The 144179-nt window shown below is 36.1% G+C and overlaps 3 protein-coding genes across 5 annotated transcripts in view; 2 read left to right on the top strand and 1 right to left on the bottom strand.

The window, feature by feature from the left end:
• RpS13 (ribosomal protein S13) overlaps window positions 1-17505 on the top strand; it is a 20456-nt gene extending 2951 nt beyond the window's left edge. The window contains exons 3-4 of the mRNA XM_083119097.1: window positions 762-927; window positions 17295-17505. Coding sequence (XP_082975223.1) covers window positions 762-927; window positions 17295-17433 — 305 coding nt within the window. The 3' untranslated portion in view covers window positions 17434-17505. The remainder of the gene's footprint in view (window positions 1-761; window positions 928-17294) is intronic.
• A 15053-nt stretch (window positions 17506-32558) lies between these two features.
• Window positions 32559-71857, bottom strand: LOC145985276 (uncharacterized). 3 transcript variants are annotated; one of them, XM_083119095.1, is made up of 11 exons: window positions 71728-71857; window positions 66311-66444; window positions 65687-65928; window positions 64885-64990; window positions 59754-59982; window positions 54314-55929; window positions 53191-53333; window positions 52340-52473; window positions 46445-46800; window positions 39437-40206; window positions 32559-32853 (listed from the first exon to the last, which is right to left on the bottom strand). In XM_083119095.1, exons 2-11 carry the CDS (start codon window positions 66396-66398, stop codon window positions 32713-32715), a joined length of 3825 nt encoding a protein of 1274 aa, XP_082975221.1. In that variant the 5' UTR covers window positions 66399-66444; window positions 71728-71857; the 3' UTR covers window positions 32559-32712. The 3 variants fall into 3 exon arrangements, with proteins under 3 accessions (XP_082975221.1, XP_082975220.1, XP_082975222.1); XM_083119094.1 differs by lacking the exon at window positions 71728-71857 and adding an exon at window positions 68933-68964; XM_083119096.1 differs by lacking the exon at window positions 71728-71857 and adding an exon at window positions 68933-68964 and having other exon boundaries at window positions 39437-39678.
• Window positions 71858-72074: 217 nt separating this feature from the next.
• On the top strand, window positions 72075-137433 carry Ctr9 (RNA polymerase-associated protein Ctr9). Its single transcript, XM_083119093.1, has 24 exons — window positions 72075-72203; window positions 75698-75796; window positions 77392-77631; window positions 78883-79151; window positions 86562-86757; window positions 87439-87546; window positions 89909-90028; window positions 90684-90815; window positions 95264-95442; window positions 96377-96585; window positions 100887-101068; window positions 101823-102003; window positions 107492-107640; window positions 114448-114564; window positions 117637-117782; window positions 122619-122826; window positions 124187-124416; window positions 125327-125480; window positions 126926-127062; window positions 128496-128879; window positions 133379-133504; window positions 134905-135018; window positions 135373-135455; window positions 136168-137433. Exons 1-24 carry the CDS (start codon window positions 72144-72146, stop codon window positions 136197-136199), a joined length of 3855 nt encoding a protein of 1284 aa, XP_082975219.1. The 5' UTR covers window positions 72075-72143; the 3' UTR covers window positions 136200-137433.
• The last annotated feature ends 6746 nt before the right edge of the window (window positions 137434-144179 follow it).

Here is a 144179-nt window from a genome sequence, read left to right as displayed (position 1 = left end):
TCTATCAAGTTCTCTCCAGATGAAGATGAAGTAGGTTGTCTTGTCACTTTTCAGACTGGTTTTGGACTCTTTACAAATTGACAGCATATTCCCACTGTTCTTTATGCAAACATCATGTTGTATGCACCAGGCTAGATGGGCACTTCGTTCAGTGGAATACATATTGCAGGATTGGAGTTATGCAACCCTCATTGTTGTCCATGTGGCTACTGCACAGTGCTGGGCAAGATCCTTGACTGTACCCTGCCCTTTCTATTTTGGGGGTCAGCCAACATTTCCATCTTGGGGCATTTTCCAGTCTGCAAACGACACTGTGATATGTTCAGCTCCTAAGACACTACCACCGGTTTGTTCAGTTAGAGTTACGTATATAAAATCGGCATCATGATTGCATTTAACCATATTCTAATGGGAACAATCACTATTACACCCACAAACAACACAATGTGCCAAGGCTGTGACCAGCATCCAACAGACCTATCAACTCAGGGCCCATTTCTATCTGCTTTTCAGCTCTACCTTATCGGAAGACGAGGGGAAAACCACTCCATCTGCCAAACAGGGTAAGCAGAATGGTTTCAATACAGTGTACAACTGACAGGTGTTGTATTTATTCTCATTTATTGAATTTTTGGATGCCAGTGTATATTGATTATAGAATGAAAATAAACAATGATAATTAGAATTATTATTTCTGAAAAAGAATTTAAAACATCTTGATGAATAAGTTTTCCTAATACTATTTGCTTTGTTTCTGTTAGGTGTTATCCTTAGGGATTCCCACGGAGTGGCGCAGGTACGATTCGTGACTGGGAACAAGATTCTTCGAATAATGAAGAGCATGGGACTTTCTCCAGACCTTCCAGAAGATTTGTACTACCTGATCAAGAAGGCTGTAGCCATCCGCAAGCATTTGGAGAGGAATAGGTAAACATAATAATCATTACATGACTGAATTTATAATGAAAGCTTCTAAGTGGTAGAATATTGTAACAGAGGGAATTGCTTATCAGTTTTAAATTGAGAGAGGCTTCATGCTTCACACTGCATGAAATTTTAATTTCCTTTGGCATTACGGCCCTTGTAGTATAGCCTTAGCCTTGCCCGACCCTGTGGCCGAGTGGTTAGCACATCACGCTGCGACGCCAAGGGTCCCGGGTTCGAATCCCGGTCGGGTTTGGTTGTTTGTGAATGTCCATTCATCAATTTCATCATTTCATCACTCATCCCCATCTTCGCAAATTAGCCAAGAGGCACAAAACGCGAAGTAAAATAAACTAAATCACTCAATCAATCAATAGCCTTAGCCTTCTCAACAATGCCGGTCCATTCTTGTCTATGTTGCTTGATCCTTTTGTCTCCATCTTCTTATCCCCAGTGTTCTGATGTCTCTATCCACATCATATCCTGGATCTTCTTCATATCCTCTTCTTTGTCTGCCTTCTGGTTTTACGGAAAATTTCTTTACTACTCTCGTCATCATTCATTCTAATAAGATGTCCTGCCCAGCTCAATCTCCTTGCCTTGATTTCAGTTATAATATCAGGAGATTTATATAATTTCTTCAATTCATGATTATAAAGTATTTTCCATCCTTCACCATCATATTTTTGTCTGTATATTTTTCGTAGTATTTTCCTTTCTCATGTCATCAGCATTAATGACAATCTCTCCATGAGTACCCAGGTTTCACTTCCATACAGTATTGTTGGTCGGATCAGTGTCTTATATACTCTTGAGTTTTAAAGCCCTCGATAGTCATCTCTTCCGAAATATATCCACAAAGGCCTGGAGACATTTTTGTTGCCTGCTGAAATTTTATCTTCAATATCAAGTTCTGTTATTTTGTGGTCATTGATAAGGCTGAGCCGATACCACTTTGAACCGATGCCGCTACTTGTATAATTCCATATTTAAAATAACAAAGGTTATATTATATACATATATAAAAAATTATGTGTGTGTGTAATCATTATTATTACATTTTATATGTATGCATTTCTGACGAGGGCCGATGAATAAATTAACCCACCAAAGGATGCTGTGTTGCAACAGTGCATCTCAACTTTACAATTTTTTTATGTGACAATTGATCAGATGTTGCGAATATTAGAGAAATATTACGTGAAGCTAAGAGCAAGGCAATTGTGTGGTCGTCTTCCTCCTCTCCCCCATTGTTGAAAAATGAGATCATGCCTCTTCAACCTCCTCTAAAACTAAAGGATCACTCTTCCCAAACTAACATTAAATCATCCGTGAACACAAGAATAATTGGCTATATACCAGCCCTGGACACGATGTCTAAAACTAACAGTAAAGCTGTAATGTGAAACCAATCTCGTCTTTTTTTTTTTTTTTTTTTTGTCCTTTAACAGAGAAAATAATAATTAGTAAACAAAATGTAAGGGGAGAATGAAAACTTACCAGTCGGTAGCTTCAGTTTCAGGTGATTGACTTCAGTACAGTGATATTCCGAAGTGACTTTGCTTTCGGTATACTTTCGGCATATGATTTCTAAGAAAAATTGAATGCATAATTCTATCGCTTGGCGTGGGAGGAAATCCAAACCCATCACTACACTTTCCAGAAACTAACTGCCGTCGTCTATCGTTCAAAGAAAATTATTCCCCTGCCACGTTCCTTGTGCTGAAACCCAGTCGGGACAAACAAAAGTGTAAAGTTGGAAAGGAAAAGGGGGATTAGCCCAGGTATTTGAATTTCCAGGAAAATTCTATGTACTATGTCTGAGACACGTCCACCACTTTCAAGGAAGATGACCTTTTTGACTGCGGGAGGTCACTAAAGAGAGGGATGTCCGCAAACACGAAAGAAAGTGGAAGGATTACCAACAGGTGCATCGTTGGCTTTCAGGACCTCATTGGGGTTAGTGTTACATGAGACTGCATCTGTACGAACAAAGCTTGGTAGAGTTCCGAAGAGAACTAAACAGAAGCCGCGAACTCCTATGGGGATAATTTCACCTTACGCTTGATTTGCAAGATACTTGACCTCGAGTATTATCTGTGTACAGATCTTTGTGTCACACACTTGCTGTTCCCGGAAACTTGAGTACAGGTTAATTTAACAAGTGCACAACTATCTTTCATTATTTTTTCAAAACCAAAGGTAAATTGGAAATGTGATGTTATGATAATAATAATAATAAAACCTTCACAATGTCCAAAAAAAAACCTTCGCATTGTCCCCCTCCCCACTCCCTCCTTGAGGTTTCGCCACTGACCAAGATGTTTATCCTCCTTTGGTAACATGGAATACAACATGTGTTGAAGTAATAACGTACTAATCTGATTCATATTCACTCAGTAACTTATCTTTATACCCTAAAAATATAACAATTACAAAGAGGAAAGGAAAAACAACTCCTATCACCTTCTCCTCCCCCATGCACACGTATTCTAACTGGATGTCGAAAATATCTTTGTTATGAAAAGAAATTGTCGAAATGCCAAAGGAAACTTGCATCATCATAGGATTTTTTACTTTTATATTTTTAAAAAGTCTGGATGGCCCTCTTGGTGCATCTATCTATTATCAAAAATGTTCATTTAACTTTGGAAAAATACTAGGTTCGTTTCTCCAAAAGTAGGCAGAAATTACTTCCCGTCTTAATATGAAGAGTGCTGTTGAAAGGACATCTCCTTGTCAAACTCCAGTTATGGTTTCAAACGTGTCTGAGAGTTTATTTTGAATTTTAGCTTTATTAAGTGGCTTAGTAAGTCATTTTAGTTAGATTTACTATTTTGTCTGGTATTCCAAATTCCTTCATAATCTCGTATATTTGGGATCTATTTATACTATCAAAGGCTAGTTCAAAATCTATGTACTCTCCAAAATTGTCTAAGGGTGAAGATTTGATCTGTGGTGGAGCATCCTTGCCTAAACCCACTTTGATATTTTCCTATAACTTCCTCTATGTATTCCTTCAATCTCCCAGCCAGAACATTGGTAAAAAATTTATATATTACTGATAGTAACGTTATTCCCCTGTAGTTTTCACAGTTCAGTTTACTTCCTTTTTTATGAATGGGGCATATTAATCCTATGCACCATTCTTCAGACTTTTTTTCTTTTTTCCAAATCATGATGTCCCCTTTCTTTATTATCTCCGCAGTGATATTGTCCTCACCAGAGGGTCTATTATTCTTTAAATTTCTGATTATTTGGTTAATTTCTCCTACTGTGGGTTCATTAATAAACTGGTGGGGGCCAGAATATTGCTGACATCCTATGTCATTTTTATTTGTGGGTCTATTCAATACTTCTTTGAAATACTCTCTCTCCAGCGTTCTATCACTTCTCCACACACCAGTTCCCAGTTTTACCTTGACATGCTACCGTTCTAGGCTGATAACCCCTTTTTATTGTCCTCATTCCCTCTGACAGTAATAGCATGCATAAATTTCCATGTGAATCACCATAAATTACTCCAAACACTGAAAGTATTCAACTGAATACATATGTGCTAAGATTAAAATGGCATTAAATTACTCGGTCATCAGTGGTAACTGCATCGTTGCCTTCTAATTCACTGTTGAAGCAGTGCACACTTTGCTCCTTTGGTTCCAGTAAATTATTTTGAAGCATACATATTATCTAGAGCTGCAGAGTAGTCGGTAAGGCATCTGATGTATCACGTGGGGGGCCCGGGCTTGATTCCCAGGGTGGGTGATCCAAGGTCGGAATTTTTCTAGCCTTGTCCCAGTATAAAGTGGCTCCAGGGCTCACCCAGCCTCGAGTCAATGAATACCTGGAGGCAATCCTGCAGGGTAAAGGCAGCTGGAGCATGGTGCTGATCACATCACCTGAAAAAATAACACATTGAAAATATATGGGTACCCTACCCCCGCATCCTCTAAATGTGCGTTCGTGGCACAGTGCTACGTGCATGGAGAACTTTTACCTTCATACATATCATCCCTCAAGAATTAAATACTTGCAACCAGAAGGGGGAATGACCTCGTATCACTACAAGTTACAGGCAGACATTGGCTGACTAATCCACAAATAATGTTACTCCTGCTGCTGTCACAGGCACCTAGAAATGAGACTCATTTCTTGTAGACATCACTGATTGGTGGGTTTCCTTGATCCCCACAAAAAGAAGAAAAAAATCCCTGGTCCACCTATAACGTTTCCGTTAAATTGCTTACATGATGTAACTTAGCATTTAATTTACAGCATTACTTTCAAATTCTTGCCTTAGCATTGTATAAATAGTTGTTAAGAGTTTTGTGAACTTAGCTAATAGGACTGTACCTAATATAGAAAGTGTTGTGCAAAAAGATATTAAGTCAAAATGTATCTTTGTGGCACTCAAGTATGAGCAATTGCATGAAACATCTACCTCTTGCATTATAAACTATTTGTTAGCTATATTTATTTTTATTAACTAATTGTGATTAGTGAGGGTAAAAAGATTAATTTTGTATTGAAATCACATGTTTACAATGTTCCATCTTTTAAAGAAACTGATGCAAATCCATTTGCAGAATTGCTCATGTGAGCCAGAGTGTTGTGAGAAAGGTGTCTGTTTTTCACAGTTGTTTTTGTAGGAAAGACATACGTTTTTCCCCCCTTGTTTTTGGCATGGGTAATCAGCCGTTCACTCACAGATTGTAAAAAATTGTTACACATGTGAGGATACATATATAGTGTACTGTTTTATCTTCCAAGTTGAGGAAGTAATTCAAAGTTCCGTGATATTTGTAAGTAAAAATCCTCTTGAGTGTCATGGCGGTGATCTTATCGTTGGTGGAACCTCAGCATTGATGCAGTAATGAAAGGTGATGTAATTTTGATTTTTCCGAAGTGTTGTGGTCTTTTAGCGAGACATAGTGATATATATTAGTAATATGCAAAATGTAGAAGAAAGTTGTCACTTTCTTCCCAGGTTACAGTTCAAGGTTTATTTTTTAAAGGCTGAGGAAAAGTGATATGATTAATACGTAATAAAATATTATCCTCATTAGTACAATCAGTATGCAAACCTGAAGATCAAAAGTGAATTTCTCTTACCATTACGCAAATTTTGTTTGCGTTGAACAAATGATAATTGTACTAAATACATAATTTCCTTCATGTGTATTTATGCTTAAAAGCTTTTTCACATAAAAGTTTCGTACAGGTACTATGTTCATTGGATATCTCAAGATTCATGGATATGATCACTTTTTCCTATAACAAGAAGTTTTATGGTGATAGGCTTGTGTAATAAAATTTCATAATAAGAGTGGAGAATTTGAATTGTGTTGTGATGCTTTCATCAAGTGTGGATTACAACTTAGAAGTTATCAAAAATAAGATACATATATATATACATATGTGAAGGTTATAAAATAGTAAAAAAAAAAATTAATCCAACATCATCAAGTGGCAATTATTGGAGTAAATATTTCATTCATCTGGTCCACTTATTGTTTCATGCATATTTACTTGCACTAGTATATATTTATATACATACATTGATAATCAAGCATTCTGAATACATGTGCAATTTTGATCCAAATATGTAAATTAAGGTTTTTAAATTTACATTCTGAAGCATTATTTTTTAATTTCTTAGTTAATAAGAGATGCCTATGAACAAGGGAGTTGTCTTATTTATCATCAATTATCAATGTGAAATTGTAATAGGTTATGATAACTAAAAGCAATTTATTTTCTAATTTGAAAGCGCGATATTCATCTGTCAGTATGGTTGACAACTCTATGGCTCTTTTTACGATTGAATATCAGAATCTCAAAGTATTGCCATGAATTTTAGTTATTTGTGCCAAATAAGCTTTACCTTTTATTCACTTAATTTGTGATTGAGTAGAATCACTTTGTGGCATATTATTACTAGTATAGTTCACTCTCAAATATCTCTTTCAACTGACATACAGGATTGGATATGATAAAGAAATTTCTTTGCAACTGTAGTAAACTCATATATTTATAACATTAATATGTGCTAATTTTTTATATATACTATATACTATTCTTAATTTTTCATAACTTAAGTCGTCATTAAGTATTGTTCTAAAACCATATAGTTGTGGTTGTAGTCTGCTCATATACTTTATTAATAATCTTGTTTGAAGGTTAAGTTTGATATAGTGGTTCAAACTATACAAAAATTTTAATTGCAATAGCTGATTTATAAAAAAGGAAAATTTATCACACAATAGTAATGGCGAAATAATTATAGTTCTAGAAAAAAAGAGATGCACTATTACTGTATGACAGTCTCAGAATACTCGCTTTTTTAATAAAGAAATGATTATGTATTGAGATGGCATTGTTGGTTTTGGGAAGATTTGACCATGAAACGTGTGAATATTCTGAGTTCGAGGCATCCATTTTTGGAATACTGTTATACACCTATTGCCCACTTGAGTGATTAGGATACGTTTGACACAAACATAAAAATGCGAAAGTCGAATTTGAAATACATGATTGTATTAAAGTTACTTCCAGTATATGCCTGTTAATTTGAAATATTCATCTGTATTAGGGATGGGACGATATGAAATTTTGCCCGATACCGTATCAATCCCTAAGATTGTATGTTTATTTTTATTAAAGTCTCTCTGAACGCTTCATGTTGACCAGGGCATTCACTTGTTGTTTTTCTCAGCTGTCTCAAGCCTCTTAGGCATGTTTACAATGCATTGTGTTGTGCCATGCAAACATCCTGAGCATTCAGGAAACAGGTAACACTTCTGGGTTTGGTGTCAGCGGTTTGCATGGTAGCAATTATGATAATAAACACGATTCGGCGATTCGGCATCGAGGAAGAGCTCGATGGCCAGGGAATATAGAGGTGAGACAAGCTGGGAAGTGACTGGACTTTGGGAATTGAGTGGGTAGAGAGAGGAGGTCAGCAAGACCGGAGGTCGATAGTGGAAGCACGCTTTGGTCAACAAGTTAGAGAGAAGCTTACAGAGGACTTCGCTATTTTCATTCAGCTCAGAGACTTCAGTTAGACAGGTAATTATCCTACACCCAGCCATGATACAGGTTCAACGGTTCACAAAATCCAACGAGTTGCCATTGTCTTTTCAGTAGTTTATTTCCTTTGTGTAATTTGTACCTTTCGCATGCCAAGCAATAACTCGTCATGTCAATGACGAGTGGTCTCATCAAGAGGATGAATGATGAGTAGTTTACATCACCCCATCAGTTAACTGGTTCAGATCCCCTCATTCTATAGAATGACACGTGGTGGATTTGCTAGGGCTTCTCATGCATTTTTTTCGGAAATGCGATGAGAAAAGAGTTGCAGTTAAATTTTAACCAGTTTAAATTCAAACCCACCCTCAAATTTTGCTTATTTGTTTAGTTTTTTGGTATAGTCTTGCCAAAATTAATTTTGAAAATACATAGGGCTTAAAGCTTTTGCATTTAGGGGGGGAGAAGAATTTATATATGCCATGATAGATGTTTAGTCTAACATGAGGATGAATCAGATGAAACTTATCGACTTCAAGCTGGGTCGATAATCAGCGAAATGTAAGAATGCGGAGGAACTGCGCCCTAGCTCCGTCGCGGTTACCCGCGTCGGGCTGGCGCTATGGTATCAGGAGCGTCCGGCATTCCGCGTGGCGGAAGGTTCGATGTCGGATTTTAGGGAGGCCCATTTCATCAAAAATGTGGCCGGCCCAGGGACGTCCGTGGACGATTCCCTATCAATCTGCTCCTGGTAGCTCTGTGGTTCACTCACGAACCCGGTACTATGGCTACGACAAATTCCCACCTGGGAAATTTTTACCATCCAGAATTTTATATAAGGAAGAAGGGAAAGGCATTTAGATTTGAAGATTTCTTGCATTGACAGTGATTTTAGAATTTTTTTTTTTACATAATCTTGAATACGAAAATTATTACAACGTTGGTTATGAGGATGCAGTAAGCTACAGTGAACAGTAAACGATTTTACCCTTAATATTTTAATTAATTAACAACGTGAATTAAAAGTGGATTTTAAAGTTATTTATGAATGAGGAAAATAAATTAGTGCCACCGAGTCAGAGTCAATCAGCACTATGGTGCAGTTTAACGAGTCATGGCAGAGAGTATGCTTGTTTGAGTCAATATTTTGTTATTATTATTAATTGAGATTTCTTAAAAGTTTAATTTAAATTTTGTTTAAAACTGGCCGTAACTTGTAAATGATTTAGAATGCTTGAACTATAACTGCTAAGATTATTGCAACGAGGATATCACATTTTTATACATATATAGTTTTGGGAACGTATAAGGCCCCGAGGACCACTCATTTATATTCTTAATGACTGAAGTCTCCTAGCACCTCATGAAGGGAGCTTAGTTTAAGGAGATAGTCAAGTTTATACGAGATAGTCACTTGCCTTATGTTACCTTAACTTACGCATACATTGCCTGAAAATTTTAGTTCATGTTAATATGTAAAGAAACGAAACGCTAATTATATTCCTCGACACGCTGTACAATTATGTCCGCTATTACGCCAAGCGTATATAGTTAGAGTGGCGTACCGTGATTTAGGGTATAAACCGCCCGATTAATTAAAAGTTCTAGTTGAGAAGTAATAGATGTATAAATAGGCTGCAGTGACGAGAGATGTCCGTTCACAGGTAAGCAGTAGTGACGAGAATGAATCCGTACACAGATATACATATACTTATATGCTTTAAGCAAAGTTAGGCACAGCCAACTTATTTTGAATAACTAGAAGAGAATTAGGAGAGCATCACACGGCGTGGACGTTTCTCACATATTAACGAGATTTTTTTTGTTAGTATATATTTATATTTTTTTTTTCCCTGTCCGAAACAGTTTCGTTTGACAGTTGAATATTTATCCTTAGCACGTTGTAGCTTCGAATGTTAAAAACTTTAAAATGCAGATTGTTTTAAAATCTTAAATATAAATATTGCAAGTTTGCTCCAAGTTACGGCATTTATTAAAGTGAAACAGGTGTAATATTTTAAATCCACTCGCGTGACATAATAATAATTTATAACAAAATAGCACTAATAATATTAAAGGTTAAAAGCAGACTTATTATTCAATAATGTGCTTTGGCACAAAAGTTTTGCAGTATTAATAATACTAGCTCAGCGAATACATCACTAGAATTTTTTTAGGTACTCCATATTTATTAGCAAAGTTTATTTTTAAGCGCCAAGTATGAGAATATTTATATTATATGAATATGTAGACGTCGACGTCAAGATTTTATTGCGCTACACTAACAAGTATTTTCCTTTGGATATTGGATTGCAACCGATAATCCTGGAAATCCATTCTGCCATCGCAGAATGATTATGAGTAAACCACAACGGTTTTAGTTTAAAGCTTTGCCACAATAATATGCTAAGCATATTTTAGAATGAGTAGAGAGAATTAAAGATTCTTCAAGTTTTAGTGATGTTAGTATTTTAATGCATTTAAAGATCGCATAAATAATAATTACTATTTTATTTCAGGTAGTCAGGAGTAAATTAGACTCAATTTTTCCTTACCTTGTACCTCAGTACGGTTCGATTGATTTTAAGTATTTATACAAAGTTAACACCTGAAATTAAATAAGTTTGCAGTAAAATTTAAAATAACATAAGTTAAACAGTGCTAATAAATTTAGAGAATAAATAAATTATATTAAATAAATAAATCACGCAGATAATTTGAGCCTAGAGTCAGAAATAATTAAAAGTTGAGTTAAAATATTTACTAATTAGACTAGGCAGGCTTAAAGTACGTATTAGCTCTGAAGAACTGTTTGTTTGGATTGCCTAAGCAACATGAAAATCATTGCGATTTTAGTTATTTTAAACGGATTTCTTCCATACGTAAAAGCTTCTAATTTCATTTATCTGTTGAACAAGTCCTTTGACTATCCTTATAATATAATTACAATTTTATTATTAACAACATTTATTATTAGTATTTTTATAATTTTCATAATCTGTTATTTTCAATGTCAACGCAAGAAATCTATTACTTATGACCATGAGTGTACCAACGAATTACAGTTAAGCAAACTTAATAATGATTCACCGCCCATTGAGCAGATTTACGACGATATTGCACCGATTGTTGAAGTGGTACCATTAAAAACGAGTCACCCGCCAATTCCCCCGCCCTTTCCTCCAACTGTTCTTATTCCACATATTGTACAACAAGAAGTTCAAGACGTATCCAGAAATAGTTTAGTCACTAAAGACGACAGTATAGATTTGCCGAAGAATATTTTGTCCGTTAAAGATAGAGTTCAGAAATTTGCCGTAAGCAAGGATCCTAATTTTGTTCCAAACAGCCGCAAAATGGAAAGTGAATTGCCTATTTCACACTGTGTTCAGCCAGTTGTAAAAATTAAAGAGTTATTTGCGAATCAGTCTCCAGTAAAAGTCGAGAAAGTTTCAAGTGTTACTTTAAAAGCAGAAAGTAAGCCAAATTTTCAGGTTCCCGAACCTGTTGTTTCGTTTACAGACCATATTTTCTACGACCTCATGTTCACCTAGAATTTTATATTAATTACGATTCAAATTTTAAGTATAATTCATTTTTTATGTTTGATTGTACCTTATGCAATGTCTATTAGTCATTTAGTTTGCTAACAGCTTCCCAACTGTTGTTTTTACGAGCACGGAAGTGTTCACGTAACACACTGTCGTAAGCGCAACGAAGTTTTCTCTCTTTCCATCCCATTTATTACGTCATTTCAAAGACCTTGACTTTATTTCGAACTCCCGCAGCGCTTACTAGACTTTGTTCGTAGTAAGTTAAAGTTTTGTAAACAGTTACGCGTCATTCCATGTATCAACGAATCCTGGCGTTGCATTTTCCTTCTCCGTTCCTATGCCCGCTGCTCGAAGCAGCGACCTTATCCCCTCCACCTTTCCGACGACACCCGAACGTACCCGAAGTCGCCGAACACGGCAGCGAACTTGCCAGAGCTCTCGTTGTCGCCATAGAGAAATTTTCAGTTACGTCCAGCGACCACAAATGCAACCTTGCACAATTTAGAATGTCTCGTATCAGCAAATTCCTTTTCTGCACTCAAGCTCTCTCCCGAGTACTTTGAACACGCTAGAAGCTCAGAAACACTTACCACAGGCTTTGCATATTTTTTTGAGTTAGTGGCGTTCGTTCAGTAAAATTTTAGGGAATCAGTTTAGTTACGCATATAGTCATCAGAATTTGATTTTTACGAAAGAAGTTCATGTAAATAATGTTAGGGATATTTTGTTCTATATAGATAAATTTTCCGTAAAACGTCGCATTTATGCACTTCAGACTAATCACGACCAATAATTTTCAAAGGAACAGCAAGACGAAATTTTTTTGCGTTTTTCTCGCAAAATTTTCCCGTTTTTTATAGAGATATTTATAGTGAGTAAATTTTTTGGGATATCGACGTACATTTGGTTTAAATCAGGATAAAGATAAACGAAATTTTGATAAAATCAGGGAAATTTTTACAAAAGGGCAATTTTAGCACTTTATGCACTTAGAGTAATCAAGATTATTAGCAACATGCCAGGCTAAGCCTCTGTGATTAGCACAGGCATGTGCAGCAAAAGTCGCCACGGCATCGTTAGCCTAGTCAAATTTAAACAGAGTGGTTTACCACAAATGTTATAATTTGAGAAATTATTATTATTAATATTTATTATTAGGAAGTTTAGTTTATCTACCCAATTTGCACTTTATTTGACCATGCAGCAATAAATTCATTACTTCTTACTGATTAACTTCCTGTTAATGTTAGTACAGTAGGTAATAACTAGTAATTCTATTTATATATTAATATATAGCATAACTATTCTCTATCTATTTTGTTTAAACATACCTAAGGGATTGACACACCATTCTTATATGGGTCAAGTATACTTTTCCGCGGCGGGTCTGTTTACAAGACCAAGTGATTTGAAGTATACGGCGGACTCAAGAAGTTTTGAGTGCTTAAATTTCTTTTGTTTAAAGAAAATTTGAAATTGAGAAAGTTTTATTAATTTTATTGTGTTTCAAATTTGAATTTCACCTTTTTAATTCCCTGATGCTATATTTTGTTACCACCTGGAGTTTCAACGAAACTCAGAAGTAGCATTTACTGAATTTTTTGTCTTACATTGCATAATATGAACCACAGCAAATTGCACCGGCCTATCATTTGTTAGGAGGCCATTAGACGCTTGCCAAAGCAAGCTTTTAGATACTAACAGCTTGCTTTGCGCAACACAAATTTTATATATTTATTTTAAGGGTTCACAACATAATATTTTTTTTGAATTTAAACAGAATTTAGAACATGCTTGCAACACTTACCTTTGTTTATTAATTCTACATTTTGTAATTTTGAAGTGAAATCTATTACTGACAATAAATTATTCCAGTTTATTAGGACACGTAATGGTATTTTAATATCAGGCTCAGGTCAATTTATTGTTATTCAGAATTTGAATAATAATTTGAACACGCACAGATCAATTCAGCTTAACGAAGGGGAATCTCTATTTTTTAATTATCAGGATTTTTCGCAAATTATTGTGGATCAACAAATTTTACACACAAGAATTTTAGCTTTCGAACAAGTCAAAATGCAGGAAATTGAGTTACTACCTAATATTCCCAAGAATTTATCTGATTTCACTATTCCCCAATGGACTCCGCTTGAACTTGCTTTAAAGCAACTTAATCAATCAATTAGCAAGGGCATTTCATTTCAAGAATTAATTTTAAACCCTTTGCCCATGTCTATATTAGTATTTATTATTTGGAATTTATTACTAACATCAGCATTAGGATATTATTTGTTTAAGCATCATCAACTTGCGAAACAGGTTAATTTAGAGCAGCGCAGTAATAATTAATAGGTTAAGGCAACACATTAATCATGGACACTAATATTTTAATTACGGTTGGATATTTCATTTAAATTTTCCTTATTTATTTTCAAAGAGTTATGGCAATTATTTTATCAATTTATTTTAATCATATTTTATTTTGATGAGGCAAGTTAATTTAATTTTAAAGAAAAGGCAATGGAAATGAGTTGGGTTGGTGTACATGCATACTTGAATTATATATACCCATCCTATTGCAATTTCCTTTCTTTGTCATAATTTTTCCTTTTAACCTAACCTGTCTATACGGAGCACCATGGACAAGCAATGCCTACACCATCCATGGGCATTTTTCGTGACGGACATCCGCAGGCAGTCTATTATTACCAGGCAGAAAGACTGATTACCATTCTACGAGGGAGACATGCAGACATTTTAAGTACTATTTCAAGAAGAGACTCGTCACCACCATTCTACGAGGGAGACATGCAGACATTTCTACTTATTACTGCACGGAGACTACCTTTTACAGGAAGGATGTAGTCAACCATACATTTCCCAGTATAGCGGACTATACATTATCAACAACACCTAGTGATGGAGCTAGATAAATTTCCCTCCACACTGCAGTTCGAACTACAACTTTTCCCCATTTCCCAAGTTCTACGGGTAATTTACTACATTTTTACATTGCTCCATGCAGTCAAGACGACAAGCAATCCACAGAGAAGAAGCAGCATAGCAAACGTACTTTCTACAAACAGCAGTTCTGGTCACAAACAATAATTACAGAATTGTGCTACAGTGGTTCTACACATACACATGCGAGCTCCTATCATGTGTATCTATTTGGTTATTTAACATGCATTATGGGAAACAATACTTTTCCATAGCCCTTATATACATTTTTCAGTTTTGTGTCATGCATAAGAACTAGTTTTATATGCATGCAAGTGTACATCATACTACAAGGAAGCGACACGCACCAGTGGTGTCAATTGACCAGTGTAATTCGTGCATAATTTTTTTAAGATGAAATTTTGCACTTTGAATAAATAAACAGACATGCAAGCAATAAAAAACATAATTACAGCACTTTCGAACATTTTAGAAAGCATGCTTTAGTGACAATATTTTATGCATATGTTTATAGCATGCAGTTATTATTGTGATATATTTTTTCTTTCTTCTCACCAATATGGAATGTTAAAAGCGACACATTTGTTCGCAGAACTTTTTTTTTATATTTATAACTCAAGCACATAGTTTTGTCACTTGCAAGATTAATAATTTTTGTGTGCAGTCATACAAAGGTAATCACCAAGCCAGATATATGTATACAGTGTACAGTTTAATGTAGAAAAGAAAATTGAACGCTATAATTAAGTTTTTACCAGCGACAGTTTTCAGTGTAACTCACTATATGCATTGAATATTGTATAATAATACATTGGAATGTGCAACACAGCCATGCAAGTTCATATATTCAACGATTTTAGGAGTGCAGTGGCTACATAGTTCGTAAAACATACGCACTTTGATATGATCAGGTTTTTACACGGACAAAACAGTGAGAAGTGACAATGTTTTACATGCTTACTTACGTGTACTTACTTGTGCACCCTTTTAAGGTTTTTCTATTTATTTGAAGAGTCTATATCAAGTGGCAATATAAATAAACATTATGAATTCCGTTCCATCTTGCAAGACGCTCCGCTCCAGCCGTTGGCTTCGCGGAACACACAGAGTCGTTACCGCGTGGCGAGGCATCACAGACTCTTGACTAGGAGCAAATGGATGAGCAATTATACATAATAAACAGTACGTACGCACAAAATGTGGTACATTAAGAGTTTTTTTCGTTTAACGACACGAACTTTTGTGATTTCTAGTCCTATAATAGTATATATTATTGTTTTTTACATCGTATAAACATACGAATTTGTTAGTATTAAGGGTATTATTCATTATAAAGTTTAGGGAATAAAATTTTTTTTTTCCTTCAGGCTACGGCAAACAAGGGAAAGTTATGTTATGGTGTATTTCTTTTGTATATTTGGGTTTTTTAAGAAAATATATGGAATTGGCGAACCTGAGTCATGTCAAGCTTTGCGATTTTTAAATTTTCAAAGGAGAAAATTTTTCCTAGAAGGCGCGAACGTATCAATCCCTAAGATTGTATGTTTATTTTTATTAAAGTCTCTCTGAACGCTTCATGTTGACCAGGGAATTCACTTGTTGTTTTTCTCAGCTGTCTCAAGCCTCTTAGGCATGTTTACAATGCATTGTGTTGTGCCATGCAAACATCCTGAGCATTCAGGAAACAGGTAACACTTCTGGGTTTGGTGTCAGCGGTTTGCATGGTAGCAATTATGATAATAAACACGATTCGGCGATTCGGCATCGAGGAAGAGCTCGATGGCCAGGGAATATAGAGGTGAGACAAGCTGGGAAGTGACTGGACTTTGGGAATTGAGTGGGTAGAGAGAGGAGGTCAGCAAGACCGGAGGTCGATAGTGGAAGCACGCTTTGGTCAACAAGTTAGAGAGAAGCTTACAGAGGACTTCGCTATTTTCATTCAGCTCAGAGACTTCAGTTAGACAGGTAATTATCCTACACCCAGCCATGATACAGGTTCAACGGTTCACAAAATCCAACGAGTTGCCATTGTCTTTTCAGTAGTTTATTTCCTTTGTGTAATTTGTACCTTTCGCATGCCAAGCAATAACTCGTCATGTCAATGACGAGTGGTCTCATCAAGAGGATGAATGATGAGTAGTTTACATCACCCCATCAGTTAACTGGTTCAGATCCCCTCATTCTATAGAATGACACGATACCGATAAAGTACTGATACAAAATTTTCCTGAAACCGATATTGTACCGATCCGATATAAAATTCCAAATGTTCATTAACCTCCTTCATACATGTGTGTTTTCAGGTAACTGCAGTGCAAAAGAAGTTGCATATTTAGACTTTTTTTTTATATAAAGTAAAGATTATAACAAAATGGTATAAGATATCTATATCGGATCAGTAAAATAATGTGTAATTTTACCAATATGCCTATATCGGCTGATACCGATAGAGAACAGTTTAATCTGTCCCATCCCTAATCTGTATGTACCATAAAACTTTGCCAGGGTAATCCAAATCATGCGAAATTAATAAAGCGTATGCATTTTCTCCAAGGAAAAAACATACATAAATTATTAAATATGATTTGAGCTGTTTGTTCACATTAACCACATTACATATTTAAAACATAAAATATTTTCAGATACAATAGAAAGTCTCACTTTTTACCTCACTTTGTACTTTGACTCGCATATTGACAGTTTTACAATCCTATTCCTCTACAACCAAATGTACAGGGTGTTTAAAAGTTCAGTATAGCCTTTTTTGTGTCTACTTGGAAAAGATGTATATTAAGCACTAACATTTTAAATTTCTCCTTTCAGGAAAGACAAGGACTCAAAGTTCCGTCTTATTCTGGTGGAATCCAGAGTTCACAGATTAGCCCGATACTACAAATTGAAGGCCGTTCTGCCACCAAACTGGAAGTATGAATCCAGTACAGCATCAGCACTTGTGGCCTAAGTGACTTGAACATTTTTGCAAGTAAAAATATGATTGTAAATTGCTAAAAAATAATAAATCTGTGAAAGGATATATCTGCATTTTGTTTTCTTTTATAAAATAAATATTACACCCTAAGTGATAATAATGGTATACAGTTATTCATGCTGGGAAATCAATATGTGAGAACATATATATATATATAGATATTTTAAGCATCATATTATATAACCTTTAGTTTTCCCATGTAACCTGGTTAGCATTTTTATATTTTGATTGTAAGAGATGTGAAAAAGACTGCTTTGGCCTTTTTTGTTTGTTTTAGAAGTGGGTGGAAGATACGTGAAGGTGAAATTTTGAACTTAAATTTTTAAGGGCATGTCGTATTAACTTCTTGTACAGTTGGGAGGTTTTGTTTCTAAATGTATACATGTTTTTAGAAGTTTTTTTAGAATGTATAGTAGCTTTTATGAGTGCAAAGTACCTTCCAGAAATTATTTCAGGTCATAGTACAGAACCAATACTTAATGTTTGTTTCCGCTAATGCAAAAATTGTACAATCTGCCTACATTACAAAATTAGGATTGTTAATGTTATGGAAATATTGAGTTGTGGATGCAAGATTTGAATTGTAGGCTTTCATTCTTTACAATAGGGATGGGACGATATGAAATTTTGGCCGATACCGATAAAGTACCGATATAAAATTTACCGATACCGATAACCGATATTCTACCGATCCGATATAAAATTGGAAATGGTCCTGGAAGAACCTGAAAGGTTCATTGACCTACTGAAAAAAGGGTTTCAAAGTGACTGCAGTGCAAGAGAAATTGCATACTTAGACATTTACCTTTTAAAAAAGTAGGGCATGGAGATTATCCATAAAAATTACAACAAAATTGGCAGAATTTTGCACTAAACTATCAGATATTTATCGATATATCGGATCGGTAAAATAATCGGTAATTTTACCGATAAACCGATACACCGATATGCCTATATCGGCCGATACCGATAGAGTACCGATTAATCGGTCCCATCCCTACTTTACAATATTACAAGCTATTGCCCATACATAGTTTATATGGTTAGTCCTAAAAATCCAGACACTAATGTTAATTGGGGATGGGACAGATTAATAGGTAGTCTATTGGTATCGGCTGATATAGGGATGTTACCGATTATTTGCAAAATTATGTCATTTTGTTATAATTTTTGTGGATAATCTCAAAAAGTAAATGTCTAAATATGCAACTTCTTTTGCACTGCACTCACTTTGAAACACACATTTTTTAGGAGTTCAATGAACCATTCAGGTTCTTAAAGGACCATTTTTTAATTTTGTATTGGATCAGTAGAATGTTGGTATATGTAAATTTTATATCGGTATTGGCCAAAATACCATCCCTAGTATTAACGGTCACTTTCCATTGAGATGATGTGGCATCTGCCTATCCAAGGAAACTCTTCATTCTCAGTCGTAACTGGCTTTGGTTGGAGGATTCATTACCTGCATCTTGGAATGAGGCTATTGTTCCCCACCTCCTTTTGGACAGCGAGGGGAAGAGAGAGAAAGAGGTAATCTTTCTCTCTCCTTTTTCTAATAAAGATTTTTTGAAATAATGTGAAAATGAAATATATTCCAGAAACACTAATAAAACCAAAGATTAATGACACATGATTTTATGTTTCCAGATTTTACATTTTCCCACATTATACATCCGATCTTTATGGTCACAAGAAAGTGGAAATATATAAAAAAAAAAACTACTAAATTTTGATTTTTTTTTACCCCGGGTTCCCTGAAAAACTTTGAGGTTCCTCTGTAAACACTAAAATATGGAACATATCACGAAAAAATTATACTTCTAAAATTCTTTTGGAAAAATTCCAAAATTCAAAAATGGACGTTGGGAATTAGTAATACTGAACACACACAAAAAAGTGAGTACTGTATGTGACAGAAATAGCAATGTTCGAATCACAAGTGCATTCTGTTCAGTTGTATTATTTTTAGGGTGCACCATAGCCCTACTTGTCTTAGGGTGTAGAGAGTGAATCCAGAGAAGTTGCTCAAGAGGCAAGGAAAAATTCCAAGATGCAAATAAGTCTTATTTTCATTTTTTGGTTCCGTGCGACTTACTCACTATCATATATAAGCGTAAAATCACAGTTAGTTTATTTACTTAGGTAAAGTGAGTATGAAGTTGTCGTAGATGACGTTTCGGTGGCAACTGCCCCCTTCTTCAGGCCATGAAGTCTGCTATTACGTGTATACGTAAAGCTTCGTCATTTAGAAAGGATCAAGGTATATGTATGGACAGGTTGAATGTTAGGATAACTAATGACTAGAGCCCGGAAGTTTGGCAAAATGCCTCTTTTTATCTACTGCATATATTGATAAAAATTTTCCGGCTATACGTTTTTTATGTTGTTTCAAATGTTTTAGAGGCCTTTTCATTTTTTCTTTTTTTAATTATAATGCCTTTTTTTGCCTTTTTCAATGAAATTTTACCATTTTTTTTAAAAAAAAATATGTATATAAATTATTTTTCTCCCAAAAAATGTTGGCATTTATTTTTCTTCCGTTTATTATGTGAATAATTTTTGCCTTATTTAAGTAATATTGAACTCACGCGTGTTTCAACATTGCTGAAGGAGAAAAGTGTGAGAAAAAAAGTATTTCATGCTGAGTTAGTATATTGCCTTTTGGGTTAACATTTCCTTGTGCATGATTGACTGCTGAAAACCTGTTGCAGAACACCTGCACAATTACGTCATCACGTCCAGTGTCTGTGTCAGGAGGTTATTGACAAGAAAGAGCACAATAATGCCCAAGGGCCTTTGCATGGATTCCAAAATCAAGTTCTTTATCTTTAGTTTAGTTCTGCACTTTGGAGGGAAAGGATTGTGTAGTTGTCATCATGCCAAAATTTAGTGTGCCATTAAGTGGTAAGTTACATGGTTACGTGCGTGAATTTGGTGAAAGCACATTTTCGACAGACGGTACTTTTCTTCTCTGCAAGATATGTGAAAGAAAATAATCAACCATGAGAAAAAATACTTTATATCTCAGCATGTATCAACAGCAAAGCATAAATCTGCAGCTGCTAAAATGATCGGAAAGAAGAAGATATTCCTAATTTCAACAGTGGGCACTTCATCCAACAGGCAATCTCAGTTTTCTCTTGAACTGTGCAAAGCCTTCATGGAAGCAGGAATACCTTTCTGGAAAGTGGAAAACAAGTCACTGAGGAAATTCCTGGAGAAATACACTAAAGAAACGGTGCTGTCAAAATCTATGCTGCGGAAAACATATTTAAGTGTCTGCTACGAAGATGCTCTGCAAAGAATTCGTGCTGAAGTTCGTGGAAAGATGATCTGGATTTCAATAAATGAAAGTACTGACGGTATGGGACGCTACATAGCCAACGTTATCTTAGGAACTATGGAACCAACATGCGGAGAATCCTTGTCATTTCTTCTCATGTCAGAACAACTAGAGAGAGTCAATGGTTCGTCAATAGCTCAGTTATTCTCAAATTCCCTACTTCTGCTCTGGCCAGATGGTGTACATCATGATGACGTGTTACTCTCTATCAGTGATGCAGCTACCTATATGAAGAAGGCTTCCATAGCATTGAAAATTCTCTTCCTGAACATGCTTCATATCACATGTGTAGCCCACGCAGTGCACAGAATCACCGAAGAAGTTAGTGTGCTGCACCCAGAAGTAGACAGTTTGATTTCGAACACACAGAAGATACTATTGCTGAAATCTCCCTCGAACCCGAAAATTTCAGGAAGTTGCGCCTGAGCTTAGTTTACCTCCACAACCAGTCTTGAGGAGATGGGGAACCTGGATATCAGCAGCTATATATTATGCTAACAACCTTGAAAAGATCAGTGAGGTGATCGATGCTCTTCCAGAAAATGAAGCGGCTTCAATTCGTGAAGTGAAAAAACTCCTGTGCTATTCAGAACTGAAGAATGAAGTGTCGTTTATTTTTGCACATTATGGATAATTGCCAGAGACAATTACAAAGTTAGAAAAAAGAGGTGAGAGACTTATAGTATCCATGAAAATCTTCAACAAATGTATGCAGCAGATGATGGAAGTGCCAGGACAAAAGGTGTCAGCTGTTGTGGAAAAGTGCAAATGGGTAGTGAGTGCAAATGAGGACTTGAAACAATTTGTGATATTCTAAAAGGTGAAAATGCTGTTACCGAAATGAGTCCAGCTACATTAGCTTGTTTTATGTATGCTCCAATAACTTCTGTCGAAGTAGAAAGATCATTTTATATTATGAAAAACATTCTCTCTGACAGACGACTATCAATGAATGTTGAGAACTTAAAAAAACACCTTCTAGTTATGTGCAATCAAGACGGAGAAAATTGAATTGCTCTTCCCAATGTAGACTTTAACATTTTGCCAGAAATTATAGATAAAAGTAAGTGACTTCCAAATGTGCCTTTTTTTGGATTATTTTGCCTTTTTCTTAATTTTTAGTGCCTATTTTCGACATTATAAATGCCTTTTTGCCTGCCTATTTTAACGAAAATAAATGCCTGAACATCCGGGCTCTACTAATGACTAAAGCATGATAAAACTGTTATAACTGCTATAAAAACTGTTAAAACCCGTAATGTTACACTATCACAGCTCCATGTTGACAAGAACTTGTAGTTCAATTACTATTAAAAATTGTTAAAACCAGTGAGGTTACCCTAACACTGATATATGTAGACAGGAACTGGTATGCTTTTAAATGCTAGAGGTTGTGAGTGAGTCACTTTTCTTCCTTCCCCTAACTCCCCTTCTCCTGCTGTTACGTCATTTCAAAGGAGAAGTTGCGTATGATACTTGCCTCCCGCTCAACGTCTGGGTTAACCTTGAAACCAATTTCTTTATATTCTTGATTATTCCATTTCATCAACATTCCTAACCAAATTTCATGAATATTCTCAACATCCCTATTCAGCTTATTTTCACTATCTTTACATATAAATGAGGCCTCATGAACATTCCTGCTTAATAATTTGTCTTCCTTGCGTATAACTTCCCGAGTGATTATATCATGTTCCTCTTCTAATACATGCTCCGATAATCCCGTGCGGGGGTTTCCATGTCTAACATCATTATCATGCTCTTTCCATCTGACCCCCATACTCCTGCCAGTTTTCCCCACATATTCTTTCTTACACTGACATTTGATTCTATATACTCCCTTTCTTCCTTCTAATTCATCGCCTTTTCTTTTCCCCTCTTTTTTGTCACTATTAATGTGTTTTTCTATTCATTTAGGGGCTTTCATCCCACATTTAATTTTGTATGTTTTAGTTACTCTTTCCACTTTTTCCACATTTGAAAGCATACCAGTTCCTGTCTACGTGTATCAGTGTTAGGGTAACCTCACCGGTTTTAACAATTTTTAATAGTAATTGAACTACATGTTCCTGTCAACATGGAGCTATGGTAAAGTAACATTACGGATTTTAACAGTTTTTATAGGAGTTTTATCATGTTTTAGTCATTAGTTATCCTAACATTAAACCTGTCCATACATATACCTTGATCCTTTCTAAATGACGAAGCTTTACGTATACACGTAATAGCGGACTTCATGACCTGAAGAAGGGGGACAGTTGCCACCGAAACATCGTCTGCGACAACTTTATACTCACTTTACGTAAGTAAATTAACTAATTTCGATTTTATGCTTAAGTCTTATTTTTGAGAATATTTTACTTTGGCTCAAGTGCAGAGAGAATGAATGCAGATGTAAAAAGGTGGCAATTACCATGCAAAGCCTTATAAAATGAATGCAACTTTGGCTTGGCGTCACAGTACTTTAAACCATGAATCACCATGCTGTGTTGAATTATTCTAATACTTTTATAAGTACTGTGATTTTTTTCTTTTATGGAATATTATATTTATTAATATTTTGTTGCAGGTATTCAGAAGTCTTAGTACAATCAAGTTTTTATATTTATGAACAAAATTGAAACAACCTATGTTATTTATCTGCAATTGTATTCTACTTACATTGTGGCTAATTGCTATAATGAGGATGAATGATGATTAGATGAAATTGAGGAAGGAACATTCATGCCATGCCTGGATTCATAACCAGGCATCTTAAGCGGCAAGATCATTATACATACAAATGTGATGTATATTGTTACTTTGTTATTCAATGTGGTCATTACTTGTATACACAAGTAGTGCATGCTTTCACAGTGTAGCTTAGCACGCAAAAGTTTAAAATAACAAAGCTAAATGAATCCTTCAGAATTTATCAAGATAGTGCAAATTTATTACCATCATTTTGTTTATGGAAGTAGTGAAAAAGTAATGTGCTATGGCTTCCCAACTGTGCTGGAATTCTCGGTGAGTAACGATGCCTTGACAGTCACTGGATAGAGTTTTCAAATTTTTGTCAACATGTTAAAGAATTGATGATGAAAGGTCTCGTATCATTCAAATAACTAAAAACTTCAGGATTCCTCATTACCAGGGAATGGATTTATATGCAAAATACATATCTTCATATGATGCTAAAAAAACATGTTGTTTTGGTGAAGTGTGGTATGTATGCTCGAAAAATGCTTGGTGCGTCCCTTGCTTAATGGAATTTACCTTTTTTCAATTGTATTCCATATTTTGATTAAAATAAATAAATATACATTTACATATGTAACACTTTGGTATATATAGATTTGTCCCCTGCTCGTAACTTCAGAAGAAGAAGAAGGCGGGAAAGGCTGTACTTTCTTCTCTCGATGAGAGAGAGAACAAATTGCTCTTCTTCCCTCTCCTCTCTCTCTCTGACTTAATTCCTTTGTCTCACATTCTCTTTCTCCCTCCTATTGAGAAGTGGGGCGAGGAAGAAAGACTGAAAGAAAGAGAGAAAAAGAAAAGGAAGGAAAAGTGAAGAGAGAGAGAGATTGAACGAAAGAGAAATAAATCTCTCTCTCTCTCTCTCTCTATCAATCAGAGAGAGAAAGAAAGAACAGTTGGGGTTATAATTAAGGATGCAAGCATGTGCAGGCACCTTAATGCTGATTAGATAAAATAATGTTAAGTGATCCTAGAGCTGGGATGGATTTGGAAATTAAGTGCAAGAAAATAGTAACCACTCAGGTTTTGCTGAAAATAAATAAAATTACAAAAATATATCTTGAGAACACCATGCTGCCTCTGTGTGCAATGGCTTAACAAGAGGAATGGGTGCTCTGCATTGCTAAAACACTAGACACCTCCAAAATTGCTCAACATGATAGCAATTACATTATTATTCACTATTTGGGTGATTCTACAATTAGGGGATACTTTTGAGATAAAGAAAAAATTGAATATATTGAAAAGTTATGAATTCCCCCCCCCCCCCTTGATACTAGGTGTGAAATGTTTCGATGCTACAGGGTGGTGCACGAACAGTTGACACATTTGAAATCTAAAAAAAAAAAAAACTGATCGGAGCTGAACAATACACAAGCGCATTCGGTAGTCCTTGGAAATACCGGTAGGCAGCCTATCGCTGGACACATCCATTTCCTGTCAGTCAGTGAGTAGCCATGGCTGAGCACAGACGTTTGTCTTCAGTGCAGCATGCCAAAACAGTCCTGTTGTATGCAGACACGAAGAGTGTTACAAGTAAGCAACGGAAATTTCGAATTCATTTCAAAAGACGATGGGCTCCAGCAAGAAACACTATTATTCGTTTGTATCGTACGTTCGAGGAAGAAGCCACCGTGAAATTAGAAAGACGACCTCGCATTGCTCCAGTTCGGACCCCTGAAAACATTGAGGCTGTTCGAGTTGCCATGACACATAGCCCGGGGGCTTTTAAAGGAAAAACTCTTCCTGTTAAAGCCAGTAAACATTATGGAAATGCGAGGTTGGATAGTTCAGTTGTGTGATGATATTCACGAAGACATGTGCTGTAGAGTGGTAAGAAATATGCGCACCCGCCTTGAAGAGGTTGTTCGGCAAGACGGGGGCCATGCTGAACATGTGATAGGTGAGAAAACTTTCCATGGACAGACTATTCTGTATGCCATAATATGCACATGTAATATTTAAAAATAAATTTGCAATATAAATTTCAAATATATCAACTATTCATGCGCCATCCTGTATATAGGCAGAACTAAATCTTCACTAGTAACGTTTTATTTACTTATTGATAATTTCATGTTTCATGATAATGTAATTTTGTTCACGCTAGTGACAAACCAGACATTTTTCCACCTACACCGGACCCCTCCCACACTAAATACATATAACGCCACCCTGACTTATCTCTGCACTTCATTCCCTGAAGATGAGAGTGACCTTAGCTCTCAAAAGCTCAGAAGCCTTTCCGGAAATCACCTGGCTGATTGCCCGAGAAAACCTCTTCAACACACATTTTTCATTTTTCTCTTTAGGATGTTTGGTTGAATTACTCCCAGTTTTGGGCTTCTGGTTTCAAATCTTTAAACAAGTAAATTTAAATTTTATTACAACTTCATTATTAGTCTGCTGAATTATACTTAATCCATGCTAATGACAACAAATTAATATACTGACCTTGGTTCAGAAGAAAAGTATTTGTAACCCAGTCGATCAAGCAAGATTCCTCCAAAGCGCATGGTCACTCACTGTAGCTATATGTTGCTATCATATGTTCATACTCTTATCCCCACCTTACAAAAATCAAATTTAATTTGGCCATGCTGATGTCATAGGATGTAGAGGAAAGAGTTTATTCACATCCCCTTTTTATTGTATTATTGATTGCTTTTTCATGTTATGAATTTCCATGCTCAGTTTATACAAAAAATATTATTGCTTCATAAATAAAAAGTAACATTTCGGCAGTGTTCGGAAACTTACTTTTTTTAAAAGTAACTAGTTAGTTACTTGCCTCAGAAAGTAACAGAGTTACTGTTACTCATTTTAAAATGTAACTCAGTTACAGTTACTGGTGTCTTGAAAAGTAACTGTAAGTTACTTGTACAGTTCCTTCGTTCTGAAAATTTTCTTGCAAGCAATTGCATTGTACGATGAACATTCCGAAAGTAAGTTCCGTCATTTTTTTTTCACAGGGAAGCTGTATTACAAAGTGAGAAAACACATCGCCATAACAAAAGACAATCTTTCCTGAATTCACGACGGGAGCTGCGAGAGCAGAGGAGTGATGGCGCATGCGCAGACCGATGTGCCCGAGCTCATTCGAGTGCAAACCAGTATGGCAGAAAGACGTGTGGTGTCATTTTGTTTGATTACCTCACTACAGGGACTGTCAATGCAGCACACTATTGCCACACACTAAGCAAACTGAAGTCCGCCATTTGACACAAGAGACCAGGTCTCTTGAGTTGAGGAGTTTTGTTCTTCGACGACAATGCAAGACCCCACACAGCAAGGGTCACTGCGGAACACATTCGTCGTCTTGGATGGGAGAGATTGAATCACCCAGCCTACAGCCCCGATCTTGCCCCATCAGACTTCCACTTTTTTAATGCGTTGAAGTCAGCACTATCGGGACGTCACTTCGGAAGCAACGAAGAGGTGCAACAGGCTGTGAAGAACTTCCTTAAATCGCTGGGCACTGATTTTTAACAGGAGAGTTTCTTGAAATTGATTTCACGGTACGACAATTGTATCAATGTCGGTGGCGACTATGTGGAAAAATAACCAAAAGATTGTATTTTGTTATGAAAATGTATTCTTCTGTTTGTAATAAAACTTCCCTGCAAAAAAAAAAAAAATAATAATAATAATGAAACTTACTTTTGGAACATTCCTCGTATGTACAACTGACGATCATTAACTGGAATAAAATAATATATGAAGACTTACATGCTTTTTATTTATGCTTCTGGTTGGTGCATAAGCCTTAATTATTTAAGTCTTTATATATTTATATTATTCAGTGGAGGCGGAAGGTATTCCTGCAGGGAGGGGACAAATTTCCAATTATTTCTTGGGGGGGTAGTTTCAAATACGAAAACCTCATTTTGAATTCCCCATAACAACAATAAATAACACACACTTTAAATCGAAAAATATCTCGTATTTTAACTACACACAAGCACACACACAGCTGGTAATGCAAAAATGCACTATGTTTTTGATTAGCAATGTGGCCAATATTAACTTTTGGGACCGGATTATTATTAAATATATGCTCTATTATTTATAAGTATTCAAGTAATTATTTATATTTAATGACTGTATAAAATATGCATGTAGTTCATACAGCCAACCGGCTAGCACATCAGAAGTAATAAATATCATCATCATATACTCCTTATTTATTTTAAATAATATACTTCTCTAGCCCATAGATATACTATAGATAAATGAACATCTTTTTTTGCTTGTTTCTAGATGAGACAAGACTTTGCATATTGTCGATCTCATCTCTAGTTGAAAGAACCAGTTTCGATCTTGAGGGACAAATTTCGGTCTCGTCTTGAATCTGGAAATGTGTAGTATAAGAAACATAAACAGTGTGTTAGTGCACAAACTTTTACAGCGTATAGAGAATGAGACAAATTTTCTTAACATTTTTGTTTCACACCACATTTCAATACTACGAACGCTCGAAAAAGGAGAATTTTATCCCGAATTTATGAAACTGTGCTGCACATGGCTGCCACTGATGGATTAACTTTGCAATTGTGATAAACACAATATATGTATGACCTATATGTAGTGTTGCTCACGAAATGACACACGATACGGGGCAGGCATTTTGAAATTCGAGACGAGACTGAATGCCTGTCTTGTCTTGTTGAGATTAGACATGAGAATACAAGACGACTTAAGAAAAGTCTTGTCCCATCCAGAAAGTCTCGAAGAAATACAAACAAATACTTATTTACTTGGAATAATGTAATTTCCTTGGAAACCAAGACCAACATTTATTACGTCTAAAGGATATTGTACAAAGAGTAGGGAACGAATATTTTAACTTTTTAATACTCTTTAATAATGGGAAGTAACTGAACTTATTCAAGGTTATTAATTTTATGTTGTGATAATACTCCAGATACAAATGCAATTCAGAAAATACCAATTCAGGTTTCCTCTTTTTTGTAGAAAGAATTGTGATAAGAGAATGGGCAGTTGAAGAAAATATTGTAAACTCTACGAAGAAAATTGTGAGCTTTGCTTTAAAAAAAAAACATTATTTGTTTATTCTTTTAAAAGTTCATATGTTTCTAATGCCCGAGAAACATTTTATAAAGTTTTTATTTTAGAAAAAGATATTTAACAATAGCAAGAACAGGAAATCTTTACCTTTGTGTATTGAACCAAGTTTTGCAGTTGTTAATAGGTCTTTGCACTACACATATTAAAAAAAAAAATAATAATTGTTCTTTCCAAGTGGCAAGCTTATAATTTAAAGAAAACAATTCATTTTCACAGTGCACAGAAGTTCTTATAAGAATTACAGTAATGAAAAAGAGCACTCATTTATTGAACTTTCAGAGCAAAGCGACACGTAAAACTTATCTTTTGGAAAGTAACCTTCAGAAATAAATGCAGTCTTTCGAACTGAAGCAACATTACAAGTTGTATGTGTCGCTTATTGCTTGTATGTTGTTCGGTCTGTTGGAATAGATTGAAGGGGCTGTATCATTTGTTGCTTCGGTGTAAAATTCCCATGTCTCTTCCCAGGCAACAAGTGATATGTGTGGCTCGGAAACAAACCCTTAATAATACATGAAACCTTTCAAACTGAAGAGCGACTGAATACCATCTTGCCTCGGTTTGTTATTTGCCCGGTGAGTGTATGCAGATTGACTGAAGTGTCACTTGCCACTTTGGCATGAAACTTCCGGATTGCTTGTTGCCTCTCTCTTCGGTATGAATGCTCCGTTAAGGAAGATTTTAAATCGAAGAGACAAGCGACACAGGCCCCTTCAGTCTATAAACAAGCATACACCACCGCACATAGGTGGACAACATAACTTTAAAAAAGAAAATCGAAATTAGAACTATTTAAGATCCATGTTGACATACCTGTAGGTGTTGATATGATCATTCGCGGATTTTGGTTTGCAAGCTGTAGCCATTTACCACTGCAGAAAATCAGCAACAAATAGTACTTGCATTCTCTATTGCTATCACAGATCAAATAAAAGGACTCGTTGTTCTGAAGCTATTAATGGAGTGGACTTCTGTTTGTTATCCCCCAGGGCAAGTAGATTCCATTCTCAGTATGAGGAACGTTGAAATCTGGGAATTTTTGTTAAGACATTTTACCCCGGGAAGGATTACCCCCCCCTCACCTCCTGCTATTTGAAGAACAGGGAAACCAAGCAGATAGTTGGCACCTATGCTTTCAGTCAGCCTTGAAATTTTGCCTCAGGTGATTGGACGAAAATCTTTAGAGCAGCAAATTTAACTCTTATTCCAAGTTAGCAATTTAACTACGTAGATTTTTCAGCAAAAAATGCAGACTCGACCAGGACTCGAACCCAGGTCTCTGGCAATCTGTGTCATTACTCTACCGCTGAGCTACCGAGCCGGCCTGGCTTCGCCTGATTTTTTGCTATCGCTGTTTTACCTGTGTGGAATAGTATCTGCAAGTGCTACTGCAATGGGATTTGTTGCCTTTGAAACACTGTAGACGTCCGACGTTGCCTGGCTCCTCCTAGCATAGAGATGCCAATTCATTTAATTAGGCACACACAGATGTACTACGCTGGAAAATCTACGTAGTACATCTCCTGTGTGTGCCTAATTAAATGAATTAGCAATTTAAGTTGTAAAGTAACTGTTGAAATGTTACTTCTATTGCAAAAAAGTTTAGTTACAGCTACTTGATTTTAAAAGTAAGTAAGTAGTTACAATTCCTCATAAAAGTAACTGTTACTTGTAACTAGTTACTTCCAAACACTGCATTTAGGAAAAAAATTACACTTAGGGCCCACGCCTGACTTCCATGCTAATGACAAATTGCATGCATAACATTTTTTTCATTATAATTGGTATGCCATAAAGGGTTGTATACATAGAATATGGGAAAATTTCTAGAATTAATCCACAAGCTTCGTAACCACTGTTATAGAGCCGAGACTTTAATTTGTCCCCTAATCATAGAATCACCAACATATTCAATTTATTATTTCATAAACTTCTCATTTGCATCATCAGCAACACTTGCATACAATATAGTTTGATTAATTGTTTGTTGGTGACAATACATAATCTCAATAATAGCAATTGTTGGCTAGATCAATGGAGGCACTTGCTATCTAGTTGTTTGAGGGAGCTTTCAAACTGAATTGACAAGCAACAAACGAGTGACATGCGAGACAGAATTTCACACTGTAATGACTAAGTGAAACAGGCCTCTTCAATCAGGAAATAAAGTTTCCACTGTGCATGTGTGACCAACAGTGTGCTAATAAGAAAACGTCCCAGTCCAAGTGTCAAGCACAATGGGGATTTGGCTGTGTCAATTACGCACAAAAGGTTGCATATATACACTAGAACTCTCAAAGCCTATTAGACAATATGAAATTTTGGCCGATACCGATAAAGTACCGATATAAAATCAACCGATATCGATAACCGATCCGATATAAAATTAGAAATGGTCCTGGAAGAACCTGAAAGGTTCATTGACCTCCTTAAAAAATGTGTGTTTCAAAGTGACTGCAGTGCAAGAGAAATTGCATATTTAGACATTTACTTTTTAAAAAAGTAGGGCATGGAGATTATCCATAAAAATTACAACAAAATGGCAGAATTTTGCACTAAACTATCAGATATTTATCGATATATCGGATCGGTAAAATAATTGGTAATTTTACCGATAAACAGATATGCCTATATTGGCCAATAACGATAGAGTACAGATTAATTGGTCCCATCCCTATTATTAGTACACAAATTTCTGTCATTTGTCTGTGGTAGTGGGCCCTCAAATATCGTGAAGTAAAAGATGCAGTGAAATTGAAAATTAAGGAAACATAGTAATCATCTCCATGTTAAAATTTAATTTTATAAATCTTACATTATACAGTAATATGTGAAAATTAGGGCTGAGCCGATGCCAATACTCTCACCGATATCGATACTTGAAAATTGCAATAATTAAAATTTCTCCAAAATATTTATCAACATTGATGTGTGAATAATCTTCTCCAATTATATGCACGTATTTACCAATATATTTGGTTTAGAATATTCAAGAATTGCATGAGAATATTAAAAGAGCATGTTGCATAATCAAAAATACAGTTTCCTTTTCATAATTTGTGTAAAATATAAAAGAAAGTTTGCATTTTGTATAATTTCCAGGATAATTAGACTCCGCGAAAATGTCTAGCGGCATTTTTCCGGCCCCGTTTCAAAGACTAATATGCCGGAGAAATATCGGCTGGTATCGGTAGATGAATTCCAACCGATACTTTCTGATACCAATACATAAGCATTGGCTCAGCCTTAGTGAAAATGGAATAAGGCTGAAACTACCTACGCTGACATTTTATGTTTCATTGATTATTGTCACATTAACATGATGTTCAATTCAATGTTATAACTGAATTTTGTTATTTCACAGAAAATGATTATCCTTTTTGGTAAGTGAACAATGATATACAGATATGTGTTGCACTGTGATCCAATATTTTTAATTGCTTAGGCATGTCTGTCAGCATATGAATCCATTTTACATTTCGGTCTGTTTATATTGCATACTTTCATACATACTGTATTGGAGTCTTACATAATAATATATAGAATTATGATTTAGAATTGTAATTGCATAGAGTGGTTTACTTCCATGAGGTTCTGAAATATGGGATGTTGCCAATCATTCCACTACGAGTGTGGTATGCTCGAGCATGGGAAACTCAAACAAGTTTGATCGAGCAAAATTGGTCCCATGCAGCACTAATAATGAGTATAGTTTCTACCACTTTACTGTTATCCACATGAAAATTAAAAATAAACTGCTTAAGTTTTGTTCATTTTTGTAATTTGTGATTTCTTATGGCTAACCATTTGAGACTTCTGATTGCCTACAAACCCTACCAGTGGCCAGGTAATATTTTCAGCGAAATTTCTTCTCACTTTACCAGCCAGGTATGTGTTAATAATTCACAAAAAATTGACAACATATATAAGAATTCAATTTATTTTACTACTTACAAAACAAACACTTGGTCCTGTACAATAGATGCAACATATTCAAAAAATTCACAAAACATTCCCATTTGTTGGAAACATAATGATTAAGACACAGGATAGTTACACTTTAGATAGTTTGGTTTTTCAGTCTATTTATGTGTTGACGATACACTGTCATCTTCATCTAAACTTTTCAAGTCCCGTCTCACCTCTTGCTGCACTTGCTGCCACTTTGCTACTAATGAAGAGACACCTTTCTTCTTCAGAGCCAGACCTGGGGCCAGCTTAGTCTGCAAAAGACATGTAGAAAAAAATAATGAGTATTTTTGCATGTGAAGCCAGATTGTAGTTATATTAACATTTCCCCTTGCTTACTAAAAATAACAAATTTTAGGGATGGACCAAAATAAAATGGCCAACACCAGTAAGTACAGACATAAAATTCCACATGGTTCTTGAAGAACCTGAATGGTTAATTGACCTCCTTAATAAATGTATGTTACCAGATGACTTTCTTGCAAAAGAAGTTGCACATTTAGACATTGGAGATGGACCTACAGTTTTTCCTTGATTGATTGATCTAGTTTATTTTACTTCACTTTTCTGTCTCTTTTGGCTAATTGTGAAGATGAGGATGAGTGATGATATTGATGAAGGGACATTAAAAAAAATACCCATACCCAGGCGAGGATTCGAACGTGGGACCCCTGGTGTCTTAGTGTGTTGTGTTAAGCACTCTGCCATGGACGTCGGTGGCAGGACCTACGGTTTAAAGTGTAATCCCAACCATCACTTGTCCTCATCAGGAAAAGCAAAAGTAACAAACAAAACACACAAATTCATTAATTGTGTGCAGGAAAAGTGGGATAGATAACATGTGATTTACTGTCTTTATAATCTAATTAGTGAAGATGACTATGCAGCACATTAACTTTGTACTGAACATTTCAAACTGCAGCAACCTCAAATATCACCACCTTAAGACTATCGGTATCCATATAGGCACCACACAACTGCAATAAATATGCAATAACAAGGAATACAATTTAGTCTCGTTATTAAATATTTGTTAATTAAGGAGTTAGCAGTTTTTTTTATAAATGTCTCCTCTTCTTCTAGTTCTACATTGCTGATGTACTTGCATCACCTTCTATTATAAGGAGCAAGCTCAAATGTACTCTATCATGCTCAAGCTTTATAAAATCCAGCCACAGACTAGTGTTCCATGATTACTGACAAATTTTCAGCACTTTGTTACTTTGTCACGGATAGAATTCTCAAAACAGACCATTTCCTCTGAAGACAACAGCACTCTTGCCAAGACAGAAATATATATGCTTTGTGCTGCCATGGATATTTTGCCGAAGAGATTCCATGGGTGCAAAATGCGAATGTATATCAATGTTTTGCATAATTTAAATGTACTATTGACAAAATTTCATTCTCAATTGAACGGCATTACCTAAAATATGTCTCAGTTATTATGACCTACTGTATACTAATTGTTAGAGGCATGCATATTTCATTTTTGACTAAAACATGAAATGTGAAATAACACATTCTAAAGTTAATTTTTCATGTTTCTGAAAGGTGTGAGGTGCATTTTCTTACCCTGTTTTGTCACGAAATGATACGAAATGAACTGCAAAATGCGAAATAGACTCTTAAACATGAAATTTACTGTTTATATACCGATGCGACACTTTCTGAAGTCTGAAGTATCCTTTGAGTTATGCAATTCACGGAAAATTGATTAATTCTGCTGTAAATATTTGAGAAGCAAAAATGGACTCCTTTATACAGGAATAAACTTAATATGTATTCTGGTAATGATTTAATGTGCTATTAGAAGGGATATGTTTATTTTGTGTAATAGTGCAGTTTTTAAATCAAATTTTGGATTATATGCACATTTTTAAAACTAAAATGCAATTTTATTCGTATTGGGGGTTAGGCGTAGAGCTGACAACTCTGCACTGTAAAAACACATGTCAAGAAACAACAATATAAGGCCATGGATGTTCCCAAGGTAAAATATTCCGGAGGTAAAATAGTCCCCCGTTCGGATCTCCGGGTGGGGACTACTTTGGGAGGTCTCTGGACTAAGGATAAGATCTGCATTAGGAATAAATATATTAAATTAGGCATCTGGAATGTTCTGAGCCTTTACCGGCCTGGGGCATTTCAGTGTACAGTTAATGAGATAGTTAAGTATAAATTAGATGTAGTAGCTGTCCAGGAAGTTAGGTGGCCAGGAGAAGGGAATTGTAAAACTAAAAATTATACTTTTTTCTATGGTGGTACTGAAAATCATAATTTTGGAACAGGCTTTTTTATAAATAATAGAATTATCTCGGCTCTTAAAACAGTAGAATTTATTAATGATAGGATATCATATGCAGTTTTACAGGGTAGGTGGTGTAAAATTATTTTAATAAACATACATGCACCAATGGAAGATAAAGATGATAATACTAAAGATGATTTTTATACAGAGTTAGAACAGGTCTTTGATAAATTTTCTCAGTATGATATGAAAATTCTGTTAGGTGACTGTAATGCACAAATTGGCAAAGAAGAGACATTTAAACCCACAATTGGTAAAGAAAGTCTTCATGAATTAAGTAATGATAATGGTATAAGATTGATTACTTTTGCAACCTCAAAGAATTTAATTGTGAAAAGTACCACTTTTAAACATAAAGATATCCATAAATATACCTGGTCTTCTCCAGATGGTAAAACTCATAATCAGATAGATCATATTCTCATTGATAAGAGAAGGCATACTAGTATAATTGACGTTCGTACACATAGAGGTGCTGACTGTGCCAGTGACCATTATTTAGTAATTGCTAAATTAAGAGAAAGACTCTCAGTGATAAATCATAAGCAACAAAATCTAAAAGTTCTAAAATTTGATACAGGAAAGTTACTGATGAAAGAATTAAGAAAGATTACCAAATTAAACTGTCAAATAGATTTGATGTTTTGCAGGATTTAAATGATGATGAAAATATAAATGAAACAGACGTAAATAAGAATTGGGAGCACATACGTAATGCAATAGAATCAGCAGCTAAAGAAAGTATAGGATACCATAAACAGAGAAAAAGTAAGCCATGGTTTGATAATGAATGTCATAATCTAATAGAAATAAGAAATCAGGCTAGACTTAGGTGGTTAAATAACTCTGATGATACAAATCTAAACAATTATAATAGAATAAAGCGAGAAGTTAACCGCACGTTTAGAAGTAAAAAAAGAAATTACTTGAAAACCAAAATTAACGAAATTGAAACAAACAGCAAAAATAAAAATATCAGAGATTTATATAAAGGTGTAAATGAGTTTAGAAAGGGGTGGCAACCTAAAGTAAACTTGATAAAAGATAAAGACGGTGATTTTCTAGCTAACCCAAGTGACATTCTAAATAGATGGAAGAACTACTTTAATGAACTTTTAAATGTCCATGTAGGAGATAAATCGGAAGTGAATGAAGTACACACAGCAGAACCTTTAGTTCCAGAACCTAACTTGACTGAAGTTAAAGATGCTATTAAAAGGCTAAAGAATAACAAAGCACCTGGCATTGATTTAATACCAGCTGAGTTAATTAAATATGGTGGAAATTCATTAATATGTCAAATTCATAAATTAATTTGTTTAATATGGAATAAAGAAGAAATCCCTCAACAGTGGAAAGAATCCATAATTGTTCCTGTGTTTAAAAAAGCTGATAAAATGAACTGCAATAATTACCGTGGAATTTCTTTACTCTCAACAACATATAAAATATTATCTAACATTCTTTTAACAAGACTAACCCCATATGCTAATGAAATTATAGGTGATTATCAATGTGGATTTAAACATAACAGATCAAATTTTTCACATCAGACAGACACTTGAAAAAAAGTGGGAATATAATCAAAATGTCCATCAGCTATTCATTGATTTTAAGAAAGCATATGATTCAGTCAAAAGAGATAAACTATATAATATATTAGTAGAGTTTGGAATACCTAAGAAGCTTGTTAGTATGATAAAAGTATGCACCAGTGAAACAGAAAGTAAAATTCGTGTGGGTATTAATATGTCTGACAAATTTACAATTCATGATGGGTTAAAACAAGGAGATGCATTATCTCCATTGCTCTTTAATTTTGCCTTAGAATATGCTGTTAGGAAGGTAAAAGAAACTAAAGAAGGACTAAAATTAAATGGTGTGACTCAGTTGTTAGCATATGCAGATGATGTAGACTTACTGGGGGATGATGTGAATACAATTAAGAATAATGCTAAAATATTTTTCAAAACTGCTAAAGAGATAGGTTTGGAAGTTAACAAAGAGAAAACTAAATATATGCTTACAGGCCAAAACCAAGTGTTAGGTAATAATCAAAATCTAATTATTGATAACAACTCGTTTGAACCAGTTTCCAAATTCAAATACTTAGGAGTAATATTAACAAATGAAAATTATATTAAAGAGGAAATAAAAAGTAGGCTTAATTCAGGAAATGCATGTTACTTCTCTCTTCATAAACTTTTGTCTTCTCGTTTAATATCTAAGAAACTAAAAGTTAAAATATACAAAACAGTAATTTGGCCTGTAGTATTATATGGATGTGAAACTTGGTCCCTTACATTGAAAGAGGAACATAAATTGAGAGTATTTGAAAATAAGATTCTTAGGAAAATATTTGGACCTAAAAGGGGATGAGGAGACAGGTGAATGGAGAAGGTTACATAATTTACAACTACATAATTTGTATTCATGTCCAGATATTATTGGAATAATTAAATCAAGAAGAGTTAGGTGGGCAGGCCATGTGGCACGAATGGGAGAGGAAAGAGGAGTTTACAGGATTCTTGTTGGGAAACCTGATGGCAAGAGACCTGTAGGAAGGCCAAGACGAAGATGGAGGGACAACGTTCAGATGGACCTAAGGGAAATCGGTAGGGATGGAAAAGAGTATATAGATCTTGCTCAAGATAGGGAAACATGGAAGGCCTGTGTTGCTGCAGCCATGAACCTTCGGGTCTAAGAAGGCAAGAGAGTTAGTTAGTTAGTTAGATATATATTGCTTTTTCACCTCTATAACAGCAAAATTTCATTTTATTTACAGCTTTTGAACCCGAAATTGACTGTTTTTGTACCGAAATTTTGCTTTTTTATTTACCAAAAATGTGTGCCTCTACTAATTGGTCAACATTAATATGAAACAGGGATGTACCTATGAAATGGAAGAAGGTAATATATAATACACACTATATACCAATAATTATGTATGGCCCAGAGACTTGGACATGACAGAGAGACAAAAGAAAGATGCAGGCAGTGGAGATGAATTTTTTAAAGAGTATATTGGGGAAGACTAGAAGGGATAGAATAAGGAATGAGGCGATCCGGTAGGCAGTAGGGGTGGTGAAGCTCCAGGACAGAATAGATCAGGCACAGAAGAGATGGTTTGGACATATGAAGAGGATGGATGCAGAAAGACTACCAGCAAGAGCTTACAATGCACAAGGAGTGAAAATAAGGCCAAGGGGGAGACAAAGATGTCGGTGGAAAGAGCAGATAGTGGAGAGTGTTAGGAGAAGAGGACAAGATTGGAACACCATGGAAAGAGAGGAGTGGTGGAAGACCAAAAGAAAATGGAGAGGCTTGACTTCTATGCCGGCCCAGCCAGAGGCAGGAAACGGCGAAGGATGATGATGATGAGAGCACAAGAGGCTTAACTAGACTTTCATGGAAATGGAGTTACATATGTAAAAGTATCAACATTTAAGTGCTAGAAGTAAGTATATCCGAAGTTTGAAATTCTTGCGCATACAGGCACCACTATGTTTGTACTACATCAGCTAAACATAGTTACTTAAATGTACCTTTTTCTCAAAACTATCTTGAATGGAGTTATGCCACATGTGATCTGAATCTCTCAAATATCCCAGAATTTATATATTTTTACCACTCTGATATTGTTCTTACATATATAAAAATGGAATTAGACTGGATAATAAATATAGCATGTCAGATATTATTCACCACATAAATGTCCATTAAAAAACTTTTTTTCCATGTACTTGGCAACACTCGGTACTATCAAGCATTGCAGCAAAACAGTAAAAAAGTGAAAATGGCAATGGTGTAGGAAAAGGCAATGTGTGTGTTGTGGTTGTGGGAAACAAAATCTCCTGATGCCTATAGATTTCTTTATGTGGGGTTTCGTGAAGGACATCGTCTACAGCAAGAAAGATACGGACTTGATAGAACTGAAGTCCAGGATTGAGGAGGCTGTGGCATCATTCACCGTGGATATGATCTGCAATACGTGCAGTGAATTAATTCATCAATAGACTTGATATTGTGAAGTCACTGAAGGTGGCTATGTAGAGGTTTCTTAATAATGAGAAGTATGTTCACTAAAATTCTTTGAGTCAATGAATGTAATTCTATGTCTGTTGTTTCCGAGTAACATTCTACAGTATGGACATCCTGTACATTTCTAGATATATACATACTGGTGACATATATTTATTAAAATGAAGGATTTATCATTCAGGCTGTCCTTCTACGTAAGATTTGTGCACTATTAGTTATAAACAAATTTTATTGTTACATTAAAGTCGTGGCCAGGCTGCAGAATACCATTTTTCATACTGTTCTTGTGTTTTTTTGCAGGAATGATCAAGTCAGGATGCATCCGAAGTAACAGGAAACTGATTGAATTTATTGATGAAGTTTATATTACGAGACTTTTCTGCCACTTTTGACTAATTGTGATGAGAAGTAACAATAAATGCATACTAGTCTTAATTAGTACAACTTATACTTACACTAACCATGTTAATGTTACTAAACGTTACCTTCTTTTTCTTCTTTGAAGGTTCTGGCTCTTGGCGACTGGGTTGTTGCATCTCAGGTTCCGGAGCATTTGAGGGTCCTGGCACTGGATCAGATGCACCATTTTGATCAACGGAACCTGCTTGTGGTATGGAACCAGACGCTTCCAGAAATGCTAGATCCGAATAGAACGAGGCCAGTTCAGCACGCAGGGCATCCTTCCTTGCAGGTGGACGAGCGATGACGTGACTCGGAAGAGCCGATGCTGCATACACAAGAGAGCTATTAGATTCAACACCGCTAGCCCCGCTGCTGCTAGAAGATACAACGGATCCCTGATGTGCAGGAAGAGCATATGCCACACTCGGGTGGCTGGAGTTAACGGTGGTCAGGGGTTCTCCATCAATATCAGTAGAATCTGGTGGCGGTGGTGGGGAACTTGGGGGTGGCGGAGGTGGTAAAACTGCAATGGAAGGAAACTGTGATGCCACAAGAGGTTGAGTTGGTATTGGAGGTATCGGGGTAGATTTTGGTGTCACCGAGTGGGGTATGGTTGCTACAAGTACCTCCATCTCCAAGCCTGGAGGAGGAGGCTGGACACTGTCTGCAGGAAGAGGTGGGTGAGGGGGTGTAAACTCTGGAGGTGGGGGTGGACTTAAGCCTGGAGGTAAGGGTGGGTCATCTGGAGGAAGAGGTGGTAGAGAGGATATTTCTGGAACTTTAATGACATCTGCAGAGCTGCTTGATGATCCTAATGGTTTTTTAGTTTTGGTGCTACTTGATGATAAGAGAACTGTTGGGACAAGAAAAGAGAATATAATTATAAATAATTACCTTCTTGCACATGCATAATCTATGAAACTCGCACATTGCTAATTCTATTCATGTAATATTGTTTTATTCTGTGTATATCCACACCATTGACATTTACACAATAGGCAATTAAATTTGGACTTTCAATAAAATGTACTCAATACCCCTTTGTATGTTTTATGCATGCAAAAAATTATTGTATCAATTGATTATTATCACAGGTGAAACTATCATGTGCCATTATGCCACAGTATTATTTCAAAATTATAAGCTTTGCTCAACCATATTCTGGAAATATACACTTATTCTTTCTGCCGAAAACCCATTTCTGGCAAGGGTTTAGAAAAGTAACCTGATAAAGCCCACTGTAACATACTACAGGGTGATTCACAGAAAACTAACACATTTCTTTCCTAATTTATTTCAACAAGAATGTTGCTAAACACAATTTGTTATGCCACAAATGTAGAGATAACTTTGGGAAATTACTACCCTCTACAGCAAATGCTGAAAATGTCCTCCCTGCTGCTCCAAGCACAATGCAACACGTCGTTCCATGTTACTGGCCGCTCATTGAAGAACGCTGTTGTCAATACCATTTGCGCAGTCTTGTTGAAAATATCCTTGACTCAGCTCTACATCATCCAGTTGCTCCACAAACTCCATGAAGATGCGGCAATTCACAGTCACTTCGAAAAAAATTGATCCCACTATGCTCCGTGTGGAGATTGCGCACCAAACCCAGTAACATGGAAAGACGTGCTTGGAACAGCAGGAATATATTTTCAGCATTTGCCGTAGAGGGTAGTAATCTCCCAAAGTTACTCTACATTTGTGGCATAACAAATTGTGTTTAGCAATATTCTTGTTTAAATCAATTAGGAAAGAAATGTGAATCACCCTGTATATTCATCATTTGGAGATTAATAAGCTCTATTGGACTTTTTTGTAAAAGTTTTCTTAAACTGTTGACAATTGTTGAACCTCACAAGTATTTTAAGTAATCATTTACAAAAATTTCTGAAAAAAATAAATTAGTTTTGTTGCAAAGCTTGGTTTTGCAACGTAATTATGGGAAAAATTAATACAACTGATTAAGTATCTTCAGGATGATGATGTGATAATGTTTGTCATATTGTCATCACTACCTAAACTAACTGCATTCACTACTACTACAATCTACAGTAATCCAAAAATAAAATCTTATTAACACTGCTCATACATGTTGAAATCTCGCATGGAAAAAGTTCCATGTTAGGTCATAAGCTACAGCAACGTAGGTAGCAAGCAGACCTTAAAAATTAATTGGTCAAAGAACAAGAACAGCAATAAAGAAACAAGAAACTTTTCCACACAATATTTTCACCGTGTTTATTGCAACACACCATAGTTGTTGAAATGTCTCTACTGTGAGTATTCTCGGGATAAAAGTGGTCATAGTGCGGCAAAGAGGACAAAAAAGTGGTCAAGGTTCTGGATAAACACAAAGAAACTTTTATGTTATCTCCCTCACAATCTTGACAAGTCGTGAAGATGTTCACGTGTTGCTCACATGCCTCTTTGCACCTCATCAAGATTGTGAGGGGGATAACGTCCAAATTTCTGAAAATTTTTCTGGGAACTATATCATAAAATCGGTGGAAGATTGTGAGTTAGTCCCACAACATGACATGTTAGGCCCAAAGGCATTATATTTGGACTAGGGCTGAGTTGATACCAATGCTGATGTATTGATATCGGAAAGTATCAGCTGGATTTCTGGTATTTTGATTGTTTGCAGAGTCTGTAGAAATGCCACACGACATTTTCCTCCAAGTCTAACTGGAAGTGAAGCAAAATTAGAAGTCAATGATTTTGTACCAATATTATGGGAAAAAAATGTATTTTGTACTTACATAACAGGTATTTCTTATATTCTGATGTAATTCATGATACCAAGAGAAGTGAAGAAAACACTCATTGTCAAAAATTCAACCCTGCCAATTGCCTTTGCACTACCAAAAACTCACAAACAGGGAACTCCAATACGGCCCATCATTGCAACTTTCACACATCCTGAATACAAACTATCCAAATATTTAGTTGAAAGGTTTGCTATAATTAAACAACAAACACCATTCAGTGTTAAAATGCATATGAAGTGAAATAGAAACTAATCCTAGTGTCCCCATTAGAAGGTTCCACAGATGCATTACACAGATGACTTATTGAGATGAAGGTTAACCCGGTAGAAGCATTGGAAATGGTTCCATGGTTTACTGTATGTGCAAATTACAATTTCTTCATATTTGATGGCAAAATTTATCAGCAAAGTAATCATCTATCAATGGGAAACCCAGTATATCCAGAATCATCTCCAGCATTCTCCTTTATTACATCCAATTATTAATCACATAGGTGCAGATATCATACTCTACGTCAGGTATGTAGATGATGTGCTAATTATTGCTTAAAATGAGAACACCATCATCGACGTATTTAAATTGTTGAATGAATTACACCCTCCCATAAAATTCACTTGTGAACCCATGAATAACAATGTAGCTAATTTCTTTTTTGGATCTGAAAATTAAGACAACTGACACAACAATTCAAACATCAGTCCATAGGAAAAAAACTAGCAGGGGAAAAATACAGCATGTCCACAAAAACATTCTGTGATTATAAACGACCACAAAATTTTAATTATGTATATTATGAAATTTATGCAGATACCATCGAAAGAACAGCTCAAAGAATTTTAGCAGATGTGTAATTGTTGGCGTTAACTACGGCAATAGATGACATAACAATAAAAGAATGAAAAGAAGGAAAAAAAATCTTTTGAATGTTGTAAATGGCATTGTTGTTAGAAGCAAATTGTGTTACTGTTGATGTTTACTGGATGTTTAGGTTTGCATTTAAGTTCAGTGTGAATTCTGTAGCGAATGCAAACCTAAACATCCAGTAAACGTCAACAGTAACACAATTTGCTTCTAACAACAATGCCATTTACAATAACACATTAACATTTCAAAAGATTTTTTCCCTTTTTTTCACTCTTTTATTGTTATGCCATTTATTGTTGTAGTTAACGCCAACAATTATACATCCGGTACAATTCTTTGAGCTGTTCTTTCGAATGGTACCGGCATAAATTTCGTAATATACATAATTAAAATTTTGTGGTCGTTTATAATCACAAAATGTTTTTGTGGACATGCTGTACATCCAGAACATTCTTGGAGTATAACAATGGATAACGTATTTTTTATATTTTTTTCCTGGGAACACAAAAACTATGTTCTAATAATAAGGATATCAAAAATGAAGAAGAAAAGCTTTTTAACATAGCAAAAGAAAATGGCTTTCCCACTAACAGAATAAACCAAATCAAAAAACAAGTCACAAGAAAACTAAAGGAAAAGAGAAAAACGGCAAAGATGAGAAATCTGTTGAAAAGAAATTTGTTTGTATTTCATTCCACAAGGTACATAAAATTGCAAAATTTTATAGAAGATTTAATTCCAAAATTGTTTTTAGATCACCAAGAACTTTGGAATGTACATTTAATGAATGCAAAATGAGAAAATCTGTACCAGATGTGGAAACCACAGGAATATGTAATACAAGTTGTTCATGTTCAAAGGATTATGTAGGACCAACAGCAAGTAAAATCGAAATAACATGGCATGCACACGATTTGGACATTATAGGTTTGTCAGCTCACATCATCGAGGAGAAGCATATAATTAAAAAGAGTGACAGGAAAAATAGATTTGAATGTCTGGGAAGCTTCGTTTATTGCGGAAGAACACTGGCATAAATTAAATCATGAAAATGGTAACACAGACCCACTATGGAGTTTTCTTCTTCACAAGTCACCATCTTTAAAATTTAATGTAACGGAATACAAAAATCAACTCTGTGACAGCAATGATGATTTTGAATTGCCTGATGATATTTGGGATTCATAATTTTAAAAAAAATGTGATCAAAATTTTTATCTGGACTGCTTGTTTCACAGTCAAGTTGCTATATTACAACAATTTAACATAGGCAACATCCATTGTATAACTGACTCTTTTTTTGTTAAAAATTTTTAACCATTGTTATAATTGCATCTTTAATCACACTAAAAATAAATGTCTGATGAAGGGTGCGTGTGTTCTCCTGAAACGTCACAATGAAAACCTGAGTTTTTATGCTTGTAATAACCATAGACTACAAGAGAAATAATCAAACTTCTGAGTCTTACAATTCTTTTGCAACCATCTGGGTAACAACAGTGTTCATTATTACAAACTACGATTTACACACAAATGTGTAATTAAATAACATTTTACTCATTCCCCTTCCATCACTTTCAATTTTCTTACTACTCCCTTAACTGCACATTACTGTATGCTTTTTTCAACACAAGAATATTTAGAAACAAAACTTGGTCTTTAATAAACGTCAATCTCGCTGATCATGCACTAATTAGATTACAGCTAAGCTGAAACCACTTTGATACTGGTAACAGTGCCATCACACACTCCTACGAATTTTGATATTTAAGGATAGCAACAATTGCAAGATGTTCGGAATATATATAAATATTAATACGTAAGTATTCCATTGAAACCATACCAAATCAATCTATCAGTTTTATTTCTAAGTTGTTTCTTTTTTATTTCACATATGAGAATATCTGAATTTTAAAATAGCTGTTTTAACCTTAAATGCCACACCTAATATTCCCAGTGTATGAGTCAATGTAGAGCATGTTTTCGGCAGGAAATTTAAAATTATGTAAGGTTTTAAATGAAATTTTATAACTCAGAAACTAGGAATGCTAGAGTTATAAATTTTATCTAGTTTTATTCAGTACAGATTAGGCTATAAGCCTATGGTAGAACAAAAGCCAACCTTTCCATTTAGCAAATAGTAGTAGAAGAAGAAAATATAAGAGGAAAGAAAACAAAAACATTTCTTTCTGAAAATTGAACATTGCTGGGCTCTCATGAAGGCAACACTAAGATGTGAGGGTTCAAAATGGTATTTGCATATTGTCTGATATGTTTTTCATTCTCGTGGCAAGCATTGCGCACTTGCTGTTGATACTTCTGGAGAAAAATATTTTCTAACGTAAAAGCAGAAAATTTAAAGTCCACATCCCAAATATAGCCAGAATCACATTAAACTTTAGTAATTACTAGGGTCATGTATATTTCGTTTTTGACGAAAAAACGAAATGTGAAAAAACACATTGTAGTGTTAATTTTTCATGTTTTTGAAAGGTGTGAGATGCATTTTGTGACCATGTTTTGTCACGAAATAATGCGAAATGAACTGCAAAAAGCGAAATTAACTCTTAAACACGAAATTTACCGTTTATATACCGACGCGACACTTTCTGAAGTCTGAAGTATCCTGTGAGTTATGCAATTCACGGAAAATTGATTAATTCTGCTGTAAATATTTGAGAAGCAAAAATAAACCCCTTTACACAGGAATAAACTTAATACTCTAGTAACTATATAAATGTGCTATTAGAAGGGATAAGTTTATTTTGTGTAATAAGTGCAGTTTTAAATCAAACTTAGGATTATATTCACAATTTGAAAACCAAAATGTCTTTTAATATAGCACTTTTCATGTGATTATTCACCGCTATAACACCGAAATTTCATTTTATTTACCGCTTTTGAAACCGAAATCGACCAAAAATATGTGCCTCTAGTAATTACTAATTAGATACCTCAATACTTGTGTAGCACTCGAAACATTTCTCTCGGAACATTACCTGAGTCAGAGCACAGTATGTTCCAAAAGTCCAAAATGCTCCATGTCACATGTGCATCACATCTTGGCATTAGTGACCTCACCAAAATATGACATGTATGTCACATCACTCTTTTAAAGGTTAATCACAAAATCTAATTTTCACAAGAAATTGATGGAAAATCGTATATTTTGCATAATTTCCAGAACATTAGGCTCCACAAAAGTGAACATGCCATTTTACAGACCATGTAAAATAATGCCCACAGTTCAGAAAAGTATAGGCTAGTATTGCCAATTGATTTTTAACCAATACTTTTTGAAATCAATACATCAATTTCGACTCAGCCCTAATTCAGATATGAAAGACATTCATTCATGTTACAATTCTCACTGTTTGTTTGCTGAACCCTGAAAATGAAAACAACCGCTAAGTGAAATATGAACAGGAAACGAAGATAACAGAAACTTACTAATTTCTTTCGACAAATCAGAGCTTGTGGAGGTAACTTCCCCTTTATCTTTCGAGTCCTCTACTTTCTTCTTCTTTTTCTTTCGACCTGGATTGTTATCCTGCTGTCGTTTCTCCCTCCACGTGTCACCTGAGATTATTGGTGGAGGTGGCGGATTAAATTGATCTTCTTCATTCTTTGCTGAAGAAATCATTGGTGGTGGCGGTGTCCTCGGTGGCTGTGGAATGGACAAGCTTGTTGTTGCTACTTCGCCTGAGGTCTGTGATTCCACACCAGAAGTCTGCGATTCCACACCAGGGTACTCCCACTGGGTTTGACCAGTAAATCCATTATGATAATAATACCTCTTGTAAGTCCTACACCAAGTTGGAGGAAAAAAATAATTCATGTAAAACAAGTAAAATATTTTGGAAAAAACAAATAAAAAAACAATAAACTAAAAAAAAAGATATACCGCAAGTACATTTATCTCACAATGAATTTTTAACAATACCAAAATACTAATTTTTGAACAATAAACAAACATAAAATCTTAAAAACTACAACACACGGATTTTTCTTCTGGTTTTAAAATATTTTCAATCATATCTACATTTGCCATCAGAGCATCGCAGAAGAAAAATCTACTGGACTGAATAAATACAAAAAAAATATCTGCAATTTGCTTACTGATTGGTTTTGTCTATTTTACTTTGCTTTTCCACCACTTTTGGTTAATTGCAAAGATGAGAATGAGTGATGATATGATGAAAGGATACTCACAAAAAACACCCATGCTGAGGAGGTTGGGATTCAAACCTGGGAGCCCTGATGCAATTTGCTTATGTTTCAACACTTTACTGTGTGCTATGTTAACAAACATTCCTTTCATCAGGTTTACTTACCCCTACCCCTCACATTTCAGAGATTATTCACCTGCAGATGTGTAACAACCAAGAATATAATGTTAGTATTTTTTAATGTGCAATTGTACATTGAATTAGGACTTCTGGTGCAAGTATTATAATATTCCAACTGTTGTCAGCACGAGTGAACAAATATGTATAATTACAAACCACAAAATGTCACTAGTTGTAAATATATATATATATGTATGTATGTGTGTGTGTGTGTGTGTGTGTGTGTAATGTAAATTCATTAATTTGGTGAAAAATGCTGTCACTGTTATTATTTTGTGAACATAAACATGTCCAAGCTTTGGGGTCCTCACTTGGCAAAACAAAATTATCTGATTTTCCTATTTTCCAGGTACTTTTAAATAACTTCCCAGATGAATCGATATACTAATAAATAAGTCTCTTCCAGGTACTTTTAAATAACTTCCCAGATGAATCAAAATACTAATAAAGAAGTCTCTTCAACTAGGCAAGATAATTAAATGAATGAAGTTTATTCAACATTGTTCAAATTGAATGATAGAAATAAAAGAACATCTTTACACAAAATATTTTACCAGTTGAAAAAAAATTGAAATGTGTTTTTTTTTTTGTCTATCCCTGGCAAGCACAAAAATCATCCAATTTTCTAGACTTTTCAAAGTTTTGAATGTTTTTACAAAATTCCTGGACTTTTCATGACTTTTTCACCCTTAAGACAATTTCTCTGCATTTTTTCAGGTCAGTGTGAAACCCATGGTTCCTTTTTCAAAAGCAAACCTCACAGCTGCCACCTAGTTACATAAATTAATTAAAGTAGTTATTGAACCATTCGTGTTTTTGATAGAACATTCATAATGTTGTACTGGATCTGTAGAATATTGGTAATTTATCAGCATCAGGTGAATGATGAGGGAGCTTTTGTTATCTTGTTTATAAATTCATTCAGGTATATTCAAGAGAAACGGAACTTTATAAATTGCATAAGAAAAATGATGTACAGTCAACATGATGAAGTAAGTGGCTTTTACCAATTAAAAAAGTATGAAAAAGTTATGATTTCTAATCATACATACTTGTTTGAGACAGTTGAAATTTTATGAAAAACAATCGCAAGAAGTGTTAATCACTTTACAGATTGAAAATGTTTAAGACAAGAGAAGATCCATCTACATGTTGTGTTTCAAAATTCTATTTGTGGTCTCCACAAATGCCATAAAGTTATTACATACTTTTATTTAACAGAGATTAAGGTCTACTGTAACTCTACTTAACATGTATAACTTTCTAAACCTTTTCTTTACATCAATGTAATTTATATATTTACCAATATTTCCATTTTTCTTATTTCACTACAATGAATTTTGCTTCTGATAATTTAACAATATTAAGCATACTGCAATTAATGATGGCCGAATCATAATCCAATGTGAATTGATATCCTTGATGATCACAGTCACTCAACGATGCCACATACTTTAATCGCCAGTTTCAGTTACAGGGTTTGTATCTAGAAAAGCTGGGAGGACCTTGTTTGTTTGTTTGATTTAAATCCACTTTATGCACAGTAAGGCTAATTGGGACTGGACCTACAGTTTAAAGTGGGATCCAAACCACTATGTGCCTCTACCGGGCTCAAACCCAGGACACCTTGATTACAAGGCAACGATGCTACCTCTGCGCCACTGGGAAGGCCCCTGGGAGGACCTTGTTATCAGAACTAAGAATCGGTTCTTTCTCACTTGAAGTATTCTATTTGACCATCAACATTTTATTTAGGGATCAGAGAATTTAGTCGGTACTCTATTGGTAGTGATTGAAGTAAATATATTGGTAATTACTGATAATTTTACTGATCTGACATATCAATAAACAGCCAGTAATTTAGTGCAAAAATTCTGCCATTTTGGTATTATTTTTATGAAAATAAACAGATAATTCACACCTTAGTTTTGTAAAGCTGATGTCTAAACACACAGTTTCTTTTTCACAGGAAAACCCATCACAATCACTGGGTTACAAATTAATTAAGGAGGTTAATGAACCATTCATGTTCTTCAACAAACATTTGTAATGTTATAGCTGTACTTTATTGGTATTGTCAGTCCATCCATATGGATTCAGACATAAGCTGTCCATTTGTTTCTTTATTTCCTAGTTCCCATTAATTTTGGAGACAACTGCCATCATCATCTTCGCACATTCCAGAAGAATACGAAACAGTGGAACTAAAAGTAATACAAACTCGGAAATTAACACTTTAAAATTATTATTGATACCAGGTAAAAAAGTTTGTTGCATTCATCCAGAACTTTTTGCCTCAAAAGAGATACATGGATTCATTGAGTTTGTGTTTAAAGTCCACTTTATGCACAAGGCTAATTGGGACTGGACCTACAGTTTAAAGTGGGATCTGAACAACTATGTGCCTCCACCGAGTATCGAACCCAGAACCGCTTACAAGGCAATGATGCTACAACTGTGCCATCGGGGAGGCCTAAAAGAGATACATCAATGAAATGGAAGTCATTCTTCCATTTTAGAGTTGCATGGTAGGAAGAGTTTGTCTCTTATCAGTAATATGTTCACTGTAAGTAGTATTCAAACCAAAGTTTCATGTACTGACCCATTTTTGTGGGCAAAAAATGTGCTGAAGTACAACACCAACTGCACGTCAGTGACAAAGAAATGTGGTAAAAGGTAAATTGTGCACATTGTTCAAGAATAGGAGAAAATTCAAGTGGGATGTGTTCAAACACTCTCCCCACACTTGCAAGCCTTTCACCTTGAGATTTCCACGTATTTGGTCCCATGAAATAGGGGCTTGTGCTATCACTCTGTTGGAGATGCATGAATGGTTCATGTAAGTTAGATAGGATTTTTTTTTCAAAGAAAAGATAGTGAAACATGCCACAGTAAGTGTTTGAATATTTTTGATGGTGATTGTAGACAAAGATACTTCAAAAACATTACAAGGTTAGCCCCAATTTTGCATACTACACTTGTTTCATGTTACCACACGTTTTGACTGTTCCTAGTGTGTGTAGAAATTCCTAGGCTGAAGTCAATACATAGAATGTTGTTGTTGATTTAGTTTATTTTACTTCACTTTTCTGCCTCTTTTGGCTAATCGCTAAGATGAGGATGAATGATTATATGATGAAGGGACACTCACAAAGAACACTATGCCCAGACTCTGATTCGAACCCAGGACCCCTGGCATTGTAGTGTGGTATGATAAGCAATCCACCATGGATGTATACATAAGATATAAAGATGATTGTCCATGAGACTATGATTGCATTAGTCATTAAAAAAAAATACTCATGCTAAATAGTATTGCATTAAACATTTGGCTTTGCTTTATTTACTAACTAACAAATTAGATAGGAAAGGAACAAGCCAACACTAAGTACATATCATCCTGCACAAGACTTATTACACACTATATAGAGTGGTCAGCATAATGCACTTCTAAGACAGAGGTCCCAGGTTCTAACCCTGATTAAGGCATGGGTGGATCATCCATTCTATTAGTTCCTTATTTATCCTCATTGCTCTGGTATACTTTCTTGCTGAGTGGGGAATGCACGTGAATATTTATTATCAATTTGTTATTTACTTCTGTCTCAATTAACCCAAGAGGTAGAAAAGAATTACCATATTTGCCGGCATATAAGATGCACTTTTTACCTTTAAAAATAGGTCTGAGAAACAGGGTGCATCTTGTATGTCTATACTAAGTTTTTTGGTTACATTCAATTCTGGAAATCTTCTCTGTTCTGAGACGAAGATTAAAATTCCTACTTAGATTAGGTAAATTATTTGTTGAAAGTAGATTTAGATATTACTTCATATTTGAAATACTGTACATTAATTATAAATTCAGTGATAAAGATTTTTCCTCAAAAATGTGTACAAAAAAGGGTCTTATACATCGACAAATATGGTATCAAATAACTGAAATAGAAAAATGAAACTTCCAACAAGCCAAATTTTACTTTTTATCATATGTATATGTTGGTGCACGCATTATTTCACAGTATTTTGTGTTTTTATGATTATCATGATGATATGAAACTGCGGATGGGGAACTAACATAGGAACACAACTTGATACATTATGTGATAACTTAAAAAAAAAAGATGGGGTGATAACCTGAACTGAAAGTGGCAATTTTGCATGTTACACACGTTACAGATCGGCGTGAAAGGTGTCACATTGAATAAATGCATAGTGACACCTGATGCTCCCCTCTAGGTTGAACTATCCACTGCATCCTGTCAAGAGAGATCAAAGCATAAATCTTGAAGTGGCAACAGTTTATTTAGGGAGAAAAAAAAGGGAATAAAACATGCACATTTGAGACCAAAAGAAGAAACTATACAATCACTCAAATGCAATTTATTTAATATTTGAGGCCAGTTTGCTCTTTACGTAAAAATTTAGAACATTAACATTTTTATTCAGTTATTCAAAACAATGATCATATTGAAAAAAAAATGATGATCCAAATTGCTTGCCAAAATTTCTCTATTTGTGAACATTAAACCTGAATTACTTTATTTTACATCCTGTCATGCTACATTATGAAAATAAGGAAAGAATTGTCCTTACCTCAGGAAAAAATCAAGCTGTTCTTCTCCTTTGTAGTTGCCTTCATCGACGAGCTTCTAAACCAGCCGTGAGTGATATTTAAGTTGTAGGTTTAACTCCAGAGATTCCTTCAAATTTTCTTGTCCTGCCATTTTTACCTTTTACAGCAAGCTTATTTTTACAGGCTATCAGAAAATAGACTACATCTTTGTGCTTTTAAACCACGGCCAGAATTAAGTATGACTCTTTTTTAAACAGGAACTTCATTGTTTTTTTTGTTTTAGGAACAACTTTAATCCCCCAATTATTCTCATCACAAACAATATCCAAATGAGAAGTGGACAGACACTCAATATAATACAGCACTTTGTAGGCTGTCACAGAGAACAATTTACAATAGGTATAAAAGAATGAAATGTCATACCTGTCCCATTGGCAGGACCAGCCTTGAGGAGTAGCTTCATCCTCATGCTTTGCTAATTCTGCCGTGGTGGTCTGTAGCCAGTACAGGAAATAGGGGGATGATAGTGCACTTGCTTGCCAGGCAGTAAACAGCGTCTGAAAGAGAAAAAAAGGTTGCTTAATAACAGGAAACTGATTTATATGTAGTAAAAATGTGTTAAATATGGACTTCAGGTTGTAAAAATTTACCCTTTCAATAACATAAGACACTACACAAGCTACATAAAATACAGTACATTAATTGCAAAACAACACAAAATGTGTTTTCATTTCCTGTTTCCAATACAACGAACAACAAAATTTTGTTGTAAGTGCTTGTTGTAAGTGCTCGAACGTAAATTTCCTTCGGTTTTCTCTTAAAATGGATTTATATTGACTAAAACCGTGTTCAAAATCACAAGAAGTAATAGGAGTGTATTTCAAAGTTGTCAGTTATTTGCAAGAAATTCACCCAACTCTTCTGATCACATGGGGACATGTAATTATTGCACGAATATGGAATACATGTTGAGAAATAATATGTAAAAACAACTAAAATATGTAAAATATGAGTCCAAACCTAATATATGGAAAATAAAAAATGAATTTTTCGAGTCTACCTGCCATGATGTGCAAAGACAATACAAAATATAAGTGATTTCAGCTTCATACATAAATATGTATTTACATATAAATCCATTCCCTGGTTATTAACATTCAATTCTGTAATTGGGATCAACAACTACTGTGGAAAGTAATACATCAACCCAGTAAGATCTCCCATTCCTGAGGGAATGACATGCAATAAATAAAAAATATAAAAGAAAAACTAACCTCCGTTTGAACACCTGTATCGTGTAGGGGAGACACTTGTTCTTTGTTCTGTTCTAGAAAGTTTATCTTCTCCAGAATCACTTGCGCTAGGTCCACAATGTTTCGTTGTTGAGCACTGTCCACTTGTTCTATTTTGGGCATGACTGAAATGGAACAATGGTTCGTTCAGATGAAAAATTTACACTGACTACAGATTTTGAAATAATATTACTTTGAACAGGATGGAGCATCATAATTATATATTATTATTCAACCCTATCATGGTATTAGTTTATAGATTTTTTAAATTCACAAACATGATTATTTTATTATTTAAAAATCTTTCAAACAGTTCACCTTTCATCTCAAATAATTCTAGTGGCATTTGACATAATTTACATTTACATGGATGTACTTTTTTAATGAAGCTTACGTGATTTAATACAAATGTTAATTTCAACAACTCTGGGAATCTGTACAATCTTGACAAAAAACTACAGTTACTTATTTTTCACAAGATGATACGATTTATTTTTCCAATCTTTATTATAAAATCAGAACTATTAAATACAATGGAACTTTAATTATATGTTTTTCAGAGGCCTGTGGCTAAAAAGCTCATAAAATTGGGGAAAATCTTAATAACAAATGAGGTTCAACTATAAATGACAAAGAAAGAAAGTGTGCTATGTTCTTCAACTTAAGTAAAGTGAGTGTTCAAGTGCTTCAAAAAAAAAACAATCACAAAGGTCCCGGGTTCGATCCCCGGCCGGTTAAAATCCGGGAACTTTTCTAACGGTGGAAGCGGCCCCGGTGCCCACCCAGCGTCGAATAACATGGGTACCTGGGGAAAACCCTGGGGGGTAAAGGCGGTCAGGGGCGTGATGCTGATCACATCACCTCCACTCACGACCGGATCAAGAAAGTGTGGGGCGTTACCCCCACACCCCCTATACGCCTTCATGGCGTGGTGCTATGCACAGGGGAACACTTTACTTTTACTTTTTTTTTTTTTACATACGTACACAAATAATTAATCATTTAATGCAGGAATCTGTAGTCATGTAATTACTAATGTGCAACTTTTATGGTAAAGGGAATCCCACTTCTATGAAAATAAAGAGAGTAAAAAAGTGCAACTTACTACCACTTGCATTAGGTGTAGGTACGGTAGGTACCGTAGCAGTCTCAAGGTCTTCTTTCTTCGTTGACTCATCTTCCTTCTTCACATCTGTAGGGTGGGGCACATTATTGGTCTCAGGTTTAGTATGGGACAGATTAATAGTCTCAGCTTTTACAAACTGTATCATTCCTTTCGGACGAGCAGTGGCTGTTTGAGACTGTGATAAATCTGAATCAAAATTAGAGTTGTTCTGCAACTTTCCTTGGAAACCAAAACCATGTCTCACGTTATCTCCAGATGCTGGATCAGAATTATACTGAGGCCACGTGGTGGTGTAGCTTGCACTTGATGCCTTTTTATTTTCTGCTGCTGCACTTGTTGATGGTAGCTCTACTCCTAGTCGCTTCTTACGCTGGAATGCTTTGTTGCTTGTGGTGGAATCCGGCTGGTCTTCCGGTATCTCTGGCACCGCTGGCGAGACATCAGGAATGGTAGTTTCTTTAGGAAAGCCTACATTTGCTTTTGATGACGACGGAATAGCCAACGACATTTGAGGAGGAGGATTTAAGTCTTCGTAATCTGCGATCGGAAACAGCATTTGTTTTTCCTTCTTTTCTTTGATGGGCGATTTGGATTCCTCATCAGAGTCGTTCCCGTATCCAGCAATTAAGGCAAACGATGTTGGTCTGGGACTATTTTCTGCACTTACGGGTGAAGCTTTAACTTTCGCCTCACACGAGTCGGACTTGTAATCCGGAGGAAGTTCCTGTTCTATTTGAGCAATCACATCTTCCGCGATCGATTTCTCTATTTGTGCTATGTGCGACGGCTCAATGTATTGCTTCACTTCTTCCGGAATATCGCCGCCTAGCTCCTTCAAGATTTTAGCTTTGCTTCGTAGCTTGGACAGAATGGCAATTTCGTTTTCATCTATGCAGTTTGACTCCTCTTCGCTTGTGGAACTTTGAGAATTTGATGCATCGCATTCTGCCGAATTGTTACTCCTGCAATCTCTGGGCACACTGGACTCGCAAGCACCACTATCAGTCTCAGCATTGGAACATCTTGGCTTGTCTTCGCTCGAGTCGGGAACAGAATAATTATCATAGTCAATATCGTGATCTACATTTACCGGGTTGTCACCAAAGTTCGCAGCCAAGGTTCCAACAAGTTCACTAGAGGAAACATTTGGAGGTTGTGGTGATAATCTTTCATTTGAGCTTTCACTTCTTTTCTCCAGACCCTTAGGCCCATTCACTTCATTATCCACTAACAACTGAGGTCCAATCACAGCTGCTTGATCATCAAGAAACTGTGATCCAATCTCAACATGATCACTTGACAGTTTTGGTCCAATTACTGGTTGTTCAACTGGAAGCAGGGGGCCAACTGGCACAGACTTTTGATCTGGTGCCTGAGGACCAAGTGGAAGATCAGATGTACTTGATCCTTGTGAACCAAATGGTAATGCAGGACCTATGAAATCCTTATGTGTCTGTTTGTTCAGAATATGAGTTGATTTGCTCTTCACACCTTTCCGTCTCTTGGGAGGAGGCTTCACATTGGCATCAGAATCTGAATCTGAATCTGAATCATCGCCGGATGAAGGACCATACGATGTAATCATCACAATTTTTCTGGAAAGAAAAGAATATGAAAATAAAGTTGAACCTGAGTTATACGTGCATCAAGGTGAAGAGAAAATAATACATATAACTGAGAATTACTTACAAATCAGATTTAGATACCATGTCATATCATTACTAAAATACTGTTAACTGAAGAACAAGATGTACGTAATACAGGTTATTTCTGCAATAAAGTGGTAAATTAATGAATTTAAGAATTTGATACTGAAATACTACAGTAGACACTATAGTTTTAGCGAATTAGAATTTTCTATGCTGAACTTAAACATCTTTCACTTTTAATGTTAACAAGGAATATCACAAATCTGCATATCTTCCCTCTTGATGACGTCTGTGTTTTGTTGATTTACTACCCAATTTTAAAAATTTGTCTAAAATAGCATCTCTATTACTAATGACTGTGCAAAGTGTGGTACAATTGATGCCTAAACCTGCAGCTATTTTAGTTTTAGTTTTGTGTAGATTAGCGTCCACTTCCCTGTATTTTATGAAAATTAGTATGTATAACAACGAATTAGGTATAAATGCATCATGTACAAATAAGGTTTAATTAACACGTTTTTAAATTATATTCTGTCAGGACCTGTAGTAACTTACATATAAAACAGAATTACGGAGAACTGAGTTACGTATAAAGCAGTCTCAACTGTATTTATCATAAAGTATACCAATTATTTCTCTTGTAGTCTAAGGTTGTTACAAGCATTCCCTCATCGTTCGCCACACATCGTATGTAAGAGGACCAGGTTTGACTCCTTGTTGACCCTGTATTTTTCAATTCAATCTATGACTGACCATATCCTGCGGTCATGTGGCAAATGTTGCGGTCACTGGGAATTAAACTTTCACATTATAAGCAAAAACTCCCCAACAGAGATGAAAATTTTCAGGAATATAGTAGGAAAAACAAGACTAGATAATCAGGAAAATGGCGACAGCAGAAAAACTGTAAGATAGAAAGGAGGAGCAAGAATGAGTGGTACGGACACATGAAGGGGATGGAGACTGGAGTGAAAAAAAAAGAGGAAAAGAGCAGGTAAACTTGATATTAGAGAACTGGTACAGTCAAGCAAAATGGAAGGGTAGATGTCAATTGCAGTTGTGTGTTTCGCGATAGTTTGTTTTTCTCGTTAGTACGTTTTTTTTCCGGCGGCCCCTGTCAATTTCTGTAAGGCTGCATACTATATATTTCAGTTATACGTTCAGCGATTTTAGTTCCAACAAGGAAAATACTTCGGATATAAGTTTCTAACTGTGCTTGGTCGAAAGAATGCTGGTCTTGGTATCCGTGATGATAACATATGCCAACCATTCCCAAACAGGTTTTACCAGCTGCAACCATGGGACCAGACTCTCGACTTGAAATTCTATTTTTGTCGTTTGCACCAGAGGGCAGGGGATGGGCAATGCACCCTTAAACCAGATTGGCCAATGCTAAATAATCCTACTTTCGTTCTTTGAATTGCCTTGGGCAAGTCGTATCTGCCAGAAGCAGATCGGAAACTGATATCTTTCAAGCTGTCAGACAATTGACTGGCGCCACACTTCTTAGCCTGTCATAAACATTACAAACAAGCTGAAGAAAGGGAGGGGGAGTCAACAGCATCTTGCAGGTGGAGAAGTTCACCTGTGTCTTATTACCATAATATTTAAAGATAATACGGTTGTTGAAGACAGAGTTGTTGCAGCACTTTCTTTATGCAAATGAATTATTGAACACTGTGACTTATTTTTAGCATGTGAATGGTTCTGAAGAAAAGCAGCGATCATACTAAACATTGTGTGCATTTTTTTTCTGCAAGTGCCATTTGAACAAGACCTTAGTTTCCCTTTTGTTACTATGGGATAAATCAAATATAAAAAGCTATAACTGCTCAACCTTTTTGAAAAATTTTAACCCTAAATGTACGAATGAGCAAAAAGCAACATTTTAAGTAACATCCGACAATTAAGGGTTTAGGGGGGAAGCATGGCCAAAGCCCAAAGTTCGAAATTTTCCGTAATTACGCAATATTATTGAATGCTGTAATATCCAGTTTTTTTTTTTAAAGTTGCAGCACGAGCATTACATATTCTCATAGAGTGGTCTTTTGTCGTACTTCCCTCCAAATTTGGTCCATCCAGCTTCCATAGAGCTGAGGTAAAAGCGAAATTCCGGAAGTCTTGAAGCTGGCGACACTGCTTTATATAATGTTATTATTCTTTTACTCAAGAAGTATCAGTCTGATTTCAACGAAACTTTGCATGGTCTACATACTACATTTTTTTCTCACTTCACTCTACTGAGCGGGGTGACAGGGGCGTGCCATGTCCAATTTTTTCTTCTTCTTCCTTTAACACTAATTATTGGGAGGCACGATGTATACATTTTACCTCCACTAAAAGTCCTGTCTTTAAGAAAGAAAACAAAACCAATTTTATCTTCTACGACAATTAGTTCTCGAGCTTTGATGACATTTTTTTGTACTTCGTGGCAAGTTTGAAAAGTACACACTTGAAAAGGCACCGGCTTCAACAAGAATACAGGCACGCGAGGCTCCATCCGCTAAAGGTTTTAAGTCCACTTTATGCACAGAAGGCTATTTGAGACTGGACCTACAGTTAGGAGTGGGATCCGAACCACTATGTGCCTCCACCGAGTATCTAAACTTGGACCATTTGGTTATAAGGCAACGACGTTACCAGTATGCCATCGGGAAGGTAAAAAAATGTATTCGTATGTATTCCCAAACCAAGTTGCAGGAAGAAAGGGGGAAGGATTATTGTAACGGATACACGAGTTGCAGATTAATGAGCTCTTGTGAGTGGAGATTGGTGAATTTTTTTTTCACTGGTTCCTAAACCAATATCGGATAACCGGGACTGGCAAATTCATCTGACTTTTTCTCCGGCAAACAAGAAGAAAGGAAAGTTTTCCAAACAAGTTCCCCCCTCCCCCAGGAAATTGTGAACTGTACACGTCATCAGGAATTTTCTTTGACCACAAGAACTAAATCGTCATTGACTACAGAAAGTTAACTGCTGCATGGCTGATTGTGCACATTTTAACAACCTTCGTTTAACTTTCTAACAATTCCTTCACTCATGACATTTTGATGATAAGATCATACAATTAACGATGATGGCCAGTTTCATATATTGTGCATTCAAGAAATGGATAAGAGCATATTTCTCAGTTAATGAGCTCTTCAATCGTCTTGAATATTTTATAGAGTTTCCAGATCACAAGCAAAATGTGTCACTGGGATATGAACCTTCAGAAATAAATGCAACCTTTTGTACCAAAGTGACACTCACACAACAATAATATGCAAAAACAGTAAGATTGCAAATGGTATCTGTGACTTGCTGATGAATGAATGTTGTAAGTAAGCACATATGCTCCAAACTGCAAAGGCAATGTTGTAGTGACAATATTTGTAAACAGTAATTCTAGTATGAAAATTTCATCTATATATCTATCCAAAAATGCTGCTAACAGGATCAGGAAAAGAATTCCACCCGTCCTGATTTTCGGAGATGATTTCCTGATCCTTGGTATTACGAGGAACCAGGAAATTTCTTGCAAATGGCGGCTTTATTCCACAAATGCAAAATGGAAAAATGCATTTCAGGGAGAAATATTATGTTGAATTTGATATTTCACAGATTTGGAGAAATGGCAAACATTTCCTTTCCTGAAAGTTTCCCAACTTTGTCAGAAAATGGCAAAATCCATCGTACACACCAATAGTAATCACAGCTACACAATCACAACCAACAGTACGGAACAAAATTTAAGGTAGAGAAAAATATATATAATGCATACTCACTCATCCTCTGAATCACTGGATTTATGTTTTTTACTTTTGGATGGCCCCTTTTCTGCACATTTTGGTGTAGTGTCCTCTGCCTTCTCGGAATTACTTGCAGCTTGAAGGGACCAATGCATTCGTTCCACATAAGCTTTATACTCCTCAGGCATCTCCCAAGTCACTTCATTTGTTTCCATATTCCAGTAGTATATGTATCCTGTTCCTTCATCATAACACTCTTGCCAAGCTAAAAAAAACAAAAAAATGCACATGAAAATATTTAACACACTTTGCATCTTTCCATGTTATTGCGTTAATTCTGTCTAAAGAATAAGGCCAGCAAAATTAGCCTGCATATAATTCAAGTAGATGTAAAACAAAGTTGGAATTTAACAAGAACAGATTGGAATGGATTAAAATCCATAAAAACTGCAGTTGGCAGTTTTATAGACATCACATTAGAAGCATATTACACTTTCCATTATAAATATTATGGATATGTCAATATGAACATTATACAGATTCCAGTATAATTAATATAATTAAAAATATATAATGCACAACTTGATAATTATTAGAGGCATGCATATTTCGTTTTTGACAAAAACACGAAATGTGAAATAACACATTGTAATGTTAATTTTTCATGTTTCTGAAAGGTGTGAGGTGCATTTTCTTACCCTGTTTTGTCACGAAATAATGTGAAATGAACTGAAAAATGCGAAATAGACCCTTAAACATGAAATTTTGATTTATTTGCCGACGCCACATTTTCTGAAGTCAGAATTATCCTGAGAGTTATGCAATTCACGGAAAATTTATTAATTCTGCAGTAAATACGGGGTGTTCTGGGAGGAAGCGGCAATACTTTGGGAACTGGCAGTATGGGCGATTCTAAACAAAAAAAGTTCATATGAACATGGGTCCGATTTTGAACGATAACCGAGATATGAACAGAAATAAAAATGATGTAGGAAAACGTGAACAAAAACAGTAACAAGTAAAACATGGTGTAAGTAAATACGAGAGGGGACATGCTGATACTAATCTTTATTGCATGAATTTGTGGTGTAGCAGTAATTAGTACACGATAATTAAGTAATGAAGCAAGCAATAAATGTAGAAAAATGAAATGTTAACACCTGCTGGTCAGTACTCACATGAACGAATGTAAGGAGGGAAAAGGCCACAGAAATGGTAGCAGGTCAGAGCACTCTCAAAAATACCACCACCAACATACATGCACTTCTGAGCATGTCTGAGGACATCTTGTTTTGAATTTGAATTCAAATTTTTGGATGTGGCAGCACTTAAAGGCTATTTTGCACCCGTCGCGCTATACGGGGTACAGCCCATTACCAGAACTAAAATAGCATAATTGCAGTATCGTGATACTAAAATATTAAAATATTCTGATCTTTGTTAAAAGCTGAGGCTGTAAAGAGGCACTCAGCACACACAAGGACACAAAACAGGACAACACACACAAAATTATACTGGCCATAGTGCCAGTCGCCAGAGCCTCATTCGTCTGCAAAATGCAGTCCAGGGTGTACTACGAGGAAGGAGGACATATTGTGTTGCACTACAAAGTTCCCGGATTAAGGCCTAGCTGCACCTTTGGCATTCGAATGGGCAAATTTTTTTCAAATTTTCCTCTCCATTCGAAAAACCTCTTGGATATTTCAAAATATGAAAAATTACATCAGCTTATAATTGCTTCTTGAGCATTGACGTGAATATTCATGTAGTTTTCTTTCACTGTTGTCTAGATATTATCAATAGTTTAATAGACTTATGTAATCACGAAACTATTGATAATATATAGACAGCAGTGAAATAAAACTACATGAAAATTCACGTCAATGCTCAAGAAGCAATTCTAAGCGTATGCAATTTTTCATATTTTGAAATATCCAAGAGGTTTATCGAATGGAGAGGAAAATTTGAAAAAATTCGCCCATTTGAATGCCAAAGGTCCAGCCGAGCCTTAACGCAGCAGCATTCATAATGCGAACGTGCAGTTCATCCCTTGTGTTCACCCTATCCAGGTAAACCTCCTGCTTCATCCACCCCCATAAACAGAAATCAAGAGGGGTTAGGTCGGAAGAAAGAGTTGGCCACGGAACCAGACCACTACCATGACCAATCCATCAATTAGGGTACGTGGAATTCAGATGTTGAATGATCAAACGACTGGAATGAGCAGTTCTACATTTATTGCTTGCTTCATTACTTAATTATCGTGTACTAATTACTGCTACACCACAAAATCGTGCAATAAAAATTAGTATCAGCATGTCCCTTCTCGTATTTACTTACACAATTACCATTACATTGCCACGTTTTACTTGTTACTGTTTTTGCTGACGTTTTCCTACATCATTTTTATTTCTGTTCATATCTCGGTTATTGTTCAAAATCGGACCCATGTTCATATGAACATTTTTGCTTAGAATCACCCATACTACCAGTTCCCAAAGTATTGTCACTTCCTCCCGGAACACCCTGTATTTGAGAAGCAAAAATGGACTCCTTTATACAGGAGTCTTAATATTCCGGTAACGACAGAAATGTGATATTAGAAGAGATATGTTTATTTTGTGTAGTAAGTGCAGTTTTTAAATCAAATTTGGGATTATATTCACATTTTTAAAACCAAAATGTGATTTTATATACTGCTTTTTCACCGCAATAACAGCGAAATTTTATTTTATTTACTACTTTTGAACCCGAAATTGACTCTGTTTTTGTACCGAAATTTTGCTTTTTTATTTACCAAAAATATGTGTGTCTAACAATTATGCAAGGTCTATTAAAAAAGTATTCGACCATATTTTATAGCCTGTGGAATCAAATGTCCTCTGGTGGGAAGATGCAGGACAGCTTCATATGCATGCATGAATTTCTTCTCTCCTGTACAGAGCTTCAATGTAGCTGACATACAGTTTTGAGGTGAGTGAGTGAATGCAGTGAAAGTCCGTCAAGTAATCATTTGTGGTGAATTGATGGAATGACTTGAGCAGCTTTATTGCATCAAATTTTACCAAAAGTTTGGTGATAACTAGGGCTCAGAAGTTGAAGACCTATAAATTTAAAAAAAAAAGGGCCTAAAAATGGAAAGAAGGACATATAAATGTGATCCAATAACTTCAGTTTTAATTACATATTTAATGAATATGCGCGGCACCTACATGGAACCATTCAGAACATTCAACAGGTTTTCAGCGACGTTGCCATGGGCATCAGTGGTTCAAACACTTCAAAAATTGGCCCCACGTGGAGAGAGAACCACGTTCTGGTAGGCCTTAAATAAGCTGAAATGACAAGGTGACTGACCAAGTGCAGACTTTGGTCATGAAGAACCATCATGTCACCATTATAAAACTTGTTGTTGATTTGGGTTTATTTTACTTCACTCTTCGCGAAGATGGGATGAAACTGATGAAGGGACACTTGGAAAGAATGCCCATGCCCAGGCTGGGATTTGAACCTGGGACCCCTGGCATCGTAGCGTGTCTTGCTAACCATTCTGCAACGGAGGACGGCATCATAAGAGTTTGAGGACAAGGTGGGGATAAGAATTGGTTTGGTACATTTAATTTTACTCTGGTACGTCAGGCTCCGTACTCTCTCCACATTGTTCCTCCTGATTTTTTGCTGTTCCCCAAGCTTGCTGAAAGGAGTCCAATTTTAATCACAAGAATACATGGCCCAGCTGTACTCTATTGCCAAAGAGGCCTTCCATAAATGCTTCCTACGATGGCAACAATTTGAAGGGGTTGCATGTTTCAGACCTCGAGATGAGTTATGTTGGTATATAGCAAAGGCAGCAATAGTTTCAAGAGATGAAACACTACACAAATAACATTGTTCAATAGATTTTCTCGGGCTATTGACCAGGTGAGATGTGGAAAATATTCCAAGCTTTCGACAGCTAACGTCACTCTCATCTTCAGGGTTGAACCCTAACGTCGCTAACGTTAGCTAAGCTAACATCACTCTCATCTTCAGGCTTGAACCCTAATGTCGATAACGTTAGCTCTCGAAAGCTTGGAATATTTTCCACAACTCACCTGGTCAATAGCCCGAGATAATCTATTCATCATTCGTCATCAGGAAAGCTTCAAGTCTTACTACAAATAAACATTGGTTAGCAGTCTGTGACCTCACACTTTTTCATACCAGTTAAGAGTCTGTGAATTTCATCTCTTCCGCATAGAATATGGAGTCAATATGCATTTTGTGCAATCCTTTTGTTCTCTGGGTGTGCTGATTAAAGATTCTCTTGTTAGAAGTGGGACTTCCAATGCATCATTTATCCAAACAGAATAATCTAACAAGTCAATATATTTTCCCTGGCTGCAAGTTGGATACTTTTTGAATAGACCTTGTACTTGATTCTTTTATATCAGAAAGACACACAAAAAATACGGTTGGTTAGTTTTATAAATGAAATTCTTTACTTATATCACAAGAACATACACAGAATGCTAGAACTGGTGTGAGAAGTTGCACATAATTTATCATTTTTCATAAAATTCTTGGCAAGTGTGCGTGCTATTGCATCATATCAATCAAAGAGAAATTGATTGAAAGATTCATTTGGCAATTTTATGTTGTTTTTCTTTCACTTTTTTGCTAGCCTCAATGATGAAGACGTGTGGTGATAATATGGAAGCGAGGAAAGTACAGTCACAAACACATGCAGACAAGACATACACAAGCCCCACAGAGGATTATTCTGGCTGTGGTCCAGACTCCAGAGTCACATTAGTCTACAACAATGCAGTCACGGGTGTATACTACGAAAGTGTCAAGTGCCTTCTGAGGAGGCCATTCCTTACACACCTCAAATAAAAATGTACATGATCAGACAGAAAAATAAATAACAGTGGCAAATATGAATCTTCAATGCAAGCCTGCATATATCAGTACAGAAAATACAGATTTTCCAGGGCTTGTAGTATCAAAACGAGACATTACTAAGCAAAATATAAGCACACAAATTTGTTTATCTTTGTTTGTCTTGTTCTGCACATACTATGAAAATTTGTCTGTGATGTATATGATACAAAGAAAAATCAGAAATCAGCAGAAACATTAAACAACTACACATAAAAAATTTTTGTAACTTAAATTATCTTACCAAATTGTAGTCCATCTGTGGAGTTCATCTTTGCCTGCATGGGAGAAGCTTCATGGTGAGTAGGCTTACCAACTGTTGCATTATCATTTGAAATGGCTTGTATTTCCTGCAAATAATAAATTATATTTACATGTTTTCAAGTGTCAACTTGGGGGTGGGGGGTGGAAGGGGTCATATCCCTTCCTTTTGTTTCAGTATTCCTAAAAAGAGAGAATGTCAAATGTAGGAAAAGATAGCAAAATGAGGGCTGACTACTAAAAAAGTATATGTACCCCATTGCCTTTCAAAAACCCTGGGCACACCTGAGTGGATAAATGATCCTTGTTGCCACTGTTGTTTACATACATATGGTGGTACATGTTTTTCCATTGTTCAGAACCAAAGTGAGTCATTTTTTTGCTAAAGAATTCAAACGCTGCAAGACTGTAGATAGCAGTTTGTTCTGGTAATACTTTTTCTTACAAGGCAACTTCACTTGACACCCGTAGAAAATAAAATGGACTGAAGTCGCTTGCAGCAGCAAATCACCTTGTTCATTTCTCTCCACAATGTAAAACACCAAGATCACAGAAAATATCAGCCAGCAAAGGTGATTAAATTTCTAACAAATTTCCCAATATTGATACAACAGTATTGGCACAGCCCTAGTCTCATGACCAGTCAAGAGTGTGATTGAGATAATTTACTGCAATTTTCTTAGTCTTATCATTCTAAATTCTGTCTTTGTATCTAGATGAGAAATCTAACTGGAATAGAAATATCGACACAACTGAGAAGCTTGCTAGTACACTAATAGACTGACCTTCATAAAATCCTCGACTTGAGCCACTAATTGTTTTGGCTCCTCCTTTTTCTTTTCAGTTGTGTCATCATCATCATCACTGTCTGAGTGATACTGTTGTAACAACCCACTAAGAGGATTGTTTGACTGTGCAGCTGAAGTGGGCATTTTCCCTGTTGTAGAAGTGATTGTACTGGATGATGATGACTCCTCAGACTCTCCATTGTGGCTATTATGATCTGCAACTATTTGCTGATATTTTGCTGAAATACAGATTTGGAAACGATTTTAAATTTCAAAGCATAAACAACATGTATCCAAACATACAAAAATGACTGTTTAAATATTGGTGTACTTTTAAAATTAATAATAAATAATTTTATATCCTATGTTATTACATACTGATATAAACTTGCAGTTTTAAATAGCTCAAATGTCAATTGCATATACAACTGACTATCAGATTAGATAGGTTTCTAGTTTTTAAATTTAATAATAAAAAGTAAGGACACCAGAGGAAAATTTAAAAGGTTACATTGCCTGCTGTGTCATAAGTAAAACATCACTGTACTAATAAACAAGGGTCAAAAAGATTCAAGAGGATTCATTTTCACTCATTTTAAGAAACATATTCAAACATCTTACTTTGCCATGTTCTTCTAGGAGAATCAGACCGTTCATGTATGCTTAAAACTGGTTTTCTGTCTGTAACTGCTCGGCGCTTCATTCCCATTCTATACAATACTTCAGTTTCTGTTGAATTGGGTACATGTTTTATCCTGAGGGAGAAAAAAGATACTTCTGTACAAATACCATGAAGATAAAGGAACACATGTCATATACAGGGTGGGTCACCTAAAATTACCACTGCTTTTGCAGATATAAAGGTATGAGAGGGGCTCATGAAATTAGTGGACACAATACGTTCAACTACGTAAGGAAGTACGATTTTCAACACAAACTTAGTTCTTTTAAATGGAAACCCCATTTTATTTTTAGCTTCCCTGAAAGTACGGAAATATTCATTAAGAATGGCGTTTGTTGCATTTTAATATGTCAAATAGTTCTCAAGTAATTGTAACGCGAAGTCGTAACATGCACATCCCCTTTTGATGCCATTCATGTATCTTAACAAATATGTTACTCTTCTGCATACTGTGTGTTGTGCTTAGGAAAGTTGTTACGATCCAACAACTGTGGGTTACAATAAAATGGGTAGTTTGTACACAAGTAAGCTTTGACAAATTATCTAAAAGGATCTGATACATCTTTCTGAGTTAACAAATATTTGTACATTAAAAAGTATAAATTTTAACATTCCACCATCAGTTACATACGTAAAGATTAGCACATTAACATCATTTTAATTTTTAATTGGCATCCATTCATTTATGTGATAATTTTTAGTACACCGGAAAAATCAACTCATGACAAATTTTTAAGTTTTCAACTTTCAAACTTTGCATCTTATACTCGTACATTTTTCTCTCTCTCTAATTGATTTATCAAATTTATCAAATGAAGCAAGGGCGTAACAAAGTACAAGGATTAACCATACGTTTTTTTCAAACTCTGAAATGCCGAGATGCTACTTATCTATGGCGAGTATAGGAAAATGCTTGCACCGACAGGGATAGTGGGGATGCGTCTCCACGCTCAACTTCACGTTACAATTACTTGAGAACTACTTGACGAATTACAATACAACAAACGCCATTCTTAATGATATTTTCCGTACTTTTAAATGAGCTAAAAATAAAATGGGGCTTCCATTTAAAAAAAAACTAAGTTTGTGTTGAAAATCGTACTTCCTTATGTAGTTGAACGTATTGTGTCTCCTAATTTCAGAAGCCCCTCTCATACCTTTATATCTGCGAAATCAGTTTTTCAATATTTGTTGTTCACAAAATATTCCCGGTGTTACTTTTAGGTGACTCACCCGATATATTTATTTGTTAGCCACCTGTGTTTTAATAAAAAGGACACTACTCATATTTTTCCAATGGTAATGGATGATATCCAACATGATGTCAGCAGCACAGAGCATGATGGGAAATTTGGCCCAAATGCAGGGGGCCCAGGAAGCATGTAGCAAAACAAATGCTACGTGCAAGAAAATGACCCAGTGTTTAATACTTTTAATTGCTTTATTGGAGATTTTCAAATGAAGTTTCCCTTTGGTGTGTGTGTGTGTTGGGTATGTTATTGCTTATGTATGTGAGAGAACATCATACCGTCATACAGTTTCGTTGGTGGTTAAGACGGCGTGATTTTTCCAATCTGGGTTGAAATATGAATCATATTTGAAAGACAAGTACTGTGTTTATGGCTAGTGTTATATGAATTATGTGCTAACTCTTTACATGCTGATACATTGTAGTGTGTGTGGTTCCTGTATGATCTCTAATAATGTTCACCAAACAAAAGTTGGAATGTTGTTTACCAATCAGCGGATGTGGTCGCATGATGCATATATTTGTTTGTATACATTTTTCAGCATATACTCAATGCCTGTCTCAATACACATTCAAAAAAATGACAATGATATGTTACTATCTTAAAAAAAGTATTCAGTTTTTAATTTTCACTTTGGAACATATCTAGGCTATAAATGATTATTTTCACGAGATCAAATTTGTTTTTGATTCAATTTATGCTTAGATGGGCTAGTACCAGTAAAAATGTGCCTCCACAGTGACTCAAACTTTGGAATCGTCGATTACAAGGTGACAGCATTACCCAATATGCTATTAGATAGCCCTGATTATTTCCAAGAGAAATAGGCTAAAGAATATTTAAATTCTCAAAATTATCACACTTAACAAAATACCCTTTGAACTACAAGCTTACAGAAATTAAAATTAAGCACAGCCTCCAGAAATTTAGATTTGATATGGAATTAGTCTCAAAACCTTGAAACCTATCAGAATTCCTACTTGTAAATTGCCTTTTGTTAGTATCATGCATCCTATCTGAGCTGAAACGTTGATTTGCCCTTGCACTTAAGTCGTTTTGTGATCTGTCATCTTCCTTATTGTAAGAACTACTTGGCTTAAAATTATAAATGTGGTTGACACTAGCCTCCGTGTAATATTATTTCATATCGTGCTCTAATTTTTCCATTTGTTTAGCAATTTTCGAATGCCTTTTGAAATTCCATAATGGTTTTGGAAATTATGTGCTTTCTAATTGCTTCTGATCTAATACCACTAATTAAAGAATCAAATAAAGCAATTGGCAAAAAGTTGTCATAACCGCACTGCTCACCTATTTACCTTAGCCATCTTATGAAACCTTCAATCTGTTTGTCACCTTCTTCTTTAGTTTCGTAGTTTGCGCCTTTGCACAATGAAATTACTGGCTGGACTATAACAAAAAATTAATCTTTGTGAAATTTCTTCATATGTTTTGGCTTCCGGCAGTGCTGGGGCAAACAATTCTCGAAGAACTTCACATGAATGCGATCCAATTACAGCAATCAATGTAGTAACTTTTCCCTCTGGAGCAACATGCTGAATACGACAATAATTAGCAAATCTTTCTAAATATGCAAAAACAGATCCATTTAGAGGATCGTATTTATCAAAAGGTACTACATAAGCCATTTTACTAGACTTGTAAAAAAAACTTGTAATTATTCAAATTTATCTTCTCGTCGCCACATTCTAAGCTGTCGTATATTCACACAGACTAATATGCACGCGTTTTATACATACTTAGACATGAGACATAAACAGACCACAAATTGAAATGTAATAATAGATTTACACACACACACACACATCTTGTAATAGGGTGTTGATATCTGTAATTGTAAATTAATTGACCTGTTCAACATCATGTAGCTACATTATGATCTAATGAACGGAAAATATATGAATGAATGAATGACTTTCTTGTAGACGGGAACTTCAAAATCTTCGGTATGAATTTACAATACCGAAAGTATCTCAAATTGCTTTCAAATTCGGAATACTCACTAATTCTGGCCCCGTAATCATGAATCTGCAGTTAAAAATTGGCGGTCACGTATAGAAATTGCAAAATAACCTCGTCAATTATCGCTATGATTCTCCATATACTGACATGGAAACGATATGAAGACGTCTTCCTTTCAGCACAATGGTCTTGCTACCAACATTGCTCAAGTGTTGTGCAATAAGTGAGAGCGTTGATTTGTATGTGAGAAAATGGCATCTTGCGTAAGGGTGGAAAACATGTTTGCCCCACGAACCATTCATGCATAGTAAGGTTAGGTTAGGCAGTAAAATTTTGATCTCCGGGAAACGTATTTCTTCAATTTTGCAGGAGAAAGTACTTACCGAACTGAGTTTCTGTAGACTTTTGAAAGGTCGTGGAAGTGTTTTTTTTTCCCATCGTTTAATTTATTTGGCTGGTAAATCATGTATTTTTCAAGATTAATATCTCTCCGATGCACAAAAGCAGTTCCCTTTATGTCCTTCCACTACGTGAACCAAATGTTGCATGCGTTTGATGATGTAACCCCCGGTCAGTGTTTCCAACCACATCGTTCTCTTGCAACAACATGACAATTTTGAAGATGACAATTTTAACTGTTTTGCCTAACCTAACGTAACCTTGCCGTGCATGGTTCGTGAGGCTATTTATGAATGGTTTGTGGGGCTATCTGTAAATGGTGTGTGTGGGGAAAGTAGGTATTTTTCGGTGAAGAAGGTTGGAAACACTGCATACCCACTGGTGATAGACAATGCTAGTCAAGATTGCAAGCAAAAACGGACGAACAATAGGTAACTATCCGATATCGCCCGAACAGATTTCTTCAAATTTACAGGAGAAACCACTTACTGAAATCAGTTTCTGTAGCATTGTTGAAGTTCTTGGAGGTATTTTCTTTCGCGGTAACTGAAAACTTCACCATACAATGCTGCAGAACAAGAAATAATCACTTGTTACGTAAGGAACTTACATCTTCTGTAACATTAGGCCGTTCTTTCCATTATGTACGTGCAGATGGCGCGAGTGTCGAAAGTTGGGGCTATCCGTCAATGATTTATGATGACATAATGAACACGAAAGTAGGTATTTTTCGGTTAAGAAGGTTGAAACACTGCATACCCCACTCCAAATCGACAAAACACAAGCACGACGATCCATGATGAGTGCACGCCATATTGTCTGTTACCCAAGCATAACAAGGAAGACAAATAATGACTTGTAATATCAAAAGTTGACACTATTTTATGGAAAAAGGCATAACTTCACCTTAAAGAAACTTCCGCAATGCAGAATAGGCAAGTATCAATGCTAAAATGAACGAAATAAACGAGTAAGAGGTGTTCGAGCCTTATCGGATAAGTACGGAACAATAATTACTCGATATGTGGAAAATTAAAATTGTTTTCGTGAAAAAAGCGAAATTCCTCCTTCAAGATTCCTTAAAATGAAGAATAGGTAAGTACGAATTTGAAAAATAACAAAATAAACAAATTTGAGACGTTTCGCGGAGATTGATATTTTAATGTTGTTTTCTTCATAAATCAAGGGTGTTTACTCCGTTCACTGACCCACTTTTTCGACTCATTTTGCAATTTCTAGACGTGACCGCCAAATTTCAACCGCACATTCGTGATTACAAGGCCAAAATTAGTGAGTATGCAGAATTTGAAAGCATTTGAAGATACTTCCGGTATTGTAAATTCGCTCCAAATCTTACCGAGGAACTACTGTTAACACACTGTATGATCATTAACAAATTACTGCATTTGTGTTCTTGTACAAAGAACAGTCCAGAACGTAAAAATTTCGCAAACTTTACATTTTGAGGGGCGGGTATGGCTGATTATTATGAACCAAAACTGGACATTTATGTGAAATATTTATAAAATGTAATAACCAACTAGCAGGTATTGGAAATTTATGTTCGCTATGTACAAAACATAACTTCACAATAAATAATCACTCAAAACAATGAGTGAAAAGTTACGAGAATTACACATAGACCACATTACTAACATATCACACTATAAATGGAAATTTAGTCACTACTTTTTAATAATAATAATAATAAAAAAATAGCACACCTTCCACCATTTTACACAAAATCGGGACAGCACGTAACCTTCAAGTGTAGCCAGGCCACAGTTTCATTTCGTTGGATAATCCTTCACACATATTCAAAATTTTCAAATAAAATAACAGCGGGGATAATAATGAGCTTTTGTCTGCCAATAGGGCAAAGATGAAGTAAAACACGAACCACATAACATGCACATAATAACACAATAAGCATAGAACGCTCAATTTTTGAGATTCGAGCAAGTTTAGATGTACGGATGTGGTTTGTACACTTTATGATTTGTGCACACTGCATCGCTTCCTAGATCGCTTGCTTAGATCGCATCGCATCTCCTCTCTTCTTGGCAGCGTTGTTAATTCACTACTCTGCGAGTCCCCACGCAAAAGTTTCGGGGGTCGCGAAATAATTTCGTGACGCGCCATGGCATCCACCGAGAAGATGGCAGGGTCCATAGAAATTCCGTTACGAGATACAGATGAGGTGAGTTCAACGAAAATGCATTTTCCTTCATTAGCTTTTTGTTGAAACATGTAGACACTATAGCCTTTTAATGTTACAGCCGCCATTCCTGTTGATATTCTTTTCCGCATCTTATTACGAGTCAACTATGCAATACATAATTCAGGCATAAGGTTGAAGAGTATAATCTGAAAGCTTGAGGCAACAGCTGGTTGCACAAAATTCAGAAGTGGTTAATAAACGAAAACTAGTAATACAAATTGGTTGTCAACCCTATCACCGGACAATCTGATGGTCTTCCCATAGTGCAATTTAGATTTGTTGACTGCCCAATGTAGTTAAGTGCAGCATCGTACTTATACTTATTTATTTAAACTTCATGGATCATTCTATTGCAGCTGTTCTTGTGTTAGTTTGTCTCATTGTGAAATTAGTTGAAGAGGCAAATATTTACTGACAGACTTTTGTTCCCATATTAAATATGTTGAAAGGAAAATCTATGTACATTAAGGACAAGAAATTTGTTGGGACACTGTATAAGGGTTGCTCAAATGAAAGTAAGACTTTTGTTTCTTTCTGTAATTATTGGTTGGAATATATGAACATGCAGGATGTAAAAGTGATCCATGGATTACATATCCTCTACTCATAGTCACCTTATCTGTTCAAGCAAGTGTCCCACGATGTCACAAGGGTATGGACACCCTGAGCGAAGAATGTCCGTGGTTGACTGCGGAACCAATCTTCAACGGCGTCACTGACCTCAGCATCGTTCGGTATCCGGTGGCCCTTCAGATGTTTTTTTTAGTGGTTCGAAGATGTGGTAGTCGCAGGGCGAGAGATCGGGGCTGTAGGCAGGATGGTCGAGTACTTCCTAGCAGAAACGCTGCAGCAGATCATGGCACACCTGTGCAACATGAGGGCATGTGTTGTGCAACAGAAGAACCCCATTTGAAAACACGCCAGGTCGCTTACTCTTGAGAGCCGATGTCAGTTTGTTTAGGGTAGTGCAGTATGTGGTTGCGTTGACAGTCCAGCCAATCCAAAGAGCAATAGGCCCTTGTCGTCGAAGAAAAAGTGAGCATCACTTTACCAGCTCTAATGGAGGAATGAGCCTTTTTTGATCATGGTGAGTTGGGATGCCTCCATTCCATACTCTCCATGTTGTGAAAGTGCCATCAGACCATACCAGTCTGCTTTATTACATACAAAGCCACCTACTAGAGCAAACACAATGCTCCGTGTAGTTAAGCTGCAACAAGAGTCTCACTTTCATTTGGGCAACCTTTATATTACAGTTGCTATATTTTTAAAATTACGATGATATTTTGAAATAACGAATTACAGGTTATGTTCAATATTTTGAGCCCCAGGTGAAAGTAAAGAATTGAGGGGAGGGGGAGATCTGATTTGTTTTGGCAATAGCATACATTTTAGTGTATGGTCAATTATTATGGTCATTATATTCAAGAGACAATATTAAGTCACAAATCATAATTCATCCATCCATAGCCAGCCCCTGTGGCAGAGTAGTTAGCACATCCTGCTACGATGCCAGGGATCCCGGGTTCGAATCCTGGCCTGGGTACGGATATTTGTGTGTGTCCTTTCATCAATTTCATCATATCATCACTCATCCTCATCTTCGCAAATTGTCCAAAAGTGGCACAAAAGGCAAAGTAAAATAAATCAAATCATCCATCCATACATGATTATGGCCGAATGCCAATGTTGCCATCTATACTTTCAAGTAATTATCTGATCACCCAGAATATTCATGTAGACATAAGTTTGATTTCATAATTTTATACATCAAAGGCATGAGTGGAATGGGAGAGCTTTCGATTTGCTTTTACATTATTTTATGCTTTCTTGTTACTTTCATAAATCTCTATGAGGTTACTTTCCTACTCTATCCTTGCCCACCTACATCATTTTCTTCATGGTAACCTTCATTGTAAGTGAGAAGAAATGAGGGTAAAAATATACTATCCTTCGGACACCTCTAATTTTTTCGTTTCGTCAATTTTTGACATTCATACTTACGTATCTGCTTCGCGGAACATTCCTGAAGGTGTATCAACGTTGTTTTGATGAAATTAATTGCAATTTTTCACATTACCAGTAAGTCTTTCTGATAGGCCTTTTCGCTTGCCTGAGACAAACTAACCTAACCACGCACCAATGGTTCGTGGGGCTAGCGCCAATGGTTCGCAATTATTTCCAATTTCTAGATCCTGATACTAACACAACACCAAATTTTAACTATGTTTCCTAACCTAACAGAACTAACCTATCCACGTGCCAATGGTTCATGGGGCTAGCTATTCTCCGTCGGAGAATTAATTTTCAACAAACAACATGAATTTCAGCTATGAAACATTCCCACATCATACAAAACACCTTCCCGATGTTCGACAATGCTACAGCAACTTATTACGGTAAGTAGTTTCTTCTGTAAAAATAAATAAATGTGTCCGAAGGATAGTAAACAAGTACCGAAATGAGTTTTATTGCAAAAACACTGTTTTTAAAATTGTATGGGTTGTGCTGCTTTGTTCACCAGAATTGTTTTCTTCCATAGGTCCACTGTCTGCTGAAGTAATTACATTAAGAAGCAGGACCCACAATTTAGAAAAAAGAAAGTGTGTTATGACTTGAATGAAAAAAAAATGTGTTGAAATATCGAGTAGTTTGGTCAGTGCAAGAAAAACTAATGTTTGGATAAGTTCTTGTTAATACAAGAAGAAACATGGGGCCGTTCACCCATTGTACCCCCTCAAGAATTATGTTGAAAAATTTTTTGATTGGCAGATTTCGATGTTTTATGTAATATAAAATTGGTCCCATCATGCGGAAAACACAATATTTTGATCCCAAAATATGGCCTGTGTAAGTAAAAACCTGCCATCTAAGAGACAGCTTTTGCCACTTTTACACATAAGTCGGAATTAGGTAACAGCTCCTAACCTAACAAAGTAAAATTATAGCTGCTGTTGTGGAATGTCTTCTTGGGTGCTATATTAGGGTCCCGGTGGAGGCACACAGTGGTTCGGATCCCACTTTAAACTGTAGGTCCAGTCCCGATTACCCATTCTGTGCATAAAGTGGACTTAAAACAGCAATTCAATTCTTGGGTGCTATATTCAGTTGCAAAAAGCCTTGAGGTGTTCTACTGTAAAGTAACAGATGTACTTTACTGCATATTAACGCATTTCGGCGAGTTAAAAACAACTGAAAATGTTGATAAACAACATAATCTTCATCAACTGTGCAGAATATTTCACTTTCTACAGAGGGTGAAGGGTATCAAGAAACATTGATTGATATCACAAGTATAAATGAGATAGAAACCTTGCCTCTACAGTAAGGTAGCTTTCTATGCTGAGAAAAGACACCCAAGTACTAACCAGTCACTTCCATTATTTCTCAGTTACCCACCCGGATGCTACCAAAACCTTGAGAGATATGAACAAATATGTATTTTGAATTAATAATATTTGATATTTTTTCAGGTAATTGAACTATATTTTGATCAACTACCAGATGGAGAAGAAGTGCTTGGAATTCTTCGCCAGGAAAATGCTCAACTTCATATTTGGGTTACTTTGGCTGTAAGTATGACTGAACTGTAGTTAGGGTTTAGGTGATTTTATTTACATTCTTTACATACAGACACATTTTTCTGTTTTGCCTTTGCACATTCGCTGCTATCTCTCTCTCACATCTAAAGGCAAAGAACCTTAACCTTTTAAGGATGAGCCGTGACACTCGTGTCACAAGCAACTTTTTCTCGTAGTGTGTTACTTTTTTAACATACTGTAACTTGGATAATGATCAGAGATGCATGTATTGAGTGCTGCATTAGTCTAGAGTTATGTAATTAACAATTAGTAAATTTCATTGTTACTATTTGGAGGGGAAGTCAATGTTCGAAAAAAATGTTTTTTATTTTTTTATTTATTTATTTTCATTGGTTTCGAAAACATTGCTCCTTTCTTAGTTTTGGCATTTCAAAACACACTTTTGGCAATAGAAGTACGACATTCCAACATTCCTGGTGACCATTATGCAGGTACCTTTTGGAAATTAACTTCCTGGCATAGCCTGCGTGGGGGGTCCGATGAATTTAAAGTTTTGTGTAAAAAAATAGTTACTTTCCCTTTTTTCTACTTCTAACTGATTACGGATTTTTTTTTTCCCATCAGGATTATAGCCCAAAGTATACTGAACAAAATGAGGTATCATTTGTACCTCTAACGTTCTTAGTACCGGAAATATAAATTCTCATTTAGAAGCATGCAGAATTTCAAATTTCCCACTGCAAACACACACTGCGTTAGTGCATTAAAAAGAAAAATTTCCGAAAGTATTAGCAATAAGTGTGTAAATTTTTTCACATCAATGGCAATCATACCAGGCATTATGCAGGTACCTTTTGGAGATTCACGTCCTTGGGTAGCCTGCGTGGGCTCCGATGAATTTGAAATTTTGTGTAGAAAAAGAGTTACTTTCCCTTTTTTGTTCTAACTGATTACAGAAAATATTTTTTCCCCCTCAGGATTATAGCCCAAAGTATACTGAACAAAACTAGGTATCATTTGTACCTCCAACATTCTTAGTTCCGGAAAAATAAAATTTCATTTAGAAGCATGCAGAGTTTAAAATTTCCTGCTGAAAACACGCTCAGCGTTAGTGCAAATACCTTGAAAAAAGCCTCGGGGTCTAAGGGTTAAAAAGCACTACAAACAATAATGCCATAAGAAACACACTTACCTTATTGCACATAAATTCTATTTTGAGCAACACAGCATCAGTAAGGGGGAAAAGTAATAACATACAGTGACCATTGACCCTTTCAACAGGTGTGGGGCAAAGTTTGGCACCAACAGCAGCTGGTTTTCTGTGACACCCTCTTCTTTTGCAGGGGTGGAATATGGTCATTATTTTTTAAAAAAATGGATCAGTAAAGTCAGAATTTTTTTGTTTGTTTGTGTGTGCAATTTGTGGTTTTTAATGCATTTTGTTACTCCTTTATGAGCATCATCTTATCTTCATGCTATTACTGAGTACTTATTGTTATATCCATTGGTAATGCTCCCTTTATCTGTAAGTTTTGCTACACCTCGAATCTCACTGAAACTAAATGTTGGCTGGTTTTCTTGTTAAAATATCTATGTGGTGCAAGTTTTATGTATATGTTTTTCAGGTGGAGTATTACAAGCAGGGTAAAGTTGAAGACTTTGTCAAGTTGCTGGAAGCTTCCAGATCAGATGCCAATCTAAATTACAGAGACTTTGAGAAGGATCAGATGCGGGCTCTGGACATTCTGGCTGCCTACTATGTGCAACAGGCCAACAGGGAGAAAAATAAAGACAAGAAACGAGATCTTTTCACAAAGGCCACCCTCTTGTATACAACAGCTGACAAGATCATCATGTATGACCAGGTACCTAGTTTGAGGCTTGCAGTTTCATATTTCACTTATTTATTGAATGTAATTTGTTTTAGGGACTGAGAAATGTGGTAGTAAGTTAAAACTTTATTCCAGTATATTGATATTGAATGTAATTAGTAACAATACTAGGGCTGAGATGATACCCATGCTGCTGATTTCTGTTGCGTAGTGGTTAACACAGTGTGCTACGATGTGGGGGGTTCCTGGGTTCGAATCCAAGCTTGAGCATGGGTGTTCTTTGCGAGTGTCCTTTCATCAATTTCATCATATCTTTCTTCATCCTCATCTTCGCGATTAGCCAAAAGTGGCAGAAATGCGAATTAAAATAAACCCAATCAATCAATCAGGGATACCCATACTTATGTGTCAGCATCTGCCAATACTGGTCACTGACTTTAATTACTGATATTGGTTAACAGTTTTTCTGGGTATCTCATATAGTCTGGAAAAACAATTTTGCATAGTCTAATTAACCTAGAAACAATGCATAATTTTTGCAAGAACATGGAGAGAAAGGGATTTGTGGTGTTTTTTTGTGAAATTAGTACTATTAGAATAATACTTCTGTAATAAAATTTATAAACATTTTGAAATACTTTAATTCTTACAATATCAAGTGTAGGTATCGTGGGAATCTGTAACACTGATTCAAAGTGATATTAGCTCAGCCCGAAAAAATATTGAATTTTTCAAGCACCTTTATTAAAAAAAAATATGAGGGATGGTACAGATAAGGTACTGATATAGAATTCAAAATGGTCCTTGAAGAACATGAATGCCTCATTCACCTCCTTAATAAATGTGTTACCAGGTGACTGTAATGCAAAGTATGCTGCATATTTAAATATTTACTTTAAAAAAATAGTTAATAATGATTATATATTTATATCCATAAAATTGTAACGAAATGGCAGAATATTGCACTAAATAATAAGATATTTATAATCATATGGGATCAGTAAAATTATCTGTAATTATAGGCCAATACTCTTAGACTAATAATTAATCTGTCCCTAAATAATATCAAGTAACATGTAAAATTTTTATTATGTTTATACTTGTTACATTAATTTAATTGCCAGACATAAACAATAGTTGCAACTGCAGCTGCTAATTTTGAACGCAGGTGGTAACATGTATTAAGAAAGTGAATGAATCATTCAGGGTCTTTAGGACCATTTGCCATTTTTATCGGATTGGTGGAATATTGTGGTCCTGATGCTGTTGCTCTTTTTTTTTTAGAATCATTTACTGGGAAGAGCATATTTCTGTTTGTTGGAAGGTGATAAGATGGACCAGGCAGATGCACAGTTTGATTTCGTACTTAATCAGTCACCTAACAACATCCCATCACTGCTAGGAAAAGCATGCATTGTCTTCAATAAGAAGGATTACAGGGGAGCCTTGGCTTTTTACAAGAAAGCTTTGAGAACAAACCCCAACTGCCCAGCAGCTGTGCGACTGGGAATGGGACATTGCTTTATGAAGCTCGGTAACCAAGAGAAGGCACGGTAAGAACTTATTTTTCTACGGCAGTAAAAATGTATCTTGGTTCCCTGTTCTCCCCGATATTGTAGTGTCCAACACTTCAGTTTGTAATCAATGAATCCTGGTTTGATTCTGAGTGGAGGTAAGTTCAGGGCTCCAAATGACCTGGCACACCTGAATGATTGAATTTTTATTTTAAGTTCAGTTTATGCACATATAGAGTAATCGGGACAGAATCTACAGTTTCAAGTGAGATCCGGATCGCTGTGCAATCAGTGGCGAAGCATGCTGTCTCTGGAAGGGTAGGCACAGGATGGAGCAAGGATTGGGGGTGGGGGGAGGGAGCTGTGAATTATTTTTTTTTATAGTAGTACGAGGGTCACTATTTATATTTTGAGCCTAACAATGAAAAAACAGGAATTTGGCATTGAAAACTGCTTTATTGTTTTTCGAAGTATCCTCCTTTATGGTCAATACACTTTTACATTTGTTCTAACCATTTGTCAAAGCAGTTTTTCCAATCTTCTTGAGACACTTCCATAATATGGTTTTTGAACGCATCAACGGCGTCTTGCGCCGATTAAAATCGTTGTCCACGCAATTTATTCTTGACATTCGGGAACAAGAAGAAGTCATTGGGTGCCAAATCAGGACTGTACGGCGGATGACCCATCAATTCGATTTTTTGACTGTTCATAAAGTCGGTTGTTAGACGAGATGTGTGACAGCTGGCATTGTCTTGATGAAGAATGATCCACGGCGTTTGTTTGTTTTCCGTATTTGACCGAAGACCTCTGGCAAACAAATTGTTGTGTACCATTCAGAGTTGACCGTTCTACGTTCCTCTAAAGGCACAGTTGCCACATGACCAGTTTTCCCGAAAAAACAGGCGACCATTTGTTTCGATGTGCTTCGAGCGCAAACAACTTTTGTTGGATTGTGTTCATCTTGAAACACCCATACAGTCGACTGCTGTTTACGTTCCGGCTCATATACATATATCCATGATTTGTCACCTGTTACAATCTTATATACGTCTTTTGAAGCACCACGATTGTATTTATTGAGCATTTGTTTGCACCAATTGACGCGAGCGTCTTTTTGAGTTTTTGTCAAATTGTGTGGGATCCAACGAGAAGATACCTTTCTCACAGCTAAATGATCATGTAATATTTTATATATGCTGGTGTAACTAATGCCTATGGTTGCCTCAATCTCACAGTATGTCACATGACGATCTTGCATTATTAGGTTTTGCACAGCATCAATGTTTTCTTGAACAACAACTGATTTTGGACGACCTTCGCGAATCTCATCGGTGAGCGAATGGCGGCCACGATTAAATTTGGTATACCAGCGTTTCACAGTGTCAAAGGATGGGGCTTCATCGCCAAATGTGGAAGTAAGTTGATCGATGCACTCTTGTCTTGATAATCCAAGTCGAAAATCGTAAAAAATCATCGCACAAAAATGTTCACGAGTTAATTCCATTTTATTGTTGTCGCACAATCTCCAAGGCAACATAAACAACACAAATGAAGCTATTGACAAAACATTTGAAGTACGTTATGGTCAATAATGCCAGACGATTCCGTGCAAACGTCAAATCGCGCCTAACTTCAATCAGTGTTGCCAAGGCTCAAAATATAAATAGTGACCCTCGTATGTTAGAATATAGCCCCTAAAAACACATTGCCTGAATCTCGTCTACTGCTGTTCGAAAAAGTCGGGATAGGGATTGTAAAGGATGATGTAGTGATTAAGGCTCTCGCCTTATAATCAAGAAGTAGAAGGTTCGATTATCCCTGGAGGCATTGGTTCAGATTCTACTTTAATCTTGTCTCGATTAGATATCTAAGAAAAAAGGCGCTTCTGTCTCGAAGGTCAGATACTTGGATAAACGTAACAACAACAACAATCACAATAATAGTAATAAAGTAGCATGAAAGGCATTATTATCCTCATAAATCACGCAAAAAGGGGGTAGAAGTCGGTTCTCACGCATTTGTGTTGAAACAGAGGATTAGAAATATTTTTTTTCAACACGTCAATTTCACATTAGCTAATAATGGAAAACAAGCACACAAACTATTTTTGAAAGAAAGAAAGTGCATGATAAATGCATTCCGAATGTACATGCATATGGCATGTAAAATTTCCATCTACAATATTTTCTTTTCACATGGAGCGACGTATTACATAATTAATTCATCCAACTCGTAACAAACCAACATTAATAGCAAATAATATCACGGGCCGCCATAGCATTCTCTGTTTTAAAACTTTTCTCACTTAGATCGTTCGGCGCTCAGGGCCGACTCCCGCTACCCCTTTGCTACGGCATTGAACTTGATGAGACTTGTACTTTAATGTTTGACCCCCACCCTGACCCCTCCGCTAGACAATTTCCGTCCAAGGTTGTGAGCAATGCACCCTGCCCCCTCTGGTTGCGCCACTGCGTGCCTGGTTAAGGCACCATGCAATGAAAAACAATTAGTTTTCAGTGAGGAGATTTTTGTTTGCTCTATCATTCATTTAGATAAATGAAGCTGTAATATTGCGTGCATTTCCTGGCAATAAGATAAAAACTGCTTACGCTGAACTGAAATCGCTAAGTATATAAATTCTCCTTGGAGAAGAAGCTCCTCCTAGGACTTCGTAGGATTTAGTAGCTACGTAAGTAGGCAACACTGGCTGCAGCCGTCCACGTGGTGATGAAACACCTGGAGCGACACGCTGCCGGAGGGCTGTTTCCTTCCAGCAGGTTTTGCAGGTGCCCGGGTCTTGTTGAATGCCCAGGTGCCTTGTAAGCGCAGAGTGCCTTGAAGACCAAGAACCCGGGTAGAGACGCAAGTCGACTCGTTGCCGTGGGCAGGCGAGCAGGTAAACCTGTTATCGCGTGCAAGCGGGCAGTGGGTAGGTAAAAGGCAGACTATGCTGGCCTCTATAGACTCGATGTTCTGACCACGTGTCACCCAATGAAAAAGTCATTCTGTCAGGCCTTAGCCCTCTTACATTTGTTATATTACAGCTGCTTCTAAAAATTATTTGCTACTTCAATAACAGTATTGTAAATGTTTCTCGCATTAAAGAAATGGCTCACTTGACCGTCACTTAGTATTTATTTCTTTTTAATGCCGACCTCCGTGGCTGATTGGTTATAACAGCATGCTACGAAAAGGGCCTCAAGTACAAATCCCCGCCTGGGCATAGGTGTTCTTTGTGAGTGTCCCTTCGTCAATGTCATCATATCATCGCTCATCCTCATATTCCCAATTAGACAAAAATGGCAGAAAGCCAAGTGAAATAAACTAAGTCCATCATTCAATTATTTCTTTTTAACTCTTGTATGCATATAATTCTTCTTCAACATGCGACTTTTTTTTAAAAATTATAATGCGATTTAGAAAATGATGAAATGCTAAATGAGAACACGGACACCTTTCTGTGTCCAGACCAGAAAATTTCAGTAAAATGGATTTTCTCAATACGTTTACACTGTACTTTGCCCCCTTTTAAAAGTAGCGCTTTTTCAGTTATGTCACTAATCATGAATGGAAATTTCGTCTCAATATTCCTTTCCTCAAAAGAAATAAAATGCTTTCCCTCTCTGAATCGAGATTAGTGTGGGGCACATCCAGCAGCTAACACTTTGCGAAAAGCGGTTTCTCAAAAAAACTGAAAGCACCGAACTTAATACTGGTAACTAGGGATGTGATGAAGCTGAAAATTTACCGATGCCGATGTATTCACTGATAATTTTTAGAACCGATGCCGATATTTAACCGATTCCGATACATAAAATTATTAAACAGAAATGGAATATTATTTTCAGCATGACAAAAATAAATTTGCTATGTATATTTGCATCTACAAAAAGTGGTTATGAGAACTTTAAAGAAGAACATAGATTCTCAAGAGATTTAACATTAGTATACAAGCAGTTCTTTGAAATGCAAAATGAATTACTGTTCTTAATGTTGGAAATTTAGTGCTGCCAGATTCAACTTCAGAAACACGAGCTTTGGAAGCATTTCTGGAAGTAACCTACTTTTTCTCTTATCGCAAATCTGTTCAGCAACACCGAACACTCCATTGAATACTGATGCAGCAGGTATGCCCAAGTGTTTTCTCAGCACTTGCTTCAGGATTGAATACTCATTTCTGAATTTCCAATACAACAGCAGATCCTCTTCACGTGGACTAGTTGGTTCAGCAATGTACTGTTTTATTTCTGATTTTGAGGTAGGTTGACCCTCTGAATGAGAATTTCCAATAATTTTATTACAAAAACTCTACAATGACCAAGAATCAGAACCTAATTTTCAATAAACCTTACAAAACTAAAATATAAAACTTATTATAAGGTAAAAACTCTAGTATAATCTGTACCGGTTTAAATATCGGATTTTTGCCTATGCCCATACCGATGCCGATATGTCCATTTCGGCCGATTTTCATACATCTGTAATCGGCTTCGGCACATCCCTACTGGTAACCAACTTACATGCATTATTTGCAGTTAGAATTCTAATTATGCCTACGTTGATAGGTTAGGAGGCCAGGTTTAAAGGTGTTAGCAACACGTTTTCACGACGTGTTAGCAGCTGGGTGTGCTCCGCACAGTTCTGAATCTTCCATGGAAACACTGCTTCAACAAGCTCTGTGCGTCCACTGCCTGCTTCGTCACGCGCTCGTACATGATCAGCACTCTTCGGAAGTCAGAGAGAGAGAGAGTGAGAGAGAAAAAAGAGGCCGGCCTCTCAGTTTACGTTACAGGTGATAGTGCTCCTGAAATTATGTTTTCCCGCACGAATCACATAGGTTGTTATGGGACCAGCTGAGGCACTCTCAGGCGGGCCTCGCTGAATGCGCAGATACGGTTCCAGGCAGGGTTGCAAACTTGCAGTAATTATCTGAAGACCTAGAATTTCAGTTTTCATTTATTAAGCGTCATTTAATGAAATTATAAGTAATAAAATAATCCGTAATAGACAAATATATTAGGGTAGGCTCGGCCTCTGGGCCTCTTAGGATTCTTTGCCACTGTGTGCAATGTGCCTCCACCTGGTATTGAACCCTGGACCCTTTCATTACAAGGAGACAGCGTTAATGGGGAACTTGAAGCCAAGGAATTTTATGAAAGTGGTCATTTTTAAATCAAGGTGGTTTGAGTTTAATCTCCACTGGAGGCACATTGCAGTTGATTGGATTCCACTTAAAACTGTAGATCTAGCTGGATTAAATATTATGCATACTTGATTTTGGACTCCAATTACAATTAACCAATAGACCTACATAAAACAAGTCCAAACTCAAGTATCCTTAACTTTTAATCGAACAGTAGCCACATTTATCCTATTTGAGCGTAGAAAATTTAACTGTGGCGTTAAAAGGGGCAATATTTGTAGTCCAGAAAGTTGTAACTCTTTAAGCCATTAACATCAGGGAGGTATTTGTAGGGGGATGTGTGTCCCCCCCTCTGCTTGATTCAAATTTTCTTTTATTAAAGGGCGAGGTTCAGCCTGTGGCTGTTCCCCTTACCTAACCCCGATAGATTTTATCCAGGCGGGGGATGTTATATGGCATAAAGTCATTATCTCATGCTGTCCCTAGACAGTCAGTAGAATTTCCCCCCACTGGAAATTTCTTAAATACCACACTGATTAACATAATGGCAACATTTGATATTGTTATAATGACTTAGTGGTAACGTCCTTGCCCTTTTATCCAGGTGTTCCAGGTTTCAATATGCAGTGGAGGTACATAGTGGTTTGGATTCAACTTTAAGCTCTAGGTCCAGTCCTGATTATCTTTTGTGTGGATAATGTGGACTTAAGAAACAAACTCAAAACAAAATTACCCATGAATTGCTTATCCCATTTCATTCTATTGTAATAAATAGAGCCCGGAAGTTTGGCAAAATGCCTCTTTTTATCTACTGCATATATTGATAAAATTTTTCCGGATACACATTTCTTATGTTGTTTCGAATGTTTTGGAAGCCTTTTCATTTTGCCTATTTTGGACCCCACTGCCTATTTTTAATTATAATGCCTTTTTTTGCCTTTTTCATTGAAATTTGACATTTTTTTAAAAAAGAATGTGTATATAAATTATTTTTCTCCCAAAAAACGTTGTTGGCATTTATTTTTCTTCCGTTTAATTTTCGCCTTATTTAAGTAATATTGAACTCACGCATGTTTCAACATTGCTGAAGGAGAAAAGTGTGAGAAAAAAGTATTTCATGCTGAGTCAGGATATTGCCTTTCGGTTAACATTTCTTGTGCATGATTGACTGCTGAAGTGGACAGGTTGATTTCGAACACAATGAAAATATTTCTGAAATCTCCCTCTCGAACCCGAAAATTTCAGGAAGTTGCGATTGAGCTTAGTTTACCTCAGCAACCAGTCTTGACGAGATAGGGAACCTGGATATCAGCAGCTATATATTATGCTAACAACCTTCAAAAAATCAGTGAGGTGATCGATGCTCTTCCAGAAAATGAAGCGGCTTCAATTCGTGAAGTGAAAAAACTCCTGTGCTATTCAAGTTTACTTTTGCACATTATGGTGCATTGCCAGAGACAATTACAATTATAGCATCCATGAAAATCTTCGAGGAATCTATGCAGCAGATGATGGAAGTGCCAGGAGAAAAGGGGTCAGCTGTTGCGGAAAAGTGCAAACGGGTAGTGAGTGCAAATGAGGACTTGAAACAATTGAAAACAATTTGTGATATTCTAAAAGGTGAAAATGCTGTCACCAAAATGAGTCCAGCTACATTAGCTTGTTATATGTATGCTCCAATAACTTCTGTTGAAGTCGAAATATCATTTTCTATTATGAAAAACATTCTCTCTGACAAACGACTATCAATGAATGTTTAGAACTGAAAAAGCACCTTGTAGTTATGTGCAATCAAGACGGAGAAAATTGAAATGCTCTTCCCAATTTAGATTTTAACATTTTGCCAGAAATTATAGATAAAAGTAAGCGACTTCTATATGTGCCTTTTTTCGGTTTATTTTTTTTTTTCATTTTTAGTGCCTATTTACCACATTATAAATGCCTTTTTGCCTGCCTATTTTAACGAAAATAAATGCCTGAACTTCCAGGCTCTAGTAATAAAATATATAATTCGTTAGTTTTGTCTACATTTACTCGAATGCATTTGCCTGTTCATTGCAGACTAAAGAGTTTTGACATTTTCCGAAAGGTAAAGTGTTAGTGGCAGTTATTAATCTGTGCTGCATGAATGCATAGATTCAGGATAAAAATTTGTCTTTCAAGGGTACAAAAATAGAAAAATATTACTACGGAAGTTGTTCACCTGTATGTCCTCTTTGCACAGTGAAAGTTTGTTGGTGATGTATACAGTGATAACCCTGTGTATGAAAGTAATTTAGGTGACTGTATTTGGTTTGTTGTAGGTTGGCTTTTGAAAGAGCGCTGCAGTTGGACCCACACTGTGTGGGAGCTTTGGTTGGTATAGCAATTTTGAAGCTCAACCAACAGCAGCCAGATGCAATTCGTACAGGAGTGCAGATGCTGTCCATGGCCTACACCATTGACTCAACAAACCCAATGGTGCTCAACCACCTGGCTAATCATTTCTTCTTCAAGAAAGTAAGTAGTTTTATGCTGAATTGGAAAATAGCTTCAAATAGGATGGTCTTTTTTAATGTATATTTTATGTTATATGCTCGATTAATTAAATGTACACTTTTACTAAAAAAAATATTTTTTACATTTTTTATGAGATAATATATAAGTTTTATTATACATGTGAAGAGGAATAGTACCCCTTGTTTCATACTATTTACTAACTAAAATTTTGTGAACATGTGATTGACTCAAATCATAAATTCCTCTTCAAACAAAGTCAAACTGGTCACCACTGAAAGCAATAAAAATTAGAACAGAAGTAAAATAAAGAAAATAGTATTCTTAGCACCAAATATCCTAAATTGGTTTGAATTGTTTCTTCATGTAGGTTTGTCAATAGTCAAGAAGAAAGTTTAGTAGAAGACAGATTTAGGACATTGTTGTCTTTATCAGTAACCTACTATCTTGGTTACAATTCAGTACAATATGTAACTTGGTTTGCTTTTCTCATTTTTCTTCCATTGAACCAAAAATTGCAATTTAAATGTCATTTAGGAAATTTGAATAATGTTTGTTTGTCCATTAATTATATTCACAAGATGTATCAGAATTAAAAACTGAAGAGAAGTACAAAATAATATTGACACTGTTAAGAGCTTTCAACCAGCTTGGAAATTGTGAAATAATGTACTGTTTTTACAGGATTATCATAAAGTGCAGCATTTGGCCCTACACGCATTCCATAACACCGAAAATGAAGCCATGAGAGCAGAGAGTTGTTACATGCTGGCTAGAGCTTTCCATGTCCAGGTATGTTTTTGTAAAGAATTATGGATCTGTTTTCTTTATTATTTCTCTTGTAGGTTATGGCTGTTACAAGCATAAAAGCACCTATTTTGTTGTGACGTTTCAGGAAAATGCACACTTGCTTCATCAGACATGTATTTTTAGTTTGATTAAAGATACACTTATTGCAATGGGATATGTTCAATATTGTACATGATTGTAGCTATTTAGATTTGAAGAAAATATCTCTCATGAACAATCGGATGACTTCTGAAGAAGTTTCAAAGCTAGGGTATCCTATCTTCAATTCAGCCCCTGACTTTACCTTTTAAAATTTGGAATGTTCCCCACCAGCAAAACCAACTAATAGTATGGTTCAAATGTAATTAATTACTGTTAGGGATGTGACGAAGCTGAAAATTTACTGATGCCGATGTACTCACCGATAATTTTTGGAACCGATTCCGATACATAAGATTATTAAACAGAAATGGGATTATTAAACAGAAATGGGATGTTATTTTCTGCATGACAAAAATAATTTTTCTATGTACATTTCTATTGCATATCATATGAATATACATATATATTCTCAAGAGATGTGAATGTAAATTTGCATCTACAAAAGGTTATGTGAACCTAGAGATTTAACATTCGTACTCAAGCAGTTCTTTGAAATGCAAAATGAATACCTGTTCTGCCAGATTCAACTTCAGAAATAGGAGATTTGGGAGCACTTCAGGAAGTAACCTACTTCTTCTCTTATCGCAAATCTGTTCAGCAATACTGAATACTGATGCATCAGGTATGCCCAAGTATTTTCTCAGTATAGTTAGGTTGATCCTCTGAATGAGAGTTTGCAATAATTTTATTACAAAAACTCTACAATGATGACAAATCATTACCAAATTTTCAATAAATCTTACAAAACTAGAATATAAAACTTGTTAGAAGGTAAAACCCTAGTATAATCTGTACCGGTTTAAATATCGGATTTTTGCCGATTCCGATACCGATATGTCAATTTCTGCCGATTTCACACATCTGTAATCGGCTTCGGTACATCCCTAACTGTTATCTTTCTGGTGCCCAGACTTGCCAAATGTATAATTTTTATTAATTTGATGCCAAAATTATATTATAAATGAATTTATCTAGTCTTGCACTGTGGCCATGCAGTGTAAGGTGCAAGCTTTGGGCTATGGAACGCATGCAAGTTCAAGTCTCCCGGGAAAAGTGTAACAAGTTTTCTCCTGACATTTCGGCCTGTGTATGGAACCGGTGGCCACCCATCATCGCATGGAAATTGGGAGCTACGAATGAGTAGCGTAACTTGGTCATAGAATACCTTCAAGAATGACTTGGTTTCTTTGTGTTGACCACACATCACCTGTGACTGGTTGGAGTGAGGCTGGCAGTTGGTACATAAGCGGTGACCCTCACGGCCTGTTTGTTATGGCATGCATTATTATTATTATGAATGAATTTATCTAATGAATTACCCTCTGTTTAACATTTGGATTATCACATGCATTAATCTAGCAATGTTACTTAGCAGTAAAGATTTCAAGTAAATTTATGTAATAGGGTTCCCACATAGCCAAATGGTTAAAACTCACATCATTGGTGTGAGCCGTGCCAGGTTTGCTTCCCAGTTAGACCTCCAGAATTTCAGTGTTGTGTACAACTAGGGAGTCATTTAAAAGAAGAAGTTGGAAGCTGTGATCTCGAAAAGCCAGAACACAGCATCAGTGCTTCTTCATGGGTTGACCACAAGTCATCCGTTGAGGAAAAGAAAAAAAGCTGTTGCCAGGCCCTAATCTTCTAAGGGCTGTTGCACCATGGAGTTTTTTTAAAATTTATGTAATATGCAGTCTTCATGGTAGAGTGGTCAGGGTAAAGCATTACAAGGATGGAGTAAAACATGGATCTATTGTGTCTGTCCAGAGATCCATTACATTGTTCATTCTCATTGTTGAGATTAACTGAAGAAGTAGAAAAGGAACATAAAATAACCAAAGTAGAAAGTATGAAAGATTGGTTTAATCTAATAAAGTTGCAATCTAATATTTATCATGGTTGTTTTCAAAATTTGCAAAAATATACAATGGTCTATAGGAGTTGAAATTAATTCAGTGGAACCTCAATTGTACATTTTTCAGGGGACCAAGCTGAAAATACTTAAAATGCTGGAAAATTTTATAGCATTTTGTTCTATTGGGACCATGAATTTTGAATGTATAATTGTGGGAAAATATGAAACTGGGGAACGTAAATTTGGGGTTTCACTGTGCTTAAATTAGAATTAATATTTTTTTCCATTTTTTGTTATTTACAAGTGATGTTCTGATTGTTACAAATTTTCCATTTATTATTTACTTCACAGGGAGACTACGATCAGGCATTTCAGTATTACTACCAAGCAACCCAGTACGCTCCCCCAAGTTTTGTGCTTCCGCACTTCGGTCTTGGTCAGATGCACATATACAGAGGAGATGCAGAGAATGTGAGTATCTGTGATACAGTAGGAATCAAGCTTTGATTTTAATTTGTTAAAATCATTATTTTAATGCCAGAAATAAAATTTTTGGCCGTTAAAAAGTGCAGTTCGTAATTCAATGAAAATTTCTATATTTAGCAGTCTGGCTGCATGTTCACCAGAGAAAAAAAAAGATGCTAGATGATGGGAGGAGACGTTGGAGATGTCTGGCTCCACTGTAGTAAGATGATAACTTTTGTTTCTCTGGTGAACAAAAGTTGCCATCTTACTACAGTATAGCCAGACATCTCCAACGTCTCCTCCCATCATCTAGCATCTTTTTTTTTCTCTGGTGAACATGCAGCCAGACTGCTAAATATAGAAATTTTCATTGTGTGCGTTTACTGGTTACTGTTTTTTACATTTTTATTTATCTGTCCTTCTGGCTTCTTTCCTTTTTTTTATTCATGTGTGCATGTGTATTATTAACATTTATGAATATTCTGAACAAAGATCAGTTATCCCTGTAGTGAGAATTGGTCAGAAATGCTGTTAATTTTGGTTTTGGCTTTAAATGTGTTTTTTTTTTAATAATAATAATAACTTACCAATTCAAGCTGAATTATATATTGTTTATCTTAAGAGTAGCCAGTTAATTTTTGAAATTTTTGTGTTGTTTCAGGCAGCTCAGTGCTTTGTAAAAGTTTTGAAAGCCCAGCCAGGAAATTATGAGACAATGAAGATTTTGGGATCCTTGTATGCCAACTCTAGCAGCCAAGAGAAGAGGGATATTGCCAAGAACCACTTGCGGAAGGTTAGTATTGTAGAAGCATTGGAAGGAATTTTTTTAGCTTGTGGTGTACGGTGAATAAAGCAATGGCATTCTGAAAAATTTCAACTTTAGGTTAGTAGCTGATAATGACATAAGTTGTTTTAACAAAATCTATATGTCTACCAATAGACAGCCAGTGTGGCTGAAGCTGCCCTTCAGGGTGTGCCGTGTGTGTGCTATCACTTCGAGTACTCTACCCATTTAATCATCACTACCGAGTGCACTAATGAGTTGTTGGATGGTTATTTGTTTAATCTACAAAAAACAATCACTGTTGCTCTATGCAGTGCTCAAAATGGAAAATCCTAGTAGGGAGGATGCGTGTTCAAGTGGGGGGATGCTAGTATGGAACAACATTTAGACAGCTCAGTAGTTGGGGGTGTTTACGCAAATAATGCTATTTGGGAGGTGGCATCCCCTTTAATGATGGTCCGCTATCTGAAGCGAGGTGCCTAACCCTCATGTCGCCTGAAAACCCAGATCTCAAACCTCAAACCCAACTTTTCTTAAAAACAACCATTGAAACTGGAATTCGTGCGATCACCATCCGCCAACGAGAGATGCGCCGTTTGGAGTTTCATAATGTAGACGACTTATCCAATCTTCATCATTAAAGCCAAAGATTTAACCGAAATTACTGTATTCAAGAAAATTACATTTAAACAAAATTAAGTGCAAACCCTGTATTTTGCATACACCCTGTACTGATTATTGATTAAGACATCAATGATTGCAGCTGAGAATTTCAGCTACACATGGAAGGAACCTGCAATCGGTGGAATCACAATCCAAGACCAAGAATCTGCCAACAATTTTCAGGACACCCTCTATCGCAGTAATAGGTAACCAGATATGAGTTTACATTGACAATCACCTATCCTATATACAGAAAATATATGTGATGTTACTTGTACTTAAAATAATTTCAACACCCTCTTTTATTTTTCTTCACTTGTCAAACCGAAATGCATGGGGTGAGGAGAGGAATTCAACACTCCTACTGATGCAGAGTAACATATCTCATGATCCCTTCCCCAGGCATTACCCAAAGATACCTCACTTCCAAGCATACACTCGGCTAGCCATCTGCTGAAAAATAGAAAAGATGATTATGCAAGTCAATACAGAACAACTTTATATACAAATAAGGTGTCAAAGTGAAGAATATAGAGTTGTAATATTTACGGTTTTTATTACAAGTGAAAACAAGAAAATATGACACAACCTTGAAAGACCGGTACAAGTCGACTTAATTCTTAATCTTTTCTCACTTTTACTAACATAGGTATGTAATAGTGTACATATGACCCAAATAAATTGATTGTTAATAAACAGCCTTTTTTGTGAATTACAAATAACAAAGTTCTTTACAATACAGCCTCTTCTGGCCTGTATTCAATACGTGAACATTTTGAAATTTCTATATTGATATGTGCCGCGATTACTTCATCCGGCCACGTCAGAAATAGTTATTTGACAATTCACTTCATTACATCAAAGTCTGAACACCTGGTATGCTCGATACCACATAATAAGACATGTATTATATTTCAATTCAACCATCAACCTTCAAAGAGAATGTCACGACAACAATTTGCGACGTGACCACCAGGTCGACTGAAATGTACTCAAGAGATAATCAGGTGATCTCCATTTGCATCATGTTGAGTGCACTTGCACTCAAGATGTATGTTAATTTATGCAACATATTAATTCCACACTGATCAATTAAGATGCGAAAACGTTACATTCTCTCATGCAAATATATTAGGGATGGGAGGATATGAAATTTTGGTCGATACCGATAACTGATATTCTACTGATCCCATATAAAATTAGAAATGGTCCTGGAAGAACCTGAAAGGTTCATTGACCTCCTTAAAAAATGTGTTTCAAAGTGACTGCAGTGCAAGAGAAATTGCATATTTAGACCTTTACTTTTTTAAAAAGTAGGGCATGGAGATTATCCATAAAAATTACAACAAAAATGGCAGAATTTTCCACTAAACTATCAGATATTTATCGATATATCGGATTGGTAAAATAATCGGTAATTTTACCGATATGCCTATATCGGCTGATACCGATTAATTGGTCCCATCCCTAATATATATATAACAGAGCCAGAGCGTTGTGTGTTCTCACTTTCACTGGAAACTACTCCCATGTAGCTTGTTTCGGTCACAAGGGTAAATTTACATTTTACCTTGCGCAGCCATACCTGCTGCATCCAGTTACGTCGCGATCAACTCTTTTTTTCCTACTAGCTAGAAACTCGCTAGATGTGATATATGCCCCATTCCATTCTGACAGGCGTTAACTATGCTTCGGCTGACATATCTTTTTCCATGTGAGACTCACTGTAAACCTTTGAAATTTTGAGATTTTTTGCAGGCTTTTTTAGATTCACACGAAAACCATTGTTTTCCGTATGCGGAACCCTCTCTCTCCCGACTCACCGACCTTCCGCGACTCGTGTAGCACCTTTTTCTCCGAAATTGGACGAATTGATTATTCATTTACACTCCAATGTGTGCTAAGGATCTGTCGTCACGTTAGGTATAACAATGACGAGATTAATTACTCAGCACCATAAAAAAGAAAGCAGGAAACATGGGATTAAATTTTGATAAACTTACGCCAAACTCATTTTTTCACTTTTCTCCCCGTTCCGCAGGCCACAGTGCATGAAATGAGAAAAAACAGCACAGCTTGATATTCGTACAACAAATAGAGATTTTTAGTCCTATTTTTCAGAAATTTTAAATGAGACTTTGAACCACAACAATTGAATACTCAAGCCTGTGTTAAATTTTGAAAAATAACTTTCATTGTTATACCAGATCAAACCTTTCAAATAATACTTTAACCTTTGGTTATTGACGACAAAACCGAATGTGCATAAAATCAACCTTCACCGCTACGTGTACTTTAAGCGAGGCATTTACTAACATGCTCACATTCAAGAGCGAGCAATTAAACCAACATTTAAGGGCCTATGACCAATACGTCATACCCCTACATTCTGTCCCTCCACTTTGAGCACTGGTTCTATCACTATAATATTAAAAAATAAAGCAATTTGTCCCTCCAGGTTTTTTTTGTGTGTGAGGGGCCTTACTCCCATTCACAGTGATAAAAAGATATAATAATTAGGTGTGAGGAAACGAAGAGTTGTATATTAGATGCCTTCTAGAAAACTTCAAGATTTTTACTGCTTTTTATGTTGTAAGAACTAACCAAGAATGTGTGTATTCTGTGCACGGCTTAGCCAATATCTATACAGCGGTTGAGATTTTATCACCGATACTGGGTGATACGATACTGGGTGATACTTTTTCTGAAGTGTGGTTGTCTCCTGGACTATGCAGAAACGTTGCAGAGCACTTTTGCGGATGCAGAATGCATTATATTCATAATTTTTGCAACGAAATCGCATGTGAAGTAACATATTGTAATGTTAATTATTTATGTTTCTGAAAGGTGTGAGGTGCATTTTCCTACCCTGTTTTCTCACGAAATGATGTGAATTGAATTGCATAATGCAAAATAGACTCCTAAACATGAAATTTTGATAATTTACTCTGATAAGCTTACTTTTCATTTTTCTGTGTACATGCCTGATGAAGCTACCAGACGGGTGGCGATCACGAGAAAAATTTACGCGGAAAAATGAAAAGTAAGCTTATCAGAGTAAATTACCTATATCCGCGTAACTGCCAAACAGATATCTTTAGATACAATACGAAATTTAGAGTTTATTTCCCGATGTGACACTTTCTGAAGTCAGAATTATCCTGCGAGATAAGGACATAAATGTGCTATTAGAAGAGATTTTTATTTTGTGTAGTAAGTGCAGTTTTTAAATTAAATTTTGGGTTATTTTCACATTTTTAAAACCAAAATGTCATTTTATATACCACTTTTTCACTGCTATAACAACGAAATTTTATTTTATTTACCACTTTGGAAACCAAAAGTGACTCTGTTTTTGTACCAAAATTTTGCATTTTTTCCTTAACCAAAAATATGTGCCTCTGAATATCGGTTATTGGTAAATTTTATATCCGTACTTCATGAGGATCTGCCCATCCCTATTTTAAAGCAAATGTTATATATTTAAATTTATAATTATCCTGAATTACTTTGAAATAACTACAATTTTCAAGTATGGTATTGATATCGGTGGGAATCAGTAAAAGAGCATCTGCATTGGTATTGGTTCAAAGTGGTAATTGTGTGTTCAGATTGGATTTGAACTATATGAACTGCCAAACTGTTATGTAACTCTATATCCTTAGTAAAGTGAATTGTAATTTGAACCTGATGAGGTAGTAACATGAAGATTATAAGGAAGTGATGATCACTGAATTACTTAAATTAAACGTTACCTGAACTCAATTTAATTTTTTGTATTGATTGTATTGCAGGTAACAGAACAGTTCCCTGATGATGTTGAAGCGTGGATTGAATTGGCTCAAATTCTGGAACAGAGTGACCTGCAGGGTGCTCTGCAGGCCTACGGGACAGCCACCAAGATACTGAAAGACACAGTGCAAGCTGATATTCCTCCTGAAATCCTGAACAATGTTGGTGCTTTACAATACAGGTTTGTACTTTACTTTAACTATTATAAATAATAATTAAACAATACTTGGGTGAAACTTCTTCAATATTTTGCAAAGGTGGACTTCAAATCATGCATTTTGACATGTATAGTTGGTGATTTTTCTCGGTCACATGCAGAAGTGATGACTGATATTTCAAAGTTCTGGAAAATTCAGAAATGAGAGAACTAGCAATAGCTAATTATCACACTTATATTTTCTAAGTAATCTGCTGCTCATAATAGAATTTGTTGCATTTCGTAGAACGTTACCATCAACTGAAATTCTGTTCTGAAATTTATAAGTATTTTTTTTTAACTTTATTCGACTGTGGTGTAAGAAGTGACCTTTTATGATGGCACTCAAATGTCAACCTCTCTTTCACATAATCTGAGCTGCATTTTTGAAGGCTAATGTGGCTCTAGCACCTGAACCCACAGTCAGTATTATCCTTGGGGGGGTGTATACTGTTGTAATTGTCACATGATCCATCTCATATGATCATGTGATCGTATGGTGATCACAAGGTCATTGCCTTCCCTACATTCCAACAAACTGGTTTGTTAGAATGCAGCAGAGAGAGAGAGAGAGAGAGATGTCTTTTGATTGATTGATTGAGGTGATGTTTTAAGTACACTTTATGCACAGTAAGGCTAATAGTGACTGGACCGACAGTTTAAAGTGGTATCTGAACCACCATGTGCCTCCACCGGGTATCCAACCCGGGACCCCTTGATTACAAGGCGACGTCGCTACCACTCTGCCAGGAGGCCCTAAAGAGAGGGAGAGAAGTCCATTTGTTTGTGTTGTTACATTGCTAAGAATGGCCAATAAAAGCTAACATATATTCTGTGCAACCCACTTAACTTCACTGATTCTCTTATCATATTCCATAATGTATTCGTACTGCCACTCATTGTTTTATTTGTTGCCTAGGCTTGGAAATTATGAAGAAGCGAAAAACATGTTTGAAGAGTCGCTGAGTAGGTCGAAAAATGAAGCAGAACATGATCCTCAGTATTATAATTCTATAGCTGTGACAACCACTTACAACCTTGCTCGTCTTAGTGAGGCTTTGTGCCAGTTTGACAGAGCCGAGAAGTTGTACAAGGATATTCTGAAGGAGCATCCTAATTATGTGGACTGTAAGTATTTAGTGCAGTGGCGTATGCAAGGGGGGGGGGTTACGGGGTTTAAACCCCCCCCCCCCCTTGAGCTTGTGAAATATTATGAAAAATGCTGTGGAAAAAATTTTAAATGGCCAATTTACCACAGTCAAAGATCTGGGACAATACTATTACTATTACTACATCTACTACTACTACCACTAATAATAATAATAATAATAATAATAATTTGAATTATTATTTCCATGTAGCATGGAGAAAAGCACAGCATTCCAAGCACACGCGTCTTTCAGGGTGATGCCTTTAAAATAAGCACAAGTTCTTGAAAGTGAAATATGAGGGTAACTATGACTTAAAAGAGAAAAAAAATGTTTTGTATTTCAGTTGCAACAATGTTCAATACTCTGGGGTACGCAGTTTTTTTTTTGGGGGGGGGAGGGGCCGGAATAGTAAATGTGGATAACACATGGCTTCGTTTTGGAGGGCAGGATGCATAATAAAATATTTCGTATTTTTGGAGCTTTTCAGTCTATTAAAATTGTATTCAAACACAAAAATGGTAATCGGGACTCACTTTAAAAGAGGTTTCGTAATAAGTTAGCAGCCTCCCCTTAATATTATACCTTTGATTTTTTAAAGTTCTTAACGGATTTTTATTTGAAAATTCTGATTTTCTCAAAATTTTGGTAGGGGCTGTAGCATCATCGGTAGAGGCATGCATATTTCGTTTTTGACAAAAAGAAAACGAAATTTGAAATAACACATTGCAATGTTAATTTTAAAGGTTTCTGAAAGGTGTGAGGTGCATTTTCCTACCCTGTTTTGTCACGAAATGATGCGAAATGAACTGCAAAATGCAAAATAGACTGTTAAACACGAAATTTACCGTTTATATACAGACGCGACACTTTCTGAAGTCTGAAGTATCCTGTGTGTTATGCAATTCACGGAAAATTGATTAGTTTTGCTGTAAATATTTGAAAAGCAAAAATAGACTCCTCTATACAGGAATAAACTTAATATTCTGGTAATGATTTAATGTGCTATTAGAAGGGATATGTTTATTTTGTGTAATAGTGCGATTATATTCACATTTTTAAAACCAAAATGTAATTTTATATACCGCTTTTTCACCGCTATAACAGCAAAATTTCATTTCATTTACAGCTTTTGAACCCGAAATTGACTCTGTTTTTATACTGAAATTTTGCTTTTTTATTTACCAAAAGTATGTGCCTCTAACCATCGGCCATGCCTCTACGTACGCCAGTGTTCAACGAACATGTATTTTTTTTTTTGTGTGAACAATGAGAATTAACTAAAGAAAGTTCTTGGTTCGTTGTTAGAGGCTAATGTATAGACAAAGGCTAGGCGGACACGAATACAGTCACCAGTCTGCCTTCCCATTGTATTATTTACCACAGCACGTTTGAATGTATCTCTTTAAAATGTCTCAGCTTGTTGACTAGACAATTATTCAAACGACAATAAGCTTAACTATTGGAAAATGTTTTGTTGGTAAGAACAGTGAGACAATCCAGATGTGAATTATCGGGGACATTTATGCGGGGAAGAAGCCGGAAAAATTTCAACCAATTTCGGGAATCGATTCTGGATCTCCCGCGTGATTGTCAGATGCTCTACCGACCAGACCACCGCAGCTTCTTGGATGAGTTCCATACTTTAATTATTTCAATTTATTTTAATATATTTTCTTGTTTTATGGATTTTCTTAACCCTTAAAATGTCTCACCTCGTTCACCAGACAAAAAACAAAAACAAAAACAAAAAAATGCTCCCAGGATTTGATAAAAATTGAATGATTAGAAAGTAATTTCTTCCTATTGTTTTCATAAATGGTATATTTATGTAGATCTCTACTACATAATAGTAGTAGTGGTATTAGTAGTATTATTAGTAGTAATTAAGCTAATTAATTAATTATAAATATTATTAATTAATTGTGATTATTATTATTTAATTAAAGTATAATAAATTAAAGGTAATGTGAATTTGGAGAAAGTTTGAGAAATAACCCCCCCCTTGACGAAATCCTGCGTACGCTACTGATTTAGTGTGTGGTATTTCTCTCTAATTGTTATTTTTAAAAATATTTCACTGATTATTCATTTTTCTGTTATAAACTTAAGGTGATATGGGACAGTTTCACACCAGGTGTACAGATCTTTCAATATCGTCAGAATGGACACTGCTACTTGGGGAAAAAAAGTACAAGAGAGTATGAATTTCTCCCCATGTTGCAAGTGGAAGCGTTTGTTATTATTATTTGATTATTAAGCTAACAGTTGGGCTGAAAAGTTCGTAGGCTAACATAGTAAAAAATATTTTTTGACAAAATTCGATTTTATTATTCAATATAGTTGCCTTCGAGGGCGATACAACGATCATAGCGGTCATACAATTTTTCGATGCCATTTTTATAGTACGATTTCTCTTTAGCCTCAAAATAGGCCTCAGTTTCGGCAATTACCTCTTCATCTGTGCTAAATTTCTTTCCAGCGAGCATTCTTTTAAGGTCTGCAAACAGGAAAAAGTCACTGGGGGCCAGATCTGGAGAATATGGTGGATGGGGAAGCAATTTTATTACGGTTGAATATCGCTAAACATTGCTCCGAATCATCAAAACGTTGTTGCTTTTGATTGATTGTGAGCACGTGCGGCACCCATTTTGCACACAGCTTTCGCATGTTCAAATATTCATGCACAATATGTCCAACACGTTCCTTTGATATTTTTAAAGTCTCAGCTATCTCGATCAACTTCACTTTACGATCATTTAAAATTATTTTGTGGACTTTTTTGATGTTTTCGTCGGTAACGGCCTCTTTGGGGCGTCCACTGCGTGCATCATCGTCTTCGATGCTCATTTCGCCTCGTTTAAATTTAGCAAACCACTTCTCAACGGTTGATTTTCCTGGTGCAGAGTCCGAATAATGTTTATCAAGCCAAGCCAAGCCTTGGCTTCAACAGTATTTTTTTTCGCCAAAAAGCAATGCTTTATTAACACACGAAATTCCTTTTTTTATCCATTTTTTCACAATAACAAAAGCTGCTTCACTCACAATGCTATATCTCACGAACTAATTATCCGGCAGCTGTGAAATTTATACACGTATCTTTTGAAGGTTAGTACTAAGTAAAAATCACATGGATTTAATTCTAGTAACGCCATCTATGAGTCAGCCTACGAACTTTTCAGCCCAACTGTTATATACGATCTAAAAAAAATGATGAATCAAGTAATTACAGACCCCTATCTATTCCTTATAGACAAACAACTTCAATTTTCAGTTAATCAAATGGAAGTTTTTTCTTTTCCCAACGCAAAAACAAAATCTTCAACCTGTCCTCTTTACATCCATATGTGTTTCTACACTTTAGAGTTAAATGTTCCCAAGAGAACAAGTAAAATAATATTCCCATAAGCAAGATGCTTAGTTTTCTCCCCTCCCTACAACCATGTTGCACAGAGACCTCTCTCTTCCTCCAACTTGCCATGGGGAAAGGTTGGTGTGGGAAGAGCAGTTTTGGGTCCTCTGGTCTGGCTGGACATGGAAACTGTTCTAAAAATGTCTTATGTAAAACAGTTTGCCTAGAGAAAAAGTATTATTAGTTTACGCAGTTGGCAACTATCTCAATAGAGAAGACAAAAAGTTTGACAAGGTTTGTTTTTCAAGTCCACTTTATGCACAGAACCTACAGTTTAAAGCAAATCACTGGACAATGTGTGTCTGCTGGGAACAAATATGAGACCCCTTGATTACAAGGCAAGAGTAACTTTGATGTAGCCCATAATTAGACATGAGAATTAATGTTTATATAATGCATTTAAATACCTGTCGATGCATAAGTAGGTCAATGAATGTATAGTTTTTTTATGAAATTTTATGCATATATCGATTTTATGTGCGGATTGACATTTGAAAATAAATTTGTATTTGAGGCGACTACAAAGAAATGCAATTAAACAAAAGATTGTTAGTGAGAAAAGAAAGATAGAGTTACAGTTATATACAGTATTAATATTAGTTTTTCTTTCACTATTTAAAATGTTTGTTTCACTACCAGTGTTGTGTTGAGAAGTTTTTCAGTTACTAAACAAATTTCTACACACAGCCGAATACATTTCATTACAGAATTGCAAAACATTTGAATAATTTTAAGTAGAATCTTACATTCAGCACAATTATAGTAACAAAAAAAATAGTAATAATCATCTACATTCTTTTAACACATGTACATATGTCTCATATGTTTTCTTTGGGTGTTTCTTATGGTATACTATTTATTTCATACAGGTTACTTAAGACTTGGTTGCATGGCCAGAGATAAAGGGCAGATCTACGATGCATCTGATTGGTTCAAAGAAGCACTGCAAATCAACAATGAACATCCAGATGCCTGGTCTCTATTGGGTAATCTTCATCTGGCCAAAATGGAATGGGGTCCTGGCCAGAAGAAATTTGAGCGTGTTTTAAAGGTGAGATGTGCTTGTTTTCTTGTATGTACAGTGTGTTTGTTTTGGTTCTGGGCAGAGATAGCACATGAATAACTTAGCACAACTCTTATAACACAGGTTAGTACTTGTTATGCAATATAAATGTAATTGTCTATATGCTAGAGATATGTGCGTAAATAAGTGAGATGTTATGGGACAATAATGCCGGCCCAGAAACAAAATGAACTGACTATATTTGTGTGTGACTTTGAAACCTCAGCTATGTTTTTCAGGGGACCAGGGCAAGAAAATTAAAAATGAGGGAAAGTGTAAAATCCAAGAAAATGTTATAACATAATGCAGTATTGGAACCATGAATGTGGGGAAATGTAAAATCTGGGAACATAAAATGGGGGTTCACATCAAAACATTAACATTAATTACATCTCAATCTATTCCTAATAAAAATGTAAAATATCTGGTTACTCAGAAAAGCCACAGTATGGTATCTCCCTTCCATGTAGATACCAAGGTTCAAATCTCTAAGTGGGTGGTCTGAGGTGGGAAGCTTTTTGATGTTTATTCCTGTGTAACCCAGCATCTAATTAATGAGTACCTGTGGGGAGGCAGATGGATCATGGTGTTGATCCCATCACTTTCACCATGCCTACGATTGAGAATGTGCGGAACCCTACTTCCACACCCCCTATGTGCATTTGTGGCATGATGTAATGCATAGCTTTACCTGGTTACTTAGACAATTTCGAAATTTTTAGTTTTTGTTTACCCTTTCCAGAATCCTGCCACGTCAAACGATGCCTATTCACTGATTGCTCTGGGGAACGTGTGGTTGCAGACTTTGCATCAACCCACAAAGGACAAAGATAAAGAGAAACGCCACCAGGATAGGGCACTGGCAATGTATAAGCAAGTGCTTCGGAATGATTCACGGAACATTTGGGCTGCAAATGGAATAGGTAAATTAGTTGTCGTGTTATTACTCTTGTAGTTTACTGTTACGAGCCCATAAACACAATTTTCGATATAACGTTACAGGAGAACACATGCTCCCTTCATCAGACATTTATTTATTGTCATGTGTTTTCATTGTAACATTTGTTTCTCTTCCTATTCTCTGATAATTTAATTTCAAGTTCTCGTTATCATGTTTAGTGGAAATTTTGTTAATTTGTATCTAGTGCTAAGCCATTCATTACCAGTGGTATTGACATTGGAAAATATCAGTAGAAATTTAATAATTGATACTTTTCTGGAGTATAAATATCCTGAAACTTATGCAAAATACACAATTTTTGCAACAACCTTGGACAAGTGAGCCTTGCAATTGAATCATTATGTCATGTGAAAGTATGAATATTTTAAAAGCAGTACTCTGGTAGATTTTGATGATATAATTCATAAGGAAAACACTTGTCTTTAAGTTCATAAATATTCTGAACTTCTGTAAATAGTTACAGTTTTTAAGCATCAGTGTCTGTATTGGTGTGAATCAGTGAGATTGTCAGTGTCAGTATTTTTACTAAACTTGAATAAATTGTGGATCTGTTTAATTTTTAAAAAGGATTAAATTTCTAACACTGCATTTTTAGAGTTTTTGTTTTTTAAGTACAGGCAGAAAGGCTAATTGAGACTGGACCTACAGTATAAAGTGGGATCTGAACCACTATGTTCCTCCACCGGGCATTGAATCCGGGACACCTTGATTACTAACACTGCTACTCATGTAAGAAAACTTCTGACAAGCATTTTTGTACACTGTCTTTTTTGTATTTATTGTTTATATTTACACTTTCCCCTCATAATACAATTAATCTTCTCAGTCCCAGTAAAATGTGTGAGAATTCAGGTTCAGCCAATATCACCTGGAACTGGTATTGATACGAATGCTTATAATCTTATCAGTTTCCACTAACTCCAACACTTGAACACTGTAACAATTTAAATATATTTAACCATGTAACAGTAAAGATATTGACACACAGTGAATAAAAATTGTGCATTTTTGCATATTTTAAAGGTTAAACTCGCAAGGGAAGGCTGTACACTTCCCAGTTAGACCTGTCCTGCAGGATGATAAAGAAAAAAATGTACAGTGGTAGATTTTGGGGTCACATGGGATCTCAAATGTTACAAGTAGGACATATGTCATGTCTCCTGTCGGATAACATGAAAAAACCAGACAGTTACCTTTGATTGATTGAAATCAAAATTATGGGTACGTCAGCACTAAGGTTATTTTGTGCCCGTCACATTATACGGGGTCCAGCCCCTTACCATAACAAATAACATAGCTGTAACGTTGCATAACTAAAATCATAAAATATTCTGACTTACGATAAAAGCCGAGGCTGTAAAGGAGCACTCAGCACACACAAGGCCAGAAGACAGGATAACACACAGAATTATACTGGCCATAGGGCCCTTACCTTTAAGTTATTTCTAAATTTTTTGCTAACAACCTGTTGCCTTCCTTAGGAGCAGGGCAAAGAGGACATTGGAATTTTATTACAAAACTACCACGGAGAGGCGCAGTATGAACTAGATGCAATGTCACAAAAGAAGTAACTGACATGTCACACCACACATTTTATCATACTACAGAAAAACCTCGTTAATACAATATTGGTTAATACGAAGTACCCTTTAATCCAAAGTTCTTCCCATTCCCCAGCCGATAAGATAGGATTTATAATGTATTTTAGTACGGGTAAATCGAAATATGGATAATTTTTAATACGAAATTGTTTACAAAACCCTTTCGCAAAACTGGTTTTACTTAATTCAATGTAGACAGCTGTGTAAGTCTATAAGAGAAGATTGAATGTGGAGATAGCTTGGATGTTATTGTAACTTGACCTTGAGGGAAGTAGCCCGAAATGCCCGCTAGACTTGCATTCTTTGTCAGTGTGCATGACAGGTCAAGCTCTTTCACTGCTGAATGCGCAACCTTGGAAATATTCACCAGTGCCAGATGAGAAATGCAAGATAAGATCCCAGGAATGTTCCAAAATACAAGATGCGTGGCACCTGAAAGTCTCGCCCATCTGACTAGCTCGGAGCTCAAGATTCAGCAGTTTTCCGTGATCGAGCAACTTTTGGCCTGGTAGCTGACAATTTCGGGTAACCACTTTCATTAAAAACGCATTCTTTGTGCCCTGTAGAACTTGATAAAAAAGGGAATCTGTTACGAATAAACAAAGCAACATAGGCCAACTAAAGATCGTCAGCCTGCTTAATGCATTGTCATCTAGGTTTCCGCAAAAGTTTACCTCGATCTTACGTATGTTGTAACTGCCGTTTCCTGCTTCATAAGTTTTCAAACTGTGCTGGTCATATAATTTGCCCAAAAAAAAGTGTTCTGTTGGCTGAGTGACTTCTTCTTTTCCTATCAGCAAGTGTGGGTGGGGAGGGTGGGTCAATGCTAATTGTTTCAGCCATTATTTTCTTGCTCGTGTGCGCACACTGGCTCATTCCGGGTGAGTTTGGAAACCTCCTTTCCTTTGGCATCTAAAATGAAGCAACCAGTTCTAAATAAGTTCTTCAAAACGAACAAAAACCATAGGATAAGAAAAAAAAAGTGACCCCCTCCTTTCTCCGCCACTTGTGTGCATGGCAATGCTATAATTGCAGAATTCAGGTCCCTCTGTCTTGTTTGAATGCAGCTGTCTGGATAGAAAATATTGCTCGTATTATTTTCTGTTGCATGGTAAAACGTAAAGCAAGCATCATTTCTTTCTTTTTCACACTGCTGATAAAAGTTCGGTCTTAGAGAATTGCGTTATCTTTAACATGCGGAGGATTTCCCTATTGCCACCTTCTGCTCTAACTTTTAGCGAGTCTCATTGTGTTTATGCTGCATCTGGTGCCAGTGCTTCCTCTAGTGTCTCCAAAGCTGTTGCTTTCTGATAATGACAATGACTCATCCAGCAGGAAGGAAAAAGCATCATTGTTTTGAATCTTGCAAAGCTGTTTTGATTTGACGATAATGAAATTCGATCTCCAGAAAGAAAAACAAGAGATAAAACAACTTCATGATGCACATAAAGTTGTTATATGTATATGTGTAATCGCTGCTTTTCTTCAGCTATTTGCATGCTGTAAAGAATAATAATAATATTCCCGCAATACTCAATGTAGGAATAGATGCCAAGACCGATAGAAAAAAAAAGAAGTAACGCCAGTGTAACAACAACCGTGTCTACTCCGTCTGTCCTCGACCAGCCCTAAAGATGACTCCGTGAAGGAGTCGAAAGCTTGGAAGAACTCCAAAGAACTCGTGCTGTTCGTGTGTGATTGTAGTGTTTCAAAAAGTATGTTTCCAGCACGTGATGTAAGAAGTTTCCTACAGTCTTAAAAAAAAAAAAAAAGAAGAAGAAGTTATACAAGAGGAAAAGTTTTGGCGGAGCGAGTGTTTGACCTCCAGAATACTCCTAAATCCAACAATAAATTGTCGATTAACGTGAGAGTAAATAACAATCCCCCATTTTCATATCTGAAAATGCGCAAGTTTCGTAAAGCTTGTTTTGAGTTCATTTTATGCTGATTAGCTAATCGGAACTAAATATAAAGTTTATAGTGGAATCCAAACCAGAGTGATTATCGAGTGCGGCGCTGTTTAATGTGTTCTAAGATACACATTCGCTGCGAACAGATCACCAGTTGTGTGTTTCCTTTTCACGGCAGAGTACAATGCAAGTTGAGGAAGAGTTTGGACTGCTCTCAGGAAATGGGGAGGGGGTGAATATGAAGTTGACTGAAGCAAGGAAAACATAACTTATTTTACAATGTGTTTTAGACAGCCAAACCAGAACAAAATTTACAGCCCCAAGTTGTTGTTTTTTCTGGTGCGGAGAAAGGTTGTGTTGTCCCCCAAGGGAATCTTATCTTACCAGATAATCCTGTAATAGACAATGTTCTAGTGAACCCACATAAAATCCAATATTCATTGTCCGATTATCTCCCATCTTTTGCTCGCGCCAGTGTGACTGCTGTCAAGATTCTTCCGAGTTTCGCTTGCAATAAATGAGAGATTGTTTTCCTTTCTGTAGGTCTCCGTGCAAATGGGTTTCTTATGAACTAGAATTGTAAGAATTTCGTGAGAGCAACAAATGTGCACAATTGATAGAAAATGCCATTTTTTAAAAGACTTCTTCGGTGAAAACTATTTCATGTTCTATTTTCCTTCCCACAACATGCATCCTGTGCATAAAAGGTTGTATAACTATGCAGGATAAATGGTGTTACCATCTCCTTGGAATCTATGTGTGTGCGTAAGTTCCGTGTCCTCATTCTGTGTAACATTTTTTTACACTTCCTTTAAAACATACAATATTATTATGTAGTACATATAAAGCTTATTTTCTGAGCTACTACCAAGTATAAAACATCCGTTGGCGGGGGTAATTTATACTCTAGTTGCACCTGAAAAACAAGCACCATCTTGAAAAGTTTGGATAACTCGAAGTTGAAATTTTTTGGTACCTTGAACTTTCTATTAATGAGGTTTTCCTGTACATGAATGAATAAATTGATTTGTTTTACTTCACATTTCTGACACTTTTGGCTAAGTACAAAGATGAGTATGGATGGTGATATGATTAAATAGATGGAGGAACAATCATGCACACATGGACAAAACATAGCACATGCCTCACAGGATTAGACTGACTGAGTCTAAATGCCTGAGCCTCGTTAGTCTGCAAAATGCAGTCGAGGGTGTACCACGTTGAAGTGAGGTTGATGTTTTGGTGCCTCCCAAAACCGTCATCCCTTACAGCCCTATCATCCTATATGATGGCACAGTCATTGGATACATAATTTATTATCACCTTGCACATTTCTTCCATATTTTACCAACACAGCTGGTAGCTTTCAGTGGATTAGCACCGAACTTCTGTGACACATTCTCCCTAGTAGCATTACATGTTAGGAGGCTGCTCATGTAACTGCTTCTGTGTGGTTCCAAAATCTATGGCTGCACATTTTTCTTCCTTACATTAGCCTTATCCTGAAGAATATGTCTCGGCTCCACCTTAATGTTACTTAACCACTTGCTGGTCTTCCTTCATTAGTGAAAGTGTATCTGCTTGCAGACCTCACAGGATACCTGGACTCCAGATGGATGGCTACCAGTGATTCAATTTAAAAGGGATACTTTTTCATTCAGTACCACTGATATTTCCTTATCCCTGCATTTAGAATTTAGCAACAGGTTCACAACTCATAAAACTCATAATCGAAAAAATTTTCTTAGGCAAAATAATGGCAACATCGGTCATTTAAGTGTCTGTCATTGCATTTTATACTGTATTTTAAAATTTAACCTGTGAGTGCAGCAGATCACAGTCAGACAAAGTATTTTTAAGGTGAAATGTGGATTGAATCCAAAACCTTTTATCTTCATGCCAATATTCATTATAGATTTCACTGTTTTTTGTATCGTAGGTGCTGTTCTTGCACATAAAGGCTGTGTAAATGAAGCCAGAGATATCTTTGCTCAGGTCAGAGAAGCGACTGCTGAATTCTGTGATGTGTGGTTGAACATTGCTCACATATATGTTGAACAGAAGCAATACGTCAGTGCTATTCAGATGGTGAGTATTATTTTGTATTTTGCTAAGGCCAGCTGCACACTGGATACGATGCGACGAGTCATTTTTGTTGCAAACCGACTCTGGGAACATTTAACATGCAGCTCTTATGAGCCGCTGGACACTGGACGAAACTTTTGACTCTAGTTACGTTGCAATGGTTTGCAACAAATCAGTGAAGATATGGAGAATTTGGTCTCGCGGGAGCACGATGCGACAAAACGCTCTTCGCATGTGTGAATCCTTTCTTCTCAGCTGCATGTGACTCATCCAGAAAAAAGCACTGATAACAATAATAAATATTTTATTCGTTTTGTTGGAAGCAAAGTGACTCATTGGGTCATGTCGCTTTGTGTCCCATCGTGTTGCGTTGCATCGTGACTCTTCGTGTTAGATCTGGTGTGCAGCTGGCCTAAGAGATACATCTACAATTAAATGTAGATTAGTGTTAGACCTATATTGCTTGACATTTATGTTTCATCAGCTGAAAGACATAGTGAGCCTGAAATTGCACTGTTTTTCTTCAGATCAACATTAATGTTGTGAAATATATAGGCAACGGTTTTTATAACAATACTTTGTACACAAACTAACTCCCTAGCCTTCTTAAACCTGAAGGTTCATGGCTGCAGCAACACAGGCCTTCCATCTTTACCTATCTTGAGCAAGTTCTATATACTCTTTTCCATCCCTACCGATTTCCCTTAGGTCCATCTCAACGTTGTCCCTCCATCTTCGTCTTGGCCTTCCTACAGGTCTCTTACCATCAGGTTTCCCAACAAGAATCCTGTAAACTCCTCTTTCCTCTCCCATTCGTGCCACATGGCCTGCCCACCTAACTCTTCTTGATTTAATTATTCCAATAATATCTGGACATGAATACAAATTATGTAGTTCTAAATTATGTAACCTTCTCCATTCACCTGTCTCCTCATCCCCTTTTAGGTCCAAAGATTTTCCTAAGGATCTTATTTTCAAATACTCTCAATTTATGTTCCTCTTTCAATGTAAGGGACCAAGTTTCACATCCATATAATACTACAGGCCAAATTACTGTTTTGTATATTTTAACTTTTAGTTTCTTAGATATTAAACGAGAAGACAAAAGTTTATGAAGAGAGAAGTAACATGCATTTCCTGAATGAAGCCTACTTTTTATTTCCTCTTTAATATAATTTTCATTTGTTAATATTACTCCTAAGTATTTGAATTTGGAAACTGGTTCAAACGAGTTGTTATCAATAATTAGATTTTGATTATTACCTAACACTTGGTTTTGGCCTGTAAGCATATATTTAGTTTTCTCTTTGTTTACTTCTAAACCTATCTCTTTAGCAGTTTTGAAAAATATTTTAGCATTATTCTTAATTGTATTCACATCATCCCCCAGTAAGTCTACATCATCTGCATATGCTAACAACTGAGTCACACCATTTAATTTTAGTCCTTCTTTAGTTTCTTTTACCTTCCTAACAGCATGTTCTAAGGAAAAATTAAAGAGCAATGGTGATAATGCATCTCCTTGTTTTAACCCATCATGAATTGTAAATTTGTCAGACATATTAATACCCACACGAATTTTACTTTCTGTTTCACTGGTGCATATTTTTATCATACTAACAAGCTTCTTAGGTATTCCAAAACTCTACTAATATATTATATAATTTATCTCTTTTGACCGAATCATATGCTTTTTTGAAATCAATGAATAGCTGATGGACATTTTGATTATATTCCCACTTTTTTTCAAGTGTGTGTCTGATGTGAAAAATTTGATCTGTAGTTGATCTGTTACGTTTAAATCCACATTGATAATCACCTATAATTTCATTAGCATATGGGGTTAGTCTGTGGTGGCCACGGTGGCTCAGTCGGTAACGCGTCTGACTACCATGCTAAAGGTCCCGGGTTCGATCCCCGGCCGGTTCAAATCCGGGAACTTTTCTAACGGTGGAAGCGGCCCCGGCGCCTACCCAGCGTCAAATAACATGGGTACCTGGGGGAAACCCTGGGGGGTAAAGGCGGTCAGGGGCGTGATGCTGATCACATCACCCCCACTCACGACCGGATCAAGAAAGTGTGGGGCGTTACCCCCACACCCCCTATACGCCTTCATGGCATGGTGCTAAGCACAGGGGAACACTTTACCTTTACTTTTATGGGGTTAGTCTTGTTAAAAGAATGTTAGATAATATTTTATATGTTGTTGAGAGTAGGGTCATTCCACGTCAATTCATCCAGGCCATGTCACCCACCATCCCCGATTTTGATGAAATTCGGTATGCTTATAGAACTTTTGATGCTGATTACAAAAATGACAACTTTTTTTAAATTGGTCAAAGGGTTCAGAAGTTACGCGCTTTTTAAAATCTCCGTGTACGCCACATGCGGCTCCACTTTGAATGTCACGCATTAGGTTATAAACGATTGTATCTTCCCTCGGGTTTGCCGTAGAAACTTCAAGTTTGTTTTATTTTGTTCAGAATAGTATAAGCTTTCATTTAAATAACGTTTCAGATGAATGCATCAATAAACATGTATTTTTATATATAGTTTTATGTATTTTTTTAGAAAAATAAATGACTAACTTCAAGGGTGAATTTCATGCAATGCCCCCCCTTCAATTTCCCCCCAATTTTATATGTAGGTAGCTCAGAGTGTGTACTAATGCCTGATGAAAAAATTGGGATGGGCGGTTCAGAGACAGGGTGATTAAAAAGTCATTTGCATAAAATTACATTAAAAGTAAATCTTCTTAAAAATTAGCACAAAACCTGAAGTACAATATGTTTCAAGCTACAATATTCAAAATTTATGTTCACTATGTGTGAATGTAAGCATAGGCGTAACCTGGCGGGGGCAAAGGGAAACACTTGCCACTACCGAATTTATATATTAATTAAAATTTACAAGTTAAATATATTTTGTGATCCTCCTGGCACTTCAGGAACAAACGAATAAAGAGTAATAATTGTGGTTTTTCAAATGTATTTATCAAATTATCCTGGACACTATTTTTATGCGATGGAAAACTTTGTGATTATCTCAACCCGAAGATAGTTTCCAAGTGACACCCATTAAGATAGTACCTAAAAATTGTACTCTATGCATTGCCAAAATTTCATGTACTATTATTGTGCCGTTCACATTTTACATGGATATTTTGACCATTCCAAACACACTAAAGTATTTTACTTATCAATAAGTACATATGTCCATACAATTGTATTGTTAATGTCCACTGGACACAGAATATTTTGTGGCCAGTAGTAGGAAGTTGATGGATCAAGTGGATGCGAGAATTTAATAGCTGCATCTCCATTTTCACGTGGACTTTTGAAGCAATCCTACAAACAAGTTTGAGTCACGCACACACATGCTACTACATAACTGTTTACAGTTGGAATTCGGAAAGCCACTTCTTCACAAAAGTCAAACCATACAGTTATACAAAACATATTACATCAGCACATACTATTTTGCTCTGACTGTTAAACAACTAGTGTTTCGAAGTAAATAGTTACAAAGTTACAAGTACAGTTACTTTTTATTTAGGAATTCTAACTGTAACTAGCTACTTTTAAAAGTAAGTACCTGTAACGTTAACAACGGTAACAGAGTTACTTTTTGCAGTAGGGAAATAGCTAAAGTGGACAATTCTGTTCCAGACTATAAAAATAAAATATGTACCTTCTCCGGATGCTACGTGAAAGGATTTTCTTGGAATTGCTGGCAAGGAAGATATACTTTGTTGTATGCTAAATTTAGAACATCCACGCTTTACTGAAATTCATTTCTAATTGCATGTGAAAACTCCATTGTTTTTGGTAGACTGCTGTGTTCGTTTGGAATGTTGTTGTCCAGCTAGGAAAAAGTCATTGTCGAGGGAGTGGATCTTTGGATCTTGTTGAACTTGGAATGGGAGAGAAAGAAATAGGTGCAAGTGGAATAAATGACACCATATTCAAAACACCATGGTCAGCATACAAATGATTTTTTAATTATAATCGTTCAAGCAAAGCTGACTGTGTTTTCCATAATTTATTAGCAGTAATAATGTAAATATATGAATACATATTATGTACTAGAAACATAAGTAAAACACGGAAGTCTTCATGATCATTGATTTTGTGTAACTTTTACACAAATCAATTATCATTAACAGTACGTTACTGTTACAGTAACTGTAAAAGAAACCCAGTTACTTGTAAAATGTAACTTACGGAACCTGTAAGTTCAAAATAGTGCATACTTCCTGGTACTGTTGTAGTACTTTGCAATCGCTGACACATTGTACTGTGGGTTGTCATTTCACCCTAGATGATTACTAAGAAATTTATGCCTTGAATACTGTTTCTACGAAATTGGTACATAATTGCCGTACTTGTTGCTTTATACTATAGAAGTTTATACAAGTATTTTTTTCTGTTCCAACCATCCCGTCACAAGGATATTTTCTGTGGTATGTGGCGAAAAAAGCTCAATTTGAAAAAAAACTTCAATCAGCACAAATGTGTAGTATTAATTCTTACGTCATATTACGTATCCCCATGAAGAGTAGCCAAAAAAGAACTTCCATATTGAGATAAAATGCACAAAAAGAATGTTCTCGAAGATAAATTTGCTAAACTTGAGAATGTTAATAATGATTATATATATATAATTATATAATATATAATTTTTTTAAAAAAAATGAAGACTGTTGAAACTAACTTAGATACAGTGGAACCTCGATTTTACGTTATCCAGGAGACCAAGCTGAAAAAGAATTAATACGCGGGAAAATGTAAAATCTTAGAAAATTTATAAACAATTTACTATGTTGGGACCACCAAGATTGAATGCAAAATGAAGGAAAATGTAAAATCGAGGAACTTCAATATGAGTTCCACTGTAATTATTACTTGCAAATTTTAATTAATATATAAATTCGGTAGTGACAAGTGTTTCCCTTTGCCCCCGCCAGGTTACGCCTATGCTTACATTCACACATAGTGAACATAAATTTTGAATATTGTAGCTTGAAACATATTGTACTTCAGGTTTTGTGCTAATTTTTAAGAAGATTTACTTTTAATGTAATTTTATGCAAATGACTTTTTAATCACCCTGTCTCTGAACCGCCCATCCCAATTTTTTCATCAGGCATTAGTACACACTCTGAGCTACCTACATATAAAATTGGGGGGAAATTGAAGGGGGGGGCATTGCATGAAATTCGCCCTTGAAGTTAGTCATTTATTTTTCTAAAAAAATACATAAAACTATATATAAAAATACATGTTTATTGATGCATTCATCTGAAACGTTATTTAAATGAAAGCTTATACTATTCTGAACAAAATAAAACAAACTTGAAGTTTCTACGGCAAACCCGAGGGAAGATACAATCGTTTATAACCTAATGCGTGACATTCAAAGTGGAGCCGCATGTGGCGTACACGGAGATTTTAAAAAGCGCGTAACTTCTGAACCCTTTGACCAATTTAAAAAAAGTTGTCATTTTTGTAATCAGCATCAAAAGTTCTATAAGCGTACCGAATTTCATCAAAATCGGGGATGGTGGGTGACATTTTCACAAAATTCTGGATGATTTGACATGGAATGACCCAGTAGAGAAATTCCACGGTAATTATTGCAGTTCATTTTATCACCTTTTTTAAACACAGGAACAATTATGGATTCTTTCCACTGTTGGGGGATTTCTTCTTTATTCCATATTAAACAAATTAATTTATGAATTTGACATATTAACGAATTCCCACCATATTTAATTAACTCAGCTGGTATTAAATCAATGCCAGGTGCTTTGTTATTCTTTAGCCTTTTAATAGCATCTTTAACTTCAGTCAAGTTAGGTTCTGGAACTAAAGGTTCTGCTGTGTGGACTTCATTTACTTCTAATTTATCTCCTACATGAACATTTAAAAGGTCATTAAAGTAGTTCTTCCATCTATTTAGAATATCGCTTGGGTCAGCTAGAAAATCACCGTCTTTATCTTTTATCAAGTTTACTTTAGGTTGCCACCCCTTCCTAAACTCATTTACACCTTTATATAAATCTCTGATATTTTTATTTTTGCTGTTTGTTTCAATTTCGTTAATTTTTTCTTTTCAAGGAATCTCTTTTTTTACTTCTAAACATGCGGTTAACTTCTCGCTTTATTCTATTATAATTGTTTAGATTTGTATCATCAGAGTTATTTAACCACCTAAGTCTAGCCTGATTTCTTATTTCTATTAGATTATGACATTCATTATCAAACCATGGCTTACTTTTTCTCTGTTTATGGTATCCTATACTTTCTTTAACTGCTGATTCTATTGCATTACGTATGTGCTCCCAATTCTTATTTACGCCTGTTTCATTTATATTTTCATCATCATTTAAATCCTGCAAAACATCAAATCTATTTGACAGTTTAATTTGGTAATCTTTCTTAATTCTTTCATCAGTAAACTTTCCTGTATCAAATTTTAGAACTTTTAGATTTTGTTGTTTATGATTTATCACTGAGAGTCTTTCTCTTAATTTAGCAATTACTAAATAATGTTACTTTGTACACATGAGGTCATATTCATTATGTATGATTATTTTAATACATGATTCAGCTGAAGTTCTCAATTTGATGTGAAAGTATAATCGAGTGAAACTTTTTCTTTTTTTCAATGATTAAAGAGACAGAATTAAGAGAATTGTTAATTAGATATTTAGATGATAAGTATGATATATTGTCTTATTAAAGAGCTGTAATATGTGGTTTATTCAAGTATGCGTGTGTCATGCAATAATGGTTTGTGTTATTTCAGTATGAAAATTGTCTTCGAAAGTTTTACAAATATCACCGAGTAGAAGTGCTCCAGTACTTGGCAAGAGCTTATTTTAAGGCTGGGAAATTGAAAGAGGCAAAGATGATTTTGCTTAAGGTAAGAAATACATGAATGCATACATTATAGTTATTTAGAAATTAACAATGTCAACATTGTAATGCATGGCAAACTTCTCTATAATCATTAAATCTGATACATAATTAAGAAAAGGAAAAAGTGCATAGTACAAAAATGTGTGTATAATTTTGAAATTATGTAAATATAAGAAGGTGGGTGGTTTAGAAACATGTTAGTAAATATTTACATCTCTGTGAAATCATAATACAGTATTGTGATACTTGTATTAACAAAAATAATAATAATAACCACCAAGAGAAAACAGAAGTAATCAGTTACTGAAAGTACATAGTTAATGCTAAAACTTTATTGCAAAGTATTTCAAATGGAGAAATATGAATTTTTTGCTGATACTGTTAAAGTTCTAATATTCTACTGATTTGTTTTAGCTGTAATTGTTCGTTAAATAATGTGTATGGTTCATAAACCTCCTTAATTAGCCGGAGACTACAATGGAAAGTACAGGGTGGCCAGAAAGTACCTTTGCACCTCCACTTATTTCATCCCTACATTAAGAATATTGACAGTTAGTTGTCCAAAACATCCGTATGTGCACCTCGATGATCCCTGCACAGCTTGATATGCCTCCATGTTCTCTTACTCATCCACTTTAGCAGCTGCAGCGTCACAAGCTGGAAGGCTTTAAGCTCACTTGCCTGTAGAGCATCATTGTCCACATACCGCTTCTTCCTGACGTGTGATTTGATGATACCCCACAGGCCATTGTCTGGTGTCATAAGGTCCAGACTTCGAGGCAGCCAAGGATAAGGGCTGGTGAATTTGGGGACCCACGTCCTATCCACCAGCCAGGGAACAGTTCGTTAAGGCGTTCACGAACATCAAGTGCAAAGTGGGCGGGAGGTCCATCGTGTTGGTAAACAACAGTGTTTTTGATGCCCAGATTCTGCAGCTGTGGAAGAAGCCAGTCATTCAACATCTCAAGATATGTAACCTGGGTCACAGAACCCTCAAAGAAGTACGGACCGAAGATGTGTTGTTCAGTCATTCCCGCCCAAAGCATGACGTGTGGAGGATTGTTCTGAATTTCTTGATAAAAATGTGGGTTTTCCTTTGCCCATATGAAGACGTTCCTATTCCGCGAACTCGGATAGATAGCACATTCATCAGAGAAAAGAACGCACTTCCGAGCAGGAATGGTGGGGAAGGCCTCCAACAAGATCCTGCATGTTCCCTGCCTGCTGTTGAAGTCATGTGTTAGTTCATTGATGGCCATTGGCCAGAATGCATGCAGGCCTAAGTCCATTTTCATGTGGAGCTGCATTGTCCTCCTTGCAATGCCAAGTTCTGCAGAATGCTTTCTGGTCGACTTGCAGGGTGAACGCATCACTGAGACATTAACGTCTGCACACGTTTCCTTTCGGGTTGATGGACGACCAGAACGAGGAGCATCCAAAACACTTCCCAGGCGAAAAGCTTTCTTCTCCCACATGATCAAAGTCTGAGGACTTGGTGGCTCCTTACCGAACCGTTCACGAAACCTATCCATCACCTGTGGCATATTTTCGTTATTGTGCTTCCGTTCATGGACCCACACACTTGTCACTAAGCGCTCCTCCAAAGTGAAGTCACTGGTATCTGCCATTGTTGTTCACCAAACACAGAAAAGCATGACGATGAACTGGTCAACGCACAGACTTTATTCTCCCTCCGCGGCCAGTCACATGGCAATTCACGTGAGGAGCACTGTTGCCATATCAATGATCAGGATGGGAGGTAAAAATCTTAACTATCTTACCATAAATACGGAGAAGCTAGTACTCACTTTTATCCGCAAAGCTGTTTTTTCTTCTTTTTCGATTAATTTCAGTGGCCACTGCCACCATCCTCGTTGGAACTTGCTGCGCTGTTGCCAAGTCTCTTTACACCCGAACTAAATGCATGTAACAATGTAAGATGGTAAGATATTCATGATTGGGAAAAGAGAGACGCGGTAGTATATAAATACGGAGAAGCTAGTACTCACTTTTATCCGCGAAGCTGTTTTTTCTTCTTTTTCGATTAATTTCAGTGGCCACTGCCACCATCCTCGTTGGAACTTGCTGCGCTGTTGCTTGGCAAGTTCCAACGAGGATGGTGGCAGTGGCCACTGAAATTAATCGAAAAAGAAGAAAAAACAGCTTCGCGGATAAAAGTGAGTACTAGCTTCTCCGTATTTATATACTACCGCGTCTCTCTTTTCCCAATCATGAATATCTTACCATCTTACATTGTTACACGCATTTAGTTCGGGTGTAAAGAGACTTTCTGGCCACACTGTATATTTCATATTTATAATTTAGTTTACAAGACAGGGATGTATGAATTATATTTTTATAAACATAACAGTAAAAACAGCAGAATTTTGTACTAAATTACAGGCTATTTATAGAAATATTGGATGAATAAAAATATCCATAATGCTAGTGATAAATCAGTATGTAGAACCATGTATTTATGATGAACAAAGATGAAGTTTTCATTGCAAGAAACATTTCATTTCCAAAAATGGTATTGGCATTTTGGTGTTAAAATGGTGAATAAAATCCAAATTTGATTTGAAACTTATTACATAAAATATTTCCTTTCCTAAATTGCACATTTAAGCACTTATCAGTGTTTTAAGTTTTTGTTCCTCTTTAGAAGAGTCCATTTTTGCTTTTCAAATTTTAACAGCAGTAAAATAATCAATTTTCCATGATTTTGCATAACTCTAAAGTTAATTCAGACATCGAAAACGGTTGTGTCCGAAAATATACTCAAAATTTCGTGTTTTAGTTTATTTCACATTTTGCAGTTTCTTTTGTATCATTTCTTGATGAAACATGTTTGTAAAATGTACCTCACACCTTTCAAAACCATGAAAAATTAACATCGCAATATGTTATTTCGTGTTTCAGTCAAAAAACAGAATACTTGCATGTCTCTACCAATATGTCGAAGTCGACCAATACCAATAAATTATTAATTTAAGAACTTGACCATCTCTACAAAATAAATTGGTGATAAACAGTTTTGTTGGTGAGAGCTTTTACACGTAATGAAATATTTCAGGCACGGAGAGTTTCTCCTCAGGACACTGTGATTCTCTACAACATTGCTCTGATTCTTCAGAGGTTGGCAACCCACATTCTCAAGGATGAGAAATCAACTCTGGACACCGTACTGCAGGCTGTGCATGAGTTGGGCTTATCTCATAAGTAAGTAGATGTTGTGAAAATATGTTGTTGTTTTTTTTGGTGGGGGCCAGCATTTGTAGTAATCAGAATAAGGTTAGTACAGTAATAGGAATATGGACTGACATGAAAATTTTGCTGCTTTTGATAGAGTACTAGGTCATTCAAATATGACTGGGACTGACATTTTTTTTTTTACTAAATCCTTTATTGCCAAATCCTTATTTGCACATATCACCCTTCAGAGTACTCCCCTCCAGGGTCCATACATTTTTCCAACGTTTTGGAAGTATCTTAATGCCCTTTTCATACAAGTTTTTTGGTTGGCTGCTTATCCACTCCCAAGCACTGCTGATGGCGTCGTTATCAACAAACCGCATGCCTTCCAAGTCCGATTTAAGCCTTCCAAACAGGTAGAAATCACTTGGGGCCAAATCGGGAATGTATGGTGGGTGTGGCAGAAGGTCCCATTTCAATTTGCTGAGGGTTGCCATAGTTGTTTTGGCTGTATGAGGCTGTGCATTGTCGTGAAGGAAGGCTACCCGTTTCCCACCTCTCTTCTGCTTGGATCGGATCTTTTCCTTCACTTCTGTTGTCAGGAGTTCTGAGTAATAAACTGCATAATGGCATCTGTAAGAAAGTCTACATGAATAACCCCCTGCCAGTCTCAAAAAAAGTTACCATCACTTTTCCTACCGAACGGGTCATCCACACTTTCTTGGGTCTGGGAGAACCGGTATGCTGCCACTCACGTGATGACTACTGGGACTCGGGAATAAGGTAGTAAACCCACGTTTCATCGGTGGTCACTATGGACTTCAAAAATGCATCTTCTTCATCTTCAAACTGCCTTAGGAGACAACTGGCAACTTGCATGCGTATCATTTTGTTCTCGTCCGTCAAGGTGCATGGAACCCACTGGGCATTCACCTTTCCATATTGCAGATAGTTTTTCACGATGTTTTTTACACCACCAACATTGATGCAAAGCATTGATGCAAGTTCTTAGATGGTGATGTGTCTATTCTCACGAATAAACTCATTAGCATGATCAATGTTTGTCGGGTGACAGATGTTAGCGGCTGACAGCCATGCAGTTCATTCTCCACACCCTCTCTTCCCTCTCTGAAGTACTTACACCACTCAAACACACAGATTTGTGAGAGACACTCTTCCCCATACTGTTGTTTGAGTCTCTGCAAAATTTCAGATGGCTGGATGTTTTCTCCGAGAAATTTGATCACAGTTCGTTGTTCCACGCTCCGCGGCACCTTCTATTCGCTCATCACTCTAGCAACACTCAGACGTGACTGAGCAGTTTCTAACCTGCATGGAAGGGAGGCACAACTGCTGCGCATGGCAGGTTGTTTGAAAAAAAAAAATCAATCCCGGTCATATTTGAATGACCTAGTACTAATATAAACTTGACCAGTAACTGATTTTCTTCTGATCCTATGTTGCACAAACATTCCATGAAAAAGCTGAATGACCGGCCGGTTCAAATCCGGGAACTTTTCTAACGATGGAAGCGGCCCCGGCGCCCACCCAGCGTCGAATAACATGGGTACCTGGGGGAAACCCTGGGGGGTAAAGGCAGTCAGGGGCGTGATGCTGATCACATCACCCCCACTCACGACCGGATCAAGAAAGTGTGGGGCGTTACCCCCACACCCCCTATACGCCTTCATGGCATGGTGCTATGTACAGGGGAGCAGAAAAAAAAAAGAAAAAAAAGATTGGTTCTTCTGCTTAATAGTGTATGTGAGTTCAGTGGGTTTTTCATATAACAGGGTGTCTACTGTCAAGAAAAAGTCAAGAAATTGACAGGGCAAGAATTTATGCTTGTGGTCAAGAATTTTTCCTAATTTTTACATTATAGTGAATTTACATTGTTATGTACCTGTACAAGGATTTGTTAAAATTGAATATTTGGAAATCTAAAATTGTATTGAGTTGTGGTTGAGATTTGTTCACTTGTGTTTCTTAAGAATCACATTCTTGTATGCGTGAAGTTTTGTAAAAATATGAAATAATATAATGTGGCCATTCTCGATCTAGGATGAACCGTGAAGCATTAATTTTTACATGCATTAATAATTACAGCAAGTCTAAATCTCTTTTTAAATTACAGCTTCAGTTTTCCCTTGTGGTAGGGGTTGTTCATTGAATAAAAATATCTATATTCTTAATTTTGCAAGTATACCTAAGTTGAAGGCGATTAAGAAAAATGGGAAAGAAGTAGAGAAAGGTAAAAAAATAAGTCAAGAATTTGGGATTGTTATTTTGGTAGACACCATGTATAAACTGTATATAGTGGGACACCAATTTTATGTTTAGATTTTACATTTTGTTGTCTCTATGTCCCTGGTAGGCAGCAACTTTGTCAGAAAAATTGTAATTGAGATAACTCACCCTGAACCTGGGTTTTCCTACTGGCTGGACCCCTTTAAATTGTGGAATTGAGCACTAGATTATAGCTAGGGACATTGAATTTTCGCGATGCGCGAAATCACGAAATGTGAAAAAAAGATGCAATTTTGAACATTCTGCACGTAGTAACACCCCCCCCCCCCTGATGAAATATGCACGAGTTTTATTCGCGAAGTGTGCTTTTCCACGAAATGAATGCTTTTTTGCGAAATAACCGTGAAATATCAAATTAAGTAGAAAACATGCAAAAACGGCAATCGAGGTTGTGCACGCAAACTGTCGATTTGTAACGAAACGTTTGCATAAAGTTTCCTACCACTTGCAGCTGAAGAATGTTTTATCTTCGATCACATCAGGAAGACGCTGTAAATTGGGATTTCGCGTGCACATAATCTCAGTTCGAAAACTTCGCTCCCTGTCAATCTACATTCCTTTCTTCCCCCGAATAAGTCTATGTGAACAACTTTCTTATGAATCGCAAATATATCTTCCACTCACAGGTGAATGCGGACGAATGAGTAAAAATATATATATGCACAGCGAGACTTAGGACTGTGGTTAAGTGAAATTATTCTTTTTATTCAGTGCAATTACCAGTGGCGGCAATTTGGGGGTGGGCGGTAGAGTCCCCACTTTCTTTGCCTCTGTACTATGGCTAGAGGCATGCAAATTTCGTTTTTGACGAAAACACGAAATATGAAATAACATGCTGTAATGTTCATTTCTCATGTTTCTGAAAGGTCTGAGGTGCATTTTTCTACCCTGTTTTGTCACGAAATAATGCGAAATGAACTGCAAAATGCGAAATTGACTCTTAAACACAAAATTTACCGTTTATATACCGACGTGACACTTTCTGAAGTCTGAAGTATCCTGCGAGTTATGCAATTCACGGAAAATTGATTAATTCTGCTGTAAATATTTGAGAAGCAAAAATAAACCCCTTTACACAGGAATAAACTTAATACTCTGGTAACTTCATAAATGTGCTATTAGAAGGGATAAGTTTATTTTGTGTAATAAATGCAGTTTTTAAATCAAACTTAGGATTATATTCACAATTTTAAAACCAAAATGTCATTATATATAGCACTTTTGATGTGATTATTCACCGCTATAACACCGAAATTTTGTTTTATTTACCGCTTTTGAACCCGAAATCGACTCTGTTTTTGTACCGAAATTTTGCTTTTTTATTTACCAAAAATATGTGCTTCTAACTATGGCCTCTAAATAGTAAGCCTTGTCTAGCAAGAAAAGTAAAGTATCCTTGCCCCACCCAATCGCCGCTACTGGCAATTACAGTTGAAATCTAAGTAATTGTGTATGTGTACAGTGTATAAAAATGAAGTAGTTTATCAATTTATAGCTCTTTTGTATATTGTTTCCTCTCATGATGAAAAAGTGTGTGCCAATTATTTTTTTCCCACTGCTGGTATATACCGTTGATCTAACATTTTATTTACCACTCTCCTCAGTTTTTATTTACCATAAATTTGTCTCCCTAATTATAGCTATTTATACAAATCAGATCATTGAAATTATAGGTAATTTTACTAATACAGTGGAAACTTGATTTTACATTCTTCAGGCAGGGTGTCTACCAGTCAAGAAAGTCACTAATGTCATTAAAAAAATAACAAGTTGGTCAAAAAGTCAATAAAAAGTCAAGAAATTATACTTGTGGTCAAGTTTACTTCACTTTTCTCCCCCTTTTGGCTAATTGCAAAGATGAGGATGAATGAAGGAATAATCACAAATATATAGGGACGACAACACGAGCCCCACATAAGATTATACTGGCTGGGAGTCCAGATGCCAGAGCCTCACTAGTGTGTCGAATGCAGCCCAGAATGCATTAATAGATAAAGCAAAAATACAATTTCAATTTTCATTTTAACTGGCTTTTTGGTAGGGATTTTTCATTAAATAAAGGTTTATTTTTTTATTTGCTAATTTCCAACTTTATCTAAGTAGGGGTCGAATAAGTAAAGGTTAAGAAAAACGAGAAAATGGTCATGAAAAAAGTCAAGAATTTTGTCTTAGTCTTAAGTAAGGTTAAAAACCTTTAAATGTGGGATAATTTCCTCTAGGAAAGTTTTCTAACATTTGGACCATGAAAATTGAATGTGTAATGTGAACAAAAGTAAAAGCAGGGGTCAGTGTAAACAGATAAGCCTGTAGCAGTATCAACTGATATAGTCCCATAATTTGTCTTATTCATGCATTATGATATTGCCCTTTTTTTAATGCACCCACACAAAGTGTCCATAACTGTTTTCTAACAGAAGTGGAATTAGATGTGACATTTTAAAGCTAAATTTGTAGTTATACTTTATGTGCACTTGATTTATATTACAATAATGTTTCTGATTAAGAATATTTCAACTTTGTTGACCAGTTGTCAATAAATGGTTGTCTTGTGTTCAGATATTTCCAGTACTTGTCCGTTCATGGAGACCGCATGAGGTACGATCTGGAACTCGCTGCCCTGGAGGCTCGTCAGTGCCAGGACTTGCTTTCACAGGCCCAGTATCATGTTGCGAGAGCAAGGCGGTTGGATGAAGAAGAGAGGCAGCTTCGGCGGAAGCAGGAGGAGGAGAGGGAGGCTTTCCGTGTCAGGCAAATGGAGGAACAGGTAGGTGGCCATTAGGAATACACGTCTTCACTTTACTTACTTTACTTAGTGATGTGGAATTTTCATTGCTGATAGCTTAGGCTGAGCCAATATTGATATTTTTACCAATTCCCACTGAAACTGATGCTGACAGTTGGAAATTGAAACAATTTAATGTAGTTCAAAATATCATTTATATGTACATATATGTAGTTTCCAATTGGAACTACACCATATAAATCTGATAGAGTTTTGCTTTAATATAGTCATAATTTCACATCGTGCAATTATTTAACCACAATACAATTTCTGCCCACAGTACTTTTACCAAAATAATGAAAATTATTGATTTTGCATAATTTCCAGAATATTAGACTCCACCAAAATGTTGCATGTCATATTTGCAGATCCCACGAGATCCTTGGAAGAGTATTGGCTGATATCAGATTACGAACCGATACTTTCTGTACCTGTTATCAGCTGACACATGAACATTGGCTCAGCTCTAGTAAATGAGTTTTTATTTGACATATGTTACAAAAATGAACATGAGGTCTTTTCCTCGGCTCCTTTCCTTCCGAGTGTTCCCATATCTTTGTTCTGTCCATGGTATCATATATTTTTTCTATATCTGGCATGTTTCAACCTAATTGCTATCAGAAAGAATCAGTTGTATTTTAACTACTGATACCAGCTGATATTTTTCCTTCATTTTGGTCGTTTGCATGATACCCAAATGCAGTGCGATACTTTCACAGTCTTAATTAACCTGGAAGTTATGCAAAATTTAAAATTTCAATTGATTTTTCACCAATTCCATGTGGAAAAACTGTATTTTGCGATTACATAACATGTATTTTAATATTCTGTAATTTTTTAATATTTGAAAGCAAAACTGGTAAATTGGCAGTTATAATTATATTTGAAACTCGGGTAAATTGGCACTTATATTTAGAGTGATATATTCACCCACTAATATTAATCAATATTTTGAACAACGTTACAATTTTCAAGTTACGGTATTGGTGAGAATCTGTACGATTAATTGATTTGCGTTATTTTACTTCGCTTCTTGTGCCACTTTTGGCTAATTTGCAAAGATGAGTGATGATATGAGGAAATTAATTAATCCATGCTCAGGCCAGAATTCGAACCCGCGACCCCTGGCATCGTAGCACGATGTGCTAACCACTTCGCCACGGGGGCTGACTAGATAATCTGTACGAGTAACAATATCATTGTGGGTGTTGTTTCAAAGAGATGTGAGCTGTCTTAATATCTGGTTATGCTAGAATTATATCATTTCCATACTATTAGAATTAATCCTTAAACGAGGTTAGATTTCCTTCAGATAATAATGTATTCTCATGTGCTTTCATAGAAATTATTGGAGGAGAAGAAAAGAGTTGAGCTGGAACAGATGCTGCTGAAGCGTAAAGAGTATAAGGAGAAAACAAAGAATGCCGTAGCCTTCATCGAAATTCCATCAGAGAAGAAGAGGTCGAAAGGAAGGAGGCGTGATGATCAGGTGCTCTCTGGATCTGGTGGAAGTGACAGTGAGAATGTGGAGCCTAAAGAGAAGAAGAAGAGGAAGAAGAAGGAGAAATTTGGGTAAATGGACCTTCTTAATGTCTCCTGTAATATATTGTAAATTGAATAGGATGGACCCATGTGTAGCTTTTACTGAAAACTAGTGAGTGTGGGAAACTATGGAAGTCTTGAATTTTGTACAAGATTCCTCATATTAATACCAAACTATTGCACTGGGGAAATCATATAGAACTATTGTTGCCTCGAGGCAAAACTGTGTGAAAAGATGTTACCTTTGGATTGGAACAATACTTAACCACCACTGGTTCAACTGGTTTTCAGGAAAATGGTTCGCAGTTTTCTACAGGATGCTACTCTTTCTTTTTGCTCTGTGATAGTTTAGTGGTTAATGTCAATGCCTTGTAATCAATGGATCTAAGTTCAGTTCTCAGTAGAGGCACATGGTGGTTCAGATCCCACTCTAAACTGTATTCCCAGTCCCGATTCTCCTCTTTGCTCACTTTGACTTTGTTTCCTACATTATAATAAAGGAAAGTAGGTACTTACATAATTTAGTAGACTACATTGTAAAATTGTTTCATGCAGGCCTCTCGTACTTATCTGCATATTAACACTTTAACTGCCAGGCCAAATTTTGCATTTTCTTATGAGAGGCCAGAGCTATTTTCATGGTGTGTATAATTATTATGCACACAGCCTGCATAATACACTTTTTAAAATTTCTTCTTCCCTAGGCCATGTGTATAACAATTATACGCACCCTGTAGTAACAAAGCAGTTTCGTTCACACATTTGTTTGTTGTGTATAACCTGCAAGTTGCATATAAATCTGATACACATGGCCTGCAACAGGAGACATCCGGTGTATCAATTTGAAACACAAGTCAGTTAAAGGTTATATTGTTAATGATATTTTACAACAAATTTGTAATTGATATGCAAGTAAATATTTTTCTTAACTTCATCAAAGGTCTGATGGAGAAGGGAGGAGGAGAAAGGGGCGAAGAAGAGAAGGAGGCGGAGGTGGTCGCAGAGGAAAGAAAAAGAGGGACAGGGACATGGCATCTGGTTCAGACTCCGATTCCGACAGACCAAAACCAAGGAGGAAGTCGAAACAGAAGAAGGTAACTGTGTAGCTTTCTTGTAGAGTTGAAACAGTCTGTGTGCAAATTTGATTCTTGTGAACAATTCATTAGTAGATATACCAATATATGCTATTGAACTTTAACTAGTGTTTCTTCCTAAGTTTCCAGTTATTAAGGCTCGACTGGACCTTTGGCATGCGAATGGGCGAATATTTTCAAATTTTCCTCTCCATTCGAAAAACCTCGTGGATATTTCAAAATATGAGAAATTACATATGCTTAGAATTGCTTCTAGAGCATTGACGTGAATTTTCATGTAGTTTTCTTTCACTGTTGACTAGATATTATCAATAGCAAAGTCTATTAAACTACGTAATCACGAACGTTTTTCAAGTACGTTTTTCATATTTTGAAATATTAAAGAGGTTTTTCGAATGGAGAGGAAAATTTGAAAAAAAATGCCCATTCGCATGCCAAAGGTCCAGCCGAGCCTTAATTTCATCTAACCATCTTTTATTGGGTCTGGTGCAGGGTGGTCAGCTTGCAACAAATGCCAAAACTAAATGCTAAGAGCTAAACCTGGCCCTCCTATCATAACAGTTCCTGATCTACAATTCCGCTTAGGTCTATACCCTGTCCCAGCTAACTGTAGAGCAGGGCCGCGCATATCGGCAGAGGAGGAGGAAAATCGAGTTGTGAAAGCGCAACGTTGCCAACCGTACGGTTCTGACCGTACATGTACAGATGCATGGTCCTGACCTTAGTCCGTACGCTAAATGCACGGCTTGTCAAAATTTGCTCTTGCAGTTTTATCCCTAATATTTCCCTAAGAATTTCTTAAACCAATCGTACGGACCTGGAGACAAAAATATGGTCCGTTTGCCATGTGCATTCGGTATTATCCTTTTCAAAAGTTTGCAACACTGCATAGCGAAGGAAATCGCCCATTACACAATCCCGTTTCTCTCACTGTTTGTTGGTCTGCAGTTAGCTGGTACGGAGTTTAATAATGCATATGTGGGTAGGTTAAGAAGGCCAGATTTAGAGCTCTTAGCATTTAGTTTTGGAGTTTGCTGTAAGCTGAGTGTGCCCCACACTGACCCTCTTTCATTCTTATTGTTGCGGTTAGGCTACAGAGACAGAAATTAATGTAAGAAAATTATTTTCATGGCATAAACCTATTTGTAATTCTTGTTACTTGCAAGAACTAATTAATTCGCTCATCAGTTTTGGTGACAACAATTGTGAATGGTGATATAGTGTAGCAAAATTTGATATAGGGATTTGTTATTTGTTGCAAGTTGGTGTACTCTTTGTTTCTTATTTTGAAGTAAAAAAGGCTACTGCAGGTGTAGGGGCATATGACCAATATTTTTGTTTTCATAAACCTTGTTATAAATAAACATAAATTACACAATGCAAGCAATACTTAGGTACAAAATGAATAGAGAGTACATTATTTTGAATTCTCTAATTACTTCCAGGAACCGAAAGGACCAGGGAAGAAGAAAAATATTAATGAAGGGATGACAGGAAAACAGAGGCTTCGAGTGAAATCAAAGGCAACCATATCAACCAGTGAATCTGATTCTGATGATAACAGATTGAAAATAGCTAGTGGGTAAGCAACACATAATTTTCCTTTAATCGGTTTTTTTTACCTTCTGTGGGACATGTGTTTTTTTTGTTTTCTCATAATGCTCTACAGTTCAGGTCAAGTTTCTATTTTTTACTAAGTTTCTGCAATACTGTTATTGACAATTGACAATACATACGTGTTATACTGGTATTGACAAGTCTTGATACCATCCTCAAAATTATTGATATGCTGAGGAATCTGTACTAGCTGTAGCTAGTCTCGGTGGCTGAGTGGTTAGTAGCTCAGACTATGGGGGTGCCACATTGCAGACCATCGACCTGCAGCCAGTACAATCCTCTGTAGTCTTTTATGTGCTGATATACCCTCAAGTTTTAAACTGAGTGATGAGAATTTAGTCCTAAGATAGACATGCATGTTGAGTTTAGTTACGGGAAGGAACTTGATCCCATATAATGTGATGGGTGCAAATAACCCAAGGGCTGACTGACCTACAATTTTCATTTCAATCAATGGATCATACTACAAAAGCTGGGTCTGGTGCAGGGCACACCCAGCTTCCACCTCTGACCAAAACTTAATGCTAAAGTGCTAAACCTGGCCATCCTAACCTACAATTTCACTTAGGTCTAATAATGCATATGTGATTAGGTTAGGAGAGCCAAGTTTAGAGCTCTTTAGCATTTAGTTTTGGCATTTGGTGGGTGTCCCTTTGCACCAGACCCACAAAAGCCAGAGGTCCCAAGTTCAAGCCTTGGAAGGCATGATTGTTTCATCCCTTATCCATCAATTAACCATTCAATTATCCTTACGGAGATTAACCTACAGAGGTGATAAAAATACCAAAAAAAATACAATTATCACACGGTCATAATATCTCCACAAACCAGGAAGGCAGTTACAAATGTTTCTGTGACAGCAATGTGTTGTCATTTCTTTCCCCCTTTCCTGGAACAGCAGTGGGAGGACCCAAGACACCTCAGTTACGTTATTTGTTTTAGTTGTGTCTGTGTTCAGTCCTGGCTAACTGCACAAAATACACACAGCTTGACAGAAGGCTCAGTGTCTTTCTACTTGATGGGGACTTTTGGGGCATGATGTGACAATATTGACCATATGCATTTGTTAAGAGAGGTACAGTGCATTTTAAAAGTAAGTTTTCTTGGAAAGATGAGTGATGTTAGCTTTTTGAAGGTAAAAACTTTTCCACAACACACCTTGTCAGTATCCAGAAAAAATCTCAACTTTACATATTTGTTTTTCTTGTGCCAAACTACCATGGTATAGTACCTCAGAGTGTAGAACTTTTCATATAAAATTGTCAGAATTCAAAAATTCAGTTGTTTTTTCATACTCGCATATGATACACTATTGAAGTTATACCTTTATTTGTCAAAATTTTACATACCCCCTCATGCATACCATTGCATTCTGTATTAATGTTGCATTCTTTTTAGTGATAGTGGGAGTGATTCTGCCCCCAAAGGAAAGAAACGCCGTATTGCATCTGATTCTGGCAGTGGATCAGACCGGAGATCCAGATCGAGGTCTGCATCTCGCAGCAGGAGCAGGTCAAAATCTGGATCAAGAAGTGGGTCAGGGTCTAGATCCAGATCCAGATCAAGGTCTAGGTCAGGTTCAAGATCAGGCAGTGGTTCCAGGTCAAGGAGCAGATCTAAAAGCAGATCTAGATCTAGGAGCAGAAGCAGGTCAAAATCTGGTTCAAGAAGCAGATCAGCATCAAGAAGCAGATCTAGGTCAAAATCTAGGTCAAGATCCAGGTCCAGAAGCGGTTCGAGGTCCAGGAGTGGATCGAGGAGCAAAAGTAGATCAAGATCAAGGTGAGCATAATTTCTTGTGGTTTCTTAACCCCTTCTCTGTGTAATTTTCTGGCAAAATGCTTTCCGTTCTGTGTATTTTTTTATCTGAGTTTACATAGTAATATTTTTAAGTAGCTACTGCTTCTGCACAATTCATCCGAGTATCATGGTTCATGCGTCTTTCTCTTCCGAATAGAACAGACTTTCAAATGATACCACGCACATGTGTGCATCGAGTATGAGGAAAGGGAAATCGGAGATAATTCGGGAAATTTCTCTCCGAAATATGCCTTTTGGTAACTTCGGGGCCCGCTGGACCGGCCCTGAATATAGGTACCCGATTATAATCCACCTTGAAAAATACTATGGTCTATACGTAATGCGTTTGCCAAGTCTCATTGGAATATCTTCAATAGGTATGAGGGATGAGGGGAAAAAATATTTCGCAGTCCTGTTTGACATACTATTAGATACTATTTGAAACTCTCAAACTCAAAAACCAACAATAAATCACCAACAGTGCAAATAAATCACCAACAGTGCAAATAACGCAACACCAAAAAAAATGTACATAAAGCAACTGACTATAAACGTGGCACACAAACGAACTCACGTTTGCACTTTGTCAGCATAACCCAAAAATAGTTTACTTTCCTCTGAACTTCTTCTTTGTCGGCACTGAAAATCGTGACTAAATAAAAGGTTGTTGTTTCTTCAATAGCAAAACATATGTTTCACCAAGAATAAAATGTATTATTCCGTTCAACACAGAGATGTTCGCGGGCGTAATGTTACGCCCAACACAGAATAAGCTATATTGACCAAGGGCGTAATATTACGTCGAACACAGGGAAGGGGTTAAAGGACCTTTCTGCTGATGTCTTTTCAATTCGTTTCTACTGTATCATAATAATGTTAACAGAAAGGTTCAAGTATTTAAATTGAAGAGCAATCAATTACTTTTATTCTAATCTTATTACTGTACTACTAATAGAAACTTTACTTCCGTTTTGGAAGGTATGAAATTGGTATTTTTAGAGTTGCTTTTTTGAAAGAAAAACCTGGAAATTTTGGCTTTTTTTGTTTTTTTTACCAATTTCAGCTAGCCTATTTCACTTGAAGTTACTGTTATGAGTACAGGTTTGTAGTGACATATTTTACAACTAGCTAAGAAAAATTTACATGATGTAGCAGCCAAGAGTCAGATATTGGCCAATTTTAGTGTACACATATTACATAGTGGTGGACACAATTTTAACCCTAGCTTACCGAGGGAGGGGGGGGGGGTGGCGTGCAGGCCCACCACCTCTGTTTTTTAGATTTTTCAACTGTTCGAAAATAAATTACATTGTTTCCTAGCATGTTCCCAATATTTCTTTATTACTATTGTTCATATAAACATACATGTAATGTAATTAGGAGGCAAAATGCACTTGGTGGGCATATCAGGTGCCATCTTTGCACGTGTCAGTGTACAATTAGTTGGTAATGATGGTAATTATTGTAATTATTATATTTAATAAACAACCGCACTTCTGCAAACTAAAAAGCATTAATTAAAAATTATTATGGATTTTGTGAGTTTTAGTGAATGATAAAATTATACCTATGTGAGACGCACATGCAATAATTGGTTATTATTTTTTATTAATGATAGTAATTTTTGTAATTGTTATAATTAATAAATAACTGCACATATATAATCAGCAAAGGAAGCAGTGATTCAAGAATAAAATGGTTTCTTGATTTTTAGTGATAAAAATAAGTGTGGGCCTGTGAGCCGCCTCCCGGTATGTAAGTTTCTTGTACAGCACGGGTAACCTAGGGTTAAAGCTAAAAGTGTAGTCCTGATGAGCACATCTGACCATGAAATGGACTTAAAACAAGCGTTTACATGTTTGTGTCTCAATTCAAATATTGATGTCATAAAATATGAAACAAATGTTAATATTAAAATTGCACTAAGGGGTTGATGACTAATTTTAATCGAATTTTATATTTGACGTTCTACTATCTACTTTCAATTATTCAACATGGGAAGCGTGAATATTAATGTACTGAGACCGAGGAATTTAATTTTTTTTTTATTCTAGTAGAACGTACAAGTACAAGGGGTGTGAGGTATTTGTCCTGTTTTTCAGGACACCTCAAAGTTCCTGCGGGAACCTCGTGTTGCTGGGCCACAAGAAGCAAAATACAATACATGCAGATGTCAAGAACACAATTGAGGTTTTCACTGTACCACGAAGCATGAAATACGTGCAAAACAAAATATCATTGCATGCACAAGTTAATGCACAGATTACCAATCCACGACAATTGCTCAAATTATTACGTATTATGCTCAATTTCATCACATCCTAATTATGCTTCAATAAATAATAAGATATAGAATTTGTGTAACCAATTAACAACAATCATTTTTATTTCAATTTTGTGCATAGATTCAACATCGCCTGTAAGTAAACAGGCACACTTACATTCATTTCACGCCTAATCTAATTGTAAGTAAACATTAGAATATTATGCTTTCAAGATCAACAACAACTTCATGTATTCTTTGACTACTAACTAACCTTTTTGTGCACAGATAATATTAACCTTGACGTCAATGTTAAAAGTGTTTAAAAGAAACATTGCAACAATTCCACATCATTCATATTCAACTAGATATACTAACAAGCGAAAACCTGCTTCGCTATTTGCATTAAGTTCATTTAGACCATTTATAAATAATTCTGTACAGTCTTGCGATACGTAGACATACATCCATTTTAATAATCAAAGTCCAGTTCTTTGGAACATACACGTTGCACTTTGCATGCACAATTTTACAATGTGCAATTTACGTAAAATTCAATACCAAGTATTTCTTACTTGTTTCCTTTACGTCCATCTTAATTGCATTATTGACTTCTCACTACTTCCAATCGAGACAAGTCACGATATTTTAATCCAGGCATTTGCCGTGCAAATTACATAATAATTCCCAAATTTGTAAAACTTAACCTTCATAAGAACTTTTAACAATAAACTTGCATGTTAAGCTAATTCAACTACAACTTCCATGCACAATAAAAGTACTGAATGAGAATGTGTTGCGATTGACCTACTTTCATCATGATCAAAATTACAGCATGTCACGCAACGTCAATCTTGCAAGCATGCGAATCCAATACGCACGCTAAAACAAATTATGGTTCGTAATTAGCAGTAAAGAACTCTTGCAACGCCGACACATGTTTTGAGTCATTACTATTTTATCTAACGTACTATACATGATCCAGAACTGAAAACCAAGTCAACTTTTACACCGAGACCTTGAATTTTACATGTGCTCGTTCAAATCAAAGTTATCAAGCACATATCACTTTTTTATGCATTTGTCACTTTATGTCAATTTAGATACCAATGCACATTATATGCTTTTACAGTCAAGTGGAAAATTCCCACATTTTGTACATTACCAACACGTAACAGTCAGGTGCAGCTTACTCGTCAAATTTCCATTGCAGAGTGAATTCAAACTACGCAAGCAACCGGAAAAGTTAGAAATAAACTACGTAGTTTAGAAAATTGCCATAGATTGCATTAACGTCAAAATTATGCATGCTATGTGCTGCCATCTGTTGAACATCCAATCAACTACTTGGAGTCGCACAAGACTCAATCTCTGAAATGAGAGAACATTTACCGAACTACGAAGATTGTAGAGATTTTCAAATCGAGATTAATTTAAAAAATTAGACGATTTACTGAAAATCACTACAAAGTCTGTACATAATTGAACTATCATTATGCCATACTTGATATATTAATATTAATTAAGGTTACATATTAATTTTCATATAAAGTTTATAGATCAGAAATGTATTTATGAGTGAAATTGTTGGGATCAGGGCATTGACTTGTAAGAAATAAATTTACTGTGCTGTGGTCTCACAAAGGTTGAGAACCACTGCAACGAGCAGCCAAAATACAGTTTTTTTTCCAACCACTTCCAACTAGTATTTTTTAAAAGTAAAAGGTATGCACAGTATTTTAAATGAAGGTAGGATTAACTACTTCTAGAACCTGAACTGGCTCTAGTAGAACATGCATGCATACCAGTGCAATTTTAAGTTAAACATGTTAACCGATTTGTGTCTATTTTAATCCTAGATATTCATTTATACACATCATTTCCAGACTCTAATATATGTGGTTAGTACATCAAAATATTGAGATAGAGTGAAAGTTTGAATTCCAGAAATTGTATGCAATATTTTAAAATTATACCATGTTAAGTATTGAATATATATGAGAAATGGTGAAAGCTCCAATGATGATTCAAGGATAAGTTAGTTTGATTGATTTTTCACTTCTGTTGCTTTGTTAAGCTTTCTGTTTGATTTGTAATTCATGTGTATTACTACTAAACTATTTTTCCCTCACAATGTAATTGTGATATGCAAACAAATTTTGCAGAATATGACGAATGGAATTATTATGGAGTTCAATGTATTGTGTGCATTTTCTAGGTCAGGATCTCGTTCTCCAAGTAGGTCACGGTCACGTTCACGCTCTGGATCTCGAAGTGCATCAGGATCTCGCAAGTCTCGGTCAAGATCTAGGAGCGGTTCAAGATCAGGTTCTGCCAAGTCTAGGTAATTGTGATTTTTTTAGTGATTGCTTTTCCCAAGATGAATGAGATCATGCAAGTTTCAATACCACGATATTATCATCCAACATTTATGTGTCTTTTAAGTTAAAGATTACTGATAACACCTCTCATCTGCAAAGGTTAAATGTTTGAGAGAACATGAGCTGAACATATTTTTTTCTGAATTTGCACTTTGTACTAGTCTAGCCTTATGATCTTGCCTTTAATCCATAGATGTCTTGGCAGAGCATATCTACCAAGCAGGTATTTGCACTGGTACCTGCATGACACAACATTTGTTTCATGAGGTAGCATAACTTTATATGCAACTTTATTTATTTATTTATTTATTTCGTCTTCTTTTACATGGCGAAGTTAAGGCTGTGGAGCCTTTTCTTCCACTTGACCATGTTTACAAAAAAAATTGGGAACTTTGGGAAGCCACAACAGCTCTGATACCATTTTAAAGATTTATGTTTGCATTGTTACGTATGCTTTAAATCCTGTCATGATTAATTTGATTGCTGCATTAAAGTTGAGACCATATGATGTAATAGGTGGAAGAAGCACCCAGATTTACATTGTGAAAGTGAAAACTATGTGTACTACTACTGCATACTCCCTAAGAATTAAAAAAATATGTATGTTACCAAAGGTGGAGGATCAAAAAATTATAATATAAGCCCACTCATGCTGAGGTAGGTTAATGGGATGTGAACAACTGTGCAATATTCCTCCATCAGGGTTTCAAATGGAAATGCCTTGATTTCAAGGTGGCATTATTACCACAATGCCATCAGGTTGGCCCATGAGATAGTTGGGGTTACGTTCAAGGATGCATCATCTGTTGTATAAATGTACGGAAAGTTTGAATACCTTTTTCAGCATCTGTAGTGTACTTTATGATTAAGAATAAGATTAGTAAGGTAAAGTTCCACGTGCATATAGCACCGTGCCATGAAGGCACATTTAGGGGATGTGGGGGTAGTACCCATTGATTTGTGGGCCTCCCCGATAGCGCAGTGGTAGCGTCGTCACCTTCTAATCAAGGGGTCCTGGGTTCGATCCCCTGTGGAGGCACATAGTGGTTTGGATCCCACTTTAAACTGTAGGCCCAGTCCTGATTAGCCTTCCTGTGCATAAAGTGGACTTGAAACACCAAATCAATCAACCATTGATTTGAGGCTGGGTAAGATTAGTATTTACTATATTTTTTTTCCATCTATTATGCTAAGGACATGTGGTATGATATTTTGCTGTCCTTAAGTATTTGTGAGTTAGTCAACATACACATTTTACATAGATTTCGCAGTATGCTAGTGCTATAATTTTATGCTGAAATGTGCCATAACTGTATTAGGATTGCATGTATACTGCAAATTGATGAGTTATTTTGTATTTCAGAAGTCCATCTGGCAGCAGAAGCAGGTCCAGATCTAGATCAAAATCAAGATCTAGGTCCAAGTCAAGATCTAGGTCAAAGTCAAGATCAAGGTCAAAATCAAGATCAAGAAGCAGGTGTGCATAATTACTATTTTATTGTTACAAAACTAATCAGCTAAGAGCTTTTGCCAAGAGTAGCATATCATTCTGTCAGTTTAACTGCCAATAATTTTACCAGTGTTACAAAATGTTAATAATAATATGCAATTCCTTTTTTTGAACATAGTAGTAATATTTGTTTAATTTTGACTTGAATAATTTTTAAAATACAATTCCTATATATAATATAAAAACCTCATGAGGAAAATAAGGTTGCGATCTTTGCACATACATACAATTGATGAGGACATACATTATTGATATCGGCAATTTTCTTTTTACTTGTATAGTATTTTACCAATGTAAGTTTTTGATTTTTTGTTTTTCTAGATCTGGTTCTCGAAAGTCTGGCTCAGGAAGTGAAGCAAGGTCAAAGCAGTCCTCTAGAAATTCTAGTCCAGAACGAGGATCAGGTAAGTTATGAATATAATTCTGTAATTGAAAACTGGTTTCCATATAAAATGTTGATTTTCAGTATTTGAGTGTGTACATTTTCATCCTGCATCAAGTTTTATTTATTTATGTCTGTGTACACAAGACAAGGACTGATGGGACTGCAGCCGCTCCTAGACTTTTTGCAAAGTGCCAAGACTGGCGTCGAATAAGCAATGTTTCACTTGTGACTTGATGAAAGATAATCAAGATAATACGTAGCTAAAAATGAACAATCAAAATATACGTGTTGGCCCTTCGTGGCCGAGTGCACTGAATGGTCGACTTTCAGACTCGTTGGCGAAGTGCCTTAGTTTGAATCCTGGCATGGACATTATCATCAATCATCCTCATCACTACTAATAGCCAAAAGTGGCAGAAAAGGAATGCTAAATTATAACATTTGGGAACTGAGATGGTAGGAGGCAGTCATATTTTATTCTACACTACATATAAAATAACATGCTATTGAATTTAATGATCATGTGTTCCTTCTCTTGAGGCAGACTAAGGATTATAGGCCAACCCATCTGCTTCCCTTTCCCCTGCAGCATCCTCACTGACCATGTGAAATCAGACTATTATGTGCCAATATATGTGTCACATCCGGCATCTAAGTGTTAGAATCTGTCATCAGTATGTAATGCCTAATTTGTTCCTAGAGATAACTGAACAAGATTTATTTTATTTCAGGAAAATCAGGGTCTGGAAGTGAAAGTGATTAGGACTTACCTTAGGATGCATATAAGACTGTTAATTAGTACTAAGAAGAACGTAATGTGCAAAAATTACTTGTAGTAATATGTTAAAAGCGTTGCAGGTGTGTGTGCAAAAGAGAAGTTGACTAGGACAGGCACACAAAGAGGATGTTCAACAATGCACATGTGTAAGATGTGAATTTCCGCACTCTTAGGTTCCACTTAGGAGTTTGCGTAAGGTGTTACCAAACAAAAATAACAGTAATATATGTAAATTTTCAAGTTGAATTCCTAATGCAGCAACTTGAGATATGCCACCCTAACTGAATATAGGGAAATAATCTTAAAAATGTATTCATTAAAACAATTGTAATTATACAGACAACAAATTTTAATGATTATGTATTTTGTGAAACATCCTTTAACATCTTCTAGAAGTTTAACAACATACTTCCTCGGACTTTGTTGTACTTTGATTAACATCCGAGACAAAAACTGAAACTTCTGAAATGGATCTTTTTTTGTGTGGATAAATAAATTCCATTTTAATTCTTTACTTCTTGCACTTTTTCTTTCTTTCTTCATAAACGAATTTAAAGGTTTGTTCATAAAACTAATTTAGATTCTGTAATTGTATTTCACCACATACTGCAAACGTGAAAATTTTGTGAGGAAAACAATTGTTCTTAACAGCCTGATTTGTCCATAGTACATTTTGAACTAGGGGTAAAAAGCATTGATGTTTAGTTTTTATTTTTTTCCCCATGAGTTTAGGTAATCATTTTGTATAGAAATAAATTATGATTACTGTGTTGTATATATGTAGTAGGTTAAGGTCATTAATTTTCTTTAATATGTTGTTGATAAAAGATGAATTTATGTTTGTTTAAAGCTCATTGAAGACAGAGTATGCGTGAATTGTATTCACATAATTAATTTTTCAATTGTAAAATATTATTTCCTCACATATATGTAAGAAACTTGTGTAAAATTTAAAACAAAATTATGCATTTGCATTCCATAAATATTTGTATTGAAAAGTTTTCGTTTGTGTTGATTTCATAATGGAGGTTGTGAGAGGAGTATCCTCTGAGTGGAAACAATGAACTGATTAGATAACTTGGTTCTGTGCATAATGTGACTGTTGCAAATTACTTATTTCTCCCCATAGATCTCGGAAATTCATTCATTTTGTAACGCATTGGAAATATAAAATATCCTTAAACTGTACCATATATTTATGAAGAAAGAAGTTAGTGCCTTGTAAATTTACTCTGTGAAATCATTTTGATTTACAAAAATTAGAAATAAACAATTTAATCTATTCAATACACATATGACATTCATTCTTAGAAACTGTACCAAATGGCATTCAATTTTACATGATGACAAAATTTTCCTTTATCTGTTCCATTGAAACTTCTTTCATCTAAAGTTGTAGGATTTAGTGATTGATTGGGGCATGAATTTTGCTAAATGCAAAATAAACTCTTAAACACGAAATTTAGAGTTTATTTACCGACACAACATTTTGTGATCTTTTTTCACCATAAATATGTGGCCCTAGCAATTGATAGTGTGTTTTAGGTCCTTTTCAATGATACAACTTGGTGCAACATGAGAGTGTTTACATAGATTAGAAGCCATAATATTAAAGCAACACAGTGTATCAAGAAAAGAGCAAATGAATTCCACACAAAGATTTCCTAAATAATTGACATTATGCACCACACAGAGTATAACTTGGATTCTATGAAAATGCACTGTATTGATACCTTGTCAGTAATTCAGTTCAGTACTTTCTGATGCAAATACATTAGTTTCTTCATATCCTTAATCCATGTGCTTTATGCTTTTATGCATTACATGTCAGTTCACTTTCTAAGCTAGTCCTATGAAATGAAAATTTCACAGTGTAGAGGTGAAATGTAGCCAATAGAATAAGTATGGTGCATTTGTAATTGATCCATATCAGGGATTATTTTCAGTTGTAATAACACTGATGATTTTTGTAGAAGAGAACGTTTTTACTCATGTTGCCAAAACAATTCCTAATAAGCATCATATGCTAGCATATTTTTCCTCCATTTTGTAACATTGAGAAATAGATCTTTGTAGGTATGATGTGTAATCTCATTGCAAACGTCTAATGTGAATGCATCCTTGTTTATGCTTATCAAATTGCCCCCTCGTATAATTTTACAAGACACCTTTTGTGTATAACTAGAGGCACATATTTTTGGTAAATAAAAAAGCAAAATTTTGGTATAAAAACAGTCAATTTCAGGTTGAAAAGCGGTAAATAAAATGAAATTTTGCTGTTATAGCGGTGAAAAAGCAGTATATAAAATGACATTTTGGTTTTTAAAATGTGATGTAAAAAGTGCACTATTACACAAAATAAACATATCCCTTCTAATAGCACTTTAAATCATTACCAGAATATTAAGTTTATTCCTCTATAAAGGGATCAATTTTAGTTCTCAAATATTTACAGCAGAATTTATCAATTTTCCATGAATTGCATAACTCACTGGATACTTCAGACTTCAAAAAGTGTCACATCGGTATATAAATGGTAAATTTCGTGTTTAAGAGTCTATTTCGCATTTTGCAGTTCATTTCATGACAAAACAGGGTAGGAAAATGCACCTCACACATTTCAGAAACATTAAAAATTAACATTACAATGTGTTATTTCACATTTCGTTTTTTCGTCAAAAACGAAATATGCATTCCCCTATGTATGTTTTTAATCTAAATATTGCAGATTTTTTTACCCAACTTGCAGAATAATTACTATGTATTGAAGTGGTTCAAGATTGAGGTATCAATGTACTACTTTCAGTATTTTGCTATCTGCAAGTAAAAATTGTTTTTCAATCTTTGTTCTGCCAACCCAATCCAATATTATTTAAGTTAAGCTATCAAAATTTTTATGAAACAAACAAACAAAAGGAAAAATTAGCTTTCTGGGTCGTCTTGGATAATAATCCAGATGAGAATTTCCTTCCAATGTTTCAAGGACTGATGTAGCTCTCAACTTTAGAGAATTGCTACAAGAATGAGAGTTGACGTGTTGGATGCAACTGTTCTATCCTTGGATGATCACCCAAAGACGCAACATAACTCCTGCACCTGCAGATCATTGCTCTAATTCCCCTACCATTCATCACATCGCGTTTTACTCTGGTTCCTATCTTTGAGTGGTATCTAAATAAAACAAATCGGGTGGTGGCTAACTACAGGAATCCTAGGGATGTCAAAGATGGCATCTACCAGTAAGTTTCATGAACATATCCATCATTCCCTATTGTTATCTGCAGTGCATTTTATGCGTATATCTGTCCTCAACAGTCTCTGGCTCATACCCGGCGTATGATGAGTTATGGACCAGCTTCTTTCACTATTCAGTTAGTTTGCATTTTCACCACGAGGATGGCAACACACTTCAAAAAGCTTTTTTATAATTGCCACAAGATGGAGACACTGCTTCCATGCTGGCTCTCTGCCAGCTGTGTTTACTTTACACTTTGAACCAAGGTGCATTTTAATGCAACTCAAGAGTTGCGTGAGCATTTTTCTTAATTACTTTATTGATTGATTGAATTAGGTTATTTGATGTCGCCTTGTCCCAATTGTGACAATGAGGATGAGTGGTGATATGAAATTGATGAAGGAACACTCACAAAGAACAGGTCGGGATTTGAACCTGTGACCCCTGGCTTCTTGCATTTTAAAGTCTTACATTTTTTCAAGGTGACTCAAAGCAGCTTCTTTGTGTGATGATGACTTGTAATTTTAAAAATTGACCACTATGGAAGAGATTTGGCATGTGCAAATTACCAACTTAAGGGGTTAATGTCTGTTATAATTAATTTTGTGTGAGAAAAATTGATTTTAAAAGTTGATTTCCAAGACATCTGAATATTGTTTGGTCTTCACACATCACACAAGGTAAGTATTATCTTAAACTCAACCAATTGCGATATTTGTTCACTATTGAGCATCTTGTCACGCATTTTTATTTGACTAATTGATATGTTTGAATCGGCCTGTTTCTCTGGTCACGGAATTCACACTTGAATCCACAGGTGCTCAAATTTAAACTGTAGACTCTTAGAGAGGAGGTAAAAAGAATTTAACCTTTGAGAAGAAGGTAACCTTGCCAGTGACATAAACATGTTGAATTGCTACTTGGAAAGTCACTTCACGTGAAGAAGAGCACTTCACACACTCCAAGATGAATGAAAGTGCAGTTTTCCAATTACATGAGACAATGGTGCCACGAGGCAGAAAAGCTTTCAAGTGCAATTAAGGAAATTGGAGTTTTTTTCCATCAAGAAATCTTGGCCAAATGGAACAATTTAGTTTTTGCCACTCAATAGAATTTCCTCTTTGACACCAGTATGAACACTCGAAAAGATCCTAATCAATTAACTTTGAAAAAAAATAATAAGGAAAGGTATTTAATATGTACAGTGAGCCACAGAGGTATCCATTCACTTATCTCTGTGTACATTGTGATTTATCATTCCCTTACTACAACTTTTGGTTAAAAATGATGAGGATTAATGATGATTAGGTGAAACTGATAGATAAAAAAACCTGGAATATCTTTCCAACTGATTCTAGGCTGTTGAGTTACGAATCGGACACTCAGCACACACATGGCCACTGAGGTGGCTTACATTTGTACATGATGAAATTGTTCTGATGGAATTATAGCCTACATTACCTTGAATATACAAATACACTTTTATTTTTTCTTTATGAAAATTTGATAGATGATATCCAATCAGAGGTATGCACTAAAGAAACCCAGATCTAGCACTGTTTGTGTATAATTTTCCAAGAATCTAGAAGGAGCAAATGCGAATAAAGTATCACATTGTTTCTGCAGAGAGAACCAGCTCAGTCAAAAAGGAAGCACAAAATCATTCTAAGTGAAGCAGAATTGTGGCTCCTGATTTTCAAGAACTTTTATGGAACATGCAGGAAGCAGAAAATACATAAAAATATTCTATGAGAACTTAGAATATTTTTATGTATTAGCGAAAAAAATTAGGTTTCTTGTTAAAAATAGTTTTCACTAGTCACACTACAGGTGAAACCTAACTAGCAAACATGTGATTTAAAAACTCCTGACAAGAAATGTCATTGTGTGGAATGATAATTTAAAATGGTTTGACCTGGGGTGTGAAAGATCGATTTGAACTACCAGATACTCTACATAATTCATGTTTGTACTACAGACATTCGTTAAGACTTCTAACTAGCTAATTTCCCATGCTCCATTACTATAGTATCGTTATTTCAAAGAGGTTTCGGGAGAGTTTGAACCCCCCAAATACCAGTTCTTGGCATGCTCTTGTGTCTTTGCATAGGATTTTCCATGCACTGTTATTTCACAATCGATATTAACTATAGCGTGATACAATGTAATGAAGCGAAGTGATTGTTGTGTTGTAGTGAAGATGATTTTTAGTCTGTAGTAATTATATTACAATTCCTTCGCTGCTCTTTTTGTGTTAAACGTTCCTTTTCTCACATCTGCCGACATGTTGTTACATCCTGTACAGAGGCGTGGCATGCATGTAACTGCTGTTACCGCAGGTAACAACAAAATATAAAGAATTAAAGAACCTGTCTTAAAATATTATTACATACATAAACTGGTAATATTGTTGTTAAGTAAATACTGCAAACTGACATTTTTTCTGACACTGGCAAAAGCGAAGAGGAAGACTGTTCCGGAAAGGGCCATGAGCCCGGCAAGGAAGACTGTTACGGCGGGAGGAGGAGGTGGGTTATTGCCATGCCTGTTTAGCTGCCACAGTTGTCGCTAATCCTTACCGGATACAGATCAGTGTTGCCATATTCAATTTACAGAAAAGAGCTAAGTCGCCTAATCGGGTCTATCTTACTCTCAAGGTGTCCACTCACACTGGGGAAAAGCAACCTACCAAGTGATATTTTGTAATTACACTAAATATCAGTGATAACGAAAATCCTCTTTGTCCTTCTTCGACATCATGGGCGAGAAGGAGAGTAGAGGGATGGGGATGGTCAAGGGGTCTGCTGTCCTTCTAAAAATGTCAACCTAAAATTCTATATTTCACACATAATATTATTTCGGTTACAGGAATTTGTGATAATTGTTGAAAGGGCCGATTGAGATTGACATACGTTGTCGCAGGAATGCGATTTCAGATTGAAGCAATGTTTTTGAGGTAGCAGCAAGGTAGGCGCCCAAGTCTTAAGGCTCCATCCTTAAATGTCCTACTGATAACCGGTAACACTTTTAAAAATCCCACGCCACGCCACTGATCCTGTATGTGTCAAATATAGAGGCGAACGGCTAAGATAAATAAAGAAGCTGCCCGTCTGCTGCTTCCCCCGCCGAGGTGTATAATACCATAGAATACCTAACTATTCTATGATAATACATATAGCGCCATCTGTTGAGAGGACTTTTGTTTTTGAATATTATCATGTTTCTAGGTCCAGGGGGTTTGGGCTTCAGTGTTTACACCATAAGAGAAAGACACTCACCTTTAAACTTATGCAGTAAGATAATATTTTTCGTACTATCTGTTCGAATAATGAGAATTATCATTAAAGAAAAAACACCGATAAAGAAAGTACTTCAATACATTTTTCTAAGTCCAATTTGACCTGTATAAACACCTGGTTCGAGATTTTTCTACGAGTATCGCAAACGCACATGCGCAAACTAATTATTCGCAGCGGAGAGCGTATGTTCTATGTCAAGTTGCCTCGATTGGAAGCCTTGTAAAGTTGTATCGTAATCACCGCCGGATCTACAATCCGCAAAACCCCGCAGTGCAGGGGGGGGGGGGGGGGGGGGGCGGAGACAAATAAGCTTTTTGGGGGCCATCGACATAGTAGAGGGTTCTTATCAGTGGCGTAGCCCGTACGCCCGGCGTTCCCAGATTTAAAATTTCAAAAATGCTTAAATGCTGTGATTATAAAGTAAAACGTGACTAATTTCATATATATTTGACCTTCATGGCATTATAATAGCTATTTTTCGCGATCCGCTTGCAACGCTCCACTCTCAACACTCGTTCTAGCATCTCTTTTCAATGCCTTTCCCGGCCGGACGCCGAGCAGGTTCGGCGTACAGGACTCCTATATTCCTTGCTGACTTTATGGAGGGAAAGCTTCCATTTCTACAGCACGCGCGTAAATGGGCTCTCTTACGCCAGCGTACGAGAGGTCTACCGTGATTGGTTCATGTGACCCTTCCTGCCTTCTGAAGCAGACGACAGCGGCAGAATTCCTACCCGGTTCTTCGCTCTTCGCGCTCATGCAACTCGTGCTATGTGATGCTACAATACGCAATATTGACTGTCGTAACTTTACCAATCTCAAATATACTGCTTCTTAATGGCCACTGCATTGTATAATTTATCGCACGAACAGCGATGAGTATTAGAAACTAAAAGATCAACACAGTTTTTGTCAAATAAGTTGGTGAAGTCCTCGTTGTAGAAATTCAGCCTGTGGCTGCTCTACCACTTAACCCGCAAAACTATTATTTTTTTATTGTATTTTTTCGTTATTATCTAACTACTTAATATTGTGTGAATGGAAATGTTTAGCATTCATTTGAAAACTCTTAACATCGAATGGTCTCTGGAGAAAATTATTTTAAAATGTTTATCAGCATTCTCAAGATGTAATAAACAGTGGTCTGAATTACTAATCGGCACTGTTACGTCAGTAGAGTGTACGATATTTGGATCATCCACTCTGCTTTTCACAGTGCGCCAAGACGACAGAGGTCCCTGGTTCGAATCCCGGCGTGAGCACGGGTGTTCTTTGTCAGTGTCCCTTCATCAATATCATCATTCATATTCATATTCGCAATTAACCAAAAGTGGTAGAAAAGCGAAATAAAATAAACCAAATCAATCAGTAGTTGGATCGCCCACAACAATGACGTCTACTGTTGTGCAGAGGCGCTTGTGATTCAGGTAG

Source organism: Lepisma saccharinum, chromosome 3 (genome assembly GCF_977018435.1).
Source record: "Lepisma saccharinum chromosome 3, izLepSacc3.1, whole genome shotgun sequence".
In the NCBI taxonomy this organism is placed as follows: domain Eukaryota; kingdom Metazoa; phylum Arthropoda; class Insecta; order Zygentoma; family Lepismatidae; genus Lepisma; species Lepisma saccharinum.
Note: the sequence above shows the minus strand (reverse complement) of the source record. Positions and strands in the feature narration are given on the sequence as shown.

Coding starts and splice junctions, on each gene's coding strand:
- Ctr9 (XM_083119093.1), top strand. CDS start 72,144: ATGGCATCCACCGAGAAGATGGCAGGGTCCATAGAAATTCCGTTACGA. Junction 117,783..122,618: donor GAGTTGGGCTTATCTCATAA/GTAAGTAGATGT, acceptor TCTTGTGTTCAG/ATATTTCCAGTACTTGTCCG. Junction 122,827..124,186: donor TCAGGCAAATGGAGGAACAG/GTAGGTGGCCAT, acceptor GTGCTTTCATAG/AAATTATTGGAGGAGAAGAA.
- LOC145985276 (XM_083119094.1), bottom strand. Junction 59,983..64,884: donor CACAGATGGACTACAATTTG/GTAAGATAATTT, acceptor TGTTTTTTTTAG/CTTGGCAAGAGTGTTATGAT. Junction 52,474..53,190: donor ATACAGGTGTTCAAACGGAG/GTTAGTTTTTCT, acceptor TTTCTCTTTCAG/ACGCTGTTTACTGCCTGGCA.